The sequence below is a fragment of the Haliotis cracherodii genome, unplaced genomic scaffold (genome assembly GCF_022045235.1).
Source record: "Haliotis cracherodii isolate W230 unplaced genomic scaffold, xgHalCrac1.p SCAF_9, whole genome shotgun sequence".
NCBI classification, from domain to species: domain Eukaryota; kingdom Metazoa; phylum Mollusca; class Gastropoda; order Lepetellida; family Haliotidae; genus Haliotis; species Haliotis cracherodii.
The window spans coordinates 10,116,380-10,250,243 of NW_027266343.1; the positions used below are offsets into that span (position 1 = coordinate 10,116,380).

The following is a 133,864-nucleotide window of genomic DNA, read 5'->3' on the forward strand; positions in this document are numbered from 1 at the left end:
AAGCTGAGCCAAGTACGCTCGGAGGTAATCGGCATGGCGTTCATTAGGACGCCTCCAGACACCTCCGCTCCTATCCAGGAAGTCCAAAGTGAATCTGGTTTCATCCGAATACTTTTCATGAGACCATCGGCCAATACCCCAGTTTTATCTACCCCCTAAACACCTTTGGCGTCTGGCCAGAAAGTGTCGTACATGTACAGCAAACAGTCGCCCAGCATGCAGACGATTTCTAATTTGGTCTGGTCAGTAAAGTGAACACCTATGGCCTGGCAAGAGTGGACAACGATTTGATTGGCTGTTTGTGCTCGATATCTTAGGGCCTGGTTTCTGATTAATCGACCCTGGAAATTTGTTGTTGATCTCCGGTGCCCTGTGCAGGGCTGATCATTAACACTTTGAATCTACATGCTGAGCCTGGGAATGCTATCCTTTTGTCTTCTTGTCCAGTGCGGACGCATACAAATTTAAAACATCGATTTGTCTGCCTACTTCCAACACTGTTTCCTGACTGGTGATATTCGACTGTGGCAAATTCTGGACAATCGTGAGTGCTCTGTCTAAAGTAATTGGGCCTTTTAAAAATTGCTGTCACATATTTTGACCCATTGAATTAACTTTTTTTGTAACCCAATCCTGTGTATTTCAATATGTGTTGTTAATTACTCAATGAGGTGAGGTGAAATAGGGTTTAACGTCGCGTTATAAACTTATGTAGCGACGTTCATGGCTGATTGTACAAGTCCGGACTGATGCCAGCTTTTAGTGCCAGCTAACTGAGATACCATGCCGCAGTTTAACATGAATACCCCACTCAGAGACAGTATACTGCCTCCGATCCGACCAGTCCTTGTTTTAGCCCCTTTATACCGAGCTCCAGACAGGGTAACAACAAATACCATCTTTTAACGTCTTTTTGGAATGACGCGGCCGGGTATCCAACCGGATCTTCCGCTCTTTTGTTATATACTTAATTACAATTTACATGTATTCCTGGGCTTGCCACTGTTCGGGTTAACCTTGGCTTTTCAACTTGGAAACAGGTAACAATACGTTAATGGTTACATTTTACACCAACTGTACATTTATTATCGGTAGAAGCCAATCACAGTGATAGTGTTTTTGTTTTTGTTTCAAAGCTGGGACAGCGTGATGTGACGGATATTATGTCTAAATGCAAGGACGCGGGACCGTACACCTGCCACACAGTATGACAAAAAGATAACAGACACGCATGGAGGCACACCGCACAATGTTGAAGGGGCGGAAATATATTTACATTCTGTCATCATGTTACAACACATCCTGCTAACCGACTGCCTCCGTGGTCTAGTGGAAGAGCGTCCACCCGCGTCATACCAAAAGACGTTAAAAGATGGTACTTGTTGTTACCCTGTCTGGCGCTCGGCATTACGGGGCTAAAACAAGGACTGGTCGGCTCGGAGTCAGTATACTGTGTTTGAGTGGGGTATTCATGTTAAACTGCGGAATGGTATCTCAGTGAGCTAGCACTATAAAACGGCATCAGTCCGGACTAGTACAAGCAGCCACACACACGTACATGCACGTCGCTATATAACTGCAATAATCTTGGACGCGACGCTAAACCCCCATCACATCCTGTTAATCCGTGAAGATCCAGGATAGAATAGGTCTTCAGCAGATATTCAATGAAATGAAAAGAGCAGACACACTGGCAAAGCTAGCGCAACATAAAGCGAAAATACAGCCTGTTCCCTTAAGTAAACTAATGATATAAAGCAAAATCAAAGCTTCCATATCCCAGAGATGGCAAGCCCAGTGGGACGCAAGTAAGATCGGCAGATGGCTGTACACATTTCAACCCAAGACCCACCAAAAGCTATACTCATACTCAAATGAAAGGAAAGTTGAAATTACCATCTCACGCCTCAGACTCGGTCACAATAAGCGCCATGACAAGGTTTGTCCATCTTGCAGTCATATTTAAATCATTGCTCGCTTGTTGCTGGAATGTCAAGACCATGCCCCAACCCGGGCTAGATTGAAACAAGAATTGCAGTTAGATCCGCTATCTGTCGTAGATCTCTTACGCCAAGAGATGCACTAGCGAGGGCCAAACTGACTCTAATAATAAAACTATATCAATATTCGAAAACAGAAATAATATCAATACAAAAACAGAAATTCTATGAATAACAAAACTCGCAATAGATATGTGTAACCTACTCACACAAGAGTTCCAAAGAGGGAGAGGTTCAGCCGAAATTGCTTAGGCAGAAGCCGACCTCTTAAACACTTAATTAAGGCAACAACAAAATGAATGGTTTTCTAGTTTGACGATGGCTAACCCACAGCGTGTCGAGCTCGTTGAATCAAAGCGAGTTGTGAGAGAGGTCTTACTTGACATCTTCAGGTATAGACTGAACAACAGACGACTTAAATGCATATGCATAAGTGTGTTACTTTTGGCTGTCCTGGCAAATGCACCACTGTTCGTGCATTTGTTAGGAACGATTCTCCGCACATTCATCCGCCAGAAAATGACAAAGAAACAAGATTTCTGTGTACCCTGCGTCAGCGTGTGGACACTGAGTCCCTGCATGTTCCCGCATATGTGATAAAGATGTATCAAGATTGGACCGGGAAGATGCTGCTGTTCTCCAGTCACATCAGACCTTGCGCCCTGGCTTGTATAGGAGATGACAGAAGAATATCCCAGTCCTGCCGCGTTCCCCTGCAGCGGTTGACCTTCCCATCCATTGGACAAAAAAACTTTACTGCAGACAACAAGAGCTTTCTCTGTGTCAACGATGGAAGTGATGACCATATTCTCTGCTTTGCCTCATATGACCAACTTCAACTTCTTCAGCAGCTGGATCACATATGCAAGAATGGGACAATTAACTCTTATCCCCTTTGTGGGTTCCAAGATGACACAACGACTGGGCATGACACATGCCTACCAGGGGGATCAAGACCCGAACCGTTTGGTGAGACGTGCCACCGCTTTACCCTTGCTGTCGCTGTTCGGTACAAGACACCTGGGTCGATGCCATGGATAAAATGCCACATGTTCCCCCAGCTATCCCCTTCAATGATTTTATAGTGACCGATTGGGTTAATGATGCAGCACGATTCCCCCCTGGAATATGGAATCACCATGACAACGTCGGACCGCACACAAACAACCACCTGGAAGGATGGCATGCTCACCTTAACAGAACTGTTCAAAGTGCGCATCCCAACATCTTTGCCTTGGTCAGGACCCTGAAATCAGAACAAAACAAGCTGGCGTGGTACCTCCATGGTGCCCGACCCCCACCATGAAAGAGGACGACCGTGAACTGGAGCAACGTACCGTCAGGCTCAAGAAACATCTACAGATCCGTTTAGTGAGTCCACTCCAGTTCCCTGATGCTGCTGAGCGACTGCTAAAAATGGACTGGTATTAGTAGTATTACAAGTATTATAAGGGTTGGCATGGATTTCATATTTTCATTGTAAGGATTTTTTATGTCAATTGTAATATATGTGTGTATGTGTCCAATAAGATTATTTGGGGATCAAATCTTGGATTTTAAATTGTGAGAAATATTTCTCATCCACTTTTTATTATGTTCAAATATATGAAATAAACCACGAGTCTACTTCAAGCCTAAAGTTATTCCTTTCTTGTTGCATGGATAAGTTCATTACGGTTTAGGGATGTAGCTTTTGCTGTTGTGTGCCCTGAAACATGAAGTTATTTTGATAACACTGCAGACAAAGTGCACTGTAGGCAATAAGAGAAGACAACTTTGGGGTTTTTTGTGAGTATTTCATGCCGCGAGCAGAATGTTCTTTGCACACGGCACGCGGCGGACTTTCACGTGACCGAACAGAGGACAAACTGAAGACGAAATAACATAGTTGTTTGAGCAGGTAACGCGAAGAAAATGCAGTATGTCACCTGGGTGAAAGTTTTCACTCTATTTCTGCTACATCCAACATGTGCATATGCACAAGAAGGTGAGATAATGTATCTGTCATAATGACATTGTATACAAAGTGATGACACGTCAAACATGTCTTGAATCTTGTACATACCATTATTTAAATTCTGAAAAGGAGCTATGTGGACCTCATCAACCTATGCTGGTAAGAGGCGACAAAACAGATTCGATGGTCAGGCTCTGTGACTTGGTTAAAAGCGTGTCATCGTACCCCGACGGCGTTGGTCATAATAGTTATTTATAGGCCTTCGTCATCAAGCTGGTATGCTGCGGAGTGCCGCGTTAAACAACAACAACAAAACCAATCGGAAAAGGATATGTACACTAACTCATTGTGTAGAAAAAATGGAGTGAACATACTATATGGATGGAACATTGAAGTCAAATAATAACTGATGCAAACTATTGCATTGTTTTGTAATCATGTCACTTTTATTTCGATGCATTTGAGAGTTTCACAATCTGTCAGTGGTGACAGTAATGGCCGCTTATGTTGTTCCAAACTTGTAAACACATGCACATCGTGTATTGGTCGTAAAATCTGAATCTGAAGCTTGTCACATTCATGTCCTTTACATGTCAAGGATAAAGCACGACTCCGAGGTGGTTGTCGAGGAAGTAATAAGTAATCTTCGCGGATGAGTGCTTTAACTCAATTATAAACCGTCTAAATGCACGAAATAATAGAACAAATAAGAACATCGATGTGGGTGATAAATGATTTATTTCTGTACACAGTTAAACCGGTACAAGCAAAAATAAATAAACAATAACTGTCAGTAAAAATGTAAACAAACAAACAAAATAATTAAAAATAAATCAAATTAACAAACAATAAATATCCCTTTAAATTATCAATGTAATAGTGAGAATGCACCTTTAAATTAAACTTTAATTTATACCCAAATATTATACCTTGTACCTGTAAAATAAACAAACATCCTTTGTTTACATTTATAAATACTGAAATTTTATGATGAAATAATAAATTTTAAAATAAATAAATGACAAAATAAAAACTTACAAATAGTATGGATTTTCCACCCCATAAGAAATTATTTGCGATTCCTTTTAAATCTTCTTTGATTTCCTTTTGAACGCATACATGTCTGTCTTGAGAGAACACGCGGTATTGAATGACAGGAAGTAACTTTAAAATCAGGACGATACCCTGAGCATTCTGACACGGAATTTCAACCAGGAAAAAACCAAAAATACCAAAAATGTCGCAAAAAGAACAAAAGTTAAATATTTAAAATACCAAGCTGAACTGAATGTATTTCTTTGAATAAAAAATTAATATACCAAATATTAAAAATGTCAAAATAGAAGTATCAATCGATATATCTTATAGTGAAACAATACAGTATGTAGCAGTATAAAAGAAATTCGATCAAAGCGTGCGAGAGATGAAACACGTGCAGCAGAGACAAAACTAAGTCATGACATCTAAACTTGAACATTCTTTCACCCTCTGCCCCAGTGACTCAGTGGGAAAACAGTGGTTATTACAAAACTTAATACGATATGTGAGGTTGCATACCAGGTCTGATTTGCAAAAAGTAAAACCTCCCAAGTGGTTATTACGAGATCGTAAGATATCTACAATACCACAGGCAAAGGTGGCATTACATAGGATAACATGAAATAAGATGGGTAAGAACCCTTGGCCTGTGTTGGAGTTTTAATGCATGTATTTGTGCAAGGGCATGAACATTACGGCTACGGCTTCGAGAAAACTGGAAACTTTATCACAAAAGATGGTGTAATCGTAATGTTCATAGCCGTGTGACCCGAAAAAGAGCCGGGGTAGAATAGGTCTTCAGCAACCCATGATTGTCGTAAGAGGCGACTAACGTGATCGGGTGATCTGACTCGCTGAGTTGGTTCACGCATGTCATCGTATCCCAACTGCGTTGATCGATGCTCATGATGTCCATCACTGGATGGTTTGTCTGGTCAAGACTCGATTATTTACAGACCGCAGTCATATAGCTGGAATATTGCTAGCCCCTGTGCAGGCAGCTTGACTTGATTCACAAGAAAATTTAATTATGTCATATCGTGCACAGGCTCAGAAAATTCAGGTATATTATATATGGGGACCTTAAGTAGATCAACCATTTACAACATAGCATTGTAAATTCTATGCTATATTCAATGTTGATAAATATTACTGATAAACATATTCTAACAGCCAAACATGTTTGCGTCCCACAGGAATCGGAATGTCAATTATTTGCGTCCATTCACAATTTGTATGATTGTAGTAAGCCCTGATGTTACAGTAAATCTAGCATAGACGCCGATTCACTGTGCACAGTTAATGAAATTCGTGCATAACCTATTCTCGTCACGTTATGACTGACATATTATATTACCGATGCGACGCTACTTTATAACTCACTCACGTAGATGATTCTCTACGGGATCTTCACAGGTTGGCACGAACTGTTGATGATCCTATGTGGGGATGTCTCCCAAGGCGTGTTGTTGTCAACCCAACTTTTCGCGCCCACGTCTGTGTTTGCTCAAGCATATAGCGACATCTTTTCTGTAATGTTTGTAAGATTTAGAGAGTCTTCATGTTTACGTAAATATTTATCTTTTGGTATTTACTTCAGGTTCAATGTCAAAACGACTACAGCCATCTTTGTCGGTTAATATTGACAAGCTATTTTGACATACAGTGTAGTGTGTGATATACCTTACCTTCACGACCCGTGAAGATCCGGGGTAGAATAGGTCTTCAGCAACCCATGCTTGCCGTAAACGGCGACTATGCTTGTCGTAAGAGGCGACTAACGGGATCGGGTGGTCAAGCTTGCTGACTGAGTTGATGCATGTCATGGTATCCCATGGAACGATGCCCATATGTCAATCACTGGATTGTGTGGTCCATACTCGAATATTTACAGACCGCCGTCATATAGCGGGAATATTGCTAAGTGAGACTTTAAACAACAAACAAACAACCAAACAAACCTTACCTTTACAAATTTCACCCCCAGATACTGTGTGTCATCCTGACCTGATAGCGTACATCCTTGCTCGTATCAGACAATGACCGATCTCAATCTTCAAATTTGCGGCATATTATTAGTTATGGCGTCTTTATTTGCCGTATATGATGTCATATTAGGTTAGCAGAAAAGAAATATTGGGTGATGCGTAAATCGAGCCCAATATCATATTCTGCTAACCTAATATGACACCGAATACGGCAAATATAGACACCATAACGAATTTTTATAAGCCGAAATCCTTTTTACTATCTGTTATCTTTATCGCACATGTCATGTCAAAGTTACAACCGTTAAGGGTCAAAGGGAGACTACTCTTCAATCCTTATTGGTCCGATATAATCAAAAGATACGCTCGTGAATCGTCCTCAAAAACATATAAGTAACGGTTCTTCGTTGTACATCACTGGAGACGAGGAGAAGGTCGATTTGACATTCAATACCTGGTCATCTATTTGAATACCTTACGTCACTACTATTTATAGTTTTTTTCCGCACAACGCGTTCAGCAGGAAGTGTTCAATTAAAGTGTTCAAACACGAAGTCCTCCTAATAGCATGGAGAAAGCTGAGGAACTTTTCTTATTCTTATTCTCAATAACTCTTCCATTCTGGAGTTTCTCCCTTATCTGCACCCCTAGGTACGTTTAGGCCTGACCTTCCACAGGTGGTCAATAACTCCCCCTCCAAGTAAACTGACTGATCCTCCCTCTTCTACCTTGCCACAGTTCAAATGAAGAATGTTGAATTTGTGGAGTCCAAAGGGCATGCCGATATCATTAGAAAATGACTTGACAAGCAGAATATGTTTTGTGAGTGAGTTATTTGCAATAAGTTCAAGGTCATCCATGTGAAGGAGGTGAGTAAAGGGGTGTTGGGGATCTGTGCTGAGGAGGTCCAGGATGCTAACCTTCCTAAAAAGCTAAAAGGATTTAATGACAAACAGAAAAAGCAAAGGTCCGAAAGAATCGCCCTGAAATATCCCTCTTCTTATAGAAATGGGTTCCGAAGTCACCACCTGCCCCAGCGAATACATCTCAAGTTGAGTTGACCAGCAATTCATAAAAAAAACTTGAGTAAAACAAGTAGTCGCTCGGGGAGGTCAATACATTCCAGTGACTTCAAAATCCATCCGTGAGGTACAGAATCATAAGCTTTTCTGTAGTCTATCCAACACATTGAGAGGTTACAGTGGTAAGATTTAGCCTCTTCAAGGATCATTTTCTGAACTAGCAACTGATCCTTACAACCCCAACATCCCTTTCTGGCTCCTTTCTGCTCCATGTAAATAATGTCATTGGATGCACAGTATGATGACACAATATCTGTAAGACATCCTGTAAATATTTTGTATTGCGTATTCAGACAAGTAACAGGGCGGACGTTTTGGGGAATCAGTCAAATCACCTCTCTTTGGGAGAAGTATTGTTCGACCCTTGCACAACCAAGACGGAACATCCCCTGTATCCACAAGAGATTTAAAACAGTGACGTTTTTTGGTGTTTGGACACAAGGAAAGAGTTTCCAAAATAGGTTTCGAATACCATCAGGTCCTGGCGCCGTATTAGATTTGGACTTTTTTTATTATTATTATTACTGTTGTTGTTGTTGTTACATGGCGTCTCTATTTCTAAAAGGTTACTTCTGGCACATCACAGACCTCCATTACGACACAACGTACTGGTCTGAAATGCGATCCTGCAGTGACCAAGTTCCTGTGCGGGGCATCTATGGCGACTACTGGTGTGACGCCCCCTGGCGGCTCGTCAACGACAGCATCAACGCCATGGTCAACATCAATCGAAACGTCGATTTCATCCTGTGGACTGGGTAAACACATAATGCATTCAAAGGGCTTCAATCAAAAATATGTTTGCCGTTCTAATGGTACATGGATGTCACGGTGTGCATGGGAAATGTGGAAAGCTTACAACATTAGAGAGTTTCTGATTCTAACGCGACAAGTGAGTGAGTGAGTGAGTATGGTTTTACACTGCTTTTAGCAATATTCCAGCAATATCATGGCGGGGGACACCAGAAATGGGCTTCACACATAGTACCCATGTCGGGAATCGAACCCAGGTCTTCGGCGTGAGAAACGAACGTTTTAACCACTAGGCTACCCCACCGCCCCTCGTCAGCATGATGATGGTTGAGTAGCCTTGTGGTTAAGGCGTTCGCTTGATATGTTGAAGATCCGGTTCGATTCCATACGTATTGGTCAATAGGCGTTAATGACGTAGGTTAAAAACTTTTACCACTATTGGTGTGGACAAACCAAGCTTGACAACATGTAGGAATGTAGAAATCGAACTATCGATTAGCAGTCTTCAGCGTTACAAGTGAACGCTTTAACCACTAGGCTACCCGACCGTCTCTGGTACAGACAGTAGTCTCAACACAAAATGACGAATTTCGAAGCTTATGGCCACCTCTCTTAAGTGATTTCAAAAGAAGAAACACAGTGATATGAACATGGAATTGTAACTCACGACAACGGAATGTGGTAGATCTGTGTTAGAAACGAGTTAACACATTAGACAACTGATCCATCCATCATGATAATGCGAGCGGATAATTCGTCCCAATAAAATTCTTTTTTTATAGAAAAGCCTTCAACACAAACCTCTTAAATTTGTTTCCCCATTCTAAAATGATAAATACCCTGCACCTACATGTATTCGCTGCCGCACCATATGTTTTAAATTGGAAGTGACGAGACTTCTTCTGTTGCTCATATCTCTAAAATACTAAATAATCTCTCTCGCTTTCACTGGACGGCTGTTTTCCGCATCCAAGCTTGGTTATAATTGCCTCTAAACAGGCTAAAGAATTCCGTCCCTTAGAAATGACTTCGTCTTTTCCCAAAACCAAAAAGTATCACTATAAATGACTCTCCTAAGGTACCACTGGACCATGTTCCTTCACCTGAAGAAAACATGATTCTCTTATTTGACAAATGTCTTAAAACAGACATATACCATCTAACTGTATTTCCACTGTGTGTGACCATCTCCGTGGTCTACTCAAAGACGTTATAAGATGATACGCTGCCTTGCACTCGGCATTAAGTCCAAAGACTGGTTGGTTCGGAATCAGCAAATTGTGTCTGAGTGGGGTATTCATGTTAAACTGCGGCATTGTATCTCAGTTGGCAAGCACTATAAAATTGGCTATAGTCCAGACTGGTACAAGCAGCCACACACACACACACACACACACACACACACACACACGTGCATCGCTGTATAAGTGCAGTAATCTTGGACGCGACGTTAAACCCAATTTCACTTCAAGTCACTTCACCTCACCTCTACTGTGTGTTGCAGAGATAACGTGGGCCACATAGAGGACGAATACTCCAGTGAGACGTACGTCATGGACATCCTCAGAAATATCACTAATGCCTTGAAGACGGCGTTCCCGGGGGTCAAGGTGTACGCCACGATGGGGAACAACGACTGGTTCCCTTCCGACCAGCTCTCTGACACATCACACTTCCTGTACAACGCCACTGCCGACCTTTGGGAAGACTGGATTGGTGACCAAAATCAAGTTGAAAATTTCCGTAAAGGTAGACAGTCACTACATTACGTTAGAGACATAGTGATCAAATGTGTCAGGGTTTACAGCTGTTGTGCACCATCTTGAATCTGTGTGATATGCTTCCCTGTTTAAATATGGTTCTCCCAACAGAATTCGTGGGGTATTGGTGCTCTAAGGAGTTGTTGTCTCTCTGGATCTGATGACTTCACAGGTGGCACGTTTGTGCTTCTGTGAAGAGTTGTGTCCCTTAGCTGTGTCATGATGTGGTAACCGAGCGATCATTATGATTATGGTCCTTGGTTGGTCAGCCCAACAGGCTTGCTCTTCAGTGTGTCAATTCTACGTTACTTTTGGCGTTCGCATTAAACCTATAGGCCGCGTTAGAATTCATAATTTTCTGAATAATTCATCTCATGTCAGGCGCCTACTATACTGTGAAGACAACCCAAGGACTGAGGATCATAGGACTGAACACAAACCTGTACTACAAGTCGGACAAACTGACCGCTGATATGACCGACCCTACTGGTCAGTTCGCCTGGCTGGAGGAGGTCCTGAAGAACGCCAAGGATGCGGGAGACAAGGTAGTTACATAACAAATCAGTGTATTTCAAATTAATATTAGATGTTGAAGTAAGGGCCTTTGTTTGAAAGCCTTTTTATAAATCTGTTTGTTAACATAATATGTAATTTTTCGGATTTTAGATACATCAAATCCTAGGTGATTATCTGATTTGATCTAAATACTGTCAGTGAACGTGTTTGGACGCTTTCTTGGTTTATTCTACCCAAAAGATGAGTGTTCATACAAATTTATGTGATACAAATTTTGCAGACAGCAAAGTCGGACATCGTATTTAGGTTAACGGACTCCTGAAACTAAGGTTTCATAGTGCCAACACTGTTTTGTTATTTTGGTATTTAAACACAAATAATGAACATTAACGTAGTTGAAGAAACCACACTCACTTACTTTACTGCTTTCCATGTTGAAGGTGTTGTTGACCGCCCACGTCCCTCCAGGCATCCACGTTCCTGGGAAGGTCAAGCGTTTTTACACCCATTACAACACACGCTTTCTCGATATCAGCCGTACATTCTCCGACATCATCGTGGGCATGTTCTTCGGTCACGACCACTACGACGGATTCAAGCTCTTGCAGAAGAATGATGGTGGGTAGCAAACTGCCAATGTCATTGGTTGTTAACTGCTATCTTCGAAGATAATGAATTATACTTCTATAATATCGAAGGATATAAATACGGAGGGATATTATGGTCATGATGCTTCGGAAGGAGGGATGCACAAGAGACAGGTTCCAGGCATCTACTATATATGTCCTCAACATCCACAATCACTATCAAATAGTTATGATACTAGGTATTCGCGAAAAGGTGAGCGTATCCTTCCTGGTGGCACCCGTCACAAACACATGCAAAGGCAAGTCAACTGTTCACCAGAAACAAACACAGGAACATATGGTTTTTAATAGGGAATTGCATTGGACATATATTTTGTCACTGATGCGTCAAATTTGGAAATGTCCTCCTCATATATACCATTAAACTGTTGAATGTAATCGTGATCTAACAACTTCTCAGTAAGAGTCTTATGGTGCTCTTTGCAATCTTGGTAGAAAGAGCATACTGAATTGTATCTCAAAAGGTTGAGAAATGTAGACACCAAAGGCTGGAGTTGCTTGAATATTGCTCAGCCTTGTGATTAAGGGAAAGTTGACTATTGGAAAGTTAAAGTCATCCCTCTTGTCAAATGTCTTGTCTTGAATTTGAAACCGAAAGCGTAGAATGTGAAGTATGAGATCTGCTCAATGGTGTATTAGAAAAGGTGGAATTTGATCCCGGGCGATGTTAGAAGCTCCATATCCACGTGCAATTATAAAAGAAGAATTATATTTTAAGCTCTTGGCACTATTATCCATTGATTAGATAAAGCAGATAGCATAATGGTTCGCTCTGGATGGATTTTCTTGGTATATTTCAGGGAGTCCAGGTGTGCCTATGTTCATGGCTCCATCAATCACCCCCTGGCGTTACAAAATTCCAGAAAAATCCGGGGATCCTCACAACCCAGCCATTAGACTCATCAAGTACAACCAGCAAACCGGAGTCCCACTTGACATCCACCAGTATTACATGAACCTGACGGACAGCAACAGAAACAATGCATCAGACTGGAAAATTGAATACAAAGCCAGCGAGGAGTATGGACAGTCTGATCTCTCGGCAGTCTCCGTTGATAATATTATAAAGGCATTCAAGGCTGACAAGTCCCTTCTGGATAAGTATATCAGATACAACACCGTCCTTGCTAATGGAGAGACAACAGTGAATGCCTGTGACGAGAAGTGTCGAGCTGAATATAACTGTGGTTTCACCAACATGAACGAGATTTCGTTCGACTCTTGCTACACAGCACAAGTTGGAGGTTCGGCAAGGCTGTGTTCTTCGTCCTTTTTCATTGCCATGTTTGCCACCATGTATTTTGTACTTTTTTAGAGAGAAATATCGGTTTCAGATCAATTTCTGTATACAACAATGTGAACATCTGTTGTATTTTTGTACTGTTTGTATTATTGGACCGAATTTAATTATTTTCTTGATGTATCTGCATTTAAGCAATTAGATGGTCGATCAGTACACGTTGTTATATATTGGTTCTGATATAGCATCCTTCGCTTCGTGCATGATCCTTCAAAACAAGCAATGATCAGTATCCATCTAATATCTTGTAACACATTCGATATAAGTTCCTGCGACATTGAATAAGATTTTATTCAAAGTTATGTTTTTTAACAAATCTGAAACAATTTCGGTTTGCAACAGATAAAAGACTCCTGTAAGTGTTCAAATGGTTTAATTTGCCATACTGACTTCAGAAAATGCGTGATTTCATAAAAAATCATCAACATGCCAAAATGTCAATTTGCAAATCAATAGCATGTCCACCTCTGGTTGCGATGCAATCAACACATCTTCGTCTCATTGAATGGACCAGGCATCGCACAAAGTTCTGTGGGATATCTGTCCGTATCTGCTGGAGCATGTTTCGAAGTTCCTGGAGTGTCTGTAGGACACGTGGTTGGCGTCGAAGGCGCCGATCCATCTCATAACACATGTGCTCGATTGGGGAGAGATCAGGGGAGCGAGTCGGCCAGGGGATGACATTCACGTTGTTCTGTTGAAGAGAATCCTGACCAAGTCGAGCAATAATGGCCGGGCGTTGTCATGTTGAAAGGTAATGCCTGGGACATGACGACGCAAAAACGGTAGAAGAACAGGGCCGATGATCTCGTCGCGGAAGAGCTGTCCATTGAGATTTCCCTCTACCACTATCAAACGGGTGCTCTGTCTTGCTGTAAACCAACCCCATACCATAACGCTGCCGCCCCCGAACCGATCTGCTTCCATGACACAATGATGGACGTAACGTTCACCTCGACATCGGTACACTCGAATCCGTCAATCGCTGTGGCTGAGATGAAAACAAGACACGTCAGTGAATAGAACTTGTCCCCACTGCATGGCCGTCCAGCTTTCTGCACCACTGTAGACGTGCTTGACGGTGGTTTCCTGTCAAAATGGGACGTCTAGCGGGTAGTCTGGCGACAATCCCTGCACATCTGAGGCGGCTACGTACGGTTTGTGAAGATATTCGTCGAAGGCCAGGGGTGGTTCTTGCAGTCAGTGTTGCTGGCTGGAATCGATTTCGTAAGTGTTGTTCGAATCCAGTTGTCTTGTCGATTATTGGTTCACGTGGTCTTCCACTCCGAGGATGGTCTCTTACTGCATTCGTCTGTTGCCAACGTTGCCATAAACACAAAATAGTGTTTCTGTGGACGTTAAATTGTCTTGCAAAATCACGTTGACACGATCCTGCTTCAAGCATACCAATGGCTCGCAGACGCTCATTTTCAGACAGGCGTGGCATTTCGTAATGTTGAATAATTGCGTAATTTTTTTGTTTTTCTGAGTTGTTGTTGTCAGCACGATGCTAAACAATGCATATGGAATCCCGTTAACGCACATGTTTTTATACCCATTCATGGTGACATGCATGGGGTTTGCATAAAAGTCAACTTTTGCATGGAATGCATGCTTTTCTGTAGCGGTTGCGTTTTGGTGACTTGATTCAATACATGTACTACAATACTGAAAACTATACTTTACTTGTTTGAAAAATACACTAAAAAATTGGTGTCACATGAACTTTTGTTGTTGAGTATACATTTAACTACGTTTATAACGACACGCTTATAACGAACTGACGGATATAACGAACTTATTTTTTGTCCCGACTATTTGCTATAGTTCTGCTGTATATATGCTTATAACGAACTACGGTTTTAACAAACTAAAATTAGTGGTCCCTTTGAGTCCTTTATAACCGTAGTTTAGTGTAAGTCATCCGAATACTTCACGCTTAGGAACCACACAGAGGTGAGACACTAATTATAAGGTGAGACAATAAAGTGAGATCTCATATTTAACATTTTAAATCTATGAAAAAGTGATGGAACATTTTGCTTTCACTGTTTTGCTTATCATGTAATAAAAAAATGTTTTACAAAACTAATTTCTTTTATTTTCTGCAAATGTAACATTTATCAATGCGAAAAAAAAATAATGTCAAAGCTTATTACCTGGGATAGTTTGATAATGCGATATCACAAAGTTTAATTATCCGACATTTTGGAATGTGCACTTTGTTGGTGATATATTGAAAATATATTTGAAGGAAAAGTTCGATTACGTCTAATATTAAATAAGTGAGTGAGTTTGATTTTACGCCGCTTTTAGCAATATTCCAGCAATATCACGTCGGGGGACATCAGAAATTGGCTTCAAACATTGTATTCATGTCGGGAATCGAACCCGCGTGACGAGCGAGCTCTTTAACCACTAGGCTATCCGACCGCTTCTCAAATATTAAATCTTCCAACACATTCGTTCTAAGGTTGTAGAGAGTGAGTTTTAGCTTACATATATGCGTCAATATTTTCTTGTTTTCACACATCTCCATTCGTGCATTTTTGCAGTTAATCAGAAGCACTGGTGGCTATATGGTCTGAGGCGTTATCAGGCTTGGATCACGTGATTCCAACAACATTTGGCTTGTCTGCTTACTAAAGATTTACTACCTGGAACAATCGGGCAGTAAATTATATACCCGAGAAATAGTATTTACACAAAAGACACTTACACTCTTCAAAAAAAGAAACGGTCAGGTAGTATGCAGTTCATTGAACCTGACTACACAAATCCGGTATATGAATTGGATATATGTTATTGGAAAATGTTGATGGACTGATATTCGACAAATGGTGCGTCAAAACGCAGCCATTGTCGATTTGGAACGTCTTAAACGGCATGGTTTTCACACTTGTTCAAACATGTCATGGAGGAAAACAGTTAAGCAACATGCACGTGCATGTTACGGCATTTGTAACTCGCGGTAGTGGCTATAAAAAGGCAAGCATAAGCCAATAAATTGTAATTCAATTGTCAACATTTTGTTCGAAAATGCCGACACTCAGCGCTGCCGATCGGAACATCGCCATACAACGTATCCAAAGAGGGGAATCGCAGTCTTCTGTTGCACGCCACTTCAACGTCCACCACGGGAAACCATTTGCCGCCTTTGTGACCGATACACACAGTTCAATTCCACTGCAGACCGCCCGAGAACCGACCGACCAAGGGTTACCACCCCTGCACAGGATCGCTACATTCGACTGTTCCACCTACATCACCGAAATGCCACAGCAACGGAGAGGTCGCATCCCTGGTTTGAGGAGGTTATCGGCCCAGACTGTCAGGATCCATTTTCCCGAGGCTGGAATCCGACCCAGAAGGCCAATTATCGTCCCTGTGTTCCAAGAGTTCCTAATCTAAGAGTACATACTTACACAAATAGCGATGCAGTTTTTACTTAAGGTGGTGGTTTATTTCAGTAAATCAGGCCACAGGCCCATTTTACAATATATATATTCAAGCATTCAAACATGTTGCGCCACAAGTGCATGTAATAATATCAATACTAATCCGTACAAGGGTATCTGAGACCATATACATATGGTGGTAGAATTAGTAGTTTATACAATGGACAACTGCTTGCTCCTCATTTTAAGAGCAAAGAATGCAAACTTGGCAAGATTATTGATTGTGAAAGCATTACTGGTGGTAAATACAACCTTACATTTATGCTCTGATGGAGATGTATAATAATAACTTGGCAGAAAGTTTCTTCTAAGATCGTCATAAAACGGACAAACTAAACAAACATGGTATTCTGTTTCTACTCTTGGAATGATACAAAATGGACAAAGTCTTTCACACTTTGGAATACCTAACTTTCTACCCTGTGATACCATAAGATCACTGCTCGACGTGCGAAACTGTGAGAGAATAATCCTAAATGCAGCAATTTTCACAACACTTAAATAATTTTCATATTCATTTGATAGCTTAATTGTTTTATACAAATATAATGAAGATAATTTGTCAAAAGTTTCAAAGAGACACTGGTTATCAATATCAATACATCTTGTTCTAAAAGCGGATATAAATGAATGGATACAAAAAACTGATTGTCTATTCCAAATTTCACCATATCCAAAGGAAAACAACAGATTTTTAACTTTCAGTGCCCAGCAATCTATACCCTTTTCTGCCCGGTCAAACTGGTACACATACGTGTGATATAATATACTGTTTTCGTTCTGAGTTAATAAACGCAGCCAGTATTTAATAATTTTCAGATGTTGGTTTACTTTTAACGAGTATCTCCCAAGTTCAGCTCTTGCTACAATATTAGGAACAGTTCTTCTCAGTTTCAAAATAAGCTTGCAGAATTTATAATGAACATTTACAATATCTTTAGTGGGATGAAATCCACTTATCTCTGAGCCATATAATAATATGGGCAGTACTTTAACATCAAAAATACGAAGTAACATTTTCAGGGGAAGTTTGTGAAAATTGTACATATGTGATTGTAACAATAATATTACCTTCCAAGCTTGTTGGGATAATATCTTTTGAGTTTTATACCAGGAACCCGAGCTAGAAAAATGTACTCCAAGATATTTATAACTGGGGACTATCTCAAGAGGGCTGCCATTAAGAAAAAACTTTTCATAGCTTTTAAGCCTACCTGCCTTACGAAAAATAATGATTTTACTCTTGGTAGAATTAACTCTTAATTGCCACTTATTGCAATAATCCACCAACTTATCTAAACGATTTTGTAACCCGAGAACAGTGCTATCAAATAGGATAATGTCATCTGCAAATAAGAGTATGAAGAGATCCAGCAAGTCTAAATTAACTCAGTATTGCTTATCCACACTCAAGAACTGTACTATATTATTTACAAAAAATGAAAATGGGAAAGGTGACAACTGGCAACCTTGCCGTACACCAAAAGGACAGTCAAGGAAGGGAGTACATCTATTGTTAACCAAAACACATGACTTCACATTTTGATACATATTATTCAAAAGTTTAAACATTTTCCCCTTTACATTACCAATCCACAATTTATAAAATAAAGATGGTCTATGAACAGAGTCGAAGGCTGCTTTCAAATCTATGAAAGCACAATAAAGTCTACCTTTATATAATGATAAGTATTTCTGTATGATAGTATCAATTACAAAAACATTATCTACCGTTTGAAAACCTTTTCTAAACCCTGACTGTTCCGGAATAATAAAATTTTGATTTTCAGCCCATTTAGAAAGTCTAGTGCACAAAATTTTAGAAAAGATTTTACCCGAGACTTCGAGTAAAGTGATTGGTCTGAAGTTTCCTGGATTATTACACGGCCCTTTTTTATGGATAGGAATAATGACACCAACTTTCCACTGAGTAGGATAAACACCAGTTGACAAAATCATATTATACAGTTCTTTCAGCATATCTAGACACTGCATGGGAGCACTCTTAAAAAATTCCTGTATATCAGACATAGTAATGTCATAGTCAAGTTCATTATCAATATCAGTAGTTGCATCAATGAGATTGTCAGTTATACCTGAAATGAAATCATTTACATGAACATAAAAATCAAGGGAGTTTGGATCATGGTTTGTTCCACTAAACAGTTCTTTAAAATGTTCAATCCACACAAGTGGTGTAATGTTTATTAATTGTGATTTTGTTTTTGGTCTCAATAACGACAAAAAAAGTTTCACATTATTAGATTGGAGTGATTGTTCCAGTTTGTTTACAAACACATGTGTCGAGACAGCTGACTTGCGCGAGCAGAGTTCCTTGTAGTGTTTACGTGCAGAAATGTAGGTCAGCCGGTCGCATGCCTCGTTGCTTGCATGAAATGCACGCAGCAATTGACGAACTGTCAATCTTGCCAGCAAACATTCCTCATCGAACCAGTCACAATGTTTTTGTCCAGTTCTAGCTCCGTTACACGGTTTTCTAAATTTAACACAGCAATTTTCAAGAGTGTTCTGAAAACAGTTAAAAGCATTATCTACATCATTGTTAATGATTTGATTGTTGAAATTCTTCTTAGTAGAATCCTTGAGATTATTCCATGAATTTACGTATTCACTGTAAAAACGATCAGACCAAACATACCTCTGACGCTCAGTGAGATTTTCACGGTAACAGTCAGGCATACTGTTTAAAGCTAATGAGTAGGTTATAGGTAAATGAGTACATTCAACTTCATCTGACACATCAAACTTTGTAATAAGCTGAAAAAGATTTGGGTTGCACAACACATAATCGACAACACTCTGGCCTTCATTGGCAAAACAAGTTATTTTACCAACACTGCTATCTGAGCACAATCGACCATTACAAATCCGGAGTCCTGTTGAATGACAGAAGTTTAACAATGAGAGTCCACGTTTATTGACAACACTGTCTTGAGATCTGCGTGGTAGGTTATCGTCTTGAATATAATCCATTTCATAATCGATGGGCAGGTAGGTAATATCATCGTTTTCAATAAAATCTGGGCGTGTACCATCACCGGTGCGAGCATTGAAATCACCATGAATAACTATCTCACAGTTTGGAAAGTCTGATTTTAAGCTTAAAATATCGCTTTCCAAAATATCAAATAAATCCTCCTCGGAGTGTAGACTAGACCCCTCCGGAGAGAAATACACAGTGCAGATAAATAAAAGCGTTTGTCCTCCGTTATACTTTATCCACAGAGTGTTGCTGGATGTTGATTTAAGTCGAGTGACTTGCGTCGAAATACTGTCTTTGACAAGAGTGAGTATACCTCCCGAGTTTCGTATTGCCCCTTCGGTTTTTTTCTCAATTGGCTAAACTGTTGATATCCAGGAAAGCTGAAGACATCATCATAGTTCGCCCATGTCTCCACAAGAGATATGATATGAAATCTGTTAATAAAGTCCATTATACAATTATTAGTCATTTTTCTTTTCAATCCTTCAACATTCCAAATAACTATATGTCAATAACACCAGGGCTCTGTTTACAGCCTTGGCCACACCCCTAGCTCTCAGTGTTTGTGTAGTTAGAACGAGGTTTCCATGGTAACGTTTTCACTGCATAGAGTTCATTTTCATTTGGATTCAATTTATACAGTTTATTGTCAATTTGAATTTTGTCAAAATGTAAGGTTGCATATTTACCATCTTCCCGTGCTTTGTCCTGGAATGGTTTTAACTTCCGTCTGATTTGTCGAATCCTCTCCGTGAAATCCTGTGAGATGTTTACATTCTGGTTCCGCAGTTTAGAAGTTGATCTCAGAATACGTGCCTTGGTTTGATAGTCTTTGAATGACACCAGTACCGGGCGATTACCGCGGGACTTTGTAGACATGCGTCGAGCACTGTATATATCAACTGATTCCTCGATTCCAAAAACAGCATGGATTACTTCACGCACTTTTTCTTCAGTGGTACCCGTGGCCTCGTTACGTTCGTCAAGAATATTGTGAAAGATCAGATTATTCATCCTTACTTTATTTTCCATGAAATCAATCTTCTCATTCAGTTGTTCCGTAGTCTTTCTAAGTTCCACATTTTCTTCTGAAAGTCGAAATACATCTTCTTCTAAGGCTGTCATTTTTTCTGTTAAGTCCTTAAAGTTTTTATTTATATCTTTTCGTAAGTCTTGTATTTCTCTGCACATATCTGACTGTAAATTTCTGATCAAATCTGCAATATTTTCGTCTACCTTTTTCACGTTGTCCAGTGTGCTTTGGCGTGTACACGGAGTTTTCGGTGGGCCCGGGTTTTTCTCTACATCGCCGCTGACCAAGATTAGAAGTAACGAAGTAAATAGACAGAGTTTCAATCCTGTCCTCGCGCCTCCAAGCATGTATCGCACGTGCGTTAACATGGCGTGCCGTCGTCTGGTTCGCTTCAACATGAACGACACATAAGTTGTCACAAAACAACCTATCCTAGCCCTGGTAACGTTCAAATCACACGTCATTGCTTGCTTCTTTCGTTTGGAGGCTTCATGAACAACTTTCCACCACTTGAGAGTCACAGATAAGCTTCTAATTTCACAGATTTGCGGAGCTCTCCGAGCATGCGACTTGTCTAGATACCCGCTAGGTGGCGCTCCAATAGGAGCCCGGGTTATGTAAAACTATAAAAAAAAATAAAAAATGTCATGGGCGACCCTGTGGTCTGAAACGCCACAACTTACTTTCTTGCGACCCAAGGATCATGAGTTATGGGTTCGAATCCCAGATGAACCTTCCTTGTATGTGGTACATTGTAGACATATTTTGCTCAAGTATTATACTTACACGTGTTCAATGACTGACTAAACGTCAGAGCTGTGGTCAGGTTCCCTGGTCATGGGTTTGAAGTCATGAATCGTTATTTTTGTGATTTTTGTTTTACTTGAATTCCACCGAAATTGTAAAAAATGTCCACAGCAAGCTTCACTTTGTGTTTTCTTCCCACAATGGTGCCGACACGTTGAGGTGTAGCTGAAGTACTGATCGACTCTCTTAAATTCTCAATAATGTTTCTCTCTCTCTGTTGTTGTGGTGCTGGGACTGTAGAACAAGAACGCCAAGGTCCCGTATAGTCATGTGAGCTACAGACCAGCGGTTTCTTCTGTCAAAAGTTTGTTGTTTGGTTTTTTTTTGTTTAAGGCCGCACTCAGCAATATTCCAGCTTCATGACGGCGGTCTGTATAAAAACGGGATCCGGTGGTCAGGCTCGCTGACTTGGTTGATGCATGTCATTGATCCCAATTTCGTGGATCGATGCTCATGAAATTAATTACTGGATTGTCTAGTCCAGACTCGATTATTTACAGACCGCCGTCATATAGCTGGAATATTGCTGAGTGCGGCGTTAAACAACAAACCAACCAAGACTTGCTGACATAGTTGATGCATGTCATTGTATCCCGATGCTTACGATGTCAATCACTGGAATGTCTGGTCCAGACTCGATTATTTACAGCGGACATTCAGGAATTGCCTAGTTGTATATTATAAGTGAGTGAGTTAAAAGTGAGTGAGTTTTAAGTTAAAAGGCCAAATCGGCAATATGTCAGCAACATCGGGAATACAAGTTATACATTAATAATTATTATATTTTGACTTGAAAATATGTCATCAAAGGAGAGTAAAAAAAAACTAGACTAACACACATGTGTTGTTTTTAAAGTAATATATAATCATAATAAGATGTCTGGAAGTTAATCGATCAAGACATACGATCATTTTCTGTGAAAACGAAATACATTGCTCAGATGCAAAAACGTTGCGTAGGATCTGTCAAAAGTCACCAACGCTTTCTGGATACTGATCAATTGACCTTGGCCTTGACTTACACTCACAGTGCCCGTGAGAATTCCGGCCTAAAACTTGGGGGCACGGGTGGCCCAGTCGTCTTAGGCGCCGCAATTCGCTGTGCAGAGTTGCGTCCCTTGGGCACGCCAGAAACCTATGATTGTGGGTTCGAATCCCAATTCGCCCAGATTATGTTTCTACGTTTGTCAGCACCATACCCGTGCTCGTGGGTTTCACCGAAGTGGTAAACGTCATCACTTCGGACTTTCCTCCCACATTAAGCTAACAAGCCGTGATATAACTGGAATACTATTAAAGCGGCGTGAAACACAACTCCGGCCTTAAACTGGTCCCCAGCAACATTTCCTTGTCGTAAGCGGCGACTTAATGGATCGGATGGTCAGGCAGTGTGTCATCGTCCATCGATGGCGTGAATCGTTGCTCATAATATCAATCTCTGATTTGTCTGGTTCAGACTCGATAATGTGCAGGTCGCTGTGATATAGCATGGTACTCTATATAATCGCGGTAGTCAATTTATGAAGGATCGTATCTTACTAACTTATTCTTTTCTTTTTCGCTGTTCAACTTTTATGTCACATCTACAGGATTGATCGATGCTGATATTCTATACCGAGTTCTAAAAGCGGCGTAAAACCATACTCACTCACTCACTCACTATACCGAGTTCGGTAAACTAAGTGCCTGTCATCAGTTACCCAAGGGCGGACAACTCTATATTATCGCGGTATCACTATCTTGTGAAGGGATACTTGTGGAATATGTACATTATGTCACGTTTTGTCAATAATTATGCATTATCAGGAAACATACGACCTATATAGCTAATTTGGGTCAAGGAACATCGTCCAAACAAATGGGTTCTTTTCTGACCAAATTCGAATGGAGGTAGGGGTAATTCCGCTTCAAAAACATTCCAGAAACTATCATAAAAACGTTAACGTGTATACTTACGAGTAGCCGGGACATACCGCAACTGGTCCTGTTTTCGATCAGTATCGTGCTCAGATTTGCATGAATGAACAGTTGACATGTGGTGTGGATTACGAGATTTACCGATACCGCGATGGTAGTATAGAGCCCGCGATGGTAGTTTAGAGCCCGCAATGGTAGTATAGAGCCCGCAATGCTATAATAATACTATACACAGAGTACAGCTGAGTGCGGTGTAAAAAACAACAAAGTACTGACAGAGTATATTTTATCTGTAAACTATCAATGCGGCGCACATATTACACTTTAATTTGTTCAATGCTGAGTTTCCTTCTCTGTCATGCAGTATTGAAAGGATGATACTTGTGTTTGGGTACGCTGGAAAATAAAACATTACCTCTCATTATCCCATACACCATATCAAAGCTCAGTTACTGGTGTATCAAATGAATCTATATTTAAAACGTGCGTGTATGTTGTTTCGATCGCACATAAAAATATTACATCTGTGGACAACATTTTCGAACAAAGACTGTCGATGTACTCACAAGAGAAAGGAACACGCCCTAAAGTCCCGGTTGAGATCAGATACAACTTTCATATCCTCTTCAGTCAGTTCAAAGTCAAGAATCTGTGAATAGAAAGAAAAGCTGCATTTATGGAAAGCTGTGTATTTTGTAACAGTTCACCAGAAAGTGTCCTTACACGATCTATTCTTTCTCAGCACGCATATTTGACAAGAACGGTGAGTGAGCGAGTCGCGCATAACGCCGCTTTTAACAGTATTCCAGCTAAATCGCCGCGTGTCAACTTAATGTGGGAGGAAATCCAGAAACGATGCAGGTCTTAGACGTCTACCACTTCGGTGAAACCAACGAGCACGGGTATGGTGCTTACAAACCTAGAAACATTATCAGGGCGAACCGGGATTCGAACCCACAATCATGCGTTTCCGGTGTGCCCAAGGGACGCAACTCTGCACAGCGAATTGCGGCGCCTTAGACGACTGGGCCACCCGTGCCCTCTTTAACAAGAACAGGGCACCGCTGGTAAACAGAGAGGTGGTGAATGGTCATGTCAATGGAGTAACATGAGTGGAACCGTTCCCAACGTTTGCAGGATTGTTGTCACCCAAAACCGTAGAGTGAACGAGGATGCAACTGTGTCTTATATTGTGTACCCTTGAACTGGCTTTACAGTAAACTACGGTTATTACGAACTTAAAGGGACTGCTAAATTTAGTTCGTTATAACCGTAGTTCGTTATAAGCATATATACAGCATAACTACAGCAAATAGTCAGGACCAAAAAAGTGAGTTCGTTATAAGCGTGTTCGTTATAACTGTAGTTTACTGTATTCGCATTCATCTAGTAATCTAGCACGTGAGGCGGGGTGAAGTGGGGTTAAACAGCGTTCGAGATTATTTTGCTCATATAGCGACGTGCATGTAATCGAACAGTTTAAACGCATCACCACTATACTAATGACTCAGTAATCTTGAACTACAGTAAACTACGTTTATAACGAACTCAAAGGGACCACAATTTTTTGTTCGTTATAACCATAGTTCGTTATAAGCATATATACAGCAAATGGCCGTGACCAAAAGAACAGTTCGTTACATCTGCCAGTTCGTTATAAACGTAGTATATGAAGGCAATGAAGGTTGGTTGGTTGTTTAACGCCGCACTCAGCAATTTTCCAGCTATATGACGGCCGTCTGTGAATAATCGATTCTGGAACAGACAATCCAGTGATTGAAATCATGAGCATCGATCCACGCAATTGGGATCAATGAAATGCATCAACCAAGTCAGCGAGCCTGACCACCCGATCCCGTTAGTCGCCTCTTACGACAAGCATAGTCGTCTCTTACGGCAAGCATGGGTTGCTGAAGACCTATTGTAACCCGGATCTTCGAGGTTCGCATGGTTTGGTAAAAGAAACATAGCGTTATTCTTGAATACCTGTATATTCTCCTTGATCCTAGATGGAGTGACGCTCTTTGGAATGACGGAAAGGCTCCTTTGTACCCCCCAGCGCAAAGCCACCTGTGTCGAGGAAGTAGATACGGTCAAACACCGTTGTGTCGAATATTGATATGTCGAACTTTGATGTGTCGAACTTACGGTTGTCTCAATGTTAAGGCATGGTTGCTGCGTAATCCTGCTTTATTCATCCTTATCGGTTGTGTCGAACATCGGATATTTCGAAGTATTCATGTAGGACCCTCCAACTTCGACACAACGGGTTTGACTACATCAACCCATAAGGGTGAAGAAACGTGAACTGTAGTGTGGATAAATGGAGTTCATAAATGTTGGGTTTTTTTATGATTCGTTCGATTATTTTACATATTACACTTCGTAACACTTATGCGAATTTTATTACGTTTCATGTGGTTCGGTGATAATTATGTTGGGTTGTCACCCAAGAACAAAAGCAAGTTTTGGTGACTGAGAAGTAACATGTGCCAAACAGACAAGGCCACGGTTCAACAGCCTTCTTCCTTTCAGCATACTTTGACGAAATGAGTGAGTGAGTGAGTTGGGTTTAACGCTGCTTTTATCAGTATTCCACTTATATCACGGCGTGTAAACTTTATGAGGGAAGAAAGCCCAAATTGATGCAGGTCTCAGACGTTTACCACTTCGGTGAAACCCACGAATACGGGTATGGTGCTGACAAACCTAGAACCACAATCGGGGCGAACCGGGATTCGAACCAATAATCATAGGTTTCTGGTGAGCCCAGGGGACGTAACTCTGCACGGCGAATCGCGGTGCCTTAGACGACTTGGCCATCCGTGACCCTGACGAAATGAGGATTTACTTTTGCAAAAACGGAGTGGATTGGTAAGTTCTTAAACTCACACCGAAGGGGAACGCGTAAGGGGTGGAATATCAAGACATCGAGCACATCGAGACATGAACATGATAGACAGAATGCCTATAACAATTTATAATTAATATCAGTACAGCGTTCCTTTTATAACCAGTGTTTGTTGGTTAACATGTTGTAAGTACAGCCAAGGTTTTATTTTAAACTTAAGTTCCACTGATCTGGATTCTGTAGCACGTGCATTACTAAGCATTTTGTTTTGGTTGTGTTTGGGCGATTGATTTTCAACTAAGTTGTAACGCTGTTGGGCTTGGAGTGAGTGAGTGAGTGAGTATGGTTTTACGCCGCTTTTAGAAATATTCCAGCAATATCACGGCGGGGGACACCAGAAATGGGCTCCACACATTGTACCCATGTCGGAAATCGAACCCGGGTCTTCGGCGTGACGAGCGAACGCTTTGGGGCTTGAAGCCAACGTGTCCCAATTTCAGTTTGGTAACGTTTCGTGTTAAGTTCAAGAGACCTTGAGGGCATTTTGTGTTTGGCAAACTGCAATGTGAAGTTATGAACGTGGCATGTTACAAGATGTAATTCTTCACTGCTCCTCTTCCATAAATAAGCTTTCATAACATGCTCTTCAAAACATCCATTTCAACTTTTCCGCCCAAATACGCAAGGCAATAAAAGAAGCCGCTAAAAAGAGGAGGGTTTTTTATGCCGAACGTTTCCTTGTCGGAAATTGCCGACTGACATTACCACGTCATACTGATTCTGGTTTTAATTCCATCTCGAATGTTGATGCATAAAATGGAATAAATATCACGTGGTATTAGGAATCTACAATTTCCGTGAAGCCTGGAACATTATAATTATGCGAAATGTTGTATCCTTATAAACATTTACCTGTGCTGCCGTTTTACCGTACTTTCTGCCTAGTTCTTGTAGTGTTGGTTCCTTGGCGATAAGTGGTCGATCTGTCATTGACCTGAAGTAAATAAAGATACTTATCAATGACTACCTTTCCCATTAATTGTCAATTCGTTATGGAATAGCAAACATTTTTTTCGTTTTGCCGAATATAAGGCCAAAATGTTTTTTTTTGTGAAACACAGTATTTTTTGGAAAGCATCCGCTTTAAGTTGAATGTCGGTCACGTTAAGAAGGGTCCCACCTTTGGAACACTGACATGTGAAATTATTAATAATATATATTCTTAACGAACGTGCTGACTTACTGTAAAGCAGGGTTGTCAGCGGACCCAAGAGGTGCGTATGCGGTGACTGTAACTCCGTTCTCCTTGCAGAACGATACTAGTTTGTCATTGGTAAGATACGGAGATACTTCAATCTGGGAATTTATAAAACAGCAATCTCATTAAAATCATATCTTAGTTTTCGCTACCGATAAACAAGAGATCTGAGAACACCCCATTACGGGTCACGTCAGACCGACATTCCGCGAACTTTGACCGACCAATTGAATGACTGACAAGAAGTTGACATTAGCCAATCAGAAGGCAGTTTTCTCGTGCTTTACGGCACTTAGTTCAAACTGGCGACGACGCTTCGAAACATATTTTGACAAATTCTCGATTAAAAATTCGAAACCTGAACAAAAGAACATTCTGGAATGGCTGAAAAATGGTCTCGATTGTATGGATTCTATCGTTAAATCCGTACTATCGTTCGGAATACCACGTGCCAAAGTTTTCGAGGTTGCATGATTAGAAATCACATTCCAACTGTCACTTTCATTATCTGGTTAGCGACGCTCTGATTGGTCGGAAGAAAGGTCGTTCTGACGTGACCCCAAATGGGATGTCCTCAGATCTTTTTTTAGCGGTAGCGAGAACTAAGATCTGATTTTAATGAGATACATAAAACAACAACATGTATAGAATAAATCATATCGTCAATACACCCGTGTTCCTCCATCACTCGTGAATACATACAACCGAATTTCCGTATAGTCTCTGTTTTAACCAACAAATCAAACCACGGCCTTGTTCCAGCTGGAGAGTGAGTGAGTGAGTGAGTTAAGATTTAACGTCGCGTCGGCATTATTTCAGCCATATAGCGATCCAGCTGTAGAAGGTCACCTTCTTGGTGTAGTGGACAGAGCGGAAGGTCAGTGGTTTGATCCCCACCACGTTATGACAAAATACGTTGAAAATTGGTTCTTGTTGTTACCCTGCCTGCTGCATGTCATTATAACTAACATGAGAGAGTGAGTGAGTTGTGTTTAACGCCGCTTTTAACAGTATTCCAGTTATATCACGGCGTGTCAGCTTAATGTGTGAAGAAAGCTCGAAGTGATGCAGGTCTCAGACGCTTACCACTTCGGTAAAACCAACGAGCACGGGTATGGTGCTGACAAACCTAGAAACATAATCGGGGCGAACCGGGATTCGAACCCACAATCATAGGTTTCTGGCTTGCCCAAGGAACGAAACTCTGCACAGCGAATCGCGGCGCATTAGACGACTGGGCCCCCGTGCCCCTTTATAACTAACGAAACTGACCATAGATATTTATGACATGTGGACTAATTTTGTGTCAGCATCGGACAAAACATACATGCCAATATTTACCTTCTTATATAATGGTTGTAATGATATGTGAACAAACTGAGGGGTCACCATCGGCGGCAACATACAACATGCATGCAAAATTTCAGCTGATTGATCTGACAGGTTTCAGAGAAGTTGATAAAGGTATGTGATCAGTGTTATCTAGAACATAAACATACTTACCTGATTTGTTACGGGTTTCAGCTTAAGCCCGTCCATTTTCAGTAATCGTTCCATTTGTTCCAAGTTAAAGTTAGACACGCCGATGTATTTAACCAGTCCTTTGTCAACCAAGGATTCCATTGCCTGTTGCAAGACAAACAACTGTGTTTTATTACAAGATATTTCATATATAGGAGAACTCAAGATCTTAGCTTCAAAATTATTATGCACTTAGATTCTCCTTGTCTTGTTTTCATATACGCATTTGACTTTTAAAAATTTCTTTTAACCTTATACAGTAAACAATACAATACCAAGGGACTGGTAAAAAAATGTTCGTGATATCTGTTGTCCCTTACTCCTAAATCGTCATCCGCCATTTTGGATTCTCCAGTTATTCGTAAACTAGTGAGTGAGTGAGTGAGTTTGGTTTAACGCCGCTTTTAACAGTATTCCAGTTATATCGCGGCGTGTCAGCTTAATGTGGGAGGAAAGCCCGAAGTGATGCAGGTCTCAGACGTTTACCACTTCGGTGAAACCCACGAGCACGGGTATGGTGCTGACAAACCTAGAAACATAATCGGGGCGAACCGGGATTCGAACCCACAATCACAGGTTTCTGGCGTGCCTAAGGGACGCAACTCTGCACAGCGAATCGCGGCGCCTTAGACGACTGGGCCACCCTATTCGTAAACTATATTTATGGATACGTATATATGTTGCAAAACGATTTCTTATGTACAACCTGGTATAATTTTTACAGCAGAACTTTGTCAGTCTAAGAAAGAGCTATTGTAGCGCTAGAATTCATTTGCTTAAAGAGTTTGAGCTATAGCCCTTAATTTGTGTTTCAGAATTCGTTCCCCATGTGAATTTTGTTGATAATGTTGACTAAAACAATTGGGAATTTGAAAAGACACGTTTATGTCGTTAGTATATTTTAAAGTGTTCGTTATAAGCCTGTTCAACCATATGTGCATGTAGTCGATTGATGACAAATTTATAAATGTTAATTAATGACAAGAAAATGTGCAGTAAAGATGCCCGACCTTCCACGTGTCCACGTAGTCCACGTCCGACATGAGCAGGTTGCCAGCTGCGTCTCTTGGACAGATTTCATTGGACTCCTGTTTAGACAAAGTGAAGTTTTTGTTGTATACTTCAGTGTGAAAGAGTTTTCCAAAGTTGAGAAAGGTGATATTTTCATTTCAGTGAACATAACACTTGATATTTCACTGCACTTGATATTTCACTGCAGTGGACATGGCACTTTATGATTCACAGCAGTGAACTTAACACTTGATAACTATTGTCATACATGAATTACCTCCCCGCAAATTGTCTCCCCTTATCGTAAATGTCTAGCCCGTACACAACTGTTGACTTCCTTTTTACGTTACTTCCACATTGACAGGGCAAAATAATGACAGATGGTCATTTATGGAGTTATTTGTCGCTTCTTGCCGTTTGTAATTCTCTTGAAAATGTTTCGTTATAAACTGTAATTTTTTTATTTAACTCGTCAATCGCAAAGCGCCATGACGGAGAATTCCCGTGACCCTAAAATATTGTTTGTTTCTCTTGTTTATATTTTGTAAGATATTGAAAACACGGAACTACTTATTAAGTCGCAGTTACAAGGGGTGGTGAAACGTCCCTGCATGTGAGTTGGTGAGAATTTACGTTTCAAGGTCTTACATTTGTAATGAAATAATATAACTTTCCGGTAGACAACTACACAAAATGTATATGATGAATAAAATATTCCATTTGTATCGTGAAATATAATGTTTCCTCATATCACTCGATATGTCAGAAGACCAGCGATTTGCTGAAGTGAAGTTTACGGGGATTTTTTATGTAAACTGAATATCCGGGTTGGCCGAGTGTATGCACGGCTATATATTAGACACGTACCTTGAAGGCAAACGGAGCATGCATCAGGTACAGGTCAACGTATGACACGTCTAGCTTGTCCAGAGAATCACGCACGGCTGCCTCTACACGGCCAGGCTCGTGGTGAGTACACCATAGCTGGAGAGGGAAACGAATAGGTTGAATGCAAAATATATTAGATGTTTTTTGTTTGTTTGTTTGTTTGTTAGTGCGTTTGTTTTTGTGTTTGTTTCTTTCTTTCTTTCTTTGCTGTTTTAAGCCGCACTCGGAAATATGTGACTGCAGCCTGTAGATTGTCGAGTCATTATTATTGCCATAATTAGCAACGTCGGTCTACCTTGACACGCTATCAACCAAGTCACCGAGCCTGACCACCCGATCCAGTAAGTCGCCTCTCACGACAAGCATCGGTTGCTGGAGAGCAATTCCAACTGGAATCCCCACGTATGTCTAGGTTTAATCTAAAATCTTGAGCTTGATAACGTCATATGGCGTCGTAACAACGCAGAATATGAAGGTGCTTATATATTTAATACAGTTCCACATTTAGCCCCAGGAATTACTTCCATGGTCTTCTGAAAATGAACTAGTTTACATTTTTAATGTATTTCGTGTCAGTGGGGGGCACGGGTGGCCCAATCGTCTATGGCGCCGGGATTCGCTGTGCAGAGTTGCGTCCCTTGGGTACGCCAGAAACCTATGATTGTGGGTTCGAATCCAGGTTCGCCCTGATTATGTTTCTAGGTTTTTCAGCACCATACCCGTGCTTGTTGGTTTCACCGAAGTGGTAAACGTCTGAGACCTGCATCACTTCGGGCTTTCCTCCCACATTAAGCTGACACGCCACGACATAACTGGAATCATGTTAAAAGCAGCGTTAAACCCAACTCACTCACTCACTCGTGTCAGTGATCAAACATTTTAGTTTCAAAATCATTTACTTTCTTACTTTGGTTGTAATAAACAGGTCTTCTCTTGTAACTGTGCCGTCGTCGACCTTCGCCTTGATCCCAAGACCTACTTCCGCCTCGTTGCCATAGCACCAAGCACAATCAATATGGCGGTACCCACTTTCAACAGCAACCTTGACGGCTTCAGTCACCTTGCCTTTCTCGGACTGAAAAACGTAAGCATCAAGATGATTAATTTATTGATGTGATTGAACCACAGTTTTATTCAATGAAAGGTGGTCACGACTGTGTTTCAATAATAATTCAGTGGGCTTACGGCTTGACGAGCGAATGCTTTAACCACTAGCTGTCATCAGGACTCTCACACAGTAATAATGTTACACACACGTCACTTATTAGAAGACTGGACCCATAGGCGACAGACGGTTGAGCAGAGTGCCCCTTTAACCCATTACAGGGAAGATGGGAGCACACAGGACTATAGACTAACACATTGTCTTTAACATCTTTTATTACACAATACATTGAAAAAAATATATATATATAATTTCCCTGTTGCTGATTTCATATGGAGCAGGCTTGGGCTGGTTAGACTTGCTTTTATATACATCTAGATTGTTTTTGTTTTCATAAATTAAAATATTCCAGTCATGGTGCAGGATTAACAGGACTAATCAAGACCGACAAATTTCAGAATAACGGAGATATACAATCTATAAAATCGTTTTGGAAAGTAGGGCAATCTCATTAATATCAAATCTTTGTTCTCGCTACCGCTAAACGAAAGAGGACATCACATTACGGGTCACGCCAGACCGACCTTTCGAGAGCTTTGACGGACCAATGGAATGGCTTAACAGAAGTAGACAATAGCCAATCAGAAGGAAGCTTAATCGAGCTTTACGGTACGTGTTTCAAACTGGCAACTACGCTTCGAAACATATTTTGACATATACTTATTAAAAAATCAAAAACTGTTCTTGGATGGTCTAGAAGGTCTAGATTGTATGAATACAGACATAAAGCCCATAACTGTTGTTCGGAATACCCTGTGTGGGTGTTTTTCGAGGTTGCACGATCCAAAAATCACATTCCAACTGTCATTTTCATGATCTGGGATGGTCTCAGATCTTTGTTAGGCGGTAGCGTGAATTAAGATCTGATTTTAATGAGATTGAAAAGTAGTTTTTTGTGATCGTGCAAATGCTAGATGAAGCCAAATAACCCGCGCCGAAATTGGCAAATACTGTAGTGGTTATATTTGCTGAAAGCATGTCGCCAAATACGTTACCCATGGCGTCGATAGAACTAGTGGTCGATAGTAAGAGCATGATGTGTCAGGGTACATTCTTTTAAGCCCCTTCCATTCGCATGAGATTAGGTCTTGGGTTAATCAGGACGAGGGTGGGGTATGTGGATGTGCACACACTAATCAGCATCAATATACATATTTGACATGTTTTCATTTCGGGATAGTTTAGTATTGTCGCGAATGCAGATCAATATCAATAATACGTGGGAGCAACCATCCCGCTGAAATTCCACAATGCATCAACATATCACAATTTCAACTCGGTTTGTAACATAAACCTATTGTTTACAGTCATATGCCGCACATGATGATTATGAAATTAATATCCCGTTTTATCTATATATAACTGACGTGACCCAGCGTGACACTCGTATTCAATGAGAATGTTGGGGTCAGTATCTAGAACATTATTACGCCGTTCTATTTCCACACCAGTTCATACCAGTCTGATAATAAAATATACACGACTGGCAGCAGCTAACAGCGTACATGACTGATGTTGACGTCAATGTTTTAACAATAGTGTAAACTCCGGAGAGGGAATTTCCGTTACCCAGGTGATACTATGGAGGCTGATCGTTTTCAGGGTGCGCACCCATCCATTTTTAAGCATACCTCATTGGAAGTATTACGGTTATCGGGATATATTGGTTATATCGGAAGTATGACTGTTAACAGTATGAGTACGGTATTTTTTCTGCAGCAAAAATAACGACTACAATATTTGCAAATTTCTTTGTGAACGTACATTGTCCCCCTTCTTATTCCTCTCGTAATGATTACAACACAACACTTGTTCGAGGAGACCGCCACGTACACACACGCACTCGCGCCGACACACACCCGCACACGCGCCCCCTGTCTAAATCCGCCTCAACGTTCGAGAACACACACTAGTCTTACACAAACACACAAACAAACAAACACACACACAGACACTACACATACACATACACGCACGCACGCGCACACACACGCACGCACGCACACACGCACGCACGCACGCACGCACACACACACACACACACACACATGTAGCTGTACCTTCCACGTGCCAAGGCCTATGCTGGGCATACATCCGCCGTTGTAGAAAGACACGAAAGGACGTGAACCTGACATCTCGACACAGTGACGATCGCTGTTACCTTTCAACGGTCTTCTCAGTCCATCAACAGTCTGATCGGATGCACTTTCACGAACCACCTTATCACGTGACCTCCTGCGTACAACACACAGCTGTGTCCTACCCGTGATGTACTCTGAAGCATGTAGCCGCCGGTTTCAGACTGGGATCCAGGCAATGTCATATTGGATGTAGATAATGCAAATACGACGCGTATCACGATCCGGAAACCAGTCAATTGTAAATCACGTGGTGTTCGTTGTGAAGGTGACCTTATCTGAGCTAGACTTTGTGAGGCTTCTACACATATCATTATTAGTTAAAAGTTTATGCCACTACGACGGTCACTCCAGACAACACATTTACAATTTACTGAGTCTGTGGGGTAGTCTAGCGGTTAAGTCGTTAGCTGGTCACGCTAGAAAAATTGGGTTCGATTTCCCCATATGAGTACAATGTTTGAAGCCGATTTCTGTAGTCTCTCTACATGATATGTCCGGCACATTGAGAAACTTGGCGTAAAAACTTAACATGTTCACCGTCACATTCAAAGCAACTTTCAGAGGGATTGTAACAAAAACAAGTGTTTTACCCCACCACGCCTAGTCATAATACGGTGTACGTTCGCAAATGCTGGTCTAAGGGAAGTAACTCCTACGGCTCTAATTATGTCGGTTCAAGGTTCAGCGTTGCAGTGTATGTGCGTGCGTGCGTGCGTGATTGCGTGTGTGCGTGAGGGCGTGCGTGTGTGTGTGTGTGTGTGTGTGTGAGAGTGTGTTTGGGAGCGCGTGGGTGTGTGCGTGGCTGCTTGTACCAGTCTGGACTTGTTTTATAGTGCTAGCCCACTGAGATATCATGCCGCAGTTTAACATGAATACCCCAATCAGACACAGTATACTGACTCCGAGACGACCAGTCCTTGTTTTAGCCCCTTAATGCCGAGTGCTAGACAGGGTAACAAGAACCATATTTTAACGTCTTTTGGATTGACGCTACCGGGGATCGAACTCCGGGCCTTCGGACGCTCTACCACTAGACCACGGAGGCTGCTTGTACTAGTCTGGCCTTATGCCAGTTTATATATAGTGCTAGCCCACTGAGGTAGCATGCTGCAGTTTAACATGAATATCCCACTCAGACACAGTATACTGACCCCGATCCGACAAGTCCTTGTTGTAGCCACTTAAAGCCGAGCGCCAGGCACTTTAGTCAGATCTGACAACAAGCATGTCGCACTGATGGCATAATCTGTCCCTCAATCTCCAAGGGCAGAAACATGTGTAAACGAGACGGACTTCACGTGAAATTTACTCATGTGATTGTTTTTTGCATAGGAGTGAAAATTCTCACGTGAGCAAAAATATGTACCATGTCTGTTTACATGTGGTCTTACGTATATGATAGTTTGACACTTTCGTATTCACACCGTCACAATATCTAGAACTAGCCTTGGGGAATTAGCTCGGGATCGGGCACCACCTTCAAAGAAACCAAACAAAGTGTCTTCGGTCAGCTCCTTTTGGGGGGTTTTCTCGACAATCTCTTTATATTTAATATAAGAAATATTGTAACACATAAAGTACAAAGTCATGTAGAACATTGATTTTACAGTTTTCACAAAAGAAGCATTTATCACAATATTGTGTGATATTAAACAAATATTATATAGAAGAGTGTACGTTTCATGATAAACAAACGTACAGTGAGCTAAGTGATAAAACAACCAATTACAAACAACAATATTAAAGTCAGTCTACAAAGATACCTATGAACAAAGCTTACATAATCTTATGTGACACTTATTTTCAGCCACTCCTAATTATGATTACGCCTTGCGAAATGGGACTGCCATAAGGTATTTTTTTTATTTTCGTATAAACCTAGTTAAACCCAATATCGGTATCAAATGAACGCAGATTTAAATATAAATAACAGCATGCGTTGGTTGTAACTTCTGAGCATATATCATTCATTTGTTTATGCAGGTATATGTTATATTTGAAGGCCATATCTATAGTTTATCTAAACTACCGCAGCAAACAAACTATATCAGATAGCATCCACATACACTGAGTTAACCGGCCCATTAACCAATGTCCATTCTCATTACTGAATGGTATAATGTATGGATATATGTACATTTTAGGCATTGCTCTTTATGCAGACATGTTTGCTGAAGCTGTGTTAAAAATGCATTATGCTCAGACCTATGTAAGTACAAGAGAGTTACCTATTTTGTTTGTACATCGCTAACAGATTAACTAGATGATTACATGAAAATTATTACTGATTTTAGCTCTGGCGTTGTTGTGCTATTAGCATAAATATGTGGGATATAAATATCATATATTAGCTATAGAAATTAACGTTTTCTGCTCGGCTAGTTCCATCAAATAACTCTTATAAACAATTATTTAAAGCAGTCTGGATTCTGTTTATGAACAAGTAATACATGAAATGTATGGCTCATCATAGAATCCTTACATTAAAAGACAATGTACATACCTCGTGTGATATAAAAAGTCTATTCAAAGTGAGGTAGTTTGTCTGCATTTACACGACGTTTTCACAGCTTGCTACCACGACACCCGATTCTTAACACGTTTATTTCCGACTGGGAATATTCAATATATGCTATACAGTGGAGTTAATACTTAAACGATAGTTTTGTCAAAACCTAACGCACGTACATTTGACAGATAAGTCCGTTAAAAAGATTAAACCCACTGAATATATTTGCCCTTATACATGGTCAATAACATAAGATTAAATACTTTTACAGCTGATAATATTGCTCCATATAGGTACAAATTACAAAACAATTTAACTCATAAATTTCGAGAAATAGCAAATGACTTACCGTAAAAGAAACCAAACAAAGTGTCTATGGCCAGCTCCTTTATTGGGGATTTCTCAACAGTGAGGTACCCCCGGGGCTAGCCAGTATATATACTCTAGACACCTTGAATGGTCACGAATTTACTGCATGTTCAACTTGATAAGAAAATTTGAGTTTGTCGCGGAGAATAGGGATTAAAGTTTTCCTAAGACGTTTGACCAAGTGATATCCACATAAGTTGAATGATAATTAATGAGTAGTCCGAAAATATTTATATGAGTTGGACGTATCAGCAAACGTGTGCCAAGCGGTTCTTGCGATAGAGGCTGAGACATGTACAGATAGATAATACTGACCATGCTCCAAGGATGTTACACAATTTTCTAGATAACTGCGCTCTTCACATGTGAGATTGACTAAATGCAGCACTTTACGTTAAACCTAATAAAGACTATTACTACAGTTAATTTTTATATAAATATTGACGAAAAATTTCCCAATTATACAACTATGACAATACCTCTGTGCGTCGTGGAGCTTTTGATTGAGAATGTTCAAAATATCACAATCAATCCAAAAAAACAACACAATATCAATCATGAAATATGAATACACTAGCTGAAACAAATGATACATGATGCATTGCTCAAATATTGCTGCTCACACACTAAAATGATTGCACTGAGGTAGGTGGTTCAAGAATCGTATACAAATTATTATGATCAAGTAGGAGATAGGCACTGAAAGGTTGCTTGAAGATCTTTTGGAGTTGACGAGCATTGAAGTACGAAATTCTAATGGTATTGAGAATACTGATGGAGGTTTTAGTAAGCTGGTTAGTTACAATGAAGCCTGGCCAGCCAACAGAGAGGGTGGGGAAGAAGTAACCAGAATTGTTGAGGTTTTCCATAGTTGAGGGTGATTGAATATCCCAGTATGAAGATATGACTGGGATTGCCACACATTCAGAACTTGATGTGACTTCAAGAACTAGACCATTCCGGAGACCTGAATGCTGTTGATAGGGAAGAAGCAGAAGGATGGAAGCAATAGCAAATATTATAAGTCCTTTGAGAATAGAAACATGGTAGTCAGCAAGATCAGTAAGGACAAAGCTAGCTCTACCTGAACTGGGTGGAGTGTGATCATTATGATTAAGAGTAGGAGGTAACACAGCTTTAACAGGGCCAACGCAGATTACAAGCGTAAGAGCTGCTGAGAGTGTGTGGGTTTTGAAGAACATCCAACTAACCAGTTTAATGGCGACACCTGAGACAGCAGCAGCTGTGACAGCAAGAACAGAACTAGTGTCAAGCCAGGAAGTTTGAATGGGAATTTGGACATCTATGAGGGGTTCTGCAATTGTTTTGAAAATAGTTTCATCTTCCTTTCCACTTTCTGCAATGAGCTTCAAACTAAGATGAGCTTTATTGTCGTTAGCCAAAATAGTTGAATATTCGTGTGACTATATGTTAAAATTTGGAATGGTAAAGTTGGCATTTGTCTTAAAATTGGTATCTCCAGCAGTGGTAGAGAGGACATATGAATCAAAGAAATGCTGAAGCAGAGCAAGGTTGACAGGATACAGGCGGGTGATGTGTTTGGTAGTGTTATCACAGGACCCAAAAGATGCTGGATAGAAGAATTCCTCAGTTGACAGTGAACAGTAACAAGTGCGACGATCACACAATTATGATGACTATTAGGGCAGTGAAGTTTCAGAAAGGGAATGTGATAGACAAGAACATGAGAGGCATCAACAACAATGAGCTGGGGAGGTTGAGGCTTAGATATGAAACGGAAATCACAGAGCGTTTTAACTGCGATTTTGTCATTTGGGAAAAATGCCAGAGGACAGGAAGGATTTGTAAACGATTAAAGAGCTATATGAAAAGGAAAGTGCAGAATATTTTCATCCCCTTTGCATGATGCTAAAGTGTAAATATCCAAGTTAACATAATGTTGAGTTTCAGGAGAAAGTGCAAGATGATCAGGCATATCCAAAAGTTGAGTTGTATGAGGAGATGTAATATTGATGGGAAGGAGGCGGGGAGATAATTTTATTCAACTGGAGGTAGTGAATGAAAGAGGAAATTGGAAACTTTATAGAAATATAAACGTAGGACTTTGTAGAGCAAATATGAATTTGGAGTAGTAGAAGGCAGGTGTTGTTTGCAAAAGTCTAAAGCTTGGATATATTTTTGAGAGAGAAGGGTACTAAGATGATGAATTGTTTGTTGCAACATTTGTGGAGGATTTAGAAGGGGTGATAATTTATTCTTGGCGAGATCAAAAACACCTTATTCAAGTTCCTCCAGTTGGTGTTCAACATTATATGCTTTCTGTATCTGATCTATCAAGAGAGAAGTTAATGTAACAAATGTGGATTGAATGAATTTTACATTTTGCTCTTTAGCTCGGGTTGTAAAACGAATGGCATCATAATTTGCTTTTATACCTTTGATAGCATTTTTAAATCTGGTATCACCTAGCTTCATAAAGGAGGACAAATATTCTGAGTGCTGTTGTAGAGTATGTGCAATATTCATATCCTGTTTGGGGAGGGCATTTATATGTTGGGGCAGAATATTGACATCGTTTGTTGTGGCTGTTCCAAACAATGTTTTTTCATAATGTACCAACAAAACTTAGAACAGACCGCTTTGTACGGGTTGATGAAGGAGGAAGTTATTACTGTTAAAAGTATAAGTACGAAATTTGTTTCTTCAGCAAAAATAACGACTAATTTACGAATTAATTTGCAACTTTCTTTGTGAACGTACATTGTCCCCTTTCTTATTCCTCTCCTAATGATTACAATATAGTGACACAACACTTGTTCGAGGAGACAGCCACACACACACACGCACGCACACGCACACGCACGCACACGCACGCACACACGCACACACGCACACGTCTGCACCTTCCACGTGCCAAGGCCTATGCTGGGCATACATCCGCCGTTGTAGAAAGACACGAAGGGAAGTGAACCTGACATCTCGACTCAGTGACGAGTGACGATCGCTGTTACCTTTCAACAGTCTGATCGGATGCACTTTCACGAACCACTTTATCACGTGACCTCCTGCGCACAACACACAGCTGTGTCCTACCTGTGATGTACTCTAAAGCATGTATCCGCTGGTTTCAGACTGGGATCCAGGCAATGTCATATTGGATGTAGATAAAGCAAATACTACGCGTATCACGATCCGGAAACCAGTCAATTGTAAATCACGTGGTGTTCGTTGTCAAGATGACCTGTTCTGTATTTCACCCTACCACGTCTATCCATCATACAGTGTACGTTCGCTAAATACTGGTCTAAGGGAGGTAACTCCTACGGTCCTAATTTTGTCGTGAAACAAGGCTCAGCGTCGCAGTGTGTGTGCGTGCGTGCTTGATTGCGTGTGTGCGTGAGGGCGTGCGTGTGTCTGTATGTGTGTGAGTATGGCTGCTTGTACTAGTCTGGACTTATGCCGGTTTTATTGTGCTAGCCCACTGAGATAGCATGCTGCAGTTTGACAAGAATACCCCACTCAGACACAGTATACTGACCACGAGCCGACCAGTCCTTGTTTTAGCCCCTTAAAGCACTTAAGTCGGATCTGACACCCAGCACGGCGCACTGAAAATACTGGGGTCAAAAGTTTTTGATGCACTAATTATATTTTATCATAAACTGTCCACATGACCCGCCCCAAATGTGTGTTTGGTGTTTAATTGCAATCCCATAGATTCCCTCTAACATTTCCCTCTAACCCCGCCCTAATGAATTGCCAATCCCTTAAATGTACACACACACACACACACACACACACATAAATATATATATATATATATATATACATATATATATATATATATATACATGTATGCAAATGCGCTCACATGACAAATGTACTCCGATTAAAAAAAGAGTGAATAAAGGTTGTTGTTTTTGTAGTTGTTGTTGTTGTTGTTGTTGTTGTTGATGTTGTTGTCGTTGGTGGTGGTGGTAGTGCTGGTGGTGGTGTTGTTGTTGGTGGTGGTGGTGGGTGGTGTTGTTGTTGTTGATGTTGTTGTTGTTGGTGGTGGTGGTGGTGGTGGTGGTGGTGGTGGTTGTTGTTGTTGATGTTGTTGTTGTTGGTGTTGTTGTTGGTGGTGGTGGTGTTGTTGTTGTTGTTGTTGGTGGTGGTGGTGGTGGTGGTGGTGGTGTTGTTGTTGTTGTTGGTGGTGGTGGTGTTGTTGTTGTTGTTGGTGGTGGTGGTGGTGTTGGTGGTGTTGGTAGAGCGTCCACCCGGAGAGAGGTGCGATCCCGGCCGCGTCATACCGCGTACAAGACGTTAAAAGATGGTACTTAATTGTTACCCTGCCTGGCGCATTAAGTGGCTACAACAAGGAGTGGGAACCAGTTTACTGTGTCTGAATTAGTATTTGTGTTAAACAGCGGCATGGTATCTCAGTGAGCTAGCACTATAACATCGACATTAATCCGGACAAGTTCAAGCAGCGACACACACATGTGCATGCACGTCGCTATATAAGTGCAATAATCTCGGGCAGGACGTTAAACCCCATTTCACCACACCTCTTATGCAGAAGTCTTTTCGCTAATCACCTGTGACCGTTGCCTCCAGTTTTCGTATGAATACATGAGCAAAAGTCAGCCTGTGATTTGGGCATTATAAATGTGCAGCAATGCATGTAGGGCGTCGCCGTTGTGCACCAAATCTCAGCGCAGTACAATGTCAAATGTACTAAACAGTTTCAATGAAGCGTGACGACAAAGTAAACACTTGCACATCGAGGTAGAAATAAGAGTGATTCAGTCAAAGTTCACTACAGTAGACTCAGACGACACACGCTTGATTCATTTCTCCGGGGTTGTCCTGAACACAAAGATGGCGGCAGTTCGCGGATGGCAAGGAACCCTTCTTATTCTGTTTATAGTGGGCGCGTCGAAAGCGAACGAAGGTAAATCGGCTCATTTTATTTTGTTTAAAATATATATTCAACTCGGTTATACAAACGAGGACATTCCAAGTCCAGAGAGTTTTCCAGTGACAGAATGAAGCGCGTTAGGGTAAATCATTTGTTTCCAAAGGTTTGTTCTTTAACGCCGCACTCAGCAATATTCCAGCCATATAACGGTGGTCTGTAAAAAATCGAGTCTGCACCAGACAATCAAGTGATTGACATCATGAGCTTGCACTTCTGAGCAGATAGGTGGTTGGTTGTTGGTTGGTTGGTCGGGACCAGACAATCCAGTGATTAATATCATGAGCATCGATCCGCGCAATTGGGATAGATGACATGCATCAACCAAGTCAGCGAGCCTGACCACCCGATCCCGTTAGTCGCCTTTTACGGCAAGCATGGGTTACTGAAGACCTATTCTACCTCGGATCTTCATGATGTTGATATGTGTACTGATGACGAAATGTTAAACTCATCATTGCATTTGCTTAATTTTAACCGCTTTGCGGATAATTAATTACCTGCACCAGAGGTACATGTACATACACTTGTACCGAGGCAGCACATGACCTCAGTGATGATATACGTTCAGCCCGGATGCAGTGATGCGTGCATGACATGCACACGTTTCAGAAGACAAGCAGGCGAGAAGCAGTTTTTCCTCAGCCCTTATACTGCTATTGTAAGTCTCGTGAAACTGGCGGGACCGGTTGGTCCAGTCGTCTCAGGCGTCATCATTCGCTGTGCCCTTTGAAAACCACAAAATGTAATATGTTGTAAGCAGTAAAATTATCTGGGAGTGGATTTTGATATTTTGCACCTCTCCCTTTTAATAATGCTGGATCCGTTCTTGGTGATGTCTGATCGTGGACAATCTTTTACCAAGAAACCATACCATTCAGTGTTCTGAAACATTGGGTGAGGTGAGGTGAACTTGGGTTTAACGTCGCGTCCAAGATTATTGCACTTATATAGCGACGTGCATGCACGTGTGTGTGGCTGCGTGTACGTACTAGTCCCCCGACTGATGCTGATTTATAGTGCGATTTACAGTGTACTTTCGCCAAATACTGGTCTAAGGGAAGTAACTCCTACGGCCCTAGTTATGTCGCGAAACAAGGTTCAGCGTCGCAGTGTATGTGCCTGCGTGCTTGATTGCGTGTGTGCGTGAGGGCGTGCGTGTGTATGTATGTGTGTGAGAGTGGGTTTGGGAGCGCGTGGGTGTGTGCGTGGCTGCTTGTACCAGTCTGGACTTGTTTTATAGTGCTAGCCCACTGAGATATCATGCCGCAGTTTAACATGAATACCCCAATCAGACACAGTATACTGACTCCGAGACGACCAGTCCTTGTTTTAGCCCCTTAATGCCGAGTGCTAGACAGGGTAACAAGAACCATATTTTAACGTCTTTTGTATTGACGCTACCGGGGATCGAACTCCGGGCCTTCGGACGCTCTACCACTAGACCACGGAGGCAGTCATCTGAAACATTGATATGATGAGAGGTAACACAAAGGGATTCAGCTTTTTCTCAAAGACTTGTACGTAGTAGAACATGTTTGAGTATTTTCTTCCTAAAACACTGTATGCGTAGCACCAAAAGTGATAATAATGATAATCATGTATTTGTTCATGAGAAAAACGAAAATATTCCAACGATTAGCATAAAGTCATTGAAATAGTCCTCTCTCAAAGGTTACTTCTGGCACATCACGGACCACCATTACGACACAACCTACTGGTCTGAAATGCGGTCCTGTAATGACGAAGTTCCGGTGCGAGGCATCTATGGCGACTACTGGTGTGACTCCCCCTGGCGGCTCGTCAACGACAGCATCAACGCCATGGCCGACATCAAGAAAAATGTTGATTTTATCATGTGGACTGGGTACAGTATAGTGGCCATAAAAAAGCCTGAAACTTAAATTTATGATTTGTTTTGATGACTTATATTGTTTGTTGTTGAACGCCTCAGTCGGCAATATTCCTGCTATATGACGGCGGTCTGTAACAATCGTGTCTGGGCCAGACAATCCAATAATTGACATCGTAAGCATCGATCCCCGCGATTGGGATACGATGACAAGAATCAACCAAGTCAGCGAGCCTGACCACCCGATTGACTTTTTAGAGTTTATGGAGTTGTAAACGTGAAAACCGATGTCCATGCCGTGTAAATGATAGTGGTCTGCGTAAATCCGAATAGCGGATGTACTCAGTTTTTTTACGTTTTTTACTCCATAAGTGCAAAAACACATTGAAATCAATTCTAATAAATACAAACGACAATATTCATTTCACAGATTGCTTATTAAATTACGATCCCTGTGAACAAAAGTACGGTGGTTGGTTGGTTGGTTGGTTGGTTTGTTGTTTTACGCCGCACTCAGAAATATTCCAGCTAGATGACGGCGGTCTGTAAATAATCGAGTCAAGACCAGACAATCCAGTGATTGACATCATGAGCATCACAATCCCGTTAGTCGCCTCTTACGGCCTATTCTACCCCGAATCTCCACTAACTTGAATAACTTCAGACAGCTATGATGATGTCGTACCCTCCGATGTTTCAGTGACACAGTGGCCCACATCAAGGACAAATACCTCAACGAGTCTTTTAATCTGGAAATTATGAAAGTAGTGACTGACGCCCTGAAGGCGGCGTTCCCGGAGGTCAAGGTGTACGCCACGATGGGGAACCACGACTGGTACCCCTCCGACCAATTCCCCGTCACCTCGCACTCCCTGTACAACGCCACTGCCGACCTCTGGGAAGACTGGATTGGTGATGCAGAACAGATGGCGAACTTCCGAAAAGGTACACTGTTTTTTTTATGTAACCAGAATACGTTTGTATACTTTTGTCGTTGTTGTGTAACGCAATAATCAATAGGCCAACTGTAATTTGGCGGCCTTCAAGGAAGAGCGTAACCATCCACGTCGTCGCTGCATGATGGCACACTGTCAGCCATGTTTGTTTCTTTGTTTGTTGTTTAACGCCGCACTCAGCAATATTCCAGCTATACGACGGTCTGTAAATAATCGAATCTGGACCAGACAATCCAGTGATTGACAACATGAGAATCGATCCACGCAATTGGGATACGATGACATGCATCAACCAAGTCAGCGAGCCTGACCACCCGATCCCGTTAGTCGCCATCTGGGGATGGCTACTTGAACGGACATTAAAAGGTTTCAAAGTACAATGATGAGTCGAACTGCCGAAGACGGTCTCCTATCCACCTGCTCCCTGCGACCAACGTTGCTTAACTTGATTTGTGGTTTGTGTGCTGTACACGGATTTAGATACGTATATTGGAAACTCTTTCAGGCGCCTTCTACACAATAAAGACACCCCAAGGACTGAGGATCATAGCACTGAACACAAACCTGTACTTCACCTCGGACAAACTGACCACTGATCTGACCGACCCTGCTGGTCAGTTCGCCTGGTTGGAAGAGGTCCTCAAGAAGGCCAAGGGTGATGGAGAGAAGGTGAAACATCTTGCTAGGGTCTAAATAGTACACCCTCGTTAATCCAGAGTTAATGCAGGATATATTCGCATAGTCAAAGGCTGTTTATAATCTTGTGACTTTCATTCAAAACAGCTATTTCATTAAATGACAAAAGACAAATTATTCCATACGGTGTTGTTACACACGACATTGCCAGTTCGAGATGTACAAAGTGAGTGAGTGAGTGAGTTGGGTTTAACGCCGCTTATAACAGTATTCCAGTTATATCACGGCGTGTCAGCTTAATGTGGGAGGAAAGCCCGAAGTGATGTAGGTCTCAGACGTTTACCACTTCGGTGAAACCCACGAGCACGGGTATGGTGCTGACAAACCTAGAAACATACTCGGGGCGAACCTGGATTCGAACCAACAGTCATAGGTTTCTTGCGTGCCCAAGGGACGCAACTCTGCACAGCGAATCACGGTTCCTAAGACGACTGTGCCACCCGTGCCCCCAGATTTACAAAGAATGTGTGTGGTATAGAATAGAATTTAATTTTAAAACGACAAGCTTTCCTGACTTGAATTGACAAGAGTGTTTTTGTTGCTATTTATGTTTTTCTTTGACTGAGAAATCTGTGAAACGTTCAAATTGTCATTTGATTCATATTATATAAATTACTTGTCCGACAAATTCATTTGATCACAGCACTGACAATAAATCTTCACAGCACGGGTGGCCTAGTCGTCTATGGCGCCACAATTCGCTGTGCAGAGTTAGGCGTCCCAGAATCCTATGATCGTGGGTTCAAAATCCCATAATCTCCCTTATTGCGTTTCTAGGCACCATACCTGTTTTATTGAAACGGTAATGTAAACACCCAAACACTCACTCACTCACTCACTCACTCAATTGTAGGTGTTGATATCCGCTCACATACCTCCCGGCGTTCACGTTCCTGGAAATGTTCAATGGCTGGCGAAGAATTTCAACACCCGTTTCATCGACCTACTACGACAATATACCGACATCATCGCAGCCATGTACTTCGGCCACGACCACGCTGACGGATTCAAGTTATTACATAAGAATGGGAGTAAGTCGCGCTTTTAAATAATTTACATAATATTAATTATCCTTTTGACCCATGAAGATCCGGGGTGAAATAGGTCTTCAGCAACCCATGCTTGTCGTAAAAGGCGACTAACGGGATCGGGTGGTCAGGCTCGCTGACTAGGTTGATGCATGTCATCGTATCCCCATTGCGTGGATCGATGCTCATGATGTCAATCACTGGATTGCCTGATCCAGACTCGATTATATTTTACAGACTGCCGTCATAAAGCTGGAATATTGCTAAGTGCGACGTTAAACAACAAACAAACAAAACATATCCATTTACGCGAAAATCCCTTTTCGCATCCTGAAACTATAGGCTATAGCATATCAAAGTGCAAGTTTTAAAGGAGAAAATGCAGCCTTGGTATTCGTTGTTGTTCCCAGCCGTGAAAGGTACATGTATATTCAAGGTAAAGCACCACTTTTCGTCCTGTGTATTGCTGTAAATTCAATTAACAACAAGAAAGATAGCTCAACATTTACTGCATAGTAGTTGAACTTTACTGTATATATGGAGATCTTAACCATGAGACTCCCGGTCCCGTTATATAACGGTCAATGCACTTGCTGGATTTCCCGAAAAATATTATAATGTGTCAAAAAAGGCTCCTCCATCCAGGGAAAAAATGTTGCCTTGAATCAGTGACTGAAAATATATTCTGCTTCTAACAAATCAACAAATCTCAATAGCTGAAATTATTAGTCGGTTTTAATGTCACGTTGTGATTTGTGTATTTTTATTGATCGCAGGGACTCCAGGCGTTCCGATGTTCATGGCTCCGTCGATCACCCCCTGGCGTTACAAGATCCCGGGGAAATCCGGCGATTCCCACAATCCCGCCATCAGGCTCGTCAAGTACAACAGGGACAGTGGCATGCCGCTTGACATCCACCAGTATTACATGGACTTGACTGAGAGCAACAAGAACAACGCCTCGAACTGGACAATAGCCTATAAAACTAGTGAGGCGTTTGGACTGTCCGATCTCTCGGCAGACTCCCTGAATGGCGTTATAAAGAAGATGGAAACGGACAAGTCCTTGCTTGATAAGTACATCATGCACAACACTGTCCTTGCTAACGGGGAAACAACAGTCAATGGATGTAATCAGAAATGTCGAGCAATATTCATGTGTGGCTTCACCCACATGGATAAGCCATCATTCGACTCTTGTGTTGACTCCCGGGTCAGTGCTGCAGCAGAGATATGTTCTTCTTCCATCGCTTTTATCGCTTTGGCTCTGCTGTACATACTGATGTAAAACACTTGATTATTTCCCGAAAAACCGGAATTCGACATGGCCACTTTTCACGAACGACAGCCCAGAATTGTCTGGAGACGCGGCACACTTTGAACATGCCACTCGAACCAGAATATGTTAGAATACGACCCAGGTATTGTCGTTGAAATGAACATTGTCAGTAATTCATGTCAGCTACGCAGATAGGTCTCAGCTAACCGGGATCGACGACCCCTGACGATCTGGGTAGAATAGGTCTTCAGAAACTCATGCTTGTCGTAGAAGGTGACTGAAGACACTGGAGAGTATGTGACTATAAATCTTAACTCACTCACTCACTGAAGAGTAACAGAAAGTGGTTTATATCGATGCGCATCGTTACTTTAGCAATATAGTTATAATAAGTTGTTCCACCATGCCTCCGATATTTTGAACAGTATCGAATATATATGTGAGTCCTGAATACTGTAAACTACGGTTATAACGAACTCAAAGGGACCACCCATTTTAGTTCGTAATAACCGTAGTTCGTTATAAGCATATATACAGCATATATGCAACACATGTCCGGGGCTAACAAGTAAGTTCGTTATTTTGGTCAGTTCGTTATACGCGTGTTCGTTATAACCGTAGTTTACTGTAGTCACATGTAATCGTTCTCACTGCCTGTTTATGTTTTTCTTTGCGTAATCTGTATATATTTACACCTGTCCAATGTATTGTGTGTTGTGAAACCAATGAGGCATATATTAAATAATTTGCATTAAAATGCTGTTTAACGCATTTCCTAACTTGCATGTGATCATGTGCTGCTCCACTGTGTTTGACGTCGCTTAAACTAACAACATCAATGTATGTCAAAGTTACAACAAGTGAGACCTCACTGCATTAGAGTTAATTGATGCCTGCATTCGATCAGTAAATAACATTATGTCAGTTAAATCGAATACACAAAGGCTCAACTAGTTAATTATACACAGTGGTGTCATACTAATGTTTTATATTTCATTTCCATGTGTATTCGTCATATCCGTGCAAGGTAATAAAAATCCAAGCAACCTTGACCTTGATTTCAATTGACAGTGACCCGGGTAAGATTTGTTTGTTTGCTTGCTGGTTTCTTCCAGCTCTATGACGGCGGTCTGTAAATAATCGAGTCTGGACCAGACAATCCAGTGATTGACATCATGAGCCAAGATCCACGCAATTGGGATACGATGACATGCATCAACTGGGTCAGCAATCGAGCCTCACCACCGAATCCCGTTAGTCGTCGCTTACGACAAGCATAGTCGCCATTCACGTCAAGCGTGGGTTGCTGAAAAACTATTGTATCCCGGAAATATATATGTATATATATGTATATATATACAAAAATGAGGTAAATGTTCACTCGGTGTACATGTAATATAAATTAATAAAATAATAAAGTCCACGTTAGTCCATCATCTTCTTTATATCAGTTTCATACATAGTACTTTCGCTGTCTCATGACAGCTCTTCACTGAAGAAGATGATGGACTAACGTGGACTTTATTATTTTATTATATATATATATATATATATATATATATATATATATATATATATATATATATATATATGGACAAACTCGATTATTGACAGGCCGCCGTCATATACCTGGGATATTGCTGAGCGCGGCATAAAGACAAAAATAATGCACTTGAAAACAGGCGACCTCTTACGCAACCATTAGAGTGTTTTTTACTTGATAGAAGCGTTCTAATTGCCTGTCTGTGTTGTAAAAGCTCCCGGCCTATTGTAGATATCATTAAATGTTCATACCACCGGAGCTCCATTACTGAAATACGTTATGACATAAAGGGATATATTTTTGACAAGCATATTTGATATTTTGTCACTTACCGTAGATTTCCCCTATTTCGTGGATATAACTTAATAAACATATTTGTCCTTGAGAAGGAAAACGTCTTGTACATGTTTTGTGAATTCTGCAACCGACTTCATGACTTCTGTGGTACACGATGCATGGAAAGGAAGATTCGCGGTTCCACAGTTAGCCCAGGACCTGGGTTCGATTCCCAAATTGGTGCAATTCTTTATGCCCGTTTATATTCTCCCGGTTGTAGTGCTACTTTGGGGGATGCTGTATCTTTATTTATGTTGTTTACTCCTGTTTTTAGGGGGCGTCATTGGGAGTGCTTCAGATGCAGAATTAGACATAATATTGTTGGTGGTGCTTTGTTGTTTAACGCCGCACTCAGCAATATATTCCAGCTATATGACGTCGGTCTGTAAATAATTGAGTCTGGACTAGACAATCCAGTGATTGATATCATGAGCATCGATCCACGCAATTGGGATCAATGACATGCATCAACCAGGTCAGCGAACCTGACCACCCGATCCCGTTAGTCGCCTCTTACGACAAGCATCGTCGCCTTATACGGCAAGCTTGGGTTGCTGAAGACCTATTCTACCCCGGATCTTCACGGGTCTTGACATAATAAAGACCGTTCTAACACCATGCTAATCATTGCATCTGTCAATATCTGTGCAGCATAAATATTACATTCCATAATATGCAATTGAACACTAAGGGTGTGTAGGTAATACAATCCATTGAACCTCGCTCACGACTCAGCGGGCAAAATTCAATGCGGATCAATCCTTAATTTTGAAAGAGAGCCAGTGCGCTTATGAAGTTGCGAGTCGTTTTGACTGCCATTGTCAATCACATACATATACGTGCCTGTGACAAGTCATAATTATAATGGTTTATTATTTAAGATAGTTTATAATTTTAGTGTTACATAATAAAAATATTATTCAGCATTACACACAGACGATGTAATTGATATTTTACATATTGTATATACATGTAGATCTAAGTCAGAGCATTTACCAAAAAAAATAATTGTCAGCATGGTCTAAACCAAAGACCATAAAAAGATTGTATGGTCTCTGTTGGAACTAAATGGTCTCCTCATGAACATATGTCCAATACAATCTTGGTTACTACCACACGATGATGAGATCTAGAATTAAGATTATCCGTTTCACAAAAAAATATTTGGTCTGTCACGTTGAGAAGGTAACATTAGAAGTTATACCTTCGTTTTCCGTGGATAGCATTTGCCGCGAGCAGAATGTTCTTTGCACACGGCACGCGGCCTACTTTCCCGCGACCGAGCAGACGACACGCTGAAGACCAACACAAATGTGTGAGCAGCAGACGCAGGGTAACATGTTGCGCGTGACCTGGAAACACGTGTTTACTGTAATTCTGCTATATTCGACATGTGCATCTGGACAGGAAGGTGAGGTACTAATATGTCGTAATAAGAGCATATATTATGTTATCAATCGTTAACCGTGTCTGAAAATCTCATTATTCAACTTCGAAAAAGTTGCTTCGTGCAAAAGACCCATCAACCTGTGCTGGTCGTAAGAGGCGACTACAAGACAATGGATCCGATGGTTAGGATTAATAGCGTATCATTTTGCCCCGACGGAGTGAATCGTTCCTCTTAATTTTGATCTGTTCCAGGCACGATAATATAAAGGCCTTCGTCATCAAGCTGATCTGTTGCGGAGTAAAAAAACAACAAATACAATCGAAAAAGGATGTGTACACAAAATTATTTCATTGTGTTGAATTTTTCGAAAATGTACGTGAAAATACTAATGGATATATAAGTCCTATTATAATAAATGCATTGTTTACTATTCGTCTTTTAGTGGTGGGGACATTAATGGCCGCTTATGTTGTTACGAAATCGTATTTACATGCACATGATGTATCGGTCGTGAAACCTGAATACGAAGTTAGTCCCTTTACACTTATCTACATTGTCTAAACTCGCCATGTTTGTGTAAATACTTTGTGTGTGTGTGTGTGTATGGTGTGTGTGTGTGTGTGGGGGGGGGGGGGGGGGGGGGGGGGGGCGTACATGATACGTCACTACCGTCATTTAACACTCGTAGTCTCACAATTCACCCGTATATATTGTCACCGGGTCATAAAACTACTCTTGCCACGTTTGGAACATAACCGCTCCGCTCCCTTGCAATAAGCCGTCACTGTCAAGCGGTCGTTGTTGTAAAGTGACATCTTATTCTCAGGTGTACCTGTCAACTACAGAAAATGTTTTCACTGTAATGACAGCGTAGAAGACGAGGTCCATGATTTGTTTCACTGCGCATTATATGATGATATCAGGGCACCTCTTTTTAAGGAAGGTATTGCTAAATCTTATAATGTTTTAGATATACCTGATATCGACAAGCTTTGTTTAATTTTCAGTGACTCCAGTGTGTGTTTTATACTTGCCAAAGTCTGCTGTTTAATTCTTAATCGTAGAAAACATCTTTCATATGGATAACTTTTTACTATATCATCTTTATATCATTAATGTATAAATTATGTGACAATTCGTCTCTCATAATTCTATTGAATGGTTCTGTACATTTTATCTATGTCAAGTTTTACAAAGCTGTTTTATGTATGTACAGGAGTGAGACGTTAATAAACTATTGTCTGTCTGTCTGTCTGTTACAGAATTAGAGACCTGAATATTTCATTCTCTCGTGATTTAATGGCTCACTCTTACCATGTATTGACTGGGTCTATGTTATCTCATATATACTAGAATAAACATAACATTCATAATTTTAAACAGCAGGATTAGAGCTTTCAAATGGTGTATGGCATTAGTCGCAACGATGTTTTTCAAGCTGATAACTTCCTGATAAATGCAGGCTTCGTCTATCACCATTTAGTCTCTAGGAACTCGGTGTGACAGCAGTAAAAGATTCTGGTGGACTGGTTTTGTAATTAATATTGCAAGCGTATGCCTCCCTGCTTCAGCTTAAGTTTTCTGGCCTACATTTTTTTCCACTCGGTCAACAGGTTCTTTTTAATGTGCCGGCCCTTAAGGCCCTTGAGTTTACTCTGCTGAGTTTCAGACACTGCTCATGCCGTTGGATAGCTTCTGTTCAGCGGCTTATTTTGATACCACCATCTTCCGTAGGGTTATAGTATTTTGTTTGCTAATCGTGTTTTTCCATGTCAAGAAACACACTTTGGCCAAGCCCCCTGGACTGGTGTATTCCCTGGCTGGCCAGGAGATATTGTCTCCTCCGACGTCCGCGCAGGATGGTTGGTTTGGTTTATTTGTTGTTTAACGCCGCACTCAGCAATATTCCAGCTATATGACGGCGGTCTGTAAACAATCGAGTCTGGACCAGACAATGCAGTGACTGACATCATAAGCATCCATTCACGCAATTAAGATCGATGACATGCGTTAACCAAGTCAGCGAGCCTTACCACCCGGTCCCGTCAGTCGCCTCTTACGGCACGCATGGTTTGCTGAAGACCTATTCTACCCCGGATCGTCACGGGTCCCGCGTAAGTAATAAACCTTTGTCAAGATCCTGTGTCTTTACTCCCAGGCCTTGTTACACAGATCGTTTAGAGGTCGATTTGTTACTGGGTGGTCACTCGAAACTCAGGATTCGTTTGTGAGTGATTACGGGCACTTTTGATCTACTACTCAATTACTCTGGTTGTATTGGGCTAAAGTTATCGTACTGTCCAAGAGAGGATAGACCCTCTGTGTTTTCTTCCCGCCGAGGTTATTCACTCATTAGAGTGTTGAATTGGTTAACTGGTGTTAACTTGTCTGTCTGTGCATCTTCTCAATATCTTGTCAAAGTGTTGTTTTAGCTACTGTTAATTTGTTACTGTTGCTTAGCTAAACCGCGGGAGTAATCAGCGATCATTGTCAATACAGGTAGGGTTTTTTATCCGTTATTTTTTCATCTATTGATACAATCAGCTAGCTGCTAGTAATAATCCCTTGAACCTATTACCACGTTTTCATTATTGCTTTATTCTTGTTTAAAGACACCCCTGATCACTGGAGCACAGCTCGGTGACAGGACCAACACCAGTATATAATAACAATCGTACCAATCGTCTGAGACACGTACCATAGAAATCTATGAACGCCGATTCCAGTACCGGTTCGCCCTGATTATGTTTCTGAATGTGTCAGCACCATACCCGTGCTCGTGGGTTTCACCAACGTTATTAATGCATCACTTTGGGCTTTCCTCCCGCAAGAAGCCGACAGGCCGTGATACACATGACCACTGTTCAAAGCGGTGTAAATCTACATTCACTCCCTGATACGTAGGAGAGCGGTAATTTATGTTCAATATGTCCAAAAGATAACCCCTGGCTCGTGTTGACGCTTTAGGTGTGTATTTGTGCTTTGACCTTATTCTGCTACAGTTTTCAGGAACCTAAGTAGATTCAAGATTTATCACAAAAGACTGTTAGAGTTGCGAAAGTTATTGCACCATTAACAATCCTGCAGCTATCATCTTTAAATACGAATTCTCTGAAATGAAAATAGTGCTTAGGTTTTTAAAATCTCCTTGACTTTGTTTTAGATCTTTGAAATCGGTCGCATCGTTTGATATAAATGTCAACACGTTTGAGAATTAGAAAGACGCACTACCACAAACTACTGGTACACATGATCATCTGATCGTCAATTCACACTGAATTAGTGAGTTGATTTAAGTCACATCAAGACAGAAAGTAGTGATTGTGTTCTGGCCTAACACCGACAATGCAACGGTTGATTGTGTGGAAACGTATTGCCGCTGTATATTAAAAACTCTAACGCCGTTTTTCACTTCATGTACCGAAATACTATCCCCGCTTCTATCCACTCCATGCATGCGTACGTGACTATTAAGACACTGCAACTATGTCTAATAGCAACGGCATACACTTTCAAATGATGGACATGTTTGAAGTTTATCCCATTTTCCTGACAGTGAATGCAAACTGGCCAGGATTACATTTCTAACGGACACTGGATATGTTGTGTAAACACACTCCAAGTCTCCAAACAGAGATAACAGGGCTTCAAGCCTTATTACGCCTGTGCTCTAAAGTTTGCCTCACTGACCTTTGACTATTTAATACAAAATGTTCACAGACTTTTTGCAGAATAATGTAACCCCCAAATTGGTGGACTTTTGATTTTGATTCATATTTAATACACCGTTGTTTGCTATTATCTGTTGTGGGGGCACGGGTCCTCGGCTAAGGCGCCGCGATTCGCTGTGCAGAGTTGCGTCCCTTTGGTGATTGTGGGTTCGAATCCCGGTTCGCCCCGAGTATGTTTCTAGGTTTGTCAGCACCATACCCGTGCTCGTGGGTTTCACTGAAGTGGTAAACGTCTTAGACCTGCATCACTTCAGGCTTTCTCACATTAAGCTGACACGCCGCGATATAACTGGAATACTGTTAAAAGCGGCGTTAAACCCAACTCACTAACTCACTCTTATCTGCTGTGTTGGCCGAGGTATAGAGAGACCGTCATGTTAATGTAAACCACAAATGTTTATATCATTTTGAACAATATTGAGCTTTTGGTATTTAATCCAGGTTGACAGGCACAATGTGACGCGAAACTTGATCCATATTTTGCCGTGATATAGCTGAAACAACTGTACTGTTCAAAACGGCGTTAAACCAAACTCACCCACTTACACAGATCCAGGATAATGGAAATTGACTCTCTGGGGGATACAGTCACTGTCTAGTTTAGTCTAGTTTAGTTTAAGTATAATTCCGACCCCGAATCGCCATGAGTACATGACGCAAGTGCGTTATCACAATATGTCACCGTACAGAAGATGACGTATTTAATACCGTGAATCAGCTCTCAACACGTCAAATTTTTAATATGCATAATTCGAATTATTATTTCGATGAAACATGTTTTATAGGGAAGAAGTAGGGACCATATTTTATTTAAGTATTACATGTAAATTGCACATAAAAGATACAAAGTACAGTTTGAAACCGCATCCGTCCATTGGGGATACGAGACACCAGATGCTTTAAAACGGTAAATAAAATGCAGTATCCGATTATACTACTAATAGGATTATAGTATAGGCATGCATAAATACAAACATTGACTCGCTGACATAACTCGTACATTAATACCAGGCGACTTTGCTTGTCGTAAGAAGCGATTAACGGGATCGGGTGGTTAGACTCGCTGACTTGGTTGATGCATGTCATTGATCCCCATTGCGTGGATCGATGCTCATGATATGTATCACTGGATTGTCTGGTCCAGACTCGATTATTTACAAACCGTCGTCATATACCTGGAATATTGCCGAGTGAGGCGTTAAACAAACAAACAAACAAACAACATAAATACTAATGCTATCACTGAAATACATGAGCTAGGGTGTAACCAGGACATGTCAAGGGCTTACATAGAGTCTCACCCTATGTTTCTCCTCGCCGATCACGCTGTCACATCTGATTTGGGTCAAGATGAAACGTCAAGGTTTTGCCGTTATGTTCAGGCTTGTTAAAATAAATGTATTGTTTCTCACGACCTGCCTCTCCTAAACGTTCCCCGTCCCTCATGTTTGTTTCATGTTTTAAGCACTCTTATGAAACGACTTTGTCAGATCCAACTTCATTTTGAACCAAAATTCTACGTTTTGGGAACCTTGGCCTCGCGTATGTCTCTTTATACTTCGAAGCTTTTGCCTTCCAAAAGAAATAAAATATAAAAATATTTTCTCCCTTACTACCCAGTCAGTTCTGAAAAAGGTCATGAGAAAGAAGAAGAATTATTTGAAGTTAACCTGTACTTGGCCCTACTATGAAGTAGCCTCGCTGCGTATTTCTGTTGACCGACCTTGCTAACTAGCATTATTCAGATCACGCTTTACGGATAATTTTATCCATTTTAGAAAGTCGTGTAAATATGCGTCATGAGGAGCCGTTGTAAGGCCAAGTGTTGGAATGTCTTGCGAGTGAACCACGACCGAAATACTTACACTTAATCGGACGCGTGGTCGTGAACCGGAGCCACTTCAGTATGTTGGCATGTAGGTTTTGCCATGTTTTGGCTGTAATATTATGGGACAGGTTAATAGAGCACTAGGATATATGAACGTGTAAACTGTTATGAATTATCATTGGGATTTGGACAATAGCAAGTGGGATTTAGTCCAGGATGGTTACTTCAGTGCTAAACACCTCACACCTCACACAACCCCGTCTTATAGGAGTAGCAATATGTCTGACGGTGTAGAGCATTTTATTTACATGTCGCTCTGACGTGTCTAAAATATTAAATACTGCATAAACTGTCACCCCACACCTTTAAAGTAAAACTGTAAAACTCTATGTCATTTAGCCACGTCAATGAGGAATGCCCAGCCCTATACTATATGTCGCAGTTCAGATAATCACATTCTGATTTGTTTGTTTGTCTCTTGTTTTACGCCGCACTCAGCAATATTCCAGCTATATGATGGCGGTCTGTAAATAATCGAGTCTGGACCAGACAATCCAGTGATTGATACCATGAGCATCGATCCACGCAATTGGTATACGATGACATGCATCAACCAAGTCAGCGAGCCTGACCACCCGATCCCGTTAGTCGCCTGTCACGACAAGCATGGGTTGCTGAAGACCTATTGTACCCCGGAATCTTCACGGGTCAATCACTTTCTGAATGTAGAGCCGTAAAGACCAGGGTTAGAATAGGTCTACAGGTCATCGTATCCTAAATGCGTGGTGTGAAGCCCATTTCTGGTGTCCCCCGCCGTGATATATTGCTAAAAGCGGCGTAAAACCAAACTCGCGCTCTCACTAAATGCGTGGATCGATGCTCATGATATCAATCACTGGATTATCTTGTCCAGATTCCATTATTTACAGACCGTCGTTATATATCATTCTATCTCAGAATCTAAAAGAATAATTCAATGAAAAGTCCAATAATTATATCACCTGTTTCAATGCAGTGATATATGTATGTCATTAAAAGTTGAAGTGTGTTAATCATGATCCCAGAAAGAGGTGAGCAACTGTCACGCGTTATTCACTCAGGTACACGGGCCTTATTGTACGATATTGCAAAACACACATGTCATGGTTGATTTCGACATCCTTTGGTCCAATATAATAACACGCGTCCTTTAAAAACATCCGGTTACAGTCCTTAGAATTACGCACGTCACAAGAGACGAGTAGGTCGATTTGATATTCAATGTGTAGTCATCTGTACAAATATCTTACAACCCCACTATTTAATTGTCTATCCTTGCGCTGCGTTCAGCGTTTCTTACGAGTTAAGGTCTCAAGATAGCATGGATAACGTTTTCACATCGGGCGTCATTAGTATTGAACAAGTGAATGTCGTTTAACGTTACACTAACAGCCACGCATTGTAAGCATCCAAATCTCATTTAAGCCCGCGCCTCCGCTAAGGACTCATTCTAATCAGACAGGGTCAGTCACTAAACCACGAATATAACTGACAAAACAGTAAATGTTGCAAACACGACCGTTAAGTGTCTATGTTGGTGTCATAAAAAATATGTTTACACAGACATTTGAATACATGTGCCTTGGAAATTCATCGTGTTTGAAATCATCGATGACAAGCTCTTGAAATTAACCCTCTCCAGGATGGTAAATATATGAGAGGTGGATAATTTATTATGTTTTATTACATATTGTGAAAACAATATCCTTGCAGCTGTTCTACGGTGTGGAGAAGGTTGGCAAACTTTCAAAAGTGTCCATAGTTCGATATTGTACGTAGTTTTTCAGAAGATATATACAGCACACTAGGGGGCGCGATTCGCTGTGCAGAGTTGCGTCCCTTTGGCACGCCAGAAACCTATGATTGTGGGTTCGAATCCCGGTTCGCCCCGATTATGCTTCTGGGTTTGTCAGCACCATACCCGTGCTCGTGGGTTTCACCGAAGTGGTAAACGTCTGAGACCTCCATCACTTCGGGCTTTCCTCCCACATTAAGCTGACACGCCGTGATATAACTGGAATAATGTTAAAAGCGGCGTTAAACACAACTCACTCACTCACTCACTCACTCACTATACAGCACAATAAAGTAGAAACCCGAAACGTTACACAGTGTACTTTTAAAGTTATATATGCATTACATACATCATGTACATACAAATATATATATACAGAACTGTTTCAATGTCAAGAGCCGATTTTTCTTATTATAGCTCTATTGATTCAAAAAACAAAATATAATTTCCATAATGATGTTATCATGGTTATTTGTTTGTTTGATGTTAAACTCCACACTGAGCAGTTATATTCCATGAGGGTTTGTAAATAATCGAGCCTGAGTCAGACAATCTAGTGATTGATATCAGGAGCAACGATCCATGTCGTTAGGGTACGATGTCACATCATCCACCAGCTCACCGTAGCTGATCATCATTTAGCTTTGGTAGCTTGAGCATCATGAACGCTGCTGCATGTACGTGTATTGTATACTCACCAGGTATACTGTGTTACAAATATTGCCTATGAACTCACCGTTACTTTGATGTCTAAATTTCAGCAATATTCCAGGTATATGACGGCGGTCTGTAAATAATCGAGTTTGCCATACAGTCCAGTGATTGATGTCATGAGCATCGATCTACGCAATTTGGATACGATGACATCCATCAACCACGTCAGCGATCCTGACCACCCGATCCCGTTAGTCGCCTCTTACTGCAAGCATGGGTTGCTGAAGACCTATTCTCTTTCCGGATCTTCACGGGTCTATAAGCTCATTAAGTATTGACGATGCATTAAATGTACTTGTAGAGAAGTAAACGTCACTACTGATACATGCAGTTATTTAAAATCAACTTTTCTCTCTCAAAGGTTACTTCTGGCACATCACGGACCACCATTACGACACAACCTACTGGTCTGAAATGCGGTCCTGTAATGACGAAGTTCCTGTGCGGGGCATCTATGGCGACTACTGGTGTGACTCCCCCTGGCAGCTCGTCAACGACAGCATCAACGCCATGGCAAACATCAACCGAAACGTCGACTTCATCTTGTGGACTGGGTAAGCACATAATATTCCAAGGGCTTCAATCTAAAATAAGTTTGCCGTTCTATTAGTACATGGATGTCACGGTGTGCATGCGAAATGTGGAACGCTTAAAACGTCTCGGGTCGGAGATGTTAGCACTTTGGTGGAATCAATAAGGACAGATCAAGGGTCATAATCGAAACGAATGTGGGATTCTAACTTGAACTTGCGACAAGTACGATAATGCACGGATTTGAGACTCAGCAGCAAAGTGAATTTGAGGCAATGGCCACTGGGCCCCCAGCAACCACTGTAAACCCATTTCAAACAAGGAAACACGATTGATATGAGAACATCTTAGATAAGGGAAAAGCAAGTTGCGGCATATTAGACTAACAGGCCATCCATGCCAACTTTCATAATATAAATACGAGCGGACATTTCATCCGTATATTTTTGTTAACCTTCCACCAACATGGCCCTCGATTATCCAGTGTATTGTACAGTAAACTACGGTTATAACGAACACGCTTATAACGAACTGACGGATATAACGAACTTACTTTTTTGGTCCCGACTATTTGCTGTAGATATGCTGTATATATGCTTATAACCAACTACGGTTATAACGAGCTAAAATTAGTAGTCCCTTTGAGTTCGTTATAACCGTACTTTACTGTATCTGGATAAGTATCCTGAACCTACATGTATGCGTGACCATAGATTCGTTACGGATGTTACGGCACCACCTCTTTTGCTCACTCATAAAAGTATTTTAGTGTCGAAGCTATACTAGCCAATGAGTGTCAAAAGGCTGAAGCATTCCGTCCCTTTGAAATCACTACGTCTTGTCCTGAGACCAATACATTTCAATATAAATGACCGTTCTAAGGTACCACCGGATCAAGTTCCTTGACCTAAAGACAAAGTCAAACATATGACACATTTTGCACATTCAACAGAATTTATTTGATAAATGTTTTATGACGTACATACACCATCTGCCTGTATTTCCACTGTGTGTTACAGCGACAACGTGGCCCACATCGAGGATCAATACACCAATGAGACGTACGTCGTGCATATCCTCAGAAGTATCACTGACGCCCTGAAGGCGGCGTTCCCGGGCGTCAAGGTGTACGCCACAATGGGGAACCACGACTGGTACCCCTCCGACCAATACCCCGTCATCTCGCACTCCCTGTACAACGCCACTGCCGACCTCTGGGAAGACTGGATTGGTGATGCAAATCAACTTGAAAATTTTCGTAAAGGTAGTGATCACATCTTGAGTCTGTGTGATATGGTGCAGGTACCCCCCCCCCCCCCCCATGGAATTAAGGTGTGGGGTGTTGTTAGGTGTTGTTGTCTCATTGCATTTCTCACTGAACAGGTGGCACGTGTATGCATCTGTGAAGAGTTGTGTCCCTTAGCCGTGCCCGGATCCGCTAACCATGGATTCGTCTTGATTATGTTCCTTGGTTGATCATCATCATAACCGAACCTTGCTCTACAATGTCTACAAACTCTTGGCGTTCACGTGAGAATGACACGCCATGTTATAACTGGTGTACTTTTCTATGGGCGTTAAAACCAATTCACTTAATCACACCACAGTACCAGTATAGTACAGAATTCATAATTTTCCGAATAATTCATCTCATGTCAGGCGCCTACTATACTGTGAAGACAGACCAAGGACTGAGGATCATAGGACTGAACACAAACCTGTACTATACCTCGGATAAACTGACCACTGATATGACCGACCCTGCTGGTCAGTTCGCCTGGCTTGAGGATGTCCTCAAGAACGCCAAGACAGCTGGAGAGAAGGTAGTTACACAACAAATCTGTATTAACCAAATTGGTTTCAATGTTAAAATAAACGCTTTTTCCTGAAACCAATCACGGACTATATATTATATGTATATGCTCCTAACATATTGGGGGCACGGGTGGCCCAGTCGTCTAAGCCGCCGCGATTCGCTGTGCAGAGTTGCGTCCCTTGGGATCGCCAGAAACCTATGATTGTGGGTTCGAATCCCGGTTCGCCCCGATTATGGTTCTAGGTTTGTCAGCACCATACCCGTGCTCGTGGGTTTCACCGAAGTGGTAAACGTCTGAGACCTGCATCACTTCGTGCTTTCCTCCCACATTAAGCTGACACACCGTGATATAACTGGAATATTGTTAAAAGCGGCGTTTAACCCAACTCACTCACTCACTCCTAACATATTAATGTTCCGATTTTATGGAAATACAATGTACCAATACCGTGATGATCCTCTGCCGTGATCCATCATGCAAGAGGGGACACGGGTGGCTCAGTCGTCTAAGGCGCCGCGATTCGCTGTACAGAGTTGCGTCCCTTGGCCACGCCAGAAACCTGTGATTGTGGGTTCGAATCCCGGTTCGCCCCAATTATGTTTCTAGGTTTGTCAGCACCATACCCGTGCTCGTGGGTTTCACCGAATTGGTAACTAACAATTCTTTGGTTGTGCCAACATTTTGATATTTTCGATTTTGTGGTCTCTCTATATGGGAATACATTCATTCCTTTAGGTGTTGATGACCGCCCACGTCCCTCCCGGCATCCACGTTCCTGGGAAGGTCCAGTGGTTTTACAATCATTACAACACACGCTTCCTCGATATCAGCCGTACATTCTCCGACATCATCGTGGGCATGTTCTTCGGTCACGACCACGCCGACGGATTCAAACTCTTGCAAAGACATGGTGGTCGGTATAACCTGCGCACGCCGACTTCAGTAGTTATCAACTACTATTTTCCTGTTGAATATGCTTCCATTATTATATCTAACTTAATCTTCATTTTCATATAATTACTAAATTAATTTATGTCATCAAGGCCGCAATGTTTCCTTTTTGATGTCGTACTGATTTCAGCAACATATTTATAGATTTCTGTGTTCAAATGGAATGGAAACATTTTAATATGAAGCTCGAGAAACATGTTTGCTATGGATACAGCCGGCTAAATACAAACAGATACTATGACCGGAATGCATCATAACTAGAGATACAGAATAAGCAGGTCCCTTGTACTCAATATACATACCCTCAACAAGCAACATTCTACGCGTTTGGAGGCATATACTGTTGAGAAGTGGTTTTTTTAAGTCTTAATATATTTCAAGGTATACAGATGTTGAGGATAAAAAAAGTGATGAATTCACATGATCATATTCTCGTAATTTCTTCCAATCAACATAATTATATTTACATAACATATTTAACTAAAATTTCTTATAATTTTTGGCTCTATTTTGCTCTGATAAATACAATACGAGAGTCATGGGTTCTTGGGAGGTTCTTGTTTGAACTGACAAGTTGGAAGCCCTAGGTGATGATAATGTAATTGCATATTAATACTTCTTTTGGCTTTTAATTGTTTACCACGTTTAGATCACAATTCTAAGCATTGTTTGACATCTACTGTATAAACGTGTTGAAATATGAAACAAGAAAAGTGTTTAGGTTTGTATTTACACATCGTTACTGTATACTTGTTGTAAGGGCCCAATAAATGGAGACAATTATGCACGGATGCGTAAATGGATGTCCCACATTCTAAAACGTGACATTGATCATTTTTTTACCGGTAGTCCTTGGAATATTGCTGACGACGGCAAAAATAGAATGCGTCTTTTAAACTTATCCACACAAATTGATTTAGGCTACAATTCTTCGATGCTTCCCAAGGATTTGTTTCTACTTTTATCCACGAGGGCGAAATTTCATAGATTATAATTCTGAAGCATTTACAAATGTTTCTAACATGAGATTCTAGTACATGTTTGAGATCATCTCAAAATTACTTTGGCGCGTCAGTTCGAAATAAAATATCGACATGCATTTTTTTAATTAAACTGATATTGACATTAACAATAGTTAAAAAGCAGTGTGTAAAAGAGCAATACGACCCTCGATGACGTCACAATTGGATAGCGATTTTTCCTTGTAGCCTTGAAATGGAAAACTATATCCTCCAACGAGACATACATGTATGTATATATATCTAACTGATTATATGCAGTATACAAAAGACCCATGCCTCAATGTATGCATGTGCACCATGTATTCACATGTGATAATATACATAACATGCATATTTCATTTAACCCTTCACGTGTTTAACCACCCACACCTGTACTGCATACATATCGAAAGTGTCTCATGTGGGTATTAAGCCAATGTTTATGCGCATATATGAAAAATCATAATTACTTTTGAGTGATATATTGATGATGTGTGGTGAAATGGGGTTTAACGTCGCGTCCAAGATTATTGCACTTCTATGGCGACGTGCATGCACGTGTATGTGTGGCTGCAAAAAGTGCTTGTACTAGTCCGGACCGATGCCGATTTATAGTGCTAGTCCACTGAGATGCCGCAGTTTAACATGAATACCCCACTCAGATACAGTATACTGACTCCGAGCCGATCAGTCCTTGTTTTAGCCCCTTAATGCCGAGCGTCAGACAGGGTAACAACAAGTACCATCTTTTAACGTCTTTTGGTATGACGCGGCCGCTCTCCGGGCGGACGCTCTGCCACTAGACCACGGAGGCGGTCACATTGATGGTGTAAATTTCGTATCCACATTTTTACATTTTTACATGTTTGCATTTTACATTATATTTATCTTCCTGAAAAAAGATCAGCCCATATGGAGTATTCGAATGTGGTTCATGGTGGACATCAGCAGTAGTTCCAACCTTTAAAGAAGAATGGATACAATATTTCAAAGTTCTTAACACTATTATCCATTGATTAGATAAAGCAGATAGCATAATGGTTCGCTCTTGATGGATTTTCTTGGTATATTTCAGGGAGTCCAGGTGTGCCTATGTTCATGGCTCCATCAATCACCCCCTGGCGTTTCAAAAACCCAGACGAAGCCGGGGATCCTCACAACCCAGCCATTAGACTTGTCAAGTACAACCAGCAAACCGGAGTCCCACTTGACATCCACCAGTATTACATGAACCTGACGGACAGCAACAGAAACAATGCATCAAACTGGAAAATTGAATACAAAGCCAGCGAGGCGTATGGACAGTCTGATCTCTCGGCAGTCTCCGTTGATAATATTATAAAGGCATTCAAGACTGACAAGTCCCTTCTGGATAAGTATATCAGATACAACACCGTCCTTGCTAATGGAGACATTACAGTGAATGCCTGTGACGAGAAGTGTCGAGCTGAACATAACTGTGGTTTCACCAACATGAACGAGATTTCATTCGACTCTTGCTACACAGCACAAGTTGGAGGTTCGACAAGGCTATCTTCTTCTTCCTTTCTTATTGTCTTGTTAGCCATCATATATTATGTACTTTTCTAAAGAGAAATGTCTCTTTAAGATCTCTGTACACAACAATGTGAGCATCTTTTTTCCCTTCTTAGGCTCATATCTCTGTAATTCAAGATAAGTGACCAACCAAGACCAACCGTGAGATATGGGACCTTATGGAAGAAAAATCATATTTTGACTTCTTATTACTTTTTTAGTTACCGTATCTTAGGTCCAAAAAAGTCCAATAGTTTCAATTCATATTTATTACAGTGATGCATGGTATCAAACATTTGGACTCATTTTCTGCAAAGTCTTACTTTCCGATTTATAACTGTTTATGTAATGATTGCTGTTTTTAGATATAATGTCTGATTACTTGAAAGTCGACATGTACGCTGAAATGTTTTAAAGTAATGTTTTTTTTATTATATTACGAACTAACGAGAGAAAAATCAGATTTTTGTAGTCCGCACACATGGCGATTTTTACGGAAGTAAGTTGACGTCAAACGTCTTTCTTTATGACGTCACAGCACAATTGTATCACAGCATCCATAATGTCCATTTTCTCCTGGTTGGTCACATATTTTGTTGAAAGATCGTCAATCAGTATTTCAATCGTCAACCTACTATTTCTTGTGTCACAAGTGCGGTGCTAATAAAACATCATTAGTTTCGTGCATTGTCCTTGAAGATGCTTCCGTACAATAGCTTGTAACACATTCGGTATTTATAAGTCCGATTAGTCATGTTTCAGACTGATGAACATAATGGACAATTACGTGAGATGTTAAATCTCACTTTTTATAAAACCGTGCAATGGTGACAGAACATGTTGTGTTCACTGTTATGTTTGTCCAAATATATGTCCATAATAAAATTATTTTTTACAACTTTCATTTCTTTTGTTTTCAGTAAATATTAATGAAGCACATGAACTGATATCCACTGATTATCAACTTTCTGTTGAAATACCTCGAAACCAGCAAAACATTTCAAAGTTTATTTCCACTGCTGTGTTGCAACCCATAATGTAAAAACTACTCTTAATAAATGTAAACATGATCAGTTGGTTGGGTATTAACCCTCTTTGTAAACAAACAGATTGGAAGTAGCGCCCGCAACCCTTAATGTAAACATTTATTTCTTTACATTAAGGGTGAATGTCGTATATATCAACAGGCAAGCATGGACTGCTGAAGGCCTATTCTAACCCGGATCTTCACGTGTAACTCGGCAATGAAATTCCACGTTATTGGTTGGCTGTTAGCTGGAACTGGAAATGACCACATTTAATTATTGCCGTGTTTCTCAAGTAGGAACGTAATCGTCCGGTGAGGATCCGGGGTAGGATAGGTCTTCAGCAACACATGCTTGCTGTAAAAAGCGACACTGCTTGTCGTAAGAGGCGACTAACGGGGATCGGGTGGTAAGGCTTGCTGTCTTGGTTAATGCATGTCATCGTATCCAAATTGTGTGGATCGATGCTCATGATATCACTCACTGGATTGTCTGATCCAGACTCGATTATTTACTGACCACCGACATATGGCTAGAATATTGCTGAGTGCGGAGAAAAATAGTAGTGGCTCACCTCACTCTCCACACCCACACCCTGCAACACAGACTCCCCAAACGCCACAACACACACTCCCCAAACCACGCAACACACGCTTACCACATCCCACATCCCGAAACACACACTCCCAACACCCCACACCTCACATTCCCGCAACACATACTCCCCACACTCCGCAACACACACTCCCCACACCCCGCAACACTCTCCCTACACCCCACAGCCCTGAACCCTACAACCCACAACCCGCAGTCCAAACGCCCGGCTAGTTTGTGCCCTGATATACAAATCTTGAACACATCGGACGCGTGGTAGGCCCAGCAAGATTTGGGTTAAACCCACAAACAGGCAAGTATTCAGGTAGGTATACGCCTCTTGCGGTTTTGGTATCGCAATAGACAAATACCTGACTTGATTTCGACATCTCGTTGTTCAAATAAGATCATACGATACCCACGTGACTCGTACTCCAAAACATCAGGTAACACAGTTCGTGGATTTACATCACAGTAGACGATAAGGTCGAATTAACATTTAGTGTTAAAGCATCTTTACAAATACATTACAACATTACAATTCAAAGTCTATCCGTGCCAAGTTCATGTTGTACCGTTCAAGTGTTTATACGTCTAAAAAAGGTCTAAATAGTGTGAATAGTGTTTTCATGATGCTTCAATCAGCTAGTGCGTTATTATGCAATATATTGAATATTTATCGATAAAATTATCGTGGTTATTGCAGTTAACATCATCGCCATGCCGCTGTTTACAGTCTATTCATGCCCGGCTGTGGGTAAACGCTCCCTTCTAAGTACAACAACGTTCGTCACCTCCTTTACTTTTCAAAACAGCAGATACAGTATTTTCTGGGTGCTTCTGTCAACTAGTACTTGTAACCTCACCAACGAGCGCGCGGTATTGATATTTATCGATGATTGTTGTATCCATGGTGATATATATATATGTCGAAATACAACATAATTTACATGATTTATAACCAGTTCCCGCGCGATTTTTTATTCCGCTTTTTATTTTATTTAGTTTAGTTTTTTATTCCGCTGTCTTCCACCATTAACAGTCTATATTCGTAACGACGCGAATTCAAGCGTCAGCATCAGTGACCGAACCAATCGACCCATTCAGCTTATTCCGTTAACTTCGGAAACAATTTGAGCAGTTATGTAAAGTTCATGGCTGTCGCCAGGTTGTGTTGTGTCATGTGATAATCACGTGCACGAAACAATTTCAAGATGTATCTGCCCATGGTCGCTACACTTTAATCACTTTAATGTCAAGTTTGGTAATCCACTGCTCATGTCGGTCCCATTCTTATCCCCATGATGCATAGCGACCCTCGATTAACTGTTTCGCAAGGCTGTTTAATCAAGTCTCCAACAGGCCGAAGTAAAACACTGTGCGCAATTCGAGAGACGTGATGCATCTCGAGGGACTTGTTCCTGGGTATGCAAAAGAGAGGAGAGTTGAGATTAGCCGGTACATGTGCAGGCTCTTACGACACGCACAAAACGTGCGTCCCGCACGCACAAAAGTAGCAAAAATGGACGCAGAACAGAATATACTGCGTCTTTCTGGAAGCACAATATTCATGTACCTACAGCCCATCATCCCATTGGTACTATGTGTGAAGCCCATTTCTGGTGTCCCCCGCCGTGATATTGCTGAAATGTTGCTAAAAGCGGCGTAAAATCATACTCCACCCGCTCACTACAGCGCATCAAGAGCATGACCACTGTCCACATGATCGTTGATTCAATCTAGGCTCTAAAGTAATTATCAAAACGCACAGTGCAATACACCATTTCATTACTTTAGGATCCTTATATTGCCTTCAAGGACCTTCAGCATTAATCATTTGGGGTCCTCTGGACGCCCACCTTTGCAAGTCAAAGTGAAATCCTGATGTTAGTGAACTAGAATATAACCTGGTACATTACACACAAGGATCTCCATTCTCCAGCTGTAGCGTGTAGTCAAATGGGATTGGGTGGTGTTTATTTGTTTGTTTGTTTGTTTGTTTGTTTGTTTGTTTGTTTGTTTGTTTGTTTTTTATTTAACGTGAGTGAGTGAGTTCAACGCAACTTTGAACAGTCTTCAAGTTGAATCACAGCGTGTCAGGCCCACGTGATGCAGACCTCAGACGTTTACCACTTCGGTGAAACCCGCGAGCACGGGTATGGTGCTGACAAACCTAGAAACATAAACCGGGGTGAACCAGGATTCGAACCCACAATCATAGGTTTCTGGCGTGCTAGGTTTGTCAGCACCATACCCGTGCTCGTGGGTTTCACCGAAGTGGTAAACGTCTTAGACCTGCATCACTTCGGGCTTTCCTCCCACATTAAGCTGACACGCCGTGATATAACTGGAATACTGTGAAAAGCGGCGTTAAACCCAACTCACTCACTCATGCAAGTCAAATGATCCCCCACTCTGAACCTTGTGCAAAACCTTCCTTTTGCCTGACATTCAGAGCTGAAGCACATGTTGAACGAGAAAATATTGCCGTTTGCGCAATACAATCAGAGAGCTCAATGGTCAGAACACCTTGTCGTGTCCCTGCCACTGGAGCCAGGCCGTTGCTTCATCTGACTTAAGCATTGACGGATGATTGAATACCGTAGCGTACATAAACCCATGATTTGTTTGTTTGTTGTTTAACGCCGCACTCAGCAATATTCCAGCTATATGGCAGTGATGAAATAAAGTATAAAAAATGTTTGGAATTCGTTATCAAGATATAATAAAAGGAAAAATAATGGTCATATGACAGAAATATTTAGACGTTTTGTATATTGAAAATTTCAGTCATTTTACAAATTGACATATTTTACACAGTGACTGTACACCATCTAGCTGTATTTCCGGTGTGTGTTATTTGATAAATGTGTTATGACGTACATACACCGTCTACCTGTATTTCTACTGTGTGTTACAGAGACAACGTGGCCCACATCGAGGATCAATACACCAATGAGACGTACGTCGTGCATATCCTCAGAAGTATCACTGACGCCCTGAAGGCGGCGTTCCCGGGCGTCAAGGTGTACGCCACAATGGGGAACCACGACTGGTACCCCTCCGACCAATACCCCGTCATCTCGCACTCCCTGTACAACGCCACTGCCGACCTCTGGGAAGACTGGATTGTGAAAATTTTCGTAAAGGTAGTGATCACATCTTGAGTCTTGTGTGATATGGTGCAGGTACCCCCCCCCCCCCCCCCCCCCCCCCCATGGAATTAAGGTGTGGGGTGTTGTTAGGCGTTGTTGTCTCATTGCATTTCTCACTGAACAGGTGACACGTGTATGCATCTGTGAAGAGTTGTGTCCCTTAGCCGTGCCCGGGTCAGCTAACCGTGGATTCGTCCCTGATTATGTTCCTTGGTTTGTCTTCATCATAGCCGAACCTTGCCCTACAATGTCTAATTTTTTTGCGTTTACGTGAAAATGACACGCTATGTTATAACTGGCGGCGTTCCCGGGCGTCAAGGTGTACGCAACAATGGGGAACCACGACTGGTACCCCTCCGACCAATTCCCCCGTCATCTCGCACTCCCTGTACAACGCCACTGCCGACCTCTGGGAAGACTGGATTGGTGATGCAGAACAGATGGCGAACTTCCGTAAAGGTAGACAACCCCATTTCCAAGTTAGAGTGAGTGAGTGAGTATGGTTTTACGCCGCTTTTAGCAATATTCCAGCAATATCACGGCGGGGGACACCGGAAATGGGCTTCACACATTGTAGCCATGTCGGGAATCGAACCCGGGTCTTCGGCGTGACGAGCGAACGCTTTAACCACTAGGCTACCCGACCTCTCCTCCAAGTTAGAAAGAAAATATGATCAGAATACCTGTTTGGATGTTTATGGTTCGCCCTTGACAGTCGTTAAACTCCAACTTGAATCAGTGTGATGTCATCGGAAGAAATCTTTTTTCAGGAGTATGTTTAGGGGTGGTGGTGTTTCTGTGTGGTTCTCCATACACATCTGAGGAAACGCGGGTCTCCCGTGGTCAAATAGCTGTGTAGAGATTGTGGCATTTGTCGTGGTCCCTTGATATTGATTCTTGACTTTTAGCACCATACCTGATCTCGATTGCTTCCGCAAAGTGAGAGTTTAACACTCGGTCTGGTTTTCATCTCCAAAATTAATGAGTGAGTATTTTGTTTTACGATGACGCGCAATCAACCAAGTCATCGAGTTTGATAACCTGATTCATGTTGTCGCCTCATACGACCACGTGGAACCGTAGTGTTCTCGTTATGTTTGTTTGTTTGTTTGTTTGTTTGCTGTTTAACGCCGCAATATTCTACCTATATGACGGCGGTCTGTAAATCATCGAGTCTTGACCAGGACAATCCAGTGATTGATATCATGAGCATCGATCCACGCAATTGGGATACGATGACATGCATCAACCAAGTCAGCTAGTCTGACCACCCGATCCCGTTAGTCGCCTTTAACGACAAGCATGGGTTGCTGAAGACCTATTCTACCCCGGATCTTAGTGAGTGAGTGAGTGAGTGAGTGAGCTGGATTGTACGCAGCTTTTTGCAACATTCTAGCAATATATTAAGCTGAAAGGTGAACCTCCGTTTAATGCAGGGTTAAACCAAACAATAATATGTTACGTAATTCTTGTCTGTATTCATTGCGTCAAATGTACAGACGCCTACCACACAGTGAAGGCAGCTCAAGGACTTAGGATCATAGGACTGAAAGCAAATATCTACTACAACCATGATAAACTGACCGCTGTTTATGACCGACCCTTCTGGTCAGTTCGTCTGGCTGGAGGGAGTCCCCCAGAACGCCAAGACTGCTAGCACACCCCCCCCCCCCCCCCCCCCCCCCCCCGCCCTACACCTACACTTTCAGATAACAAATATCTTTCTCAAGACGTGAAAAGATAACAAACGGTATCCTGCATGTATTATAATAATATGTTTATTTAATAAACACACGATGTAAATACGTAACAAGAAGTAATATACAGAACATCTCATTTGTTACAAAATTAATAGTAATTCAGACAATGGAGGTATATAAGATATATGTACTGCGGTTACCAAACAAAAGGCATTATGAACTTAATGTAAATTCTTCTCGGGTATTTGGTCATGAGAAATCTTTTATTTCACATCGATAACCAAAGTAACGAAGAAGGTCAACCTTCAATTTTTCTTAACTGGAACACTGCAATTCACTCACTCACTCATTCACTCACTCACTCTGGTTTAACCGAATCAGTGGACAATGTTCGTGAAAGGATGCTAGAAACATTGAATATGAGGGGCGTTCAATAAGTTTTTGCAACTTCAATATGTGACCAAGTCGCAGAATATCTTTTGTACTTTCATTTTTCAATATAATCTCCATTCAACCCAATACACTTATTCCATTTGTCCTTCAAGCTTTCAATACCACTTTTATAGAAATCCGCAGATTAGCCCTTTAACCACGCCTCTGTGGCAGCCTTTGTCCTCGTCATCCTGGAAGCGTCTTCCATGTAGGGCAGATTTCATTTGCCGGAATAGGAGAATCACCCACCCTACAGCCCAGACTTAGCCCCCCAGCCAGACTTGGTCTTATATTGAAGTTGCAAAACTTATTGAACGCCCCTCGTATATACACGATGCGAGAAATGAAACATGTAAAAGAAGAAAAACAGCCTAATGCGCAGGTTTTAAACATCTTTAGGGTTTTTCGTCTGAAGTATGTATTAAAAATAGTTGTATAACTTGCAGTTATAATTACTTCAGATTTGTGGACATCTGCCCTGTTCCTTTTTGACAATGACACTGTAAATAACCACAGAAAAAACAAATATTGTAATTCTACAACAAGATAGAACACTAAAGTATATCATAGATAAAGAACTTTTTCATTTCTTTTCAAAGACTGCCATAGAATGATGTAATTTAGTCACACAGATGTGTTACAGTGTACAATGTATGGTAATGCGCACAAAACATGCAATATGGTTTCACAACAATGACTCACTGAAACATTTGTTATTGTTTTCAAGAAACATTGGGTATTAAGGTGACACAATCATAATGGTATACATGATACTGTTGACCATCGATGTATCTATAGTGGTAGAGTTATTAATATTTTTCATAATTAATCTTTTCAAAGTAATTCCTACAGTGTTGTAATATTATTTTGAAATGAAGTAGATCTGCACATGGGATACATGCAGATATTGATAAAATTGAAACCCACAACGTTTGTTATTCTTAACCAAAAACCATACTTCTCCATGAGAGTTACCTCCCGAATGGTATGACACGTCAACTACTCACACTGTACAAAAGTGCTAATATCTCGCTACACGGAAACTGGGTCAACGTTTCTCTAATATGAGCCCATAGGCCTGCTCCAGGCCATCTCGAGAGGCAGACCTCGCTACACGGAAATGGATCAACGTTTCACGCCCAACTGCGGGTCTGTCTCCGTCCCTCTCCACAGGCAGACATTTCAACGCAGCGAAATGCTGCATGGGGAAAGAGGCCGGAAAGAGTTAGACTGGTACCCTGCAGTTCGCCTCGCAGCGGCTGCAGACGAGGAGCGCAAGCGCTCTATGGCAGGTAAACCAGCCTAGGACAGGACGTGGCTCCCTGTTGTGATTGTTGCCGAATAACATAAACATGTTTAGCGTAATAATTTACAGCATCTTTCCAACGATCTTTCATCCCGATGGTCCATGCCCCCATGCAATTTTTCTCAAGCCCATAACAAATAAGGCATTGAACTGTTTCAGAAGCTAGTTTAAAGTCGTCCGGCATCCAAGATCTGAAATGGGCGTGTCCTGCCTGTGATGGACCCATTGGTCATCAAGAAAATATGTTATTATCCAGCTACGTGAATTTCAAACTGAGGGTTTCGTTGTTGTATTATAATGCTATCCTGGTCTCATCATAGTATTATCCTGGTGTCATCATGGTATCATCATGGTATTATCCTGGTATTTTCCTGGTATTGGTGTGGCAAGTCTAGGCATTTACCATCTCCACGTTGCAGCCTTTTTTCAAGCCCCAGAGGGCATTCAATACCTTAGCGGCAAAGACCTGATACACAATGTTCAACACCGCGCTGGTCAGCGCGACGATGCTGTTGAATACGGAGAGGAGACTGTTGGCAGAGCGATGTTGACCACCGCACGTCTGGCCGCCATCACCGGAGAAGCAGACGACCATTGACCAGATCGAGAAGCCCAGATGCAGTAACCCAAGATTCAACGCCGTGCTCATACACGCCCGAACAGCCACAACCTAAACAACAAATAAATATATTTATTACTGCCCGTGAAGAGATCACTCATCTAATAAACATACAGCAAAGCGCGTGCTTATGCACTGCGGGAACAAGTTTCACGAACAAATATTGACAAAGTAAGGATAAGATATATGGATTGTTTGATAACGATGTTAGAACCTGCACCGAAACGTCGCTCCTAATTGAAATAAAGAAGTTGTTCATCCATATACTTTAACTTTACTTAGTACATCAACTTCTAAATGCCTCTCAAACTAAATATTGCTAGGTCCTCTACTTCACTACGCTTATTCAAAGACACTGCGTGCAGAGATGACAGAGGATATTTTTAATGTGTCTCGAGGAGCCACGAGTGAAAATTTCTGGTGCCCCCGTCACGAGATGATGGATACATGATATTTTCACGAGACACGTGGAATATCCTATTTATTATGTACATTTTGTGTAGTTCTAAATTATGTTATGTTTTTATTTTAGAATTACGTTTTTGTTACAAATGTAAAACCTAGTAACGTAAATCCCCCCTTTGCTACACGCAGGAAAGTTTCCCCACTCCCTTCAATTGTGACTTAAAATTAGTTCCGAGTTTGCAAAATCTTGAAAATATAACCAAAAGTAATATTTAAAAAATATTTGAGGTCACACAAAATGCGCTTTGCGAAAATAACAGTCTCGATTGACGAGTTAAATGAAAAATTTACAGCTTATAAGGAAACATTTTCAAGAGAATAACAAACGGCAGGAAGCGATTTTAACTCCATAAATGACCATCTGTCATCATTTTGCCTTGCCAATGTGGAACTATCGTAAAAAGGAATTCAACAGTTTGTGTATGGGCCATTCTTACGATTTGGTTCCGCCTAAGCGCAAACGAACATAGCTAAAAGAGTTGACAACGCGTTGCGTAATGATGATTATATATATATATATATATATATATATATATATATATATATATATATATATTCCAGTTGCTATGTAAACTCACTCATCGCGACTTTCAACACATATAACTGTATCTTGGGTATATGTTTATTGTAAGACATATATAAAATCAAAGGACTGAAGGACTCTTTGACCGAAGTCCTTGAAGTCATACGCGCATTACATAATATTCATCGATAGGGGGACGAGTCTTCATGTAGATTACGTCATAGAGTATTGTGACGTGATTGTAAAATTTATGGTGCACAGCCCCGTTAGGCGATAGGCGAGCTAATCGTAGCGCAACGACACTCGTCTGTACGGTTGCCCATACCCGCCACTGGTGAGATCATTTTTCCCTGTATGCCTCCATATTTTATCTGGCTCAATCTATCAAAGCCCAATCTTAAGGATACTATCTCCAACCTGTCAATTGCCAGGGCACTGATCTGGAAGAAATTCTGGTCACACGTGGTATGCCACTTTGAAACAGAAAGTATCTGGCAAAATATAGAGGCATAGAGTGAAAAATGATCTCACCAGTGGAAGTATCTGGCGGCCGTCAAATAAAATATAGAGGCATACAGGGAAAAATGATCTCACCAGTGGCGGGTATGGCCACTGTGGCCACCGTACTATGGGTGAGTGAGTATGGTTTTACGCCGCTTTTAGCAATATTCCAGCAATATCAAGGCAGGGGACACCAGAAATGGGCTTCACACATTGTACCCATGTCGGGAATCGAACACCGTACTATGCATATGGGAGTTATTGATAACCTTAGCGCCACAATACGGACCTCTGAATTCTAAAGGTGGGCCGTTGTATAGTATGAAATTAATAAGTATACATTTGACATGTTTGATGATTAATTCTGTTTAACTCATTTGGATTATGTCGTGGATCGCGTAGATGTCCGCCTATTCACACATGTACACGGCAGTGAAATTCTAAAAAGGTGATAAACGGCAAGTAATAAATAAAACACTAAACTCCCGTGTAATACGAATTTTAGGAAACTCGTGAATAGTTCTGTTATCTGACGAGCGAAAGAAACAAAATGCCTGACCATCCTGTACAGAAGACTGTTTCAATGTCCAAAGAATAGAGTTCGTTATTTTTATGCATTTAAAAAGTAGATTGAACACCTCTTTATGTTGGAAAAAATAACCCTACTAAACATTGAGAAATAAACGCCGACCCGAGTAGTTCGAGGTTTCAAATGACGATAATACATTCAAGTCCCGTTAATCCGTTAATACCAAGTAGTATCAACGTTCGTGATCGAAAATCGGACAACTACACAAAAGAAAACGCTTCAAACACGTTGTAATAAAAAAAGAAAAGAAAACGGCATTATTCATATTGTTATGTTACATTGTTAGCGGAATATGTATCCTAATCATGCAACCTCTAAAGTTTAACACAATGTAGTCATTAGTGTCGGTTAAAGCCGATTGTCGGATTAACGAGTGTCGGATTAACGAGACGTGACTGTATACTTCTCTCTCGTCTATCACCGAATTGACGGGTCACCTTCTTCGATTTTTTGCGTTCGCAACAAGTAATCATCGTTTGAGTTTACCGGCGACTTGAGTCTTCTTTCACTTGTCATTGTGCGTGGATCGATGCTCATGATGCCAATCACTGGATTGTCTGGTCCAGACTCGATTATTTACAGACCACCGTCGTATAGCTGGAATATTGCTGCGTGCGGCATTTAACAATAAACAAACAAACAAACATGTGTACTATCAAATGAGGACAATCCTTCAAGACTTACCAGACATCTTATCTTGGATGGTATCTCTGCCTTTGCCTCCTTCAGCATCAGCAGCCCAAACACTCCGAACAAGAATATCTGTAAAAAATAACAGATAAGGTGGAACATCATTAATGGGAGAACATACGAGTGAGTGAGTGATTGAGTTGAGTTTAACGCCGCTTTTAACAGTATTCCAGTTAAATCGCTGCATGTCAGCTTAATGTGGGGGGAAAGCACCAAGTGATGCAGGTCTCAGGCGTTTACCACTTCGGTGAAACCCACGAGCACGGTTATGGTGCTGACAAACCTAGAAACATAATCAAGGCGAACCGGGATTGAGAGAGAAAATACGAAAATCACAAAGAATGATAGAATATATTAACGAAAAAAGAACTTGTGAAGATTTGTTGAATTCTTGTACAGGTATGGGGCTGACAAACCACATTGAATTGACATACTTTAGTGAGTGGGTTGGGTTTAACGCCGCTAAAGCAGTATTTCAGTCACATAACTGCATGTCAGCTTAATGAGAGAGGAAAGCCCTGAGTGACGCACTTCTTACATGTTTAGGGGGCACGGATGGCCCAGTCGTCTAAGGCGCCGCGATTCGCTCTGCAGATTTTGCGTCCCTTGGGCACGCCAGAAACCTGTGATTATGGGTTCGAATCCAGGTTTGCCCCTATTATGTTTCTAGGTTTGTCAGCACCATACCCGTGCTAGAGGGTTTCACCGAAGTGGTAAACGTCTGAGACCTGCATCACTTCGGGCTTTCCTCCAACATGCTGACACACCGCGATATAACTGGAATACTGTTAAAAAAGGCGTTAAACCCAACTCACTCACTCTTACATGTTTACATGTTTACACTTTGGTGAAACCCATCAGTACGAGTATGGTGTTGACGAACGAAGGAGCGTGAAGACGGGCTCATTAAATCAAACATTAATGTTCAACATTAAATACATAAATACATAATCAACAATGCATAATAGTCGTGACCATACATGAAGTGCCAATGAATCCAAATATTTCCTTTTTAATAATAATTTTAATTATTATTAAAAAAAAGAAAACATTTGGATTGTCCATCAAAGGCTTACACGCGTTAAACATTGGCAAAAGCAATTGAAGATTGAGTGAGTGAGTGAGTATGGTTTTACGCCGCTTTTAGCAATATTCCAGCAATATCACGGCGGGGGACACCAGAAAAGGGCTTCACACATTGTACCCATGTCGGGAATCGAACCCGTGTCCTCGGCGTGACGAGCGAACGCTTTAACCACTAGGCTACCCGACCGCCCCTATTTGAAGATTGAAGATTTGTACCAAAAATCCTGTGTATATTCCGGTACCGGAGGAGAACGGACTTCGTGGATTGGCAATGACGAAGACGACAGTGGGAATACCCAGAGACATGCTCACAATGCCGATGACGACGTTGATCACTGACAATGTATGTAGTGTAGGCAGTCGACCCTTGACCTCTTCAAGAGGTACGCAAGCTGTGAAGAAAAAAAAATGGTTCAGAAAAAGTATGTACATTTTTGTTGCTCAAAATATTGTCTGAGTGATGCTTTTGCCTCAGAATGTTTTAATACCTTTCATCGCAGCAAACAGGTCAGACCTGTTTTCTATAGTGATAATGAGTCCTAATTAAAAAAGACGACTGACAAGCGGTGTTTGTCAGAGAGGTTCGTAATCTCGGCTCAGCGTATCGTGCTGAGGGGGGTGATTTCAACCCAATAAATCATGGATTTCTATATAACTTATATCAATTTGACACTGTAATATTACAGGCATATATTCGTGTACATGTACTACTTGTATTTCTCTATCTACAACGTAAATTCTATGTATGTGACATAAATTTATTTGAGATGTGTGACCAGTGTTAATTCCCTATTGAGAACTCGCAGCTGTTATTGGCCAACCGCTACCAAGAGCTAATCCCTATCTAGAACTAATCCCTGCTAAGGGCCAACCTCTATTTAGGGCCAGCCTCGATTAAAGGGCCAATATCTATATAATGGGCTAAACGCTATTAAGGGCCAACCGCTTTTTAGGCAATGACCTTGGGCAGTGCGTTGAAATAGGAGCTTGGTCTCTAATAAAGCGCGAGGCAGCTACAGCTAATAAATTCTCCCCTCTATATTTGAATGTCCCTGTACAACGCCACTGCCGACCTCTGGAAAGACTTGATTGGTGATGCAGAACAGATGGCCCATTTCCAAGTTAGAGTGAGTGAGTATGGTTTTACGCCGCTTTTAGCAATATTCCAGCAATATCACGGCGGGGGACACCAGAAAAGGGCTTCACACATTGTACCCATGTCGGGAATCGAACCCGTGTCCTCGGCGTGACGAGCTAACGCTTTAACCACTAGGCTACCCGACCGCCCCTGAGACACGAAACAAAAAATGCCGGACCTTTCGTAAGTATAAGGTCTCACCGTAAACTGAAATTAATATGGGCCGGGCCCCTAATTGAAGAAATATGGTATATGTTATTTGATTGTAATTCATAAACACATACTTAGGAAATAGTCGGAATATTATAATGGACTCGCGGATTTCGTAAGACGGATTTCGTAAGACGCTGACCAATTTTTACATGTTATGCTTTCACACCCAATGGATCACTATGCTCGGGGTATAACATTTCAAGCTGGAGTGACCTGGCTGCTACGCTTGGAAGATTCTATACAGTGAGAAAATGGCCGCCATTGTTGACAGAGTGAATCCCGCAACGCGCTGCACCCTGAACAAGCAACAAGAGATGTTTTGTGTCGCTCGCCTTGTTTGAATGTTGCGAAATTCAAACACGGATTAATAAGAGATTCACTTACGTACTTTACAGCATTTCTGTTTGTTTGTAATCAAGATATAACTAATGCATATGACATGGAAAATATAGCACTGTTGTATTCACACAAATACTGTTCTGAAATCGATTCGGCATGTGGTGTATCAAAATACTAAAGAGGGAAAATGGTTACAATATGATTATCGACAAATCATCATTATTAATATCAATTATAGTTTCCGAAAACAACTCAACTATTATCAGCATGTCACAATAGATGTCACAATAGATGACAAAATAGATGCCACAATAGATGTCACAATAGATGACACAATAGATGTCACAATAGATGTCACAGATGAATTTTAGCCATTTATGATTAACCCCCTCAGTGAATCACAACATCAATAAACGCATGGTGTTTACAACACACAGTATCGATCGATCAGCTGTGTTGCAAAGACGTTGCCATGCAACAACAAAAGCCTCTATTCCTGGTACGCCTGCACTCGCCCTAAGAGTGCAAAGGCTGCGGTTAAAGTCGGGTTTGGTCGGACCAAGGTTATTATTGGCTAATTATTCAGTTATAGGCACGTTATCAACTGTTACAAAAACACAGTCAGATATATAACCTGAATATAACGATATATTTACACATCTACGTACATGAAGGCGAACATCGGCAGCATCCCATGGTGGGAAGAAATCAGTTAAACTGGTGAGTAGCTCACAGTAAGACCGGGTGCTCGTTGACTCGCGACAACAACAGGGTGTCCGCGGCAGGCAGTGTGGAATAGCCTTGAACCCCTGCCTTTGTTTGTCCGACCGGCCGAGTGATTGTGCAGGGGAGGTGTCTAGGTTACACACAACCAAATGTTTTCCCATAGACTTCTATAGTAACGTTATGATTTTTTTTTAAATAACTAAGCATTCAACAGCTATTACGTGTATGTGTGTGCACAGTTTGGCCTTAGAGCAGCAATAAAAAAAATAAAAATGACTAGCTTAGTCAGCTCCTTTTCCGAGTACCGGAAGCTAAACACACCACCCCCAGTTTCGCACCAAATGTCACCTACTTGAAATTAGCTGTGGTCACATTCAGCATAAGTCATCATGTTGAAAAAGACAGTACTAAATATAGAAAAACATGGTCAGTTTTAATAAGTGGATGGATGTACATTTGAAAGACATAAAAATCTTACAGAATATCCTCCAATCACAGCCTGCAGATATCTCTCGATCTACACTGAAGGCTACGAAAACCGCACTGTCCAAACTGGTTCTGATTTGGTGTAGTAGAACCTGTAGCCCATGGCAAATTGACCGGGCAATCTGAGGGCTTGTGAGTTGTGAACCACTGCTTGATAAGCACCAGAGACATTGATTGAATATATAAATACTGAATGAAACCTTAAATGTTTTGAGGATTTGTAATTTGTTTTTATTTAATTTGTATGTACCATTTCCTGGCAGTCCTTGAGGAAATGAACAAAAAAATATTTTGGAAATCTGCCTTATAAACTTCTTTTACCTGATATTTTGTCCTGTATACTATTCCATAGGTAACAAAATATAGGAGACACCGGTTGTTGGGATTTTCACGCCTGCCTGGCTTTTTAACAAAAACGATTGGGTGAGTGGGAAGACCCGCTTATCTCCCTTGTTGTTCGGGGCCGGTTACTTAGGTCTCAATCTACCCACAGATCAGTAGGACCCGTGATGATCTGTGGTAGAATAGGCCTTCAGCATCCTATGCTTTCCGTAAGATTCTGACTATGCCGTAGGCATGTGTTTATGAATCGTTATGAAACAGCGATTATACAAGGTGTTCGTGCATCTTGCCCCATCGGTGGCACAAATGTTCTCTTCACAAGAGGTGAATGGAATGCCTAGGCCTGTTTATATACCCAGCATCAACACTGACGGGTCACCTTGGTATGTAGGTATACATGAGTTAATGTTTTTGAGTGGTTGAGCTCTTGACCGACTTGATTTGGAATGGTGTAAAGGGTAAAGCTTTAGCATGAGTAGAAATAGCCAACTATGTTTGAGGATGAATGCTTGTCTGGTTCCATGCATTGTAAACGGGGGTACGCCAGGGAGAACGTTTAACCCCACTCTTGTTTCCTGTACTGACCCAAATTCACAACCAATTCGAGAAACGTGGCCTGGCCTCAAGTATATATATTGTTGATGCAGATAGTTCCATACATATACTGTCGTGAGGACACCAGCTGTGACCCACAGGTAATATACCTGTTGGCGCGGAGGCTCTGGTGTCCTATTAGCGCCAACCAGAAACGTATATGCCGTCATATATACTGCAAACCTACAGTCCTGATACAATCGGTTTTCTTCTGCTATTTCGGTGACCAACACCAATATCTATAGGTCCGCCCGAGTGCACCACGCATACGTTTCTGTGCAAACTCCTAGATATGATATGTTGTATATACTTATGATGCACGAGTCATTAATTTATCCTGAATGTCACTACTCAGGTTAGACATTACATCAAAGCTCCGTGTTATATACTGTTAAAACACATAGTCAGATATATAACCTGTATATGACGATATATTTATACATCTCATGGGCGGATACAGAGGGGGGGGGGGGGGGGGGGGGGGGGGGGGTGCGGGGATGCGCACCCCCCCCCCCCCCCCCCCTTTTTTTTAATTTCGAAAAAAATCTGTATTTCTGTAGAAATTACCACCACAGACAATAAATAGATCTTAATTGTGCACCACCACCACCAACCCCCCACCCTACCCCCACCCCCCCAACCCCTTTTCAAAAAAGCTATTTCCGCCCATGCATCTACTTACATGAAGGCGTACATCTGCATGCTCCCATCGTCATAAGAAATCTGAACAGTCGTGCTTCCTCAGTAGATAATAATACGACCGGGTCCTCGTAGACTCGAGCTCGAGACAATAATGAGGGTGTTCACGGCAGGCAGTATATATATTGATCACCGCTCCGCGATGTGGGGTTTGGCTGTTGGTCGCTATCAATGAGTCGATTACGTAAGATAACCCAGGTGCGCCTCTTCACCCAGCCGTGCTAAACAGGCTCTTTAAATTTCGCAAGGCAGTTCCGACGTGCGTAACGAAGCCACGCCTACCTTGGATACTGTTGCTGCGTTAAGCAAGCTTTTGGCTGATGAGAAATGGCGGAAAACCGAAATGTGGAATCGGTCCGATCGCTTTACCTCGTACCATTTCTCGAACAGAAAGCACCATTAGGGTAGATCGGGCATATTCCGATCCCCGGGGCAATTCCGACCAAGTTAGATGTTATTGACATATTTGAAGAGCTTGGAGCCATTAGGGCCAATGTCATGTGGAGTTTGTTTTGAGAAAAGTGATGAAAACACATAATATTATGTATGTTAATGAACCTTTTTTCTTTCTTTTTTTTATCGATAAATTCCTAGACATTAGAGTATTACAGCAGAGATATAAAGGTTGTTATAAAAAAACATTCAAAAAAGGAAATAAACTTACGTTTTTAATTTGTGTAAGGGCGGAAAGGGTCAGTGTCTGTATTTTGGCCCTTTTTGACCCTCAGGCATTTGCATGGGATTTAAAATGTGAGATTGATAAACTACTACTGAAAGTACAAACACATATTATTGAAGTACTTTTAACAGATTTAAACTTATGTCAACTTTGTTGAAATAGTTGAAAGATAATGATAAGGTGTCCAAACTTTCAAAACCTCTCTCAGACAACCAGTCTCAACCAGCTATATTTCAAAAACGCATAAATGAAAACATACAATCTTTTTTCTACGGGTAGACAAGAACTCATAGATGTTATTTATGCAATAATAAGTAAAAAGGGCCAAAGTGCATTTTGGCCCCTTTTAGCTCTAAGCTCTTCATTTGCTTATTCCTTTTGAAGGAAAGAACGGAGTCGGAATTTCTCAAGACTATATTATCTTCAGTCGCCGTGATGACGCTGGGCGTTCTGGCACGCCCGGGGCGGTAGGGTAGCCTAGTGGTTAAAGCTTTCGCTCGTCACGCCGAAGACCCGGGTTCGATTCCCGACTTGGATACAATGTGGGTAGCCCATTTCTGGTGTCCCTCGCCGTGATATTGCTGGAATATTGCTAAAAGCGGCGTAAAACCATACTCTCTCACTCACTTAATCCTTGAGCTGCCATCACTGTACTCACTCACTCACTCTGGCACGCCCAATGAACGCAACTCTACACAGCTTTAGACGGCAATTCGCTGATGAACAATTCGCTGATGAACCAAGGCGTATGGCTTGGGCGCTTGGATAACTTTTGTAATTGTTTCAGTCTTCCATATGATGAGGGGGCGGTCGGGTAGCCTGGTGGTTAAAGCGTTCGCTCGTCACGCCGAAGACCCGGGTTCGAATCCCGACATGAGTGACCCATTAACAACCCATTAACTTTCAATTTGTGTTCAGGAAGCATATTTTCCCTTCTGCCAGGGGCGGTCGGGTAGCCTAGTGGTTAAAGCGTTCGCTCGTCACGCCGAAGACCCGGGTTCGATTCCCGACATGGGTAATGTGTCAAGCCCATTTCTGGTGTCCCCCGCCGTAATATTGCTGGAATATTGCTAAAAGCGGCGTAAAACCATACTCACTCACTCACTCACTCACTCACTCACCCATATGATGAGTCAAGTGTACAAGAAAACGTGTATGACAAACGTGATCTACAGGCGTACATGATTTGTCGTATATTCCACGAGCGCGTTCTAGTTCTCAAAGTCATTTCTACTGTCACATACAACTCCCCTCTCATGTTACAAACCTGTTAACACATATAATCTTTAATGATTACGAACCATTGTTTATATTAATAACAAGCAATTCACATCCTTTTGAGAATAAATCATTAATCAGTATGCCCCGTTCTCTCTGTCTCAAGTTGTTTTTTTTGTAGCATTTCTGATTTCATTTTTCTTATTTATCAACCCATTAACTTACAATTTGTGTTCAGGAAGCATATTTTCCCTACTACCAGAGGCGGTCGGGTAGCCTGGTGGTTAAAGCGTTCTCTCGTCTCAAAGAAGACTCGGGTTCGATTCCCGACATGGGTAATGTGTGAAGCCCATTTCTGGTGTCCCCCGCCGTAATATTGCTTGAATATTGCTAAAAGCGGTGTAAAACCACACTCACTCAACTCCTTTCTACCAACAACTATGTTAAGGGCATTTTCAGCATTTTACTTTTTGTTGCCCTGCCTGGTGCTCAACATCAAGGATACTGCTGTCCTTGACGTTATACAAGTGAAATAATCTTGAATGCGACGCCACGTTAAATCCATTTCACCCCACCTCACTGGAGACTCGGGTTAGAACGGGTCCCTAGCACTCTATGTTAGAAATAGTCGGGTGGTCAGCAGTGGATATATGTCACTCATAATATCCACCACTGGTTTGACTCGATTATTTACATGGGTCTTCTCAATGTTCCACAATCGTTTCATCGCAGTTAGATTGCGAGCTTTGTGTGAAACAAATAAAAAATATACTTTCGAAATTCCTTGTTATTGTAAGTGTAAAGAAACAACACTCACGACCTGAAGACTAATCAAGGAATGGGCTTTACAATCTTACAATGGACTCGCGGATTTCGTAATACGGATTTCGAAAGACGCTGACCAATTTTTACATGTTATGCTTTCACACCCAAATGATCACAATGCTCGGGGTATAACATTTCAAGCTGGAGTGACCTGGCTGCTACGCTTGGAAGATTCTATACAGTGAGAAAATGGCCGCCATTGTTGACGAATGATCCCGCAACGCGCTGCACCCTGAACAAGCAACAAGATGTTTACGTGTCGCTCGCCTTGTTTGAATGTTGCGAAACTCAAACATGGATTAATAAGAGATTCACTTACGTACATTACAGCATGTCTGTTTGTTTGTAATCAAGATATAACTAATGCATATGACATGGAAAATATAGCACTGTTGTATTCACACAAATACCGTCCTGAAATCGATTCGGCATGTGGTGTATCAAAATACTAAAGAGGGAAAATGGTTACAATATGATTATCGACAAACCGTCATTATTAATAACCTAGAATTATATTTTCCGAATACAACTCAACTATTCTCAGCATGTCACAATAGATGTCACAATAGATATTTTATTTATCAACCCATCAACTCTCAATTTCTGTTCAGGCAGCATATTTTCCCTTCTACCAGGGGCGGTCGGGTAGCCTGGTGGTTAAAGCGTTCGCTCGTCTCAACGATGACCCGAGGTTCGATTCCCCACATGAGTACAATGTGTGAAGCCAATGTCTGGTGTCCCCCGCCGTGATATTGCTGGAATTCTGTTCAAAGCGGCGTAAAGCCATATTCAGTCACTAATATTAAACGTTTGTTCACGATTATCTTGCTAAACGTGGGGGTGTAGGGTAGCCTTTTGGTTAAAGCGTTCGCTCGTCACGCCGAAGACCCAGGTTCGATTCCAGACATGGGTACAATGTGTCAAGCCCATTTCTGGTGTCCCCCGCTGTGATATTGCTGGAATATTGCAAAAAGCGGCGTAAAACCACACTCACTCACTTAATGAAGGTAAGGGTAATAATTTCAGCTAAGTTGTAACACTGTTTTTTATGAATTCAATATTCTCTTCTCTCCCCAGGTGATCACATGTCGAGTGTTTTTATCACTGGGAATAGACGTGGGAGCAGTCCAGTTCGCCTACGGGATCTGGTCATTTTACTTTTTGTTGCCCTGCCTGGTGCTCGACATCAAGGGTACTGCTGTCCTTGACGTTATACAGGTGCAATAATCTTGAATGCGACGCCACGTTAATTCCATTTCACCTCACCTCAGCATAATAATCTGGGTTGACACAAATAGATTACTGTTATAATGTGTTTACTGTTTTCAGACGCCAGTGGAGACTCGGGGTAGACAGGTCCCTAGCACTCTATGTTAGAAATAGTCGGGTGGTCAGCAGTGGATATATGTCACTCATAATATCCTCCACTGGTTTGACTCGATTATTTACATGGGTCTTCTCAATGATCCACAATCGTTTCATCGCAGTTAGATTGCGAGCTTTGTGTGAAACAAATAAAAAATATACTTTCGAAATTCCTTGTTATTATCATTGTAAAGATATAACACTAACGGCCTGAAGACTAATCAAGGAATTGGCTTTACTCAAAGCCAAACAAGTATAGCGACACTGTAATTCTGACTAAAATTTAATTTCGTAAATCAACGTTTTTGGAATCATCATACTATTTAGGCACGATATTAAAACCAGTAATGATGCAGTTTGGTACTGTAATGCATACCAGTGATGCGGACAGCCTCCGTGGTCTAGTGGTCTAGCGGTAGAGCGTCCGCCCGGAGAGCGGAAGGTCAAGGGTTCGATTCCCGGCCGCGTCATACCAAAAACGAAGTCAGTATACTGTTTCTGAGTGGGGTATTCATATTAAACTGCGGCATGGTATCTCAGTGTGCTAGCACTATAAATCGGCATCAGTCCGGACTAGTACAAGCAGCCACACACACACACATGCATGCACGTCGCTATATAAGTGCAATAATCGCGACGTTTAACTCCATTTCACCTCACCCCACCGGAAGAGGCGAATAACGGGATCGAGTGGTCAGGCTCGCTGACTTGGTTGATGCATGCCATCGTATCCCAATTGCGTGGATCGATGCTGATGATGTCAATTGTCTGGTCCAGGCTCGATTATTTACAGACCGCCGTCATATAGCTGGAATATTGCTTAGTGCGGCGTAAAACAGCAAACAAACAAACTAAAAGTGCTTGACGCATCGGTACATACAACTTTGCAGATTTGGAAAGATCTTTACATCGTCAATGCAAATATAAAATTCAAAACATCGAAAGCGGCGGGTAAATATGGTTCGTGCGCCCCTAAAACTGAAAAGGAGAATATCTTATTATGTTAAAAAAATATAATTCGCGTTAAATCAAGGTCACTAGGATTGTTACAAGTACACATTTCACAATTCGTATTTTTAACAGTTTTAACAAGTTTACGTTCCCCCACTTTTTTCTCGAAAAATGTATTACTATTTTTTATGATACTTGCACTTTAAATCATTTTTTTTATTTTGTGAGAGTTGGACAAGATTTCTATCTTTCAGTGTCTATCACTTCGCCTATTTAAGCATATAATTGAATAACCTACGACGATTAAAAATAATTTATTTTGAAAAACACATTAAATCACTGAAAGAAGCGTTCGTAATAATTCCTACCTGCACTTTGGATGACCCATACTACACCGGCAGGTATTACTTCCCTTTGAATATCAACACCTCAACGACGGACCTGCAATGCTGTGGCCTCGGGCCGGTTGAAAATGACCCCAAATCAAATTTAAGCACCAATTTGACCCCATAAAAGTATTGTGGGGTGTGGGAAAGAGAAAATATAATTTTATATAGTATAAAAAAATGTAATTACTGAAAATAGTTTTTACGTAACAATTTAGTCAAAAGTAACATTCCTTAATAACAACAATTATATTCCTCATTTGTGAAGCTTTGCGTCGGCGGATATATAAATAAGAATAATTAGAAAATGCATAGTAAGAACATTCTTTAGCGTTAGAAATTGGCCATGGCAATAGTCCTGAAGTCCTTGCCAAAATGCCCAATAGTTAAGGTATCATAAAGACTAATAGAAATTTTCCTTTTTTAAGGGTTTTGCTATTTGTTATCATCATAAGGACTACAAATGTAGGTTTCTTCTGACGCTCTTACTAATTAAGTTGATGTTTTTAAACGTTTTGGTTCTACTCTACTATTTGTAATCGTGGGTGAGTTGAGTTTAACTCCGCTTTTATTCCAGTTATATCACGGCGTGTCAACTTGATGTGAGAGGAAAGCCCGAAGTGATGCAGGGAACATGAGCACGGTGATGACAAACCTGGCAACAGGTGAAACGGGATTCGAACTCACAGTCATAGGTTTCTGGCGTACCCAAGGCGCCTTAGACCACTAGGCCACCCATATTCCCGTATTTCTTATACCGGAAGTGACGTACGTGTTCCATGTTAATGGGAACTGAGAGCTTGTCTGGACTGCATTCGTGACCAGCTCGTGTTATTCCGAGACTTCTTGCGGGTTACGGAAAGGGGCGAGTGGTGACGAATGCTGTGTATTGTCATCACCGAGCATACGTCGTAGTGTAATGTGTCTGCTTCGTGACGTCACACATATTTCATATGCGTTACTGCGTAAGGATATTAGTGTATCTTCAATCTGAATTTCAAATGGGGAATTTCCAAAAATAATTGATGGTTAAGGAAGATTTTCTTCTTTCTTGTTGATAAGTGTTTCCGAACGAAGGTGCTCGATTGTGAAGCGTCCGTAAAAGGTGCCCACGTTCCATTATATCACGGCGTGTCAGTTTGATGTGGGAGGAAACACAGAAGTGATGCAGGTCTTTGACGTTTTCCACTTCGGTGACACCCACGGGTACAGGTATGGTGCTGACAAACCTAGAAACATAAATCATGCGAACCGGAATTCGAAGCGACGATCACAGGTTTCTGGTGTGCACAGGGGACGCAACTCTGCATTGAAAAAAATACAACGGGCATCCTGGTAACATAAATAAATATTTTTTTATTCAAAAGAGCAAGTAAACATATGTACAGTAAAGTACGGTTATAACGAACTCAAAGGGACTACTAATTTTAGTTCGTTATAACCGTAGTTCGTTATAAGCATATATACAGCATAACTACAGCAAATAGTCGGGACCAAAAAAGTAAGTTCGTTATATCCGTCAGTTCGTTATAAGCGTGTTCGTTATAACCGTAGTTTACTGTATATTATATAAACAGACGGGCAAAAGAAAGTATACACTTGAAATTTGGATTTAATAAAGAAATAACACCTTCCATCGAAACGTTACTCGGCTGAAACAGTAAACAGTTGCCGAAACACAGCAAATTTAAGGTCCAAAACACAACAATGATACCCGCATCAAACACATCCCCATCGAATAACCATTCTTGTCTGTTTCATGATTCAGCGCTGTAAAACATGGGTGTATCGGATTAACGGGTCTAAAGCACTGATTAAATCGGTTCCCATCATTTGTGTCGGATAAAGCCGATTGTCGGATAAACGAGTGTCGGATTAACGAGACTTGACTGTACTTTCGTTTACCCGGCAGTATATACAAGGCAATATGAACACATGAAACATGTTAAACCAGTTGTTGGAGTATTTACACAGGTATGATAGCGCCCCTTTCCTAATGAGTATAAACAATCAAATGGCAATAGGAGTATTGAGGTAGTGACACTATTCAAAGTGTCATAAGAACTGCAAACGTTGAGCACACATCGTTGTTGTCTTCTCTGTGATGCCTGACCATTGGTATATATGATTTATATACACATGTAGCGTTTTAGCTTTTACGCCGCTTTTGGCAATATTCCAGCAATATCAAGGCGGGGACACCAGAAACGGGCTTCACACATATATTGTGCCCCATTGGGGAATCGAACCCGGGTCTTCGGCGTGACGAGCGATCGCTTTAACCACAAGGCTACCCCACCGCCCCTGTAGCTTGTTATAATACACCGAGCACACTCATCAATGTGTAAAGGATAAGACTCAATAAGTCGTCGGTATTCTGTACAATTTGAAATATAAGAATCGGATCACTCGGCACTTTCCGCCACCTGTCTAGCACCCCCGAGGTTCTATGGGGTTGAGACGAGCTGAGTGTGGGGTCGGGAAACATGTCTAGGCCTTTATCGTCTCCACGTCGTCATTGACCTTCCCCATTTTCCAGAATAATTTGAATGGCTGCCAGCCGACGACAGTGCTCACCAAGCATACCACCAAAATGGTCAGTCCTACGATCATATTAAACACGGCGAGTAGACTGTTAGCGGAGTGGTGTACCCCGCCGCACGTGGGGCCGCCATCGCCCCTGAAGCAGATAACAGATGACCAGATCCCGTAGGCGAACTGGACTGCTCCCACGTCTATTCCCAGTGATAAAAACACTCGAAATGTGATCAGCTGGGGAGAGAAGAGAATATTGAATTCATAAAAAAAACAGTGTTACAACTTAGCTGAAATTATTACCCTTACCTTCATTAAGTAAGTGAGTATGGTTTTACGCCGCTTTTAGCAATATTCCAGCAATATCACGGCGGGGGACACCAGAAATGGGCTTGACACATTGTACCCATGTCGGGAATCGAACACGGGTCTTCGGCGTGACGAGCGAACGCTTTAACCACAAGGCTACCCGACCGCCCCACCTTCATTAAGAGCGGATTCTAATCTTATACAGGGGTAGCCTGTGTTTAAAGCGTTCCCTCATCACGCCGAAGACCTGGGTTCGATTCCCCACATGTGAACTTTGCGTGAAGCCAATTTCTTGTGTCCCCCGCCGTGATAATGCTGGAATTCTGTTCAAAGCGGCGTACAACCATACTCAGTCACTAATATTAAACGTACAGTTTGTTCACGATTATCTTGCTAAAATTGGGGGTGGGGGTAGCCTAGTGGTTAAAGCGTTCGCTCGCCATGCCGACGACCCAGGTTCGATTCCCGACATGGGTACAATGTGTGAAGTCCATTTCTGGTGTCCTCCGCCGTGATATTGCTGGAATATTGCTAAAAGCGGCGTAAAACCACACTCACTCACTCTTTTCTACCAACAACAATGTTAAGGGCATTTTCAGCATTTTACTTTTTGTTGCCCTGCCTGGTGCTCGACATCAAGGATACTGTAATATTTTTGTCCAGTCCAATTTGGAAGTGTGTATTTTCTTGTGAATTCAGTGAAACCCACGGATCATAGTTGGTATTAAGAGAGTATTAATTAATATGGTTTATGTTGCTTTCAGCAATATTCCAGCAACATCACGCCGAGGGATATGGAGAAAACATATAAATGCTGTAGAGGGAATCTGCGCTGTGTTGCCAAAGCTTCACTCCATGGATATTGGCTACTTATATTTTAATGATAAAATCAGAAGAAGAAATATTTGGACGTCCACATCTCATTGAAAGGGTCATATTTCCTTATCAAATCAAATCAAATCAAAAGACGTTTATTGTACAAAACACCTCCGGTCCATATATGAGAGAGAGTTACGCATGCAGATGCAATCATAGATGTTACACATTGGGATATACACGTTGTTTGATTAATTCATTTCTTTTGGCAAATGCGTGCTTAATATAAAGAGAAATATTTGATATATTAGATTCGTTCTTTGTCGTCAGCATAACCACAAAGGCGTTTATTGGTGACATTGCTATTAAATAATCTTTTATAAACTTCTTTCGAAGATCGTTGTAAAATGGACAGACAAACACAAAATGAATTTCATTTTCTACCTCCAAATTACATCATGGACAAATTCTTAAACTGTCGCCATGGAAACTCGAGTTTCTTGAATTCATTTTCTGTTTCACTGCCTACTGGGAAAACAAAATTTGAAGATAGTTATGCTCATGAAGATGTAACGTTATCGCTATATTGAATGTAGTGTGGCTCACGGTGTTGTTTTCGGATTTTTCAAAAGAGATATTTGTACAAAGTGTTTTTAGAACATATAGTGTCTTAGAATATTGTTCATATTCTAATAAGGGGGCACGGGTGGCCCAGTCGTCTAAGGCGCCGCGATTCGCTGTGCAGAGTTGCGTCCCGTGGGCACACCAGAAACATGATTGTGGGTTCGAATACCGGTTCACCCCGATTATGTTTCTAGGTTTGTCAGCACCATACTCGTGCTCATTGGCTTCACCGAAGTGGTAAACGTCCGAGACCTGCATCACTTGGGGCTTTCCTCCCACATTAAGCTGACACGCCGCGATATATCTTGAATACTGTTAAAAGCGGCGTTAAACCCAATTCACTCACTCACTCACTCATATTGTAATATCACTTACTAGACATCGCAATCTCGTTGGGTCTGACGATTTCGCTTCATTCAGTGTTAATATCCCAAACATCCCCGTCAGGATAACCTGTTGAAGAAAGCTCGTATTTATAATCACAATTAATGTATAATAATCGTACAAGAATTTTATTGAGAAAATAACGAAAATGGAATCATAGAGTGAGGTGCGCGTTGTATCGCCTTAGAATAAAACCTGACGACGTTACATCCCATTAGGGGTGACGTCAGAACGACCTTTCATCCGACCAATCAGAGCATCGCTTACCGGATTATGAAAGTGATAGTCGGAATGTGATTTCTAATCATGCAACCTCAAAAACTGTAACTCCGAAGGATAGTTACGGGTTTAACGACTGAATCCATACAATCTAGACCATCTATTAGCCATTCCAGGATGTTCTTTTGTCCAGGTTTCAAATTTGTAAACGAGAATTTGTCAAAATATGTTTCGAAGAGTAGTCGCCATTTTGAAATTAGTGCCGTAAAGCACGAGAAATCTGCCTTCTGATTGGTCGTTCAATTGGTCGGTCAAAGTTCGCGCAAGGTCGGTCTGACGTGACCCGTAATGGGATGTCCTCAGATCTTTGTTTAGCTGTAGCTAAAAGAGAGTGAGTGAGTATGGTTTTACGCCGCTTTTAGCAATATCCCAGCAATATCACGGCGGGGAACACCAGAAATGGGCTTCACACATTGTACCCATGCCGGGAATCGAACCCGGGTCTTCGGCGTGACGAGCGAACGCTTTAACCGCTAGGCTACCCGACCGCCCCCTAAAAGAGAGAAGAACAAACATTCAAATTCCGGTACCTCTATTCCTGTATATATTCCAGATCCGGACGAGAAGGGGTAGGTTGGGTTGGCTGTGGTGTAAACGATGGTGGGAATACCGAGAGCGAAACATACTACACCGATGACGATCTTGACAACCGACAACGAATAGAGCACCGACAGCCGGCCCTTGATATCCTCAAGTTTCGGACCTGTGACAAAAGATAAACATCAAGCTGATATCTCCTTTTTCTCGATCATTGCTATCTCGACATGATATTTTACTCGAAGTGGGGGGGGGGGGGGGGGGGGGAGTAGGGCACGGGCGGCGCAGTCGTCTAAGGCGCCGTGATTGGCTGTGCAGAGTTGTGTCCCTTGGGCACGCCAGAAACCTATGATTGTGGGTTCGAATCCCGGTTCGCTCCGATTGTGTTTCTAGGTTTGTCAGCACAATACCCGTGCTCGTGGGTTTCACCGAAGTGGTAAACGTCTGAGACCTGCATCACTTGGGGCTTTCCTCCCACATTAAGCTTTACACATTGTGACCATGTGGCGAATCGAACCCGGGTCTTCGGCGTGACGAACGAACGCTTTCATTACCAGGCCACTAATATGCCGTAGACTAACGCATAGTCTCTGAAAATATATGATTTTAATAGAAACAAACAACTCCCTTTGAATTGAAAAGGAGCCCCAGTGAAATGGGAGACAACCTGATGAAAATCTAGACTTGCTTCATTTAAAGCTACATCATCACAGTAATTATAAGGGCTAGGCAGAAGGGAAAGTAATATTTTTTCACGGACTGTGTGCCAGCATAAATATGCCGCATCACTGCACATTATCAGCCAAGACCATATCATCATACGATTTCACAAGTAGCGGGGCAAGGGTGGCCCAGTCGACTAAGGCGCCGAGATTCGCTGTGCAGAGTTGCGTCCCTTGGGCACGCCAGAAACCTATGATTGTGGGTTCGAATCCCGGTTCGCCCCAAATACGTTTCTAGGTTTGTCAGCACCATACCCGTACTCGTGGGTTTCACCGAAGTGGTAAACGTCTGAGACCTGCTTCACTTGGGGCTTTCCTGCCACATTAAGCGGACACGCCGTGATATAACTGGAATACTGTTAAAAGCGGCGTTAAACCCAACTCACTCACTCACTCACAAGTAGCGATTGTACCAGCATCCGCTGATCCGATGGAATCTCGTGGGTTTGACTAAAATGCGTTCACGATCTGCGTCAATTGAACTCTGTCTGCATTGAGCTGACACGTCCTGACTAAAATAATAAATACTGTTCAAAGTCTCGTGAAAACCTTCCTCACTCATTCATTGACAAACCATAAACTCATCGAGTCGAGGTCACCAGCACTGTAAACGTTACAACTGTAAGACGTCATTCGTCAATGGGGGCGGTCGGGTAGCCAAGTGGTTAAAGCGTTCGCTCGTCACGCCGAAGACTCAGGTTCGATTCCCGACATGGGTACAATGTGTGAAGCCCATTTCTGGTGTCCCCCGCCGTGATATTGCTGGAAAATTGCTAAAAGCGGCGTAAAACCATAGTCACTCACTCACTCGCATTCGTCTCGCATATGGAAGAAATATGTTTCCAATAATTGTTAAACCAAGGTACCATTCCAAGCGAAAACGTTTTGAATTACAAATTCCAGTTTGCGGAATCGTGTCCCGCTCTTTTAATGTAGACGTTCCTTATAATAATCGTCGGGAATGTGAAAACTCCAGATTCACAGTTTCCAAGCTAATGAGGTCTCGCTGTGTGGACAAACAGTATAGGAACTGGTTTTCATTATCCAAGGTTACTTGGGACATTTCAAAAGTTTGATGTCGTGTACAAAACTATATTCCGTTAGTTTTTGGGTCAGGAGATAAGGAGGTCTACACGTTTAACAGCCAACAAAATCAACTTAGCTGGATGCTTTAATTTTAAGTCAATAAACAACATCTCTAAGTGCCCTATTTTACTGTCTGTGTCAACAGCCCAACAAATCCCCATCTTAGGGGATGAGATACAAGAATGAGTGTGCCACTATCGGTGTGACTCGGTGTTACATATTTTTTCCTTATTTGAAGAACATTTATGAACATTTTTTTAATACCAATTTCTGGGGTTTTTTTCTGAAATCTCATCGAGAACTTGTAACATTTTCACAATTAAAGTATATATTTGAACTGTGCGCTGAGTACGTTGTGAACTATCCAGGCTACATGATGGATTGCTTGTCCATGAGGTCCATTTAACCTAGATTGTCCCGTAAAGTGAGTCCACGTTAGTCCAACATTTTCTTTATATCAGTTACTGTCATGAGACAGTGAATTGAAAGTACTATGTTTGAAACTGATGTGAAGAAGATGTTGGACTACTATCCTTCTACATCAAAGCTTCTTCGCGTTGGGCTTAACGTTACAAGAAAACTTTGATCCAAAGGATCAATACAGCGCAAAGAAATTGTGTAGCATATATACCTACCTACTGGCGACAGTAAACTCATGCTGTTATAGAGCGCAGATACATTCCAGACAGTGAAACATATTGAAATCTACCTGTGGTACCATCCGAATCAGGAATGAGAACATGACGCATTTGAGTTTAAATGACTATGTAATATAAAAATAGAAACCAAATATATCACGTAAACGATGCTAGTAATGTTTTCACACAAAAATGGTTTCATGAAACAATGGCACAAAAGGTTTTGATTTCCCACAGTCATAGTGATATACATGATACATATTTACTTTTAATTGAATGGAATGGAATAAAACTCGTTTGTTGGCACCTCATATGTCAGCAACATGTGTTGCATTGTCAAGAATTGAACGAACAATTATGGCAGTGAGACAATGACAGCACGGAATGGCATACAAAATGTTTTGTATATCTACAGAGGTAAAGTTATTAATATTTTTTTCATGTGGGAGACTAACACAAAACAATGTATATTTCCATGATGATTTTTTGCATTTCGTATGTACACCTATCATTATAAACGTGAGAGACAAAGATATGGTTTCTTTTCAAAATGTGTTTGCATCTATAATACTATTAATCATTCCATACAGTCTCATTTCCTTTGAACATTGTGCTCGACTATGACAAACATGTTAAATGTAATGGTTTACAGTTAGGAATGTTTTGAAAAATATTTTCATAATTAATTATGCATATATGTGCACATATCTTTATACATGTGCGAGATAAAGATAAAGTTTTTATGTTTAAAGTTTGTTAATATTTTTTCAACTATTTCTCATCCCTGTGTTACTTTCTCAATCAAAAAACAAAAAAAGTATGGCACATGGCGTCGGGCAATAATCCTATGTCTACTATCCGTAACTCAGCAGGGAATTTCTCTCGCCCATGGCAGTTATTTGATTGGCTGGATTGCCTCCAAACGTAGCCATTTTGGGGATTTGGTCCAGAGTATTCATCATAATTTAATAGAGATATGATACACTGGATGGTCGAGGTTGTGGTCTATTCAGGGAAACTAGTTATCATATGCTATTTGATATGTTGGTGAGGTTAAACTTCCTGCCGTTATTTCATATTCAGTTTCATAAGATAAGTATAACGGTTAAATTAGAGATGAATTAGAAAATGGACAATTTTGCACTTGAGATCTTAAGTTATATCGGGAAACACGATGTTTCACTTCTTTAGTTGTGCTTATTTGGCTCTCTCGGACAGTGTAAACATGTATATGGTCTTCACATTCAATGTTATTAATCATTATTAATTAAACTATATGTTATCGGAGTGATTGAGAGACTTTCAAACTCACTGTGAACAATACTTCAGCTGTGTCACGGCGAGGTGTCCTAAAACTGAATTTCGCTACTGAAATCTCCTGAAAGGTCACACGATGGATATGAAGACCATGAATCACAATTCGGGTGAATCTAGGATTTCAACGTATGACCAGCAGATCCTGGCACGGCCAAGGGACGCAACAGAGTGGGCATTTTTTATGTTTTACTGTGCAAAGTTACGTCTCCTGGACGTGTCTGTTATTATGTGTTTGAATCCATGATTTACCCTGGTTATGATTCTTGGTTTCTCAGCTAAAAATCTGCGCTCTTGGGTTTCAGGTTATTTAAAATAAACCAAAAAGGTGACACCACCTGATATGATTGAAATACTGTATAAAGCCGCGTCAAAAACACTCACCGCTGATTGCGAGTAAAGGATCCAAAATGGAATAATACGACTTAAAACGCCACCATTAACAGCCTTCGACGAATGGGTCATCCGTGGCACAGCCCCACCCCTGCTCCTCTCCTTACAAAGAGAGAGAGAGAGTGACCCCAGCCCCCAGCCTCCCTACACAGATCCCCAGTATCTAGCCCCCCCCCCCCCATTACACGGAGAGAGAGGGACCCCAGCCACCCACCTCCCTTACACACAGAGAGAGAGAGAGAGCCCAGACCCCAGACCCCCCCCCCCCCCCCCTTACACACAGAGAAGAGAGCCCCAGACGCCAGGCCGCACCCCCACCCCTACCCAACGACAGACTCACATCCTACCGGGTTTGTTTGGACTGTAAATACGGCATGGTGAGGACAACGATTTGCTTTCCTGATAAAAGTGCGTGACAAATCCACTGACACGAACTGAAACACCCGGAAGTGCATCTACCTGCATCATATCCACATCATCCCCCACCCCATCCACTCCCAACCCCCACCCCACCACCAGATAACACTATTGTACGATTGTAGGGGATTCATTGACGTGACTGATAAACGATCGCTTGTTACATATTCTGGGCGCTGATAAAAAACGGGGAAAATGACATGACATTTTGTGAAAAGCCTATATGTGTTTTAAAAATCGTATATCGTGACTGCGTTTGAACCTCTGGTGTTTGGTTTCCATCCTGTTACAAATATAATTGGAAAACATTGTGGTGTGTTGACTGTGATTAACGAGTCTATGCACCCGTGTTAACACACACAGTGGCCTCCACGCGTTCAGTGTGTCCGTGTATGACCATGATAATTGACATCTGATAGGACCGTCGTGTTTTTGTTACGCATCATCGGTATCAGATAATTTAACAGTGACAAACGTTTTCAGTAGCAGTGACATTTTTAGTCAACAATAACCATGGTAACAGCAGTCATATATATCGTGATAGATAATAAAATCAAAAGACGTTCAAGGATGACCTGCCTGGAGCTCAGAATTAAGGACTGGTCGCTCGGAGTCAGTATACAGTGTTTGACTGGGGGAATTCATGTTAAACTGCGGCATTGTATCTCAGTGGGCTATAGGCACAATACAAGTGTATAAGTCAGGACTAGTAGTACATGGACACACGCACACACACACACACATACACACATACACGCACATACACACACACACATACACACACACACATACACACACATACACGCACACACACATACACGCACATATACACACACACACATACACATATACACACACACATACACGCACATACACACACACATACACACACATACACGCACATACACACACACACATACACACACACACACGCACATACACACACACATATACACGCACATACACACACACACACATACACGCACATACACATAAACACACACACAAAGAGTGAGAGAGGAAATTCTGATAATTGCACGCACGCACACACACACAGAAATAGAGGAAATTCTGATAATGGAACGCACGCACGCACGCACGTCTACACACACAGAGAGTGAGAGAGGAAATTCTGATAATGGCACGCACACGCACACACACACACATACACACACACACACACACACACAGAGGTTATTCTGAAAACGAAGAGAATCTCAGGCCCCCTTTTCTGCGTGACATTTTAACAAACAAAGACTAAAAGACTAAATGTTAGTCGTCTTATTTAGCCTTCGAAATTCATGCTAGTCCGCGAGGCCGGAACTATTAATTTATCCTGAGGACAAGTACAAATATAATTCTGGTAGCCCTCTTTGACTTTGACTACTTCTTAACCAGTTCTCACTGCTTCAATTTTGCTACAAAGAGGAACTTAATAAAACAATATTAGCGGGAATAGCTACGAGCCCAGAGGACTTGTGAAATATAGTGTACACTCATTCTCTGGACCCGTCGTATGAAAACGAATTCCTAAGATAGTTATTTCTAAACTGCAGGGCAACACCCTTTGCAAAAATAATGTTCAGGTCAATCCAGTTTTCATGTGTATCATCTTTTGGTGGGCAGTTTATAAACTTGCAAGTCACGCTGACATTCATGAAACCAAAACATGCTACCCTGACAACGCATGCATTGAATACAGAATCGTGCTGATCCATTATCGATCCCCTGCGGCCATTCACATACACATCGCACGAGAAGTGTTAATGTATACAGAAGCACAGTGACACAGCAGTTTTTATCCCAATGACTTCTAACCGGCATGCTCATGGCCCTATTGGTGGTATTATACTATATGAGGGCTGGTCTTGAAAAGCGCTGTGCCCTGGACAAGCATAATCAGACTGTTTTCCCATGTGTCACTGTAACATTGTGGAAAGCAAATACGTATCCCTCTGATCGGTGTTTTAGGATATTTGATATGATGAAATATAGATTAATGTTACTACACACAAACTATCATTTAAATATTGTGGCTTTCAGCTTTAGCAATATCCAGGACGCCACGAACAGGCTTTACACGCAAGACCCAGGTGGGTGTCCAACACGGTTGAACTACCATACCACCCTTACCTTGTTTTAATATATAATATTATTATAATATCTTCGCTATGCAGATTTGCGTCCCTTTGCACGCCAGGAACCTATGATTGTGGGTTCGAATCCCGGTTCACCCTGATTATGTTTCTAGGTTTGTCAGCACCATACCCGTGCTCGTGGGTTTCACCAAAGTGGTAAACGTCTGAGACCTGCATCACTTCGGGATTTCCTCCCACATTAAGCTGACACGCCGTGATATAACTGGAATACTGTTAAAAGCGGCGTTAAACCCAACTCACTCCCTCACTTATATTGATATCTAAATAGGTAGTAGGGTACCAGAGACGGAACCAGGCTTTTGAAAAGGGGTGAACTCCACACTGAATCACAAAGTGACAAAAACGCATAATTCTTTGGCATGTGGTGTCTAAAAAGAAAGGGGTGTGTGTGGCTATCCCTCCCTCTCCGGATCCACCCCTTCTACCAGTGCGTTGCCGGTAAGGTGTCAACTTTATGTCATGTTGGTGCCGTTCCACGAAGCGACATTAGCATTAAGACTATCGCCCACACTTTAACATATGTGTTGAACTACGAACGTTGTAACACTTAAGTCTGATCTGGAAACCTCAATTTTGAATAATGTAATAGATCATTCATAGCCAATACAGCTTATAATTGTAGAGAGTACACATCATACTGACAGATTTCGCCCCCCCTCACACCCCGATATATAACGGTACAACAGATCTACCCGCCCATGTAACATACGTTTACCTACCCGTGCCGCTTCCTTCCTTGTCGCCTTCGGCGGCTGCCATTGCAAGATGTAGTTATGATAAACCAACAGATTAGCCCAGGCCTTCAGCCGATCATGACAGGATCCAAGTGAAACCCACACAGCAATGAAATCTACACACCTCCGCTGTCAACACAACATATACCGAAACAGCAGGCCTCCGGATACGCTGACGTCAATACCTACAGCGGTGTATGAAGCTCACATGTCAATAAGACACCACGCTTCACTGCCCGTGAAACCTCAGCGGGTTCAGATATAACTAAGTTTGTGTGGACAGAATTCGCCAGTGAAACGCCTTTGGCGAACTGAGGATAAACCGACGGTAAATATGACTAGTTATGTTAATTCTCGATAAATTCGATTTACGCTTGAAAAGATATACATGTGTTTCAATTCACTTCCCAGTCTTTATCTAGGCGTGTCATTGTGACGCAAGCTTTAACCTCATGTTTCCATGACAACGTGCTCGAGTTTGAAATATAGCTTCGTATTGTGTGAATGTAATCGCTGTGTATAGGGTGTATATTCAATAGCAGTGATTCAACACACGGATTGCTTAAATAATGTATTTACATGTAATTAGAGTGTCTGACACTTTCCTCCTTACATTTAAAAATTAAATTAATCCGTCGTCTGTTGAAAGATACAATTATGATGTTAATAAATGTAGTACCGGCTTCAAGAAAACATATTCTAAGTGAGTGTAGTGAGTTAACGCCACCTTTCTTCGCTGCAGCAGCCTCAGTGAGTGAGTATGGTTTTACGCTGCTTTTAGCAATATTCCAGCAATATCACAGCGGGGGACACCAGAAATAGGGCTTCACACATTGTACCCATGTCGGGAATCGAACCCGGGTCTTCGGCGTGATGAGCGAACGCTTTAACCACTAGGCTACCCGACCGCCCCTCTCAGAGATAGACAGATTCGGACACAGTTTAGCCGTCCCTCTTTGGGACCTATAAATATTCTGATCCGGAATCCTGGCGGGTTTCAAATTTGGAACCATTATCTGACGTGTGGACTGACCATTTGAAATTCTGAATTTATTACTTTTTATGTCAAGCAAACAATATTGCTATGGGTGTAAAACATGTGGAAAAATTGTTAGTTTTTTTCAGTTTTTATTTTTACCGACCCATGTCGGAATATCATATGGTTTGTTTCCTACTCAACTATACTAGCCACATAAAGAAACTGTGCACGGAGAAAATATAGATATAAGGGCACACCGTCCACATATGAAATATAGGTTTGAACACAGCAATTATTGGTGAGTGAGTGAGTGAATATTGCTTAACGCCGCATCAGCAATTTTGCAGCTATTCGCGGCGAACAGCAATTATTGGAGACATTCAAACGCTCATGCACGTGCCATGCGATATGACGTCATTGATGGGGGCCTATGGACGTGCAATGTGTTACTGCACGTGCATCCTGTGCAGCTGTACACAGCATGTGCAACTCAAAATTCGCTGTCACTTTGGAAAGCATGATCTGTGGTCATTCAAAAATTCAAAACTTCTCAGGCGCAGACACAAGCATATCACAAGCAAATCATGCAAAGATTGACAGCTGCACAGCCTCATGAAGCCATTGGAATGATCCGAGCGGGAATGAGGCAACAACAGGTGGCAACACATTTCCAATGCCATCGTAACACGATATCAGCATTGGTGAGACGTTATCAGAACACAAATGACGTTGCCGACCACCCACGTTCAGAACGTCCCCGAGTAACGACGCCAAGACAGGGCAGATGGATTCGAGTTACACATCTCCGACACAGGTACAACGTGTAGAGCTAATTTCTTGTTCTCTTCTGCAGCGATATTACAAACATATTGCTAAATGCGGCGTAAAACCATACTCACTCAGACTCGGGGTTGGAATCACAACGCCAGTAAAGCGGTGTGGGACTCCGACCAATCGGCTTCTACGTCATTGCTTCAGTGCATTGCGTCATAACCGCCACATTAAATATTTAAAAGATCAACAAAACCAATTTCGCAAATCAGTACACAGTCTACGGTAACATTATGTTTGTATATATGTGTATCTTATAATAAACATTTTTGTAACAGTGTTTATCACATAAAATAAACACAGTTGTATCATGTACATGGCAATTGCAATAACCATGTATTTCTGATATATTGTGAACAGGTGCCAATTGATATAACACTTGATAACGACCACATTCTGTATAATGTAAGTAAATATGTAGCTACATGTATAATGCCAGAACCTTAGGATAGGACTATCAATTTTCTGAATATAAAGAAATAAATTCGGTTCCCCTCGCATGGATTTTGAGGCAGTACCCTCAAATCCCGATACGGTCACTCGTCCAAAATGGTGAAAAACGTGATATGGGGTTTAACGTTCAAGATCATTGCACTTGTTTTGGGTTGGTTGGTTGGTTGTTTTACGCCGCACTCAGCAATATTTCAGCTATATGACGGCGGTCTGTAAATTATCGAGTCTGGACCAGACAATCCAGTGATTGCCATCATGAGCATCGATCCACGCAATTGGGATCGATGACCTGCATCAACCAAGTCAGCGAGCCTGACCACCCGATCCCGTTAGTCGCCATTTACAGCAAGCATTTTTTGCTGGAGACATATTCTACCCCGGATCTTCATGGGTTTTGCAACGGGACCATGAACACAATAACATGATAACATGATCCTGAAGAATTACTCCGTTTCTGCGCTGTGCGTACTTTGTGTTATCAAACTGAAACAGTGCGTTATGAATATTGTTTCTAGCTTTGTGACATTCGTGACCAACTCGGCTTATTCCGGGACACGCCGAAAGGGGCGAGTGGTGACGAATGGCTTCGTGAATGAAATATTCACCGGTGACACTGACGGACATTTATCTGTGGTTGATGATCATTGCAAATAGAGTTGGTCTGAGTTCCAAGCAAAACTGTACACAAATACACGTTCATCAAGAAGTCGATGTTTTATGCGACAGTAACTCGACGATTGCCCTTATATTTTTATGTATGTAAAAACTGTTGTATCAATTATCTTGTAGAGGTATCTGCGTGCGTGCGCTTGTAATAATCCGGACAATTGCCGGTCTAATAGTGCTAACCAACTGAGATACCATGCCGGAGCTTAACAAGGAAACCCTTCTCAGACACAGTATACTGACTCCGAGCCGACCAGTACTTAATGCCGAGCGCCAGGCAGGGTAATAACGAACACCATCTTTTAACGTCTTTTGGTATCACGCGGCCGGGGATCGAACTTTCCGCTCTCTGGACAGATGCTCTATCTACTAAACTGAGGCGGTTTTTACGTAAATTCAAGTTGACTTGACATGTACCAGGATATCTTAACAATTCAAGCAGTGGAAATGAATACTCGATTCACTAAAGTGAATATTTAAATAAATTTGACATATTATACAAACTTAATTACACACGATAAGATAAAACATTTGGTGACACTAAAGCGCATGATACGCTCGTGCAAATTGGGCAATAAATTTGAACAAGAGTGCATCAACACATTGTCGTACATTGACACCTGCCAATTGCATGTAGCCATGATGCAACTGAAATATTGATGACTACATCAAGCGTTAGGTGACTTACCATTTTTGCTGTGTATAATTAATGTCCAGCGTGCAATGACCTTCCAAGTTCAACTTTAATTCCCAGTGGACAGGGGCGGATACAGCTTTTCTTGGAGTGGGGGTTGCAGGTTTTCATTAAATTTCAACCAAAAATTCTTTTTGCGCCTTCGACGCCATTGCATCTTCGCTACGACCTAGTCGCGACATGCGACCCGTGAAGATCCGGGGTAGAATAGGTATCCAGGAACCCATGCTTGCCGTAAAAGGCGACTATGCTTGTCGTAAGAGGCGACTAACGGGAGTTATATACGGTTCCGGTACATTATTAGAGTGAGTGAGTATGGTTTTACGCCGCGTTTAGCAATATTCTACCAATATCACGACGGTGGACACCAGAAATGGGCTTCACATATTGTACCATGTCGGGAATCGAACCCGTGTCTTCGGCGTGACGAGAGAACGCTGTAACCACTCTGCTACCCGACCGCCCTTACAGTATCAGAGGCGTGTCTTTACTTACACTGTCCCGAGATCGTATATAACTGACCAATAAATGGACAATCACGAAGCCATATAGAACCATCATTATAAAATATAAGCCATTGATAATTTTCGTCTAAGGCGCCGTGATTCGCTGTGCAGAGTTGCGGCACGCCAGAAACCTATGATTGTGGGTTCGAATCCAGGTTCGCCCTGATTATGTTCTAGGTTTGTCAGCACCATTACCGTGCTCGTGGGTTTCACCGAAGCGGTAAACGTCTGAGACCTGCGTCGCTTCGGGATTTTCTCCCACATTAAACTGACAAGCCGCGATATAACTGGAATACTGTTAAAAGCGGCGTTAAACCACTCACTCACTCTCACTCACCTCAGATAACCGGCAAGTTACACGCAGAGAAAAACCCACGAACTGGTTACGCCACGGTTTGTTGTGCAGTTTTAATTTCAATTTGGTTAACAGAAAATATATTCTCCATTACGTCTAAGGATGATGTACATTTGAAAATTAGTGGAATGAGGAAAGTATTCTGTTATTTCCTGTTTGAATTAAGCCATTTCATATGAATACAGACCCTTTCAAGTTCGTCTTGGAGATTATGGTAAGGAAAGACCACTATACTTTCCTTTTTAAAAAAGTGGTGAGTTAGAACAGTGCTTCATATAAAACAAGCACTTGTTTTTTTTTCCAGTGTGCACGATCTTCCTACAGAACTGATTGCCTAGATTCTGTCCTTCGTATCAGTCCATGATCTTCTTCAAAATGTGACCAAGACGTGCAGATCTTTCCATGACATCATGCAGTCTGTTCCTAATTTGTGGAAAAAATGTTAATCAGTGTGATGAACACTTTTCAGTGATTGAACTCCACCACATACTGCCGATATCAAGCCATTTCCAATCTTTGAACCTTTGTCGAGTAACATTTGAAGAAAGTGTACCTGAAGCTGACTATTCACTGACCCTGGGTCTTTTGCGAGCTGAACAGCTACAAACATTAGACCTCTCCCATGTTAAAATTTCAACACTTTCCTTTCTTGTCAGTCTTACAAATATCGAGAGTCTGCGACTGTAATACTGTCATCTGTTACTTAATGAAGATTTTGAAATTATCAAGTTTTGTCGAAACTTCCACAAGGGAAAATTCCAATATATACAAAATATACAATTTGTATATTTGGTTGGCGGTGAAAAACAATCTTTGCACACTGTAGCCATTGAAGCTGGGGTCCAAGGCAGTGTATTGTGTAGTAATTCAAGACTGTGAGTTCAGATTGTTTCATAACCTCAGCCTTATCACCATCTCATCAGTAATCTAATATGATCTCTGTTTTTAACTAGTAGTTAGCACCTCCTCTCCCCAAAAAGCACATACAAACGTCGTTTAAATGGATAGCGCGTATTTTTGTGCCTAAGTCACTTGGACATTGTTTAGCTTCATAAACTGTTCATAAGAAACATGTCAGACAGCTTTGACATCATTGATGACTTAGTCTTATGAGATGATGTAAACATTAGGGGAAATGAGCTCAAGTAAATACAGAAACAGAGGGTCTAAAATAGCGACAGTGTTAAGCCCGAAAGTCTATTTAGGATTTAAATTGTGATTAAGGAAGTAGAGGGTAGAGAGAGAACACGATAACAAATCTGAACAAAAGCTACCTGCAAAACAACCTTGTCAGTCACCTCGTACAGGTAAACGTGGCTATAAATGCTCATGTGTGTCAGGTTGCCCTAACCTCGCCGTCACACCTGTACACAAAACAAGTGCATTGTCTAAACTAGGTTTACATATGGATTTCTTCAGCCGTTTGAATAATGCAGTGCGCTGTCACAGCATGCTGCGTAGGTCTGTACAGCACAATGTATTTTATTAGTAATTGGTCGATCCTTCATAAATCATATTTTTGCCATTCTTTTCACATATGCCTCAGTTGAATTGAGGTAGGGGTATGACTTCTGGTCAGTTACCAAGGTATTCAGATATCCAGAAACTCGTTTATCCGGACAACATTTTAGAAAAAGCAATTGTCCGGATAAGCGAGGTTTGACCGTATAGCGCGTGATACATGACAAAACAGATGTGTTAGGACCTGATTCGCACTTGCTGAAGGGATACCAATGGACCCTGATCATAATACATTGGTTGCTTATATATATGTATCCACGTCACACACACCAAGAACAAGTACACTTATTTGAATATTACTAATATTACATGAATGTTACTGAGCAGTCAGTGAGAGTTTATATCTTTGCGCTTAATCAGCAACATTAAGCCTTTCACGTATATTACTCCTTTGTAAGTTAACTTTCCTTTCCAGAAATACCATAGAATGGTGACAGAGATGAACTTCTACCCCAAGAGATGTGTCTTTGACTAAAATCTGCTTTGTTATTTTGATTTCAAGTGATAGCCTTCACCTGGAAGGAATTTATATTTGTATTATTTCAATTTTTCTTTTCATAAATATGACTGAATTTTGGGTTTGGAAATAGCATGTCGCAGACTTAGACTTGCAAGAATACTCTAATCATTGGCCGAAACATGCACCATTTGTGCTTCTTGCTTTGTCAGACCATACCCATACTTTTGAATTTCTCAAAAGCTTTAAAAGGGTTAAAGCTATTGTTAGAAGTATAAATGGGTGGATTGGTGACTACCACAGAAGTAGCAAATGGAGTTTTGTCCGATGAAATTCTCGGATTTGACTTGTGCTATACGTTTCCATGTTTTTCGGGTTTAACAACTAACTTGCCTTTGCATGTGTTTGTTCCACCGGTGGTGCAGGATACGCTCACCTTTTTGCAAACACCTGTAATCCTCACTGTTTGATAGTAGTTTATACACGTAAGTATGTATAAGTTGTATGTCATCTTAATATATCACTAGTGTAATCCCTCTTTTTTGGGTGTACTGCAAACATAAATCAAAGTTTCTTTTGAGCTAGCATGAATATCATAAAATACTTAGCAAGTCTATGCTTATCATTCCCTTTACTCCTACCAAAGGCTCTAATTGTGGCTAATTGTTAAATATTCTTCACGAATACTGTAAATCATGAAACGTGTAACCAAATTAATGCGAGTTTAGACCGCTGGTTAGACTAACATTTAGTTTCTGAAATGAACATATTTTACAAAAATAAAAACAATTGTTTAATTATATTAATAAAATATATAACTGCAGTAATCTTGTCTTGCCAAATATGATTGACTTGCATCGGCTGTATTGGATATATTTGTTTTAGGAACTGTATGACAGGCCTAAAATGCGTCACGAAAGTAATGCGATTAACTTTGCTTTTGACCTGTAAAAGCTAACCAGCAAACGTTTAACACCAAGCCTGTCGACTTAGAATTCTATGATGTAGTTTTGGTGGCAGTTCGATCGAAAACTACCATTTGCTATCTTCAAAAACTTCAACTGTTGATCTAACTTCTAGTAAATCAAAAGGAGGAAAATGTATCCTCATCTTTCAGGAAATAAAACATAAAAGACTTTCACATCTTGAGTTAATAGCCGATTTCATATTGAATTCACTACAAAGGGCAACTTTATGACGGGGGTGGGGTCATATGAGCCTTGATGGCAAAGGTATCCACATTATGTGAGAACAAAGAAACGTGAACCCAATATTTCAAATGTTGGAAAAAAGGAGAAAAACAGTACAGTCACGGTCAAGTGACCGTACCGTTTCCCTCTCGCTTAATTATCTGGCTTCCGTCACCATCCGGCAAAGTCCGGTGGCCGTCGTTGTCCAATGTCTTTACATTCATTGTTAGAGAACTGGTGACCCGTAAATTTGGTGTCCTCCCATCTGTCAGACATCCCACTTGTTAGACACTTTTAGTAATGGTTGTTTCATTACTAATACCATGCCTGTTACCTACGACTCAGTCCTTTCTTCACCCATTTGTCAGCCAGTAAGGAGTAAGGAAAGAACACCACAAAGTGTTACTCATATGTTTATTTACAGCACTAACAATTCAAATGACATGAGTCATATCAACAAAATTAAATCAATGTCAACACTAAAACGCGCATATCAAGTATGTAATGTATTGATTTGATATGTTTATCTCATACATCTTTGCTACCTTGAGGAAGCGTATTAGGGACACGGTCTAAGAAAGTGTATCATCTACGAAGATGAAAGTAACATCGACGTCGCGATCGACGAAACTATAATCTGCGTAGATGATGCTTGGCTGACTTTTATATGCCAATTAGAGTAGGTTGGTGGCAATGTATCCTACATAAAAAAAATAATATGCATTTTATGTGATTTAAAAGACATCGGTGACGAATACCAATAGTTGTGTTTTTGTGTTCTACATCTAATAAAACAAGACGTAGATTGTTGACTCATGTTTTTATTAACCAAAGTTCTGTTCTGTAAGATCGCCTCACTTCTAATTGACGTATTTATCATATATAATGGCTGCATTATTTGGTAAATATAATATTTAAATTTGTGTTTGGTTTGTTGTGAATGAGAATGTCTGGCAAATGATTCTCATGTCACAGTTCTCTTAACTGAACATACAACAATGGGATTATCCTCTTCTCCATTTACTGGGATAGAATATGCTCAGTTTCTTTTGTAACGCAAAGGTAGTAAAGATGTCATCTACTTCAGTGTAACAAGTAATCGTTTTGTCTGTTTGAAAATACGGAAGATGTACAGCTATATGCATTTACCAAGGGTACAAATCTACGTTTGTACATATATATAACATTGATGCATGAACATTTCCGTTGGAATTAAACTAACTGAACAGAATAAGCTGTGGATAAAATTATGTTTATGAAATCACCTTCATATAATTACTTAACATTTGTCGTGTGTTCATGTAATCTATGACACAGTATCATAAACGATCATATAGTTCATATGATTTAAGTATCTTAACAGACAACTTGCAATTGTGAAATAAGGTACGGCGATACTAATGGCAAATCTTCCCCGAGCCGTCTTGTCCATGTGGAGACCCATTTGAAGATACTAAACTTTTTATGTTCGAATGTATATTATTTCAATTTTTTAGAACTGATGCTTACTTTAATCATGATTTTACAATTGGTGACATTCTTTAATGTATATGTATGTTAGTTATCTTATATTTTTATAAACACCAAGAGATTTGTGATTAAATAAGTCTTCATTACATTTAAATTATTTTTGATACTAATATCTAAATTATTTTGATACTAATATAGCTACAAAATCATTCTGGTTTCGATATGAAAAGAATAATACCTTATATAACCATACGATAATACAATAACACGTTGTCATAGATCCATATCTGACTCCAAAACACGTATTATTGATATACCATGTTCTTTTATTACGGGCTTCGAATTTCCCCCACGCCACTGCTTTAAGGTCATACAAACTAAGAACTACAATTTTGAAAATACCGGTCATGGTTTGTTTCATCCGAGGCTGTAATCTATCCCAGTAAGCAGATGGGCCTTGTGATAACATTGTCTCAATTCAAGTAATGATAAATAAGACAATTTAATTATTGGACAGAGACAAGAGAACTATTTATAAAATATTTACGTCATGGGGGCTATTCAATTTTGAAAGGATAAAGGATGAAACATTTCATTTTGTTCTGAGGTAGTTTATAAATTTATTGTAACTGTGAATTGTACGGTAGGCTTGACCGCCTTTCTACGGATAAAATACATGTCTGTCTGATACGAATATGCATCAATATAAAAGGAATTTTATCAAACTTTTGCAAACTCACACTTCTCTGCAATGTGATTGTAGTCGTCTGTGTGAATTTCGGGTGAACGACCTGTGCTCACTTAATATATGGATATAGTTAAAATTGCAATCGGGATCTACCAATGGTGCTGTGCTATGTTCAAATTTTGGTGTGTATGTGCGCGAGTGTATGTGTGTTTGTTTGTGTGTGTGAGTTTACAAGAACCTTGTAAGTTTTAAAAAGGAAAACGAGATTGAATAACTCTAAAAAACACTGGGATGTAATAATGATCTGTTGAGTTCATGCTGTGATACAAATCCACTGTAACAACTTACATAAACTCCGATAGCACAGATGCTGACATGGATTACTCCTCCTATATTTGGCTAAAATGGCTTTTTGTCCTTATGACAATATCTGTGATGTATCATATTAATTATCTTGGAAACAAAATCTAGTAAAATACCTCTTGTTCCAAATTATTTTACCATTCACAACGCCTGACTGATTATTTATATTTCAGTGTCCTACATTCATAACTACAACATAGACTTAAAACCTACATAATATCTGTCGTATTATTTCAAATTGCTTCAGTTGAACTTTGTGCGCACATATAATTTGACGATTTTTCATAAGTTGACATGTATCATGGTGACATGCAGTTCATACCGAAATAATCTTCCAGATATGATTTTGTTTCTTAAATGCGTGTTACACAAATATGTAGTGGTGGAAACAACTGCACACAAGTTGCACGTCAAGGTCTTTACAGGGACAGCGGGTGTTACTCTTTAACCAAAGACTGTCTCCTTGTGTATGGTCTTCATTGTTAACACATGAGATCTATCTATTGTGGCCCGATTACCCGAAGCTTGTAAATTATAGTGACGTAGTCGTCTTACTTCGTAGGACAAACATATGTAAACAGAATGTTAACAGCAAAATAAAATAAAATGGCGCTCCAATTATTCTGGTCAGACAGATCATGAGGTCAGTAAGTCCACAGCAAGGCTATTCCTTCTACCACATGTCTCTCATTGCCTTGACGGTTGCATAACTTCCTGACTTCATGTGATAATGTTTGTCTCTGAGCGGGACAGAGGCCACTGTTACCATTTGGCCACAATCTGTGAAACATATTCATTAGTACACCGACAAACAAAGGATCAGCAAGCTTTCATTATGTCAGCCATATGTTTCATCAGTTTCCCCCACAACTTGGAGTACATAACACAACCCTGATAAACCAAGTTATTTTACAGTAACCGTCTAGTGGAACCAGAATGTGTCTACAGACCTGGGAGACAGAAGTGAACGTTCGCGTTTGGGGTCGTGATAATGTTCCTTCAATTTAAATTGACAATGTGAAAACAAAAACTGTTTGAGCATATAGATGATTATTAATACCAAGAATGTGCCTGCCTGATTGACATAAATGACGACATGAACATGACATAAGACACATAACGAGTATCCATGGCCATCGGGACTTTTGAACACCTGTCTGTAATAACCTATTCAGTTTGTCCTATTTATTGATAATGAAGAATTTCACATCAACAATACGTTGAATCGGTTTAAAAATCCTTATTATATTATACTGGTAGTGTCAGGCCCAAATGGTTACAAAACTGAGATTGTGTATTGAACTCCTGTAAACACTAATTACTTGAAACATAGAGTAAATGCACGAATGCATGTTGGTTTTCTAATATCTTAACAGACTATACTGAAATCTCAGACACAGAGATGATCTGATCGCAATATCCCTACAATATAGCTATGATGTAGGTGGGTGTGTGTGTGTGCGTGTCTGTGTGTGTGTGTGTGTGTGTGTGTGCGCGCGCGCGCGTGTGTGTGTGTCATATATACTATCAGATTAGAAGTATCCTTGCAGATATAAGTCAACCATTACCACAGGATGGAATCCATCAAATAATCAATACAATCAGCGGGCATATGAACATATGTGTGGTGAATTTGCTATTTCAACATAGATTGGCGTCTGCATGGAGTTAATCATGGTCTAGGTATCCCATACAGTGGCACACGCTCTGTTCAAGAAGACAGCAATAGTTTATTGAAAGGTGGTTGGCTTCGACATTGCTCTCTCGAGTAACGAGTGGAGAGATGATCATATGAACTTTGAGGGTGGAGTTGTATTCGCTGTTCAACAGGTTGAGCAACCACAAGATGCTGAAAATGCTTGGAATTCATTTTAAATAAATCAGAAGTTATTACTCACCCCGGTATTGAAAGACTTAATGACTCAGTCAGAACTTATGTATGGGCTGTTGTTGGGGCTCAGGTGCAAACACGTACAAACATCATTGGTGGATTCGCAGCATTTGTTGCACAAAAGCAGTTTGCTGAAACATAGAGGATGCTATTTCGTCACCTGTTGATCCACCTTCGGCCAACAACCCATATCAAGATGCTTAGGATACAAACATATTTAGGCATTAAAATCCGTTTAACTTATCGGGCAAGGATTAAACGCTATTTACAACGTTGTTACCAATTAGACGTCTTCTAGCGAAAGGAAGTGCCCACTACTAATATAAAGACAGAGATCATTATTACTTTATGCTATTTGAGTATCCCAATATCTCCAAAAGTTATTTCACAGACATTGAAAAATAATCATAGTAATTCCAATACAAAATATACATGCAATGAAGGATACGAGAAAAACGTTTTCTGTTGTGAGCGAAGACTCAACAAGAATGCCATATTATATGGAACTTTAACTTGAATGATAAAGGAAAACATTACGCATAAAACACTTACTTGTATAATAAATTATTATAAAAACATTCGCCTACATTCTGTGAAAGAGTATTCTTAGTTGTACAGATCTGAGTTTGAAGGTGAATAAGGTAAGACTGTTGCATGCTAGTAAGTGTGACTTAGAGGATTACATTGAAACAACACTTGTAATATTGTTACTGTGAGGTACGATGTTACAAATTCACTTGTCTTGAAGCTTTCGGTGTTTTCTTTGATCTTGTAACTTGTGTTGACTTTCTTGAAGTAGCTTCCCCATCCTTGTCATTCTTTGACTTGTCACTAGCTCAATTGTTGATAGAGTTCTTGATTGCACCTTCAGTCACCATGTCTGTCAGCTACACCCTTGAAGATGTCTTAATGTCAGTTACATCAGACACTACTGTTGATAGCCAGGATGTGTTTGAAGTGACACCAGTTATTCAAAAGGATCCAACAGAAAGTAGAGATAACCTGGATGTGTTGAACGTTGTTGGTGTGGTCGCCACTGGAGATGCTTCTTCAGCCGATGACCTAATCTTCTTTGACATAGCATGGAAATGCCAAAGGAAAAATGCCTTGGATTGACAAACAACCAACAGTACAGGGTAACTGAGGATCAGTCATCTGATGAACAGCTTATAAAGTATGCTCCTCCCTCTTCATCAATAGACTTTGGTACAGACACATCAATAACAAGCAGAAAGAGGAAGGGAGACACAAGCACCTGGACAAAGAAAACTTCAAAGGGAGTCAGGGAGCAGTTACCTCGACACAAGGGTTGGGAAGGTTCCCGAGCGATGTGTGAAAACAAAGAAAGATCGCCTTGGGACGTGTAAATACAAGTGTGCAAGGACAATATCAGTTACAGAGAGGCAGACTCTATTCGAGTTATTTTGCTCTCTTTTAGACAGCAGAACCACTTTTACAACAAAACAGTTGACAGAATGGTCAAGAGGAGACAGCGGAGTAAAGAGCAAAGCAGGAGAATGTACTCCTATGCCTACTTTTTTAATATTAGTGAAAGCCGGATTCGTGTCTGTAAGGAGTACACTAAACATATCGCAGAGAAGTATTTCCAATTACTTTGAAGTTAAACATGATTCATCGAGTTCTACTCCAAATCAGGGTGATATGAGAGGTAAACTAATAAAAGACCGCGTGGCTCAAGAGTCAAAGGACTTTGTGAGATTTCATATCAATTCCTTTCCAAGAGTGGAATCTCAATACTGTGGAATCAACACAACAAGAATACCTTGAACAGGATCTCTCGCAAACACAGATGTACAGACTTTATCTGGAAAAATGTGAATAACAGGGACTCATACCAGTAAAGGATCACATCTCTCAAACTATTTTATATGCAATGTTTTTAATCTGTGCATAGTTAATGGGCGTGTGAATTGGGATTTCCACGGACAATTTACATTTGTAAGGCACCAGGGAAGTAGCGTTAATGATTATTTCATTTGTTCAGTTGATTTCTTCCATCATATTTCCTCATTAAGTATTGGGGAAAACCCCGTCTCTGACCATTTTCCTCTTGAATTATCTTGTCACATAAAACTAACAAGTAACAGTCTTGACCAGTGTAGTGACCAGCCTCTGGTCAAATATGTTTGGAATGATTTTCACGAATCTTGTTACTTGGATAATCTTAAGAACTGTTTTAATCTGACTGAATTAATAGAACTTCTACATGTTGATATAGATAGGTCTGTGTCTAGCTTCGTAGACTATTTACTGAATTCCGCCAGCTGCATGAAGAAAGTCTTATGCTCTAAGAATGGCTACATGATTAACAGACATTATAGCATTGAATGTATGCAGGCAAAACGTGCTACGAGGCGAGCACTACGGAAATTTAGAAGTAACAAGTCTGCTGATAACAGAAAGAGTTACTGTTCCTTAAGAAATCGATATAAGTACGAAATCAGGTTATATAAGAACAAGATACGACACGATAGAATTGGACAGCTATGTAATGCAATGGGTAATGCTTAGAAATTTTGGAAAGAGGTTCGATCCATTAACATGAAAAACATCCCTGCTTGTAGCATTTCAAAACCTGAATGGGCAATTCATTTTAAAGAAGTATTTTCAACAAATGACGTATTTGATCATACGCTTTTTGATGACATATATGGTCCTATAAATGAAGATGATTTCTTTTCTGAAATAGATCGGGAAATCCTTGAATCTGATATTCAACGTCATGAGATACTGACAGCAATTCAGTCACTTAAAAAACGTAAATCCCCGGGACTGGATAAAATTCTTGCTGAAATGCTGCAATCATCAAGGGAGATAATTTTGCCCTATCTTACAGAATTGTTTAATATGATTTTTCGTTCAGGCGTATTTCCAAGTTCGTGGTCGAAGGGCATTGTTATACCTATTCATAAGAAAGGAGATGTTAGCAATGCAGATAATTATAGAGGTATAACATTAAACAGTATTTTGGGGAAAGTATTTTCGAGTATATTAAACAACAGACTAACGTTATGGGCCAATATGAGGGATAGAATTCCAGAATATCAGGCCGGGTTTAGAAAAAGCTAATCGACTACAGATCATATTTTTACATTAAATGCAATTAAAGAAAAATATTTGATGAAACGTGGGAGAAAACTGTATGTAGCTTTTGTTGATTTCCGGAAGGCTTTTGATTCTGTGAATCGTCATAAACTGTGGGTGTGCCTTAGGAGAGCTGGATTACGGGGCAAAATGTACCTGATTCTTAAAAGTATGTACTCTAATGTCAGGGCGTGTGTGCGTTGTGAAGGTGATTTCACTGACTTTTTTTATTGTCCGCTTGGCTTGAAACAAGGATGCGTATTAAGTCCCATTCTATTTTCATTCTTTATTAACGAATTGTGTATAGAAATATTGACTAGTGGCAAACACGGGGTCCAATTAAGTCCAGTTATTTTAGAATTGTTCTTATTATTGTTTGCTGATGATGTTATTCTTATATCACACTCAGTCTCGGGTCTTCAGAACCAATTAAACATTTTGACTGATTACACTGATGATTGGTTAACTGTAAACTTAGAAAAGACAAACATAGTCGTTTTTAGAAGAGGTGGCCCATTAGCTTCAGTCGAAAAATGGTTATATAAGGGTTCGAGAGTTAAAGTTGTTAGCAAGTATAAATACCTAGGTATGGGTAATCTTGTTAAGGATATATCTGTAAGGGGTGAAAAAAGCCATGGTCATGTTATTGTCAACTTTATCTAAACTCCAGCCTTTATCCCCATAATATTCTTTGAATTGTTTGACACACAGATACAACCAATACTTTTGTATGGCTCTGAATTATGGGGTTTTAAACATTTTAACACAATCGAAAAAGTACATCTTCTTGCTTGTAAAAAAATTTTAATGACTGGAGTCAACTCCCCTAATAATATTGTTTACGGAGAGTGCGGTAGACATCCTCTATACGTTAATTCATATATTCGTTGTATCAGATATTGGCTAAAAATACTTACTATGCACAAACAGCGACTGCCAAGGAAAGCTTACAATATGTTATACAACTATGATAATCTGGGTTACACAACTTGGGCATCAAATATTCGGGTACTTTTGTTCTCAAATGGCTTTGGCTATGCTTGGATTTATCAAGGAGTTGGTAACACCTGTATGTTTGTAAATATGTTCAAAGAAAGAATTGTAAATACCTTTTATCAAACATGGATGTCTAATTTAAATGCAAGTAGCAGATATGATGTGTATAGATCATTCAAATCCTTACTGGAGCCTGAAAAATATGTAAGTGTTCTTTGTAATTTAAATCTTCGTTCAACATTCACACGTTTTCGTATGGGACTGAGTGATATTAGAGTAAATACCGGAAGAAGACAAGATACGTTAAAATCTATGCGTTCCATTATGTGATATGGGTGTTGAGGACGAATTTCATGTACTTTTTATCTGTGAGTTTTACCAAGATATCCGAAAACGTTTTGTACCCGCTAAATACCTTAAACAGCAATGTACCACATCCCTTATATCACTTATGTCTTATCAATCTTTTGGTGTAATCTACAGTCTAGCTCAATTTTTCCATCAAGCACTCAATATTCGGCAAGCACTTGTAAATACAAATGTCTCCTAGAACGCACATATATGTTGAAAGTATGTATACATTGTGTGTATTTGTATATAGGCCGGAGGCCTTTCATTCAATAAACTTCTTGTCTTGTCTTGTCTTGTCTAACTATTTTATATACAGAATTTAGTCTTGGATTTCATTCGCCTACAAAGGATAGGTGAGACAAATGTGAAGAGTATAGAGTCAAGGAACAGTTTAATCTAGTTGAGCTCACTGCCAGTCACACTCAACACTTGGCCTCAAAGATGGCCACCAGAACAGAACGAAACAAGGACCGTCAAAACAAAACTGCTGTGGTTTGCTTTGATCTCGAAAAGCAGGAGCCAGTATTTCCAGTGTTTTTACAGACGCAAATTCAGCGTCTACAACCTAACTGCTCATTGATTAACCTAACTGATTCATCTGCCTATTGTGCCATATGGAATGTGAAGCAAGCTGGCAGGGGTGCAAATGAACTGGCTAGTTCACTGATTGCGATCCTTGAAAAAATAGAATCAGAACATCACCCAAGGCATCTTGTTCTTTGGTCAGATTGATGTGTTGCTCAAAATAAAAAATTCTGGAATGGCGTTTGCTCTGAAAGATTTTATGCGTCATCATTCAATTAAGTTAATTGAACACAAGTATTGCGAACCAGGGCATTACTTAATTCAGGAAGTGGATAGTATTCACAGTAGAATTGTAAAAATAACTAAGCAGTCATGACACATTCAGCCCTTTGGGTGTTATGAAATGCCTAAAAAGGGCCTGGAGTAAGGCACCATTGCATATAATTCAGATGAAGGAGCCCAACTTCAAAAAGTATCTCGAGTCAGCTAAACCGCTGAACCTGAAACAGGTACCCTTTACAAAGGTGAAATCCATGAAGTTCACCAAAGATGATCTGTACAGTTTGAAATATAAAACCTCCTTCCGTGACCCCTCTACTTCAATATCCATTCGCCAACGATGCGCTGTGCCCGCATGTCATCTCCTCCTAGATATCCATCAGACATCGAATGGCCATCAACAAAGGCTTCCACAAAGAAACCAGAATTGACCAAGGAAAAAACAGTTGCTGATATCAAAGCAATGCTGAAGTTCATGACACCAACAGACAAGCGATTCATGAGTGGAATCATATCACGAACTCATTTTAAGTTCCGTGTTCTCATTCATCCCTGTTGGCCTTGCTAAGTGTATGCTTGCTTGCTGGATTAAATTTCTTGCACAGTTAGTGATTATACCTTTAAGGTTTGTTGTAGCTTTGCATTTCATGTTTCAAACAAAAAAACTTCTTGTTAGATGTTAACATGTTTCCCGTTTAGACCTTTATTGTTTCATGTCACTCAAGAATACTGGGAGTTGTTCTGTAACTATAACGTGTGACATTGCAATGAGAAGTTTAATTTGTGCTTCGATAATGACAATTTAGTTTCAGTCGGAGCTAAGATAGTGGTTCCTGAAATGGTGCTAATGTTGCTGAAATCTATTTGGAACATGTCTCTGGATTGGTGCTTATTATTTTCAGTATTGTTTATACCAGAGTTCGATTACTGCTTATTGTTAGTTGAAACAATATCCATGTGTATCAGCGTTGTGATACTACCAGGCCAACATCAGACCATAATCATTCCCGTCTGAAATCTCAGGACATTCCTTAAAAGGGTATTTTGCTCAGCGCTGAATGACGTTGTTTTTTTTCAGTTTTATTGATTAATAAAGAGGTGAGGTGAAATGGGGTTTAACTTCGCGTCCAAGATTATTGCACTTATATAGCGACGTGCATGTACGTGTGTGTGTTTGTGTGGCTGCTTGTACTAGTCCGGACTGATGCCGATTTATAGTGCTGGCTCACTGAGATACCATGCCGCAGTTTAACATGAATACCCCACTCAGACACAGTATACCGACTCCGAGCCGACCAGTCTTTGTTTTAGCCCCTTAATGCCGAACGCCAGACAGGGTAACAACAAGTACCATCTTTTAACGTCTTTTGCATAACGCGGCCGGGGATCGAACCCCGAACCTTCCGCTCTCCCGGCGGACGCTCTACCACTAGACCACGGCGGCGGTCGATTAAGATGTATTTACTACCTAAAATGAGTCTTTCTGGGTTTTTTGCACGATAAGTGACATATAGACATCAAATACATGTCTAAAGTATTGTTCGAAACTGGAAATGGCGTTTGAGACAATCTGGAACTCAAGATAACTGCAAAATGTTTAGATAATTGTTCTATCTCCCAAAAATGTTTTCCAGAAAATGTTTGATCTTTTCGAAAGATGAACATGGACTTGTCACTTGAGAATACATGTGTACATCTTCGTGCCAAATACAGTGTAGATTGAATGACATCTACTAAAAATACAATCATTACAATTTTCAAATCGTTGTAACTCGAAAGTTGTATTTTTGGAGTTGGAACAACGTGGTTTTCAGGGCACGAATTGTTGTAACAGTTTGATTCCACACAGAATGTCCAGTGAGGTTAAACCTCACACAATGAACAACATATCGGTTGCCTAACCCGTGTTAGTGAATGGCTGGAAAGGTTCGTGTGCCATTCATAACAACTCGCCCCTTTCCGTAACCTGAATTTCGCTTGCCGGAATGACACGAGTTGATACGAATGGGTCGTAAGCGGGCGGAAGTGCCGTGATCACTTGACAGCCAAGTGAACGAAGTTTGTCGCCTTTTTTTTAAGTACATGCATTACACAAAAGATTACATCGTAAATTAAAAAATAAAGAAAATACTTCTCAATGTTTCTCGTTGATTACATGTATGTAAATATTAGAAACGTGTTGCATGTATGAAAGAAATATCGAAACTTTGATCTTATAATGTGATATTTGGTCGTCACGACCGAGCGACCTGAAATCGTTCAAACAAACTCAATGAAATTAAGCAACAGATGTAAGGAATGCAAATTTTCTGAAATACACAAGGTACTTTTGTTTTCAATAGTTTTACTACTGTAACATCACAAAATGTACGCAAAACATTTACTTTTCTTTTTGAACAGATGTGTACTGAGTTTATTTAAAGTTGCAGAGTCTTGTTCAAATTTAACTGGTTAAAAGGTTTCTTTAGACTAGTTGTCCGTTTCGGTAATATATATCCGGGGAATTGAGCATTTTCCTGGTTTCAATACTCTGTGCACAAGTCATATGTGTTAAGTGGATAAATAGAGAATTTCACCCGAGTGTCTTTTGATATCAAATATATCAACACGAGTTGATAAAAATGGAAGAATTCCGAGGCTTGCCGAGGATTTTTGCCACTTTTATCAACGACTGTTGATATATTTGATATCTAAAGACACAAGGGTGAGATTTTATTTATCATCCAAAATCATTCTTTTTCAATTTGTAGACAGTAATTAGCAGTGACTCCAGTGTAATAATTACTGCTAACAGCTTCAATAGCAGACCCATTAGTGATGTCATTTGATTGTGACGTCATGGTAACCAATGACGTCACAATGATCTGCAAAGCATTGTAATGCAATTTCATAGCAGCGATATCTACAGTGTAGATATCGCTTGATCTCACCCAAGCGATATCTCCTGTGGGAACCAGTTTCTGATGATAAGGTGTTTTAAGAATTATTCAGAGCTGGCGATTAGGTACCTAACTGGTAGGACGTGGGTTCTTTTCTGGATTGTTACGGTACCAGTTTGCAATTAGTCAATGTGGCATCAATATTGGAGACATACTTACCGGAACCTACTCGTGTTTGGTTCGCCTTGTATTTGTGGCTGTAGGTATATCTGTTCATCACAAGGATTTAATCTGATATTTGCCTATTTAAATCGTTACAGTGGCCGGGGGAACGGATGGCCTTGTCGTCTAAGGCGGCGCCGCGATTCGCTGTGCAGAGTTGCGTCCCTTGGTTACGTCAGAAACGTATGATTGTGGGTTCGAAGGATCGCCCCGATTATGTTTTAGGTTTGTCAGCACCATACCCATGCTCGTGGGTTTCACCGAAGTGGTAAACGTCTGAGACCTGCGTCACTTCGGGCTTTCCTCCCACATTAAGCGGACACGCCGTGATATCAGTGGAATACTGTTAAAAGCGGCGCTAAACCAACTCACTCACTCACTCATTACAATGGTCGAAGAAAGTACTCACGTTTCCTAGTCAACATAGAAAAGATCGGGTAATCCTATGTCAAGCTATGCAGCATTCATGTGCTCACAATGGAAATATTCCATGTTATTCCCCTGATATTTTATGTGTGCCTTGGAGTTTTTTTTCGCTAGATTTTGTGTTTTTTCCAACACGGGGACTGTTTATACAGAACAAAACAAGTTAGGGATCATGAATATTTGGGGGGTATGTTTATGTTTATGCCCTCAGTCTTGACTACAAAAATAACAAACTTCTTTTGTTCAGTGTAATAAGTTATGTCAAGTAATTTGGATGGATAAAAGAGTTAGAATGTGTGTCATATTTTTAACAGATTAACGAAGTGCAAGTATTCTCACATATTTTAAAAAGAAACATAATTGCGCGTATCGACGATCTGATTTTAAAACATTATATATATTTGCAATATATGTACTTATGGACTCTCAAAGCAAATGCCTATATATGAGCTGTTAATATCCCGACGAATTGTAAAATACATGTACATATCGGGGCGGTCGGGTAGCCTAGTGGTTAAAGCGTAAGCTCGTCACGCCGATGACCCGGGTTCGATTCCCCACATGGGTACAATGTGTGAAGCCCATTTCTGGTGTTCCCCACCGTGATATTGCTGGAATATTGCTAAAAGGGGCGTAAAACCATACTCACTCATAAATGTTCAACCCCTGTGATGTGAACGTGGTAGAATTGTCTGAAGCGGCCCTTAAATATCTATATACTGTAACATTCTCGGCAAAACCTTCAACAGTTTTAGGAAGAGGTGGTGGGATGAAATGAGGTTCAACGTCGCGTCCAAGATTATTGAACTCATATAGCGACGTGCATGCACGCGTGTGTGTGTGTGTGGCTGCTTGTACTAGCCCAGACTAATACCGATTTTATAGTGCTAGCCTACTGGGATACCATGCCGCAGTTCAACATGAATACCCTACTCATAGCATACCCCACTCATACTCCGAGCCAGAACTTGTTTCAGGCCCTTATGCCGAGCGCCAGACAGGGTAACAACAAGTACCATCTTTTAACGTCTTTTGATATGACGTGGCCGGGGATCGAACCCTTTGAAGACAAAGCTTAACATGTCGTATGTTTCAGATGATTCGATGTCAAGATTCAAATTTTTCTCAAACGAATAATTAAATGCATTAAATACAAACACTACAACAGTAAAACACCAATATATGTGATATTTACCCCGACTACCCTTACATTGTTGTTCCCTTGGCCGGATTCGAAGGTGAACGCTTACTGTGGGGTAAAACAACACTAACTCAGTCACATATTAAACTGTGTGAATGAATGATTATTGCTTTACGCCCCATCAGCTATCCTGCAGCTATTCGCGATGCATATCTTCGTGTCTGCTGAATGTAAATATGTATCCCAGGGCTCGATAGACATCGAACTTGACAGCGTTACTTTGGTCTAAGGCGTCCGCAGTTCGAATCCCATTTCGTCTCGATTATGATCCATGGTCAACAACTTACATGCCCATGCTCGTAGCTTCACAGAAATCTTTTCAGCTTTGCTTCCACGTACATTTGACAACGCGAAACTGACTCTCAGCTTTCCTTCCACGTACATTTGACAACGCGAAACTGACTCTCAGCTTTCCTTCCACGTACATTTGACAACGTGAAACTGACTCTCAGCTTTGCTTCCACGTACATTTGACAACGTGAAACTGACTCTCAGCTTTGCTTCCACGTACATTTGACAACGCGAAACTGACTCTCAGCTTTGCTTCCACGTACATTTGACAACGCGAAACTGACTCTCAGCATTCCTTCCACGTACATTTGACAACGTGAAACTGACTCTCAGCTTTGCTTCCACGTACATTTGACAACGTGAAACTGACTCTCAGCTTTGCTTCCACGTACATTTGACAACGCGAAACTGACTCTCAGCTTTCCTTCCACGTACATTTGACAACGCAAAACTGACTCTCAGCTTTCCTTCCACGTACATTTGACAACGTGAAACTGACTCTCAATGCTACTAAAACGAGGATCGGAGGGTCCCAAACGATGACATGTGATTGCGTTGCACAGTATACAGACAGCGTGGGACTTTGATCATGGTTTGTCTGTCCCAGACTCGATCTCTTACAGGATGTTGTGATAAAGGTGGAATATTGCTCCAGCGTTAAACAATGCTCCTGTTTGAATGACGTGCGGATTCGATTCCGACGCCCACATCATGCAACACGGCGGACAGACACTGTAATGTTCCCACGAGATCCAACGAGACACTTCGAAATGCTACGGAATCCCAAGCGGCACAGCTGACATTTGGAAGAAGATGTGTCGTCATAACATGCACTATGTGTTTGCAGGCCATGTGTTCATATCGGGTGATCTGGCTCGCTAACTTGGTTGATGCATGTCATCGTATCCAGATTGCATAGATCGATGCTCATGATATCAACCACTGTTAATAACCGTGCGTTTCATCGTAGCCTGACGTCGTGGAACGTTGCTTTAAACAACAAACAAATAAGCACGACCCTCTGAACCTGTGTCACACAAGCGCCCAACATTTTTTTTATACATTTGCCCACCCAAGGTAGACCGAAATATATTAAATTTACCAGAAAGAAGAAAACATAGATTATGGAACAGTTCTACCTACTTACAACATTACTCGGAGGCACTGCAGGACAAGTAATCTCTTCGAAACAATATTTAGATTTGCGTACTGACAAGACATTCTTCCTCATCTATAAATATGATAGTATGTATCTGCATGTCCTTACGTATTTATATATCTCATCCAACAGCTATTCAAAATACGCCAGCTATATTTACTCAATGAGCATTACGTGTTACATCAATCGATTCCTTCCCATGTAACGTGTCCCGCAAGCAAGTGAAACGTATCGGTGAACGCAGCGTTGTCAATAGCGAGCAGCTCCAAAAATAATACAACTTCAAAATCTCGATCTTATTCAGGTTCTGCCGATTCCATTACTGATAATAATTGATATGTGTTGAGTTCTGAGGAACCGACAGTTCTATATGAAGCCCTTGTTGACAACACTGCCGCACCTTTGGCATTTGCTGACACCAAAGTGCGCCTATGACGTCACGGGAGCTGCGCTGGGAAGGACGTGACGTCAGAGCTCTTATCGAAGGTGCACTTTCTTGAAATAAGATCGAGGTGTTATTCCGTAAAGGTTGTCTGTTAATCCTGAAATAACAACATTCTCAAAATAATGCTTATTTTGGACTGGAAAAGGATACTTTGTCAAAGATGAGGTGTGAGGAGAGTTATTTATTCCCCTTTATCTAAAATAGTACCGAACTCCGTGAAAGTACATTGAAAGGTGCTTTAGAGCTATCGAAACAGGATATTGTTATTGTAGCTCTGTGACATCATCAATTGAAAGGAATTATCAAAATAGTTAATAACCGTTGCATTCGTTGTGTCCGTTCCGTCCGTTCAGAAATTAAGCCCAAAAGTGGTTTAATGGGTGTCGCCTGCTATAGCTTTATACAACCCTTGATATTAACGTCAATTATCTCAGCAATAAATAATTGAATATGTGTTAGTTTACGCAGTTAATAATCATTCCAACACTCTATATAAATAATGCATGAAACGCAAGCGTGTTGTTTTCGAACAGTGTCTTTTATTATCTTAACTGATTTACCATTACATAATTATGTATTTTAAGTTTATTTGTTGAGGAATTGTATTGTACAACATGTTTTATTATACAACACATTTTAAAGCCTCATAATCAATAGGGGGGCACGGGTGGCCCAGTCGTCTAAGGCGCCGCGATTCGCTGCGCAGAGTTGCGTCCCTTGGACACGACAGAAACCTATGATTGTGGGTTCGAATCCCGGTTCGCCCGGATTATGTTTCTAGGTTTGTCAGCACCATACCCGTGCTCGTGGGTTTCACCGAAGTGGTAAACGTCTGAGACCTGCATCACTTCGGGCTTTCCTCCCACATTAAGCTGACACGCCGTGATATAACTGGAATACTGTAAAAAGCGGCGTTAAACCCAACTCACTCACTCACTCACTCACTCATAATCAATAGGATACGATTAGGGTGATTGTGGTGATTGGGTTATTGTGGTTGAAACGCCAACGATGACCGCGGATTCTAGTCCAAAAGCGTATGTTAGTGGTTGGAGTGAGTGAGTGAGTTAGTTGGGTTTAACGCCGCTTTTAACAGTATTACAGTTATATCACGGCGTGTCAGCTTGAAGTTGGAGAAAAGCCGGAAGTGATGCAGGTCTCAGACCACTTCGGTGAAACCCACTAGCACGGGAATGGTGCTGACAAACCTAGAAACATAATCGGGGCGAACCGGGATTCGAACCCACAATCATAGGTTTCTGGCGTGCCCAAGGGACGCAACTCTGCACAGCGAATTGCGGCGCCTTGGACGACTAGGCCACCCGTGCCCCCTTAACTGGTTGGAACTACCATATCGTGATTGCGTGTTTCACGATGTTGTCAACATATTTTAGCGTTGCTTAATAGGATAAATAGGATGTGACCGTGATGCATTTTAATGCATCCCAAACAAACGTAGTTGATAAGTGACCCTTGAAAATCCAGATTAGAACAGATCTACAGCAACCCATGCTTGCCTTAACAGGCGGCTATGGTTGTCATAAGGGGCGACTAAAGGGGTCGGATGGTCAGCCTCGCTGACTTGGTTGAAGCATGTCATCCAAATTGCGTGGCTCAATGCTCATGATGTCAGTCACTGGATTGTGTGGTCTAGACTCAATTATTTGCAGACCGTCGAGACCGCCTCCGTGGTCTAGTGGCAGAGGGTCTGCGCGGAGAGCGGAAGGTCCGGGGTTCGATCCCCGGCCGCGTCATACCAAAAATCGTTTAAAGATGGTACTTGTTGTTACCCTGTCTGGCGCTCGGCATTAAGGGGCTAAAACAAGGACTGGTCGGCTCGGAATCGGTATACTGTGTCTGAGTGGGGTATTCATGTTAAACTGCGACATGGTATCTCAGTGGGCTAGCACTACAAATCGGCATCAGTCCAGACTAGTACAAGCAGCCACACACACAAACACACACACGCACATGCACGTCGCTATATAAGTGCAATAATCTTGGACGCGACGTTAAACCCCATTTCACCTCACCTACGGACCATCGTCATATGGCTGGACAACCAACACACGTTTATTAGTAACTTGTTTGCTTTTCCCAGACTCAGTTTAACATCGGTATGAACACAACCAACAAAAAAAACCTTTCCATAATCATAAGAAATCTCTGCTGAAAGCAAAGTCGATTGTACGATTCCGACTATATCATGAGCAGGTCAATCACTATCAAATGGTGATGATACCAGGTGATCGCGAAATGGTGAGCGAATCCTGACCAACCTTTGGCCCCGTCACAAACACATGCAAAGGCAAGTCAATTGTTCACCTGAAAAACAACCATATGGTAAAGTCAAAATAGGGAATCGCATCGACATCATTGTTCTCACTGATGCGTCAAATTTGGAAAGGAAATCGATGACAATGAGGTCACAGCAAAAGCAAGTCAATTGTTCACTTAAAAAAAACACTCCCAACAACAACTTGTTCAAGAAGCAGGAAGAGCTTCAAAGCCCCATTGAACAAGAATTACAACTCCAGTTTAAATTATCCCCTCCATCTTAGATAATTACAAACGGATGAACACTATCAAGAATAATTCGTCGAAAATTACACGTTTTTGAAAAAAAACATTAAAGAATTAAGAAAAAAATAAAGTTGCATCCATTTTGAATTTAGTCCTCATATCCAGTCTACACATGTATCAATTTCGTTAACGAAATAAGGACCGTTCCCCTGAAAAGTTGTAAATATCCGCAAATCTCATCAAAATGACTTGAAAGGGGACGAGCCCATGCAAGGAAGGACTAACCGCCCCTTATAATTATATCCTCCGGTTGCAAGACGTGGCATGGACAGTACATCAACAACAAATCGATAGCAGTTTGCCCCAAAGCATTTGCTGTGCAGAAAGAGCGACCCTCTTCTGCAGAGATTGGCGACCGCTGACCCCGAATGTTGCACGAGGGGTCAAAGATCAGCGTTAATGACCGTCATGTCGTCACCGTGACGTCAACGTCGTCTGAGTGTAACGCCGTGTGGTTTAATTTCACTAGAAGCTTGCAAGCGGCCCGTAAGACACACCGAGGTTTTCCAATCGATAACAATGTTCTCCCTTGTACATTTCAGTGTTGATGATGATTGACGTACATGTACATCGACACAGCTGAGCAGCGACTGGTAGAGACTGACCCCACGGACAGAAGGGCATGGCTTGAGTATGGATAGACGCAACTAATGGTCTATGGGAGTTGATAATGTTGTGACGAATGTACTGAGATTCTGTGTATTGACAGCCGACTTATTGACTGAAATGTACCTCAATTACCCGTCGCGTAGTTTATCAATACCGATGAGTGAGTGATTGTGTTTTTACGCCGCAACAACAATATCAAGCTTCAACACGGCGCCGGTAAATAATCAAGTGAAAGACGACCACAGTCAACCCTGTCGTACATTGTAGTGAGTGTGTGAGTATGGTCTTCGGCGTGACGAGCGAACGCTTTAACCACTAGGCTAGCCGACTGCCCCTCGTACATTGTAACCACCCGATCCTCATTTTAGTTGTTAAATAAGAAATTAAAAATTTAAAAAATATATTTTACTCACTCATTTTAGTAGATATTACGACAGGGAAGAGGTTCTGGAACATCAACATTAAAGATCACGGCGGTCTTTATATCAGTGGGTAGCCTAGTGGTTAAAACGTTCGCTCGTCACGCCGATGACACGGGTTCGATTCCCGACATGGGTACAATGTGTGAAGCCAATTTCTGGTGTCCCCCGCCGTGATATTGCTGGAATATTGCTAAAAACGGCGTAAAACCATACTCACTCTCTCACTTTATACCAGCCTGATGGCAGCCTGGTAATTTGTTTTTATTTCAAACACTGGTCTAAACTTTGCGTGTCATACCAATATTGCGTAACAGAATCATATTGATGATACATTCACGAAAATAACTTTGTGGTAAAGCAGGAACGCTTCGTGAAATTGATATTTCAGATGTGATTGATTCGGTCCTTCTTTAGTTTTGATTAGATTAATCATTATAGATGATCCATCACTAAAAATGTAATGACATTTTAAAAATTGAAGCTTGCTATAAAATGTCTTATTATGGAATCAATATTGGAAACCGTTATGATGCAAATATAAACAGGTCCCGTACGACACTGTGAGTTTGAGTACGTTTGGAGGAACGCGGCTCTAAGAGTACATCAGCTTCATCACTGCGTGTCAGGTGATGGCGAGGCAAGCTCGAGGTGATGTAGATGCTGTCGGGGATGGTGCTGACAGACGTGTAAACATTACCAAGTACAATTATGTTCGGGTTTTAGAAGCACAGAGCATTATTATAAGAAATACATGTAAACTTGCAATATACCTGTACCAGGATCCGCTGATAAAATGTCGTTGGTTCGAATAAAAAATGGACTGGCCGGTTAATCTTCAATAATTAATTGATATTTTCAACCAAACACCCAGCTTGTCCAATGAACGAAGTATGTATTAGGTGAAAAAGAATCTTTCTTTCGACCATTTTTGGGTACTTTTTTTTCCCAAGAGCAACTCTTCCCGTTCGACACACAAGCAGTGACTTGATTTATTGTATATAAAATACACATTCGATTACAGTAATTACGCCTGAACGTAATCCAAAGGAGTATATTGATATTTTATGCACTGCAATCTATCAACACTCCCGTAAACATCAATAATCACGTCCTCAAGCCAGTTCTAATGGTCTTAAACCCAACGTATACCATAACGGTTTGCGGCAAATGTCGTTAATATGTCGTAATTAGGATTTGCCATGTCAACCATGTTCTTGAGCCCGACTGCAACCGCGGGCGACTGCCTGCGGCTAGTGGAGCCACGCTTTACGGTAGGCTCTCCGCTTCGTCACTAACTAAGCTGTCATCTGGTGTTAGAGGGTCTTGGAGTCAACGCTCGAAAGGAATCCGTCAACTCGATGCTTGTATGCCGTTGAGACTGAAGATTTTATATCTATGAAATACTTCATCCTGGCTGATCGCAAGGATTACTTTTCACGGATTGGTAATATAGTTTACACTTTCGAGGATTATCCTTTTGAGAGTTTTATTGTCAAAGGTTATCGAGATGTGTATCGGTGTGACGAGATCTCTGGTCCTGAGTTGATGTGATTGTGGATCTAACCTAGTGACTTCATGACAATTCAAAGCCATGGACATTTAGGAAATCTATTAGTGGAAGGTTTTGAGAAAAAAAATTAATTTAAATTTTATCCTGCCTACTGGATTTTTACTGTTTTTACGCTAATAATCCTGAGTAAAACAATTTATTAAGCAGATTATAATTAAGCGGCTGGCGTTGATGGCAGCGCATGGCCGCTTATTTTTATATATGTACATGCTCACCGCACGCACGAGGCATTTTATATTTCGTGATAATTTCTGGACAGAATTGATCAAGTGAAGCTATCAGGAGCTTGAAGTGTATTTCCGTGTGGACTTACCGCCATTAGTGCTACCCAGACGGACTTGGAGAGGTTGGAACGTCGTGAGGAAACATCACAAGTGTTTGGAAGTACGTTGAAAAATGTTTTAATCTTGACTGGAATAGGTATACACTCATGGCATATAGGCATACTCCTGTCAGCTGTTGAGGTAGGTAAGTTGACAAAATCCTTTGGGTGATTGAACTGTTGGTGCATCAGTTGGAGCAGGGACTTTATATCAACCACAAGTCTGATGTCATCGCTTACCATAGTTATTGGCATGTAGGTTCAATCGGCAGACATCCTTGATCAAAGAAAACATAACTCATGGATAAAACATACTGATACGACCTCGACAAACAAGGCTGAGTCTAGGACGACCCTTCAGAGCTTGAAGAAAAGGTCGAAACACAAAACAAGGAAACTTGTTTCAAAGGTGAAGAATTCTTGATGACATGAACCAAACGCATTAATTAAACATCGACATCAAACATCAAGACTCCGGAAGGTAGCTCTGACGGATTTGACATATAACGTCTTGTTAAACATCATGGGCGGAACTGGAAAATAAAAACCTGTTTACACGTGGGATTGAATAAACAGCTGTAGTAGAACAATACTCATGAATAAGGCATCCTCATAAAGAAAACGGTGTTGGGTACGGCTGCCTACGGGCTGGTGGACTACGAGCAGCTTAGCTTTGTTCAAAAACAACCCAGAGCATCGAGAATAGGAAGGCGAGAGTGGTGAGAACTTAATAAGCCATCCCTAGGGAGTGGACGTTCTTGAAGACCAGGGACATTGGTGCTCTGTCAGTCTTGGCTGTACTAATCAACAATAATGAGGAACTGGAACTCGAGTCGGAGATCTATTCCAGGTAAGATTGTCGACGCTTTGCCTTGGTGTACGTGGCGATTTACCTCATGTGGAAATCGATCAAGTGTGTGTGGAGCATTGTCTTCGCAAATCCAGAGAATCGTTGGAATCGTTGCTTATTCTAGTTTGTGGTTTGGTCGAGTGTATTGTGTCAATTTCAAACTGTAGCAGATATGTTTTTACAGAAAATTAGTGTCACAACATTTTCGTTTTTTGTTAGACGGATAGTGATCTAAAGTATCGAGTTGGCGAGAATTTATATTTTATGCAACACCATAGATATTACGCAGTATAAACTCACAGATATTATTGTTGTTTAAATTGTCATTCATTGTTTGAAGTATTGACTTTAACCATGTTCTTGCTGCCTCGAACACCTGGTGTCACATTGCTTGCCGCCAGATTTATATCTAATCAACTAATCAACAACGTCCTACAATAACACTAATTTGAATCAAGCTATCCTGCATTGCAAATGAATAGCTCTAATGGTTTATCAATAATCATACTTTAATCTCTTTTAATTTCTATTTCAATGTAGAATCCCTGATCAGATTGTTTTATAATCTTGATATTAATGTCTTTCTACCTGAAACCTCCTGTGGCTTTGTATGATCTTGATTATCTCTGCTTCAAACAATACAACTTTCCGTCGTTGCATCTTAAGCATATGTCCATGATCGATAACGAAATATGTGATCACAATGGTAACTTAACCATCAATCAAACGTTATTATACGTTATTCGTCTTACATGTTGAAGTAAGACGAGTTCTCTGGATGAAGGCTTGATAAAGGTGTTAGGCTCTACACCGAACCGTCGCACTAATTGTAATAAAGAAGTTGTTCATCCATAGAACTCGTCTTACTTCATCACACCAACTTCTAAATGCCACTGAAAGAAGTTACATGTTGAATACCACAAATATGACACAAAATCGTTTGGGATACAAATGGTTTCCTTCCTATCTCGTTTCTTTGAAATTATTGCAATTTCAACGAAAGACAACTTGACACTTTTGCAATAAATTGCAATTCGGGGGTGTGAAGGGTCAAGCAGTCCAGAATAAATAAATCCGAAAATAGAACCTGAAGTCTAATGAGAAATACAACAACAATACGTCCAGGCAAAAACCAATCATTTGAGAAAATATAACGAGCACAAAACATCAGTTGAACAGTTGTTCAATATCCATAATATGAACTCCATAAGGTGACGACAAGCACTCGGCCTCGCTCAATGATTTACAACTCAGGACAAACGCAACACCGTATCATGTTCCCAAGGAATACAGAGCGCCTTCCCTAACACGTTTAGACTCCTCTCGGTTATGAAAACAAGCCTGTCCGTGTTGAATTTGGCCAGACAATCGGTCTTCATTTTGGCTTGACTGGCATTGAGTTGATGAGGCGCGCGTTCCTCTGCATGCAGAGTAGCGTCCCTTTGGGATGCTTATGGGATTGAGGTGGAATCAATGGCGCCCACCACATGGCTGCATCCCGGCATGCACCTGACACTGATATCAAGCAATCAGGGGATGGGCGGGATGGACACTGTGAAATTGGTACCATTTATTACTTTCGACAAATGTCTGTCAGGATATGAAACGAAATATCTTCCTATACCTATATTTATATAACTAATAACAAGTTTAAAGAACGTACTTTAAATTTTGTTAATGTAAAAACAATCATTACTCTTATATTATCTAGATTTGTCGATGCATTGATGGCGTGTATTTTCTGTCCAAGCTCCTTCGTTACGCGTGTACTTTGCAATACTCTTGTATAACCTAAGTAGGAAACAAATATCGATGTGAGGAGTTTCACATGGCGGACGTGCAGATTCCGCTAATAACGCCGATCTGTTTTGTTTTTCTCCCAACCATAGCTATAAAGCATAGGAACTTAACTGGTTCGCACCAACGTTAACATGACTCATATCCAGTCTCGTGACCCGTGTCTCTAGACCTATCCATCATCAAATTTCCAAACTCTTTCATTCATGTCATATCCGTTTGTTCTAGTCACATTCATTTAGTTTTGTCATATCCGTTTGTTCTAGTCACATTCATTTAGTTTTGTCATATCTGACTGTTCATTCTGGTCATATTCATTTAGTTTTGTCATATTTGTTCATTCTGGTCATATTCATTTAGTTTTGTCATATTTGTTCATTCTGGTCATATTGATTTAGGTTTTTTTTCATGTTTGTTCATGTTAGTCATATTCATTTGAGTTTGTCATATTCTTCATTCTTGTCATATTTTTATGATCTTCTAATATTCTTTTATTCCAGTCACATTCATTTAGTTTTGTCACATTCATTTGGGATTGTCATATTCTTTCATTCTTGTCATATATTTTTTATTCTTATCATATTCTTTCAATTCAGTCATATTCAATTAGTTTTGTCATATTCGTTCATTCTTGTCATACTGTATACATTATTGTCATATTCTTTCATTCTTGTCATATTCTTCCATTCCAGTCATATTCATTTAGTTTAGCGACCGCCTCCGTGGTCTAGTGGTAGAGCGTCCGCCCGGAGAGCGGAAGATCCGGGGTTCGATCCCCGACCGCATCATACCAAAAGACGTGTAAAGATGGTACTTGTTCTTACCCTGTCTGGCGCTCGGCATTAAGGGGCTAAAACAAGGACTGGTCGGCTCGGAGTCAGTATACTGTGTCTGAGTGGGGTATTCATGTTAAACTGCGGCATGGTATCTCAGTGAGCTAGCACTATAAATCGGCATCAGTCCGGACTAGTACAAGCAGCCACACAAACACACACACGTACATGCACGTCGCTATATAAGTGCAATAATCATGAACGCGACGATAAACCCCATTTCACCTCACCTCAGCTCATTTAGTTTAGCACAGTTCTTGTATTAGTTCATTTAGTTTTGCCATTTTCTTTCATTCTTCTCATAGTTTTGTACTCTTGACATATTCTTTCATTCCAGTCATGTTCGTTTAGTTTTGTCATAATCTGTCATTCTTGTCATACCAAGCCATTGCAAAACAGACAAC

The 133,864-nt window shown here is 41.0% G+C and overlaps 6 protein-coding genes and 1 pseudogene across 8 annotated transcripts; 3 read left to right on the forward strand and 4 right to left on the reverse strand.

The window, feature by feature from the left end:
* Window positions 1-3,914: 3,914 nt before the first annotated feature.
* Window positions 3,915-13,056, forward strand: LOC139453131 (acid sphingomyelinase-like phosphodiesterase 3b). Its single transcript, XM_071234761.1, has 6 exons — window positions 3,915-3,987; window positions 8,631-8,823; window positions 10,323-10,567; window positions 10,960-11,123; window positions 11,535-11,712; window positions 12,542-13,056. Exons 1-6 carry the CDS (start codon window positions 3,915-3,917, stop codon window positions 13,054-13,056), a joined length of 1,368 nt encoding a protein of 455 aa, XP_071090862.1.
* Window positions 13,057-23,560: 10,504 nt separating this feature from the next.
* LOC139452286 (aldo-keto reductase family 1 member B1-like) lies at window positions 23,561-34,178 on the reverse strand. The gene is made up of 10 exons (XM_071233696.1): window positions 34,015-34,178; window positions 31,697-31,864; window positions 30,769-30,885; window positions 29,901-29,978; window positions 28,873-28,995; window positions 27,355-27,467; window positions 27,024-27,105; window positions 25,247-25,330; window positions 23,827-23,909; window positions 23,561-23,656 (listed from the first exon to the last, which is right to left on the reverse strand). Exons 1-10 carry the CDS (start codon window positions 34,087-34,089, stop codon window positions 23,617-23,619), a joined length of 963 nt encoding a protein of 320 aa, XP_071089797.1. The 5' UTR covers window positions 34,090-34,178; the 3' UTR covers window positions 23,561-23,616.
* A 3,421-nt stretch (window positions 34,179-37,599) lies between these two features.
* Window positions 37,600-39,620, reverse strand: LOC139451716 (uncharacterized; annotated as a pseudogene).
* A 2,031-nt stretch (window positions 39,621-41,651) lies between these two features.
* On the forward strand, window positions 41,652-48,778 carry LOC139452201 (acid sphingomyelinase-like phosphodiesterase 3b). Its single transcript, XM_071233581.1, has 6 exons — window positions 41,652-41,891; window positions 43,590-43,782; window positions 44,468-44,712; window positions 45,229-45,392; window positions 46,273-46,450; window positions 47,224-48,778. The coding sequence occupies exons 1-6, from the start codon at window positions 41,819-41,821 to the stop codon at window positions 47,733-47,735; spliced, it is 1,365 nt and encodes a 454-aa protein (XP_071089682.1). The 5' UTR covers window positions 41,652-41,818; the 3' UTR covers window positions 47,736-48,778.
* A 1,889-nt stretch (window positions 48,779-50,667) lies between these two features.
* Window positions 50,668-65,842, forward strand: LOC139452819 (acid sphingomyelinase-like phosphodiesterase 3b). The gene is made up of 6 exons (XM_071234443.1): window positions 50,668-51,016; window positions 59,464-59,656; window positions 60,653-60,897; window positions 61,293-61,456; window positions 62,186-62,363; window positions 64,478-65,842. Exons 1-6 carry the CDS (start codon window positions 50,917-50,919, stop codon window positions 64,990-64,992), a joined length of 1,395 nt encoding a protein of 464 aa, XP_071090544.1. The 5' UTR covers window positions 50,668-50,916; the 3' UTR covers window positions 64,993-65,842.
* Window positions 65,843-71,510: 5,668 nt separating this feature from the next.
* On the reverse strand, window positions 71,511-82,327 carry LOC139453086 (uncharacterized). 2 transcript variants are annotated; one of them, XM_071234709.1, is made up of 4 exons: window positions 82,144-82,327; window positions 77,840-78,015; window positions 76,532-76,609; window positions 71,511-73,820 (listed from the first exon to the last, which is right to left on the reverse strand). In XM_071234709.1, the coding sequence occupies exons 1-4, from the start codon at window positions 82,175-82,177 to the stop codon at window positions 73,542-73,544; spliced, it is 567 nt and encodes a 188-aa protein (XP_071090810.1). In that variant the 5' UTR covers window positions 82,178-82,327; the 3' UTR covers window positions 71,511-73,541. The 2 variants fall into 2 exon arrangements, with proteins under 2 accessions (XP_071090810.1, XP_071090812.1); XM_071234711.1 differs by lacking the exon at window positions 82,144-82,327 and adding an exon at window positions 79,982-80,142.
* A 6,621-nt stretch (window positions 82,328-88,948) lies between these two features.
* On the reverse strand, window positions 88,949-100,645 carry LOC139452528 (uncharacterized). Of its 2 annotated transcripts, none has more exons than XM_071234037.1 (4): window positions 100,517-100,645; window positions 93,062-93,234; window positions 92,244-92,321; window positions 88,949-90,356 (listed from the first exon to the last, which is right to left on the reverse strand). In XM_071234037.1, exons 1-4 carry the CDS (start codon window positions 100,554-100,556, stop codon window positions 90,075-90,077), a joined length of 573 nt encoding a protein of 190 aa, XP_071090138.1. In that variant the 5' UTR covers window positions 100,557-100,645; the 3' UTR covers window positions 88,949-90,074. The 2 variants fall into 2 exon arrangements, with proteins under 2 accessions (XP_071090138.1, XP_071090140.1); XM_071234039.1 differs by lacking the exon at window positions 100,517-100,645 and adding an exon at window positions 95,512-95,579.
* Window positions 100,646-133,864: the final 33,219 nt, after the last annotated feature.

Bases quoted from the DNA above. Each gene is read 5' to 3' on its own strand.
- LOC139453131 (XM_071234761.1), top strand. From the start codon at position 3,915: ATGCAGTATGTCACCTGGGTGAAAGTTTTCACTCTATTTCTGCTACAT. The intron at 10,568-10,959 runs GTAGACAGTCAC...ATCTCATGTCAG, and splicing joins AGTTGAAAATTTCCGTAAAG to GCGCCTACTATACTGTGAAG. The intron at 11,713-12,541 runs GTGGGTAGCAAA...GGTATATTTCAG, and splicing joins GCTCTTGCAGAAGAATGATG to GGAGTCCAGGTGTGCCTATG.
- LOC139452286 (XM_071233696.1), bottom strand. From the start codon at position 34,089: ATGTCAGGTTCACGTCCTTTCGTGTCTTTCTACAACGGCGGATGTATG. The intron at 29,979-30,768 runs GTACGTGTCTAA...TTGTCTAAACAG, and splicing joins ATGCTCCGTTTGCCTTCAAG to GAGTCCAATGAAATCTGTCC. The intron at 23,657-23,826 runs GTGAGTACATCG...TTTATTTTCCAG, and splicing joins AGGGCGTGTTCCTTTCTCTT to CGTACCCAAACACAAGTATC.
- LOC139452201 (XM_071233581.1), top strand. From the start codon at position 41,819: ATGGCGGCAGTTCGCGGATGGCAAGGAACCCTTCTTATTCTGTTTATA. The intron at 43,783-44,467 runs GTACAGTATAGT...CCGATGTTTCAG, and splicing joins GATTTTATCATGTGGACTGG to TGACACAGTGGCCCACATCA. The intron at 44,713-45,228 runs GTACACTGTTTT...AAACTCTTTCAG, and splicing joins GATGGCGAACTTCCGAAAAG to GCGCCTTCTACACAATAAAG.
- LOC139452819 (XM_071234443.1), top strand. From the start codon at position 50,917: ATGTGTGAGCAGCAGACGCAGGGTAACATGTTGCGCGTGACCTGGAAA. The intron at 59,657-60,652 runs GTAAGCACATAA...TGTGTGTTACAG, and splicing joins GACTTCATCTTGTGGACTGG to CGACAACGTGGCCCACATCG. The intron at 61,457-62,185 runs GTAGTTACACAA...TCATTCCTTTAG, and splicing joins CCAAGACAGCTGGAGAGAAG to GTGTTGATGACCGCCCACGT.
- LOC139453086 (XM_071234709.1), bottom strand. From the start codon at position 82,177: ATGACGATGGGAGCATGCAGATGTACGCCTTCAT. The intron at 78,016-82,143 runs GTAAGTAGATGC...TTTTCTTCACAG, and splicing joins ATGCAGATGTACGCCTTCAT to CTTGCGTACCTCTTGAAGAG. The intron at 76,610-77,839 runs GTACAAATCTTC...TATTTTTTACAG, and splicing joins GAATATACACAGGATTTTTG to ATATTCTTGTTCGGAGTGTT.
- LOC139452528 (XM_071234037.1), bottom strand. From the start codon at position 100,556: ATGGCAGCCGCCGAAGGCGACAAGGAAGGAAGCGGCACGG. The intron at 93,235-100,516 runs GTAGGTAAACGT...CTTTTGTCACAG, and splicing joins CAAGGAAGGAAGCGGCACGG to GTCCGAAACTTGAGGATATC. The intron at 92,322-93,061 runs GTACCGGAATTT...TTTCTTCAACAG, and splicing joins GAATATATACAGGAATAGAG to GTTATCCTGACGGGGATGTT.